Here is a 144,179-nt window from a genome sequence, read left to right on the forward strand (position 1 = left end):
AAGATAGAGTTGATAAAAACATCAAGACCTTCTAAGGTTTCTTGCACACATACTTTATGGGTTTGATCATCATGTATTTTTCAGGTACAGTTACTCTTTCCCTCAATGTCTCTGATGTTATCTTCATTCTGTTGTGGACTCTTATCTCTGAGGGATGAAATATCAGTTGATCTCCTTGCAAGAATTACATGCTCTGTCTTTCTATTAAGTGAACCCAATTATGACTTCTACCTTGTGAATGATCTTCTAACATGGAAACAGCATATGGGAAGCAAACCGAATAAAAGGATTTATTTTCAATTAGTGCTAATAAAAGAAAAACAATTGTTTTAGTCAGCTTGCCTTAACTGTAACTTTACCATCTAGCATGCTTTCTTTTGAAGAAGTCATTGTAGTTAGAAAAATGTAATTTACCTTTGAACAAAAGTATAAATTTATAGAGAAGATATTAACTAAGCAACAAAGTCTAGGTCAAGAAGAGTAAAACTGCAGAAAACCTGCTTGCTAGGTGTTTGGGTATAGGCATTCTGTTATGACGGAACGATTCTGACATCAGTGTGGATTTCACCAGCGTGAGAAAAAGAAAAATGAGCTACACAGCAAACTTACTACTTTAAAAATTATTTTCACTTCTGCAATTTATATGTTTAGATATTCAAAATTAATTTATCCTGTTTTATTTTGCCCGAAGCTCTTCTGACTGTTAAAAAAGTGTCATTTTCTTCAACCTCTGACAAGAACACTCCAGAACAGCAGTGAGCACTCTGGTTAAAGTGTATTAACCCTGGCATTTCAAATGGATAGTAGAGAAGACAGTAGAGGAAGATGCAGGTTTGATTTGTGGCAGGACACAGGAGTCATATGTGGAGTTCAGATATTTCTGGGACAAATGCAGAGGGAATAACACAGGTTCATTCTGTCATTTTGAGGTCAGGTCGCTCCTTTTTGCCCATATGCGGTCTCAGTCCTATTTCAGCTCTTCCCTCATGCTTCCTGTTTATTATGCTGTTCACGAGACGACAGGGCTTTAACATCTTTTTGTTTTAGTAAAATAAAGAAAATATTATTAAGGAAAGAGGTGTTAACTCCTTTTGTTCCTATGGTCTGCAAAAGTAATGTCTCTTTTTAAAGCAAGTAAAAGCACCAGGCTCAGCAAAAGGAGCAACACTTGGGACTCACCTGGTGTGTGACAGCCTGTGACAGACTGTCCTATAGCAGTGTATTACAATTGTAAAAAATCAGAGTTTTTCCATTAAAAGAGGAATGGTGCTTTTTTATCACTTTTATGGGTGTAAGAGACATTTGTCTCTTTTGCAGTCCCTCAGGATCGCTGGGAAATGCCCAGATGAGGATTCTTAAATAAGCAGTAATTATTCCTGCTATGATGGCCATACAATTGCAGGCTCAGTAGCTGTAAATGTCTTCTCTGAAACTCCTTTTCAGCAGGGTGCTCATTTAAACCCTTTACTCTTGTCACAGCATTTAAAAATGCCTATAGATTTCTCCCTTGGCACATCATCTCTGGGTAACATGCATGTGACAACTCCAGACTTAGGGTGATTTTTCTGTACTTTTCATGTACATGCTCCCAAGTACACAACCTGCCATAGTAGAGCTTAGCAGTACTGGGTCATCAAAAAGTAGTCTCTTTGAAAACAGAGAAAACCAGCCTCAAGCATGCTCACATGAACTTGGTTTAACTTGTATCATCAGTGTCAGTTGTTGGGGTTTTATTATTATTGTGGTTGTTGTTGCTGCTATTATCATCATCATCATCCTCCTCATCATCATCATTATTACAGTCACTGTTAGTATATTCTGACAATGATAAGACAGACGATTTTTCTGCGTGCCATCTAGAATATTGTTGCAGCCTATCCCCCAGGCTGTAATTATTTGAGTCTTGGAAAACAAACAGCCTGAGATTGCTCAGCACTTAGTCTTTCATGAAATAATACTACACAGTTGTGCTTGGGAGCTGATTATCCACTTGGTTCTTTTCTTCCTTTCTACATAACTTTAGGATAATTTCCTGCCAGAGGTCCTGGTTTTCTTTATAATAAGTCATAAGCTGCTTGTTTGACTGCATGCTAAAATTAAATTCCTCTTTGTACTTGGGGCAAGAGCTGGGTATGTTCTCTAGGTCAAATTACAGTTTGAAGAATTACATCCTACCTTCTGAAATGCCAGCCATACATTCAGCTGGATATTAGTACTTATCACTTTTCAGCTTAAAATGTAACAATATTGGGAGCTTTTAAGCAGCTGCTGCTCTCCACTCTCCCTCCCCTCCAGGTGGCTGCACTTCACTGATGGGTAAAGTGATTTCTGTTTGGAGAAAAAGAAGCTTTTATAGTTTGTAAATGGTTTTAGGGTCCTTTGAGAGGGAAAGCATGGTGCAGGAATGTAAGCTATTCTGATTCTTGTTAAGAGAGAGGTACAAAACCCCATGGGAATTAGACCAAAACTAAACTCCTGTAAAAATGTCCAGGTGTGCAATCTCTCAGAGTAGGAACACTGGGCCAACAAAATGATCAGTTGTGGATTTAACTGAAAGCTCTGAAGAAAAGGAAAGAAAAGGAAAAAACTGTTAACATTTGCATCAGGGAGGGGGAATGGCGAGGAAAATGGCTGATATATAAAAGGCCCCTCTCTCAAATGTGTTTACAAAAGCAGGAAACTTGTCTGAAGTGCTGATGATATGACAAGAAACAATCCCACTTCACTGTCAGAAGCCAGTTTTCGGCGAGATCAAGTGGACTGCACTATGCCTCTCACCCAGAAAGGATCCATTAAATTGTGATCCACAGGGATTTGTTGTGCTAAAGATGTTAATCGATGTCTGATTAACTATGCATGCAAATACAGACAGCCCCCACGGCTGCTGGCTTTAAAGCCCAAGCTTTAAACTCAGCCCAGCAGCACTGGCAAGCTTTAAATCCTGTCAGCAGCACTCTGAAGAGTCTCTCTGAGATACAGCCAAGATGCATGCAGCGCATTGGGAACATTAACAAGCGGGAACTAGACTGTCCTTTCAGTACAAAATGTTTTCTTCAACTGAAAAAAAAAAAAGTAGTGAAAAAAAGTGATGTGAAATTTGAATAAACTTGTTAGATTTTAATCTGTGAGCTTAAGTCATGTTTTCCATGCTTTTCCTTAGAGAGAAGTATTCCACAATTTAAATAAAAAAGTTCCATTTCCTTGTAAAAATACTGACATGGACAACATAACCCAGAATCCTCCGACACACAGCCTCAGGCTGCCCTGGGGCTGGTGGGACAGGCACTGCTGTGGCCAGGGCCTGGCAGCACCCCCGGGACAGCGGGACACTCACTGCACGGAGGCACACCAGACTCCCAGTCTGCTGCCACAGGATGAGACCAGCTCAGCCCAAAGCCCTGCCTTGCCACCCCGAGGCCCATGGAGTGGAGCACACTTTGCATGTCTTCAGCAGGGTAGCAATGCAGAGATGTTGAGCAGGTCAGATTTAACAGGGAAACTTACTGGTGGGATTTGGAAAGGATTTAAATTACTGCTGTACAGCTACCAGGGCATTTTCAAGATGGAATGCACATGGTTTTTTTCTGATACACTTGTCTCGGTCTGCTGGAAGTGCATTAGCATGCTGTCCCTTAAAGGGATCTGACTCAAGCTTATATGGGAATTAGCTCTGGTTACTGCTCCAAGCTGCAGGTTACTACCCCTGCAGCTGAGATGGGTCTGGATGATCTAACCTGCTTCTCAGCTGCCATCATTCACAGCCCAGCTGTTCATGTTCCCTGCAATAAGCTCATTAATGGGGCTCACAGGGACACGGTGGGATGTGAACTGCGGTGCCTCACACAGCTCACTCTGCTCCTCTGCAGAAGGAATGGCAGCCGGCAGGGGAGACACGTGGTGTCAGTCAAGATGCATCCTGCCACTGCAAAATCAGGCAAGAGAGGATCAGCCAGGGCACAGGAGGGATTGGCAGGGCAGAGCCTGTCTCAAAGGCAGTCACTGATCAGTGCCATAATGCTCCTGAGAGACTCAAACCAGAGATGTAAATGCAAAAAAGAGAACTGATGAGCTCGATCCCACTCTCATGACAGGCCTTCACATGTGTGACTGAACGTGCCTTCAAGGCAACTTTTAGGCAGCTACACAGAGTAAGAGAACCTGAAAGCAATCATTTGAGAGCAGTTCAGGGGGCAAGTGCAGCTAGCAAGAAATTAGGCAAATTTGCAAGGAGATGCACAATTGTGCGGTTAGAAGAGCAAATGCTGTTCCTCAGGATGTATGACATTTCAGAAGTATTATTTATTAACTGTATGAGGCCAGGTTAAGGGTGGGGAAAAAAGGAAGCTAATTATCTGATTTGACTTAGTTCTAGCAAAGTTCGTATCAGGCTGTAGACTTTTTGTTTTGTTACTGCTCCCTGTAGCTGCATGAGTCCCACACCAGTCAGGTACTGCTGGAGTATGCTCTTGTGTTGAAATAATATTGACCCATCCCCTAAAGGTCCCATGTGTCAGAGGATGCATGAAAGAAGGAAATGAAACTTAATAAACAACCCTAACATCTGCAGGGGATTTCCACACCATCCAGGTTCCCAGGAAAGATGTTGAAAAAGACTCTCACTAGCTGAGCAGTAGCAGCAGTACCCTGACTTTGTGCTGGGCAGATGCTCTCAGAATTTGCATTGAAGAGAACCCAATTAGGACAAAAAAAAAAAAAAAAAAAAAAAAGAAAAAGAAGTTGTCAAGTGGTAGTTTAGCAAAATTTGTTCGTGGCAACATTGGCAACAGTGTTGTTCTATGTCCTCTACAGAGACCAGGTCTGGTTTGGTATGAGGAGACAAAGCTAATCAGGATCAGATTAGCCAGGGACTAAGCCTAGGTGGCATTTCTCCAGATGAGAATTCTTTTTCCTACACATAGATCAGCACTGGGTTGACAGTTCATTGGTCCAAGCTGAATATGTTAAACAGTGAAAAGTAGAGAATAATGAGAAATTTTACACACACAGAAGCCCTGGCTCTGAGTTTTAGAAAAAAATTTCTGTTTGTTTTTTTTTAAAGAGGCATTTTATCACAAAATACATCTAGTTTTAAAGGATGTAAAGGTGTTGTGAAAGTCCTTGTGCTGCAGTGGTAGCACAGCCCTCCTCTCTGTACCCAGGCACTACAGCCCAACACTTTTAATGCTCAGAGCTGCTTGCAGCATCCTGGGATCCGTCTGGCACTTGGGGCATCACTAGGAGAGGAACACATATGCTGTGTGGGATGGGGAAAAAGCAGAATTGACAGCAGAGGGCTTGTCCATGGAATCTGTACTGTTGCTGGTGGCCAAACACTAGCCAGTCTATATCTTTGCCCCTCTCTGCCCAAAATGCTCGTATGTCAAACAGGGACAGTAAGTATTTCCCTACCATGTTGAAGTCTTGCAGGTGTAAGTGAACAAATTTTTCAGAAGGAGCCATGAGGGTACTTAGAAAAACACTGCCAGTGTTATGAAAAGTCCCATGCCTTTCCACCCAGTGCAGACTTGCAGGAAGAAGCTTGCAGCCCTCCCACCAGCCACTGCTCCATCTGATGCAAATGCTCCTGCTCACAGTCAGGTGGCATGGCCACCTTGTCCTCCCTCCCTGTGTGTGGTGGTCGTGTCCTCCTTGTTTACAGTGATGTATAAACAATGAATAATAGTATAGGTAGGTTGATTATAAATTAGGCAAACTATACTAAAATTGATTTTGCATTGCAGGGGAAAAGTAAGTTATGAGGTGTTACAGTTGCAAACATTTTGGTTTACATGCTACTTCCAAGAAGACAAATATTATGCTAAATGAAAAAGAGGTGTCAACCAATCAGCTGTCCTGATGCCTGTCCCTTCCTCCAGTAGTAATAGTCCCATCGTGCTGTTTTACAAGGCAATAAGCCAGTCACCAAGTGGAGAAACCACCAGACTAAAGTTCTCCTGGTTTATGCCAGGGAGGGAACCAAATTATGGCCTTGTAAAACAGTGTGATAATGCTATTATTGTGCAGGTGCTGCAAACTGCTTAAAATAGTGTTTTGAAGAAGTTTTTCAAAATATTCTCAGGAGCTGCTCAGGAGAGAGGGTCTGTGATGTCGAGTCATGTAAAGCAAGCAGGAGACCTCAAGGCAGATTATACCTGCTCAGGAAAGGTATTTGTGAGCCAGGACCCAGTGCAATGCTGCATTCCTCATTGTTGGCTGGACCAGGATCAGTCTGGGGCTTGCCAAAACTTCCTGTGGGATTTTCAGTCCTTCCTCATCCCTTGGCATAACAGAAAACAGACATTTTGTAAGAAAACTGTTATCTCAATTTTACAAAGAAGAACTAGGGTGCCAAGAGCAAGGGTGATTTAACTACCTGGTTTTGAGCACTGATGCAAAATGTCCCATCCTGTCTTTTCTAGGCTGCCCAGGCCTCCCTGCAACATTAATGCTGAAAGGAAACATCCTGAAGCATGCTAAGATGTAAACAATGATAAAAGCAGATATACCTCCCTAGCCCAGAGATAAAAAAGGTAGTTTAGCACGAAACTCAAGAGCAGCATCTAAAAATAACAAGGTGGGGGAGCAGAGCAGTGATAGCTCAAAGGACTTCTAATTAAAGCCTTCTTGAAGGAAAAATGAAGTCTCAACCAAAAAAATGTCTGCTTGCAGCAGAAAATGTTAAATTTCCATTAGAAATAATGGAAATGTCTGCCTGACAAACCAAAACATGTGGGTCAACAGGAAGTATTCCCATTTTGGTAAAGCAGTTGACAGCATGAGGGCTGAAATGCAGTTGTCTCACGGCTCATGGGGCAGGACTGCCCAGCCATGTTCAGTCTTCTATGACACACTACAGCCAGGGATTTTTAGGGCTTACACTGTGTCTTGAAAGAAAGAAGGTTGGAATGCAGAAGAGAAAACTCAGGTCACAGAGAGAGCACATGTTAAGGTGAGAAATCTTTGCTAGCAGTAGCAGGTCAGTGGAAAATCCAGACTGTGAGCATGGCAGCTCACCAAACCTCAAGCAGAGACCTGCAAATGACACTCAGGTACTCCCTGAAATGCAGCAAACACACAAAATTCTCCAAAGCCTGGAGGCTGGGGACAAGACAGATTGAATCTGTTTCATTTATAAGTTAGCACTAACTTACTTCCTTAATCTTTGAAAGATGTGGCTTGCAAAGGAAATAAAAAAATATTAAAAAATAAATCCCAATCCTTATGTGTGGAATGCACACTTGTATCCATGACTTGTGCCTTTGTAGGCAAGCAAAACCAGAGCAGGATGGCACTGAAGCAGAGAAGAAGGCAGATTTAACTTGTCTAATACTTGTAAATAAACCAGAGAGGAAATCTCATTGCCTTTAATTCTAGGCTCTGTTTGTTTGTTGCCTCCAGTAAATTAAATTCCCAGATAAAATTACCAATGGGCATATCTGAGACTTTTTAAAATGACGTCAGTACATAAGGAATCTGGCAGACCTTCAAATAAAACAAACAGTACACAAGGAAACCTATTCATTTTAGTGGCATCCATGGATGATGATAGGGAAAGCAAAGCTCTGATGCTTAGAAGCTCAGCAACATTGTCGAAAAAGAAGGCATAAACAAGGACTAGTCACATTGTCCAAAAAAGGGTAAGAATGAAATAAGAAGCAGGATTTTGTTCAAGGCTTCAGTGTAATTATGTATTTTACATCTCTTTCAACGCAACACTTTGTTTAAGCATGGGAATGTTCTAGCAGACTTACAACAATATTTCCATACTGTACATTTATTGTAGCTGCTCATTAAGTCAAATTGCTAGCACATGAAGTCATGTGGTAAAAAAGAGGGATTCAAGACATAACATTTGCAGGATGTAAACATGAGAAGTGAAGACTTTTTCATCAAACCCTGGTTCACAGTCAAAGCAAAATTCCAATGAGCATGCAGAGGCAAGCTAAAGGGAGGGGGATTGCTATCAATTTGTGATTTTACATTCGATTAGCAAATTAAAGCTCCTGCCAGGCTGGTTGTGGTATATTTATGTGGTGCTATTCATAGAAAAAAAAAAAAGCATAATAGACAGCAAAGCTCTAAAAGTTTTTAAAAATTAGCAAGCAAAAGAAGCATTACTGCAACCAACCCTAATAAGTAACAAAGTTCTGTTGGTCTCACGCTAACAATAATCCATGTAGAGACTCCATAAAAAAAAATTGTAAAACCCAATGTAATTAAGCAACAACAACAAAAAAATAGTTGGGGTGTGAAGGAAGCTTTGGTGGTATGTTTTCCTCTTGATTTATTCTTCAGTTGTGCTACACTTGCACTGCCCCTGCTAAATTTTGTATCTCAGTGTTTCCTTAGTGCTCATTGCACACAGCTGTATTTCACAAGTTAACTAGACATGAAACTGAAAGATGTGCTGCTCATTGTCCTCCTTGCCCTTAGCAGTTTTAATCTCCCTTTGCAGAGGAACTGGAGCCCAAGTGAGTGAGTGGACACAGGAGGGCAGCATGGCCAATTTATCCACTGTGAGCATGGCAGCTTCTCTGAGGGCTAGTTACTCCCCAGGCCAGCCAGAAGTCTGCCCTTCGCAAATGCTATTGCTAAGCTTGGAACCAGCAAAGCAAGTTTTAGCCAGGTAAAGTATCAGAGGATTTGAGGAGGGGCAGGAAGAAAGGCGAACTGTGGGAACCACATAATTATGTGTGTATGTACACATATGTGTATTTTACAGAGGAATTGAGACCTGTGTAAGAGATGGAGTTAAAACTGGCAATGTAGCCCTGCTGGGGAACAACAGCTGTAGCAACACCAAGAGAAACAATAGCAGCCACCCTCCTGCATAATCCCTGGGGTGGTCAGTAGTCAGACGTTTCTCCTATTATCTCACTACAGTGTGACCAAAATATGCAGCAGTAAGGAGGCCCTTTCTATTCCCTGGTGCTTCTTATTTGTTATTCAGTACAGCAGAAGGGGGAGGCAATAACAGCTGCAGGAGCAATTGCTATGTATTAAGGTGAAATAGAGTTTCTGAGAGGTGAGTACCTATCTCTAGGTACACTATATTGGCTCAACATGGACAAATGTAGGAGTAAAAGCCAGGGGCAAAGAGGGGTTAAGTATTGAAAGGAGGCCACATTACCAAGACAGCAGTTAAAAAGAAACTGGAGACTCCCCATCACTTCCACACTGCTGGTCTGCTTGGACAGCAGCTACTGAGATCCCTGAGCCACACCATCTGGAAATCTCAAATAAGTCACACAAAAAATAAACAAGAAATAAAGGACCACCTGCCTTCCTCTGATCCAAGCAGCATCACACAAATTGTCACCCGCCTACTTTGGGCAGCCCAGCAAGGAGTACACAGGCATGCTCTAGAACCACTTGTATTTTCAGGTCTTTAGTCAAGAAAGTGTACGTTGCTGTCCTGCCTCCCTCTATTTCAGTATGTGCCTCTTCCTCTTTGGTCCCTAGCCTGCAAAGTTCATTTACCATTTTTGCAAGAGTTTCACATCAGAAGATCATGTGTTATCTCAAAAATTCAATCCCATTTTTCTTGCAAAGTAAACAATGTGTACTCTTTCCCACTACATGGTCAGTGGATTTACCAAGAAAAGGGGTGCAGATAATATGCTGATGGGCATGACAGCCTAAGGAGACTTGGATTTAATCTTGTGCTTTTCTTTAGCCTGTCACTGTCAGTCTTAGAAACCCTGGCCAGATGCTCAGGTGTTGCTTTGTGTTCATCTCTTTGTGCAGCAAAGCAGACTTGCACACCTAAACCAGCCTGGTAAGTGTGCACTGCTGGGCACATTTCCTGCTGTTCTGAATGCGGGTTTGGGCTCAGTGACCTTCACAAACCACTCCCCAAGACTGTGCTGCAATTGGCCCACCTGTATAATGACTTATTTGTGAACCACCTCAGTGTCTACTGTATCACAGCTAGGTAATTGTAATATTGCAGTCAATTTGTTTTCAGGTGGAATGACTCCATTTTAGACAGCATTTCTTTAGAGCATTGATGCATTTGTCCTTTTAATCCCTGGAACATATAAGCACAATGAATAGAAAATTTAAAAAATCCTAAAGAGTAATTTTATTAGCTGCTGAAATATATTAGGGTTCCTGGACTTTGAACTAGGAAAAATTATAATAAACCTTTCCTGAGAGTGGAATTTCTTCCTGACAGATTTTTTTCTAATGTTAGATTAAATTATCTTTGTACTGCTTTAGCTTTAGTGGTACATAAATAGCTCTTTCCTAGTCTGCCTTTATGTGAGAGGACAGTAAATAAAGCTCTCTTTTTGATCTAAGTTACTTGTTGCATGGTGATGGTTAGCCAGATGATGGCTGTTGTTGGACAAGCTCAAAAAAGAATCCAAGTCTGTGATCTTTTCTCTCATTTAAGAAGCCTAATTCTTTATGGTTGCTGTTATACCTGGAAGGCCTGTAAGGAATCACAGAGAGAGGGAGGGAAGTGGGGTTCTTGATGGAATCCTTGATGACTTTGCCTATGCTTCTTGGTTCTGCCAGCACTCTGAGTAAAGCCTTTGTGGACAAAACTGTGGTCTGTGGTCACCTAACCCTGGTGCCTCTGTACAGGCACTTACGAGAGCAAAGTGACGGCAACACTGGGCAGGTCTTCACTCACGCACCTTTCTGTGCGCCACGTCAAGGCACTGAATACCTTTTACTTCTGTTGACTTTGAAGCAACTCTGAGACTTTTTAAACAGATTTGAAGGTATATGCAATCACTGTTCCCAACACTTATCAAAATTAGGATTAGCAGGAAGCTATACTGGTAAAATATTGGACCATGGTATTTGGAAAGCTAAAGAAAATTCTGGTGGTCTGTAGACCATGATTAAGTAGTCCTAGTTCTTATGGAAATGTTGATAATATCCACAGGATTTTATCACAGGTTTGTTGTGATTTGGATTTCAGAAATTCTAGAATTTTCAAGACCAGGAGCTAAGCACGGGTTTCATGAGCTGCCTTCCCATGACAGCTGGTGGGAAGAAAACCCCCACTTAGATGAGAGTGGAATATGTGTGGGTAGCTCCATCTGCAACAACCTGGACGCTCTGGTCACTATTTGTCCTGCCAGCTAGTCAAGCAAAAAAAATTTTGTGCAGAGGCAAGAGGCAGAAATTGGTCATCTACAGACTGAACAGTGCTGAGACAACTCAGTGGGGTCTTAGCCCACCTGTCGGTGGCAGGGAACAGCCTGCCTCGGCGTAAACTCAGGAAAGTCCTCAAGCATATGTAGGAACTTTAACACCTGCACAGTCTCAAGGAAGCTGAAGAAACCATTTAGGAGCTTAAAGTATGTATGAAAGTCTGCCATTAACCAGTGAGAGTGGAATTTCTAGGATAAAACCCTGTCACAGGACCTTTACACAGAATCGAATACTGGAGGTTCCCATTCATATCGATTCTATATTATTTTATTTTTCAGTCACATATTGTTTCTGACGCTTCAGTGTTACGTTTTAAATCTAGCTTACCCTCCTTTTCAGCCTTAAATGATACCATTTTTCAGTTGGAGATGTATTTTACATGCCTTTATTTTGTACTTAGTGTTTCAAGGCAAGTTAATACTAAATCCTTCAAACATTTACTCTCCCTCTGAATAAAAGATGGTGAAAGTGCAAGTTCTAAATGGTCCCAGATTTGAAACAAGAGCTCACTTCTCTAGCTGAACGCCACCCGTGAATCAGTTGCAGGATGAATAGGAATAGGAAAAACATACACAGAAATTACCCTAAGTGCCCTGTATTTCCTCATGTTCTGCAGCTTACTTGGCTGTGCTTTAGCCTTCTCATCTTCCTTGTTGAAGACTTTATTGAAAGCTGTTCTGAGGTTGAGGGAAATCAGTTTCCCATTGTTCTAATGATTCCAGCAGGTGCTGGAACACATATAAAGACTGGTAAGAACAGAAACTTTGTCCTTTTTTTAAAGATAATTACGCGAAGACTACATAATTTCTATCAAATCAGTTGGATTACTGATATATTTTCAGGTATTTTAAAGCTTCCTTTTTTATCTTTTTAGAGATGGTGAATGTATCCAGATCCTTGGGATATATGTAACCTCTTTCTTAAAGCCTTGAGAAGCTAAATCGCTGAATCAAGTGATACGACTTGTGTCTGGGCTACTTAAATAAGACTTTGAAAATTGAGGTGCAGCCACAAACCTTAAAGAAAGAAAAAGAATGTGACTATCATTATCATATACTTTCAAACTGTTGATTCATGGCAGTTTGTGAAACTTTCAAGGCTTGATCCATTATCATTTGATTTTTGGAACTGGCTAAACCCATAATTTGTTGCCTACACTGCTGTTGTCTAGTCCTCAGTAATACTAGTCTTATGGGATCCCTAACTACTCAATCTAAACAACATCACTTAGAGTCTTTTTTGCTGGTATTAAGCATTTGTTTCTCTTCACATCTTCTCAAAGTGCCTTTCAAACTTGGTACTGAATGCCACCTCCTAGCTCTGTCAAGTGAGCAGTAGAAGCTATAGGTGAAGAGGTGGTGTGTTAAGACACATGCAATGCAGTGTTAACCAATGCAGGGAACACTTACAAAAGAAGAAAAAGAAAAAACAAACCAAACCAAAACTCCAAACAAAACCCCCCAGTAATTTGCATTAGCCAGCCATTTTATGCTGAAGTGCTGTAAAGGAGAAATGTTATCATGAGGCTCCAAGTGCCACCATTTCTTAAGGTCATACATGGAATGCAAAGGCTAAGAGCAGCGGATGGTGGCAGGTTACAGATGTACTAATTCGGATTTATTAAACCACCACAGAGAATCCATACAGGATGTTCAGGGGACAACAGAATCTAGTATCTTATTTCATCATGGATATAGTGCTTGCACAGCAGAAATTGGCCAATTCAGAATATGTATTAATTTATCAGCCACGTATCATAGCCATTTAATATTCCCAGTAATATGAAATAGTTTAATAGATTATGTTCTCATCTCCCTTGTAAAAATTCACCTGAGTAGTAGATATAGAAAGAACATGTGTCTTTATGGTTCAGTCAGTAATAGGTTACATATGGAAAGACAAACTGTTTTTATTTTCTTGACTTTCATTAAAATAATGTGATGCTCAAAAATGACATTTAATAAACAAACATTCTAGTCTATGGCTGTGACAACGAGGTTTAAAGTCTACCTGTCTTTCTCAGAAGGGTCATCACATTTTTGCTCCATCTGCATGGCTGCTAGAGAGGGTGTCTGTTTACCCTGCCCTGCAGAATGTCACCTCCAGAAGAAGATGACCTGGCTACAGCTGTGCTTCCAGCGTCAGTGCAGAAATGAGCCAAGCTCCCAGCTCAGCTACCTTGCCAGGTGGCCCAGAACATGGTGGCCCAGGTGGCATGAACATATGCCCATGTTTAAAGGGATTTTTGCTTTTCATAATGATGTGATACATGACCTCAGTGTCCATCCTCAGCCCAGGATGGAGCTTAGGACAGTCCCACAGAGGCAAATACAGCAGGAAATGCTGTCAGTGAGTACATTAACATAGAGGATGGTTTTGAGTCTGTAACAAAGAGGCAGCACACCTGGTCTGTGAGACTTCACACACTGTTACAGCAGGTAACTTAAGATCCTCTGGAGCAAAAGCAAGGCGGTCTAACCTTTGCACACTCTCAAACCAGTTAGGAACATTTCAGAGCTGTGGGTATAAAATGCATATAGAACAGAGGAAGGGGGCAAGGGAACTGAGAACAAGAGATTAACTGATTAGAAAAATATCAGAAGCAGAGACTCACATGTGAATACAATCTTTTGAAAAAAGATTTTGTTAAGGAATTATTTTCTTTTTTATAAATGGAAAATGCTTCAAATTCAAACCATGCTGAAAAGCATAACCATATGGGACAAGAGAGCAACAGCTTCACTCAAATATTTTCTTAAGAAATGAACATTCATACTCACTCCGTGCTATATCAAAATAACATTTCTGTGTATCAGCTTAATTCACAAGTGCTTTTGAAAGGGAGTCATTGTTTGTCCTTTCCTAAGCCATTTTTAGCTGAAGCCATCATTGCTCACTCTTCTTGGTAACACACAGTACGCTGGATCCTCATAAGCAGAGTATAATATCCCTTTTCTGGCAATGAAGGGGGCATTGGCCCCTCAATATTGCCTGAAGAAGGAGAAAGTGAGGACTATGTTCTGGCCATGTAATTTCAATATTTATCCATCCTTGAATTAAACATTCAAGTTTAACGTGTTAAAAAAAAGTTCAAGATCTTGCTCATAAATACTTTATTTATGGCTTTGAAAATATAAGTTGGAATGTCAGACTGAAATATGTCCTGCACTTACAATCATAAATTATACAGCACCATAAATTTACTGGACATTTTACAAATACAGATATTTTCCCTGTCCCTAAGAATTTCGGTCTAAATCAGGCATGACAAACAGAAGGCATGGCAGAGGACAACAGTTCAAGACAGGAATGGTGAGAAAAGAGTAAACATTGTCTGAAGTGATGAGTATAAAGGGACTAGAAGGAAAACATGAAGTAAAGATCTCCTTTCAGGTGCAGAGAGTTTTAATTCCCAAAGAAGGGGAAAATACATCTCTGGAGGTCTTCATTTACATGCTTACTGATAAGTTCACTTGCTGAGTTTTGAAGGTTTGATTGAAACTTGTTTACGTTTTGATTGGTAATAGATTATTATTTTAAGTAGACTTACAGAAGGACACTGAATTTACAAGTGACAGCTTTTGGCATAGTAACAAAGTTAAAAAGCTCAGCCAGGGGTGGCAGAGGATTTTGTTTGGCTTTGTGTTCTCAACTGGAAGAGCCTGTGCCAAGCACAGAGTCACGGCCATGGTGCAGAGCTGATTTCACAGGAAGTATGGAGAGAGTCAGTGGCATGTGCACAAATCTGGCTACACAGGCACCTGGCTTGTGGCAGCCTCCCAGATCTGATTCATTGCAATTTCTGGCTAGCAGAAGATCAGGGCTGATAGCACCGGGCAGCGTGGGTGTGCTGTAGGCTGGGACCCTGTACACCTCAATGGATCTGCAGAGGGCTGCCACTTGCATGGCCCCTTTTTCTACCAAGGAGTATGCTGGGGTTTTAGGACCTCTCCTGGGTTTTTTTGGGTTTTTTTTTTCTGTTAAAAGAATTTTCCCCCATACATGTTGCTAGGGGAACAAATGGCCAGATACTTAAGAAAAACAAAAGACCTGGCTGCTCTTTTTGTTTCACCTGGGTGTGAGGGCAGTCAGTCTCAGCATTCGGGAGAGAGGGAGTTTGCTTTCTTCGCCTGCTGTTCTTTCTGCTGGAGAAGCCCCGGGATCCCAAGCCTGCCTTCCCTGCCCCACTCCGAGCTGGGCCGCGGCCGCCCTGCCCCGCCGCCGCTTCGAGCTTTTGCTACGTTGTAGCCGTGCTCGCCCTGCTGCCCAGACCTCTGGGGGGGTTCCCCGTTTGGATACACCTCGTCTGCCACCCGGGATTTGTGCTCGTCCCTGCCGTTCCAGCCTGCTGTTCCCGAAGGTCCGGCTGGACACTGGGATCGGCTGCCCAGGGGTTTGTGAAGCCTTTGTTCCATCCTTCCCGGGATCCCAGGGCACCAGTGCCGCGTGCTCCCCGAGCTCGCTCCGGAGCGCCCCCTGCAGCCGCGGGGGAACCATCGCACCTGCCCTGCTCACCGGGAGCCGCCAGCGCCCCTGCCGGCTGCGAGCGGAACTGCACCCGAGGGGAAAGGGCCCGACAGCCGAGAAGGCTGGGACCGGGTTTGTGATTGTTTGCTGTTACTGCCATAGTTGTTGTTGTTTGTTTGACTTGTTATACACATCTAGATATATAATAGTAAAGAACTGTTATTCCTATTTCCCATATCTTTGCCTAAAAGGCCCTTGATTTCAAAATTATAATAACTTGGAGGGAAGGGGGTTGCATCTGCCATTCCAAGGGGGGCTCCTGCCTTCCTTAGCAGACACCTGTCTTTCAAACCGACAGAGTAGAGTGGGCTTCAGTGAGGTGGAAGATGGAGTTTGCAGTGGGATTAAGCATTCTGGACCTCAGAAAGGTGAACAATGAATACTTGGAGCTCAAGGCTGAACAAACTCTATGTGAAGTGCTTTGAAGTAATTTCTTCCCGAAATATCAGCTAAAAGCACAAGGAACTATACAAATTTTCTTAGTCTTTTCATCCTGTGCAATAACGCATCGATTTTCTCTTCTTAATAAATGCTTGGGACTGGTGAAAATCCAGAGCTATTACTCTGTAACACAGCAGCAGTGTTATAACTAAGGTACCTCATGGGAGACATTGACCAACTACAGCACCAACGGCAGTTGCACCAAGGCAGGAGGCTACTGTGGACACCTGAAACCCTCATAAAGTGCTTGTGGGAGCTCTGTAGCCATCCAAGACCACAGCTGATGGTAAGGCATGGTTGACCCCAGCATCTAAAATTACTCTAGACATCCACATTTGAGCAGCTGAATGTCTCATATGGTGTCAAACAAAAGCAAAAGAGGGTTTAAACAAAACCCACTATAACATAAGGAACTGGAGCAATACTTTACTTCAGCCAGTGTTTCCTGATTACAATGAAGCAATGACAAATCTAGATGAATTCTCAAGCTACAAAATGCCTTGTGTATCTACTAGCAGCTAAAGTTGCTGAACCTTTTGTAAAGGTCTCTTCTGCCATTATAACTACCTCAACTTTAGCCTCATTTTGTTGGTCGTTGTCAATATGTAGAGTAGTTGAGTGATGACAGAGATATAAAGCTGCCAGAAATGTACAGACCAGTCTGAGCCTTGGTGGTCCGATATGTCTCAGAGGTGCCGGACAGACATGGAGCAGGACACATGATAAGACATTGTGCAAGGAGCTCTGGCAACTGATATATTTTGTCAATATGAGAAATCGTTCACCTTTGCTGTTGGAACTGCATTTCACAGGCTGTCAACTAGGTCAAAGTGGCTTCTTCTTCCCAGAAGGACGGCTGCTCACTGCTGTCAGTATGTACGGTGGATCAGGTGTGCTGGTAGTATGGGGGACACTTACCCCTCCTAATGGCAAGGCATAGCCATTGCTCCTGCTGACCTGATTAAATGTCCACACACGCATGAAATACGCATGTAAAGGGTTCCATTCACGTTGGTGGATATATACAAAGGCAAACGGTTTCCTTCTGTGAAGAGAGACACATTGGACAATTTTTTTAGATGCACAGATTTCAGTGATACCTTGTGACATCCAGTGGGAGATCATGGCCACTTTTAGCATATACCCCTTTAAAAAATGACATCAAGTTTGCAATTACCAGCACAAACATGAGCCCTGACTGCAGATTCAGGCTACCTTCCCTTTTCTTCATCAACACCTGGTTGATGAAATCACCATTGTCCTGATTTACTATCTTAATTTGGTACAGAGACTATGCTAAAAGCTATTTCAATGGTTTATCCCCATCTCTGTCCTTTCTGTTTAGTTCTAACCAAAGGATAGGACAGATGCATTGATCTCTCACTACTGCCTGCTGGGAATGCAAAATATCCAATTTGCTAGAAGTCAGGAGGCCAAAGCATTATGGCCCCACAAATATGAATTTGCATGGAACTCTGGTTATCGTTTTCTAATTGCTGGATCCAGGTGCTGGTTCCCAAAAAGATGCACCGTGGTGCCCCTGAGCAAATCAAGGAAGAACTACGCATTACAGGAAATTCTCATCATGAATTGTACAAGAAAATTTGAAAATCTGTCATGGACAACTAAATTGCTATTCCAGAGATTTTTCAAAATGTAACAGTTACAATAGCTTTGTTTCACCTGTGACAATGTTGGTGCTACCTACAAAAAGTCTAATACTGGTTGTACTGAGGAACACGCAGATTAGAACAGGCCTCTGCTCCCTGATGTGATGAAGTGCTGAAGCAGATGTCTGATCAGCCAGTAATGCCACAGAAACTGCCTAGAACTCATCACTTTGGTTTTGCAAACTGAAATGAAGGAGGAAATTCATACAAAATCTGCTAATATGCTAAATCCTGATTCTTGAATATCTGAACTGAGCACAACAGTGCTGGATGAGGCTATCAGAGCAGCTCTTGACCTCCTACAGATGGTAGCAAAGGAACTGCTTCCATAAGGTCACAACTGAAACTTAAGTGCTGATGTCCCCACTTAGATGAGTTAAAAATATCCAGTTTGTCAGGATGAGAAAGCTTTATGGGAATGGGTTGGCTTCCACAAATTCATTAGGAAGTGTTTGGAATACACAACTTCTATTTCTCCAGTTCAGTTAACCTTTAGTTGCTCAGACTGTGACAAAGTTTATGTAACACTGTAATCTATATAGAGACAATGCTAAATAGTTACATACTATGAACATTATGTAGAATATAGGCTAATTTAATTTTCAAAGTTCCATAGAACTACAACACTGTTGCAGTGGGGATACTGCAACATACATATATCAAACCAGGAGTCCCGTGGAAAGGAAATATATATGGACAGACAGATTCTTGCTAGATGTTTCAGAGATGTTTATTTCTCCAGCCGCATGGCCGGGGCTCTGCCGAGGAACTGTTCCAGTCACGGGACCAAGGGTCCTTCTGCCCGCGCAGGGAACACAAACCAACCAATGGGAACGAGGCTGAGCAGGGGCAGGGAAACCCCGTGTCTGTGCCCTCAGGGCCCCTCTCCCAGGGCTACACGGCGGGGGAGGAGACCCCAACACAACGCTAAAGCTGAAACAATTTTTTTTAATACTACCACAGTAATCAAACCCTGTCATACTTTTGTTTAATGGGAGCATGTTAGCATTTTATTCCGTTTTGGAATAAGCTTGTCGGAGATTGAATCACGGACCCAGACCAGCAGGGAATCTGAATCGTTTATTCAAAGGAGTGAGTTGGTTTTATACACTTTTCCAAGGCACAGTATTTCCTTATAGGGTGTGACCTATCCCGTGTTGCCACATCAGCAACACACTTTCTCAGTGTCCTCCTATGGATGATCACTCGCTGTTCACCCATCCGTCAGCTCCCGGCAGGCTCCTCTCCGTAGGGCTCTGCCCTGTGACACCTCCTCCCCCAGGGTCCGGAGGAGACAAACCTCTGTGTGCCACGATGTGCTCCTTTGTGCTGCCATCTGCCTCTGCAGGCAGGTTTTACAGCTCACAACCCAATTCTACCTTATAATTCCCCACAATTCCCCATTTTCTGTTTTATACAAATAAGAATAAGTGATTAAATAGAACCTTGAGAAACAACTTAAAGTTGTCTAAAACTTCTACCATCACTCAGACTCTGCAGTGGCTGGGAGGTCCTGTTTCACAGTGAGGACTTAGAAAGTCTTTCTTAAGCAAGACTTTCACGTTTACTTTGAAAGAAGGTCCAGCTTTTCTAAGATCAAATTAGCAAGTCTAAATGACTTGATTATACTTTTAGAGCAGAAACACCTGGGTCTGATGGTATAATTCCCTAGTCAGCCAGGGCTAGGGCTCGGCCAGACCCTCAAGCCTTGACTGAGAGGGTTTCCCTAAAATACTCATAAAATTGCTTAAAAACTTTATTAATATCACTCTGCATGCAATTGAAAAATTAAGAACATACAAACTTCTTTGCAGTCTTTCGCGGGGGGCACAACCCATCCCTGCATTCCCCCTTTTCTGTTCTGACACTATGTAACACGAACATCTTTCAACTTACTAAATTCAGGAAAATGTGTAACATAACATGCTGCTTTCTTACTATGAACAGTAAAATATTTCCTTATAGGGTGTGACCTATCCCGTGTTGCCACATCCCGCATCTTAATGCTTTAAGAGGCCTCCTAGACACAGAGACTGGACAGGAGTAAAAGAATAAGGTAGGTATTTATTTGAAAGGCCTTCAAAGGTACCCCCTGTGGAGCCAGAGGCTTTTGCCAAGATGGACCCCAAGATGGACGACAGGTCACGAGTTCTTCACACCTTTATAGGTTTGGTTCATTTGTGTATCAGGGTTAATTCTCCAATTAAAGCTTCAGTTCAATGATGTAATTTGCCCTCCGCTGGCCCCCTTAGAAGCTCTTTGGATTATACTTTTTGGGCCTAGGACGGTCTGGGTGACCTTGAAATGCAGGCCCAGAGAGGCTTTGTTATGTCTACCCAGCCTCAGAGAGCAGAAAGCAACAGGCCACATGAAACTCCAGAGCCACACTCCAAGCAGCACAGGACCCGAAAAACACAAAGGCCAAGATCCAAGGCATCACTAATAAAACAACAAGCACTCACTGAGGAAAAATAAGCAAGGTAGTTATTTTCAACTGCTTAAATACTTCATTGTTTCACGGAATATATATAAATCTAGTTCTTGGAGAATCACAATTATAATAACATGAACTTTCTAAAAGGTTTCAAAAGGTAACAAGTCTAATTCCTGTTTAAAAAAATAGCTTACAAATTATAGTTATTACAGGAGCGTTTCTAACAAAAAGCAATTAGAACAATGCGGGGTATAAATCTAGGTTTTGGAAAATTACAATTATTGTGGCAACATTTTGAATAACAGAGTTCTATGGACCAGCTGCAGGAACGACATGCCTAGCTTGCAGCCATTCCCGCACAAGCTGGTGCAAATGCTGAATGCTGCAGCCTCCACACCTCTGTGAAAGGGGCTATTGGTCCACTTAGCCCTTTTTTCTAGCACAGTATCAGCTCTTGAGAGTCCACAGGGAACAGGAGCCTTGGCTGTAACAGCGCGGTCCTGCTGGCTTGCCTCTTATGCAGAGAGCCACCCGTGGCCCTTACCATGAACTGGGCGGAGCCGCAGCCCCGGCAGCTCCCAGCGCCGCTGATCCCGCCCGCCCGCGGTGTGGGGGCAGCCGCCGGGCACGGCCGCGGCGAGGCTCTGCCATGTGCTCGCCGGCGTGGCTGCTTGCCGGCACCGCCACCCCGCATGCTCTCCCCTCGCCACATCTGCTGCCACCGCTGCACTCTTGCAGAAGGCAAATGGAGAGGGAAAATGCTCTTCCCCGGCTCCAGCCACTCGCCGCAACCTGGCTCCAGCTGATGCCGCATAGTGCGGGGCGCCGCAAGGTTTTTTACGGTACCATCCGGCTTCCCTCCAGGGTCAAATGGTGGGGGGGACGAGGGCCCATTTTCTGATTCTTCTCCCATAGCCCTGACAGAATTACGGTCGCTCGCTGGCCGCACAGAAGGGCTCGGCACAGCTGCTGCGGTGGCACAAGCGGCTTTCTTTGTCTGGTCTCTGGGTGCCACATGTGCCCCAAGCGCCTTGCACACAGCCCTCCACGGACACAAAAACTCCTTCAGCGCTCCTTCTAAAGCGTCCCATGCCCAAGGATCAAAAATATTGGTACTATCTAAAGTTTAGTCACAGTCTTTTGCCCAGAAGAAGAGTCTGTTCAAATCTGTAGACTCAACTTTCCTGCCACGTTTCTTTAAAATCTGTTTTAACGTCTCTGGGACGTTCTGTTCCTGGGATACTCCATCCCCTACATCCCCCATGGCTCACCTACAACTTGTAGGGATTATCGCTGGCCAGCGTTCCTGCTTCTTGCAGCAGCACTTCAAGTCCCATGAGGCTCACCGATGGACACACAGATAGGCATATAATAAATTTCACACATGGGGCACCATTTGTCAGTGACTGACGCACGGACCCAGACCGGCAGGGAATCTGAATCATTTCTTCAAAGGAGTGAGCTGGTTTTCTACACTTTTCCAAATCACAGTTTTTCTTATAGGGCGTGACCTATCCCGTGTTGCCACATCAGCAACACACTTCGTAGGGGTCTGCCGTGCGACAACTCCTCCCCCCAGGGTTCGGTGGAGACAAGCCTCTCTGTGCTGCCATGTGCTCCTTTGTGCTGCCATCTGCCTCTGCAGGCAGGTTTTACAGCTCACAACCCAATTCTACCTTATAATTTCCCATAAAGCTTTGTCTGAAACCATTGGAATTTCCTTTAGAAGAGAAATCCCAGTTACCAACCATTTTTGTTCCCATTGTTCCCGCATCCCAGATCCCGGTACTCAGAGGCTAAACTTCTTGTCCAGTGTACGTCCTTGTTCTACCTCCCCATGCTCGTAAGTCCTGCTGTATAGGGTCTCACGGGCTCTCTTTTTGAGAAACAGCCTCTGCAGACAGCATGGGCCCACAGCCCACTCTTTGGAGAGCAATTGCATTGTGTCAGGTTCCTGTGCCTAAGGCTCTTTGTCAAACAATCTTTTGCAGCACAAACATTAACAATCTAGCATTATTTATCCCAAGCAGAGTCCCTGTGGACTACATTACCCAGAATCCTTGACAGGGGAGTAGATGAATAGTTAATTAGTGAAGAATAAATCATGCTCAGTCCCTGTGTTCGTCAAAGTCAGGATCTTTTTCTTGCATAAAAATTACTGGGCAGGTGCACACAATGGGTGATAGTGACACTAGACTTAAATGTAAACCAGAAATAGTTGCACTTAAATTCATCTCCATAACAAGTAAAAAATTCAGTCCCAATCTTTCTGTTCACACCCATGTCCCCAGCCGCAATGTGACAAAACTTACTTTTACTCTGTTCTTTTACAAATTAAAAAAAAAAAAAAAATTGCAATCATTGTAAAATTCAAGTAAAATTAAACCAAATTCTGTAAACAAAACACCCAAGGAGATTAATCAAAGTTAGCCCCACTAGGATAATGGGGGGCAGTGGTTAAAGACAGATAACTTGACAGATGCTGTAGCAAGACATCCATATTGATTCCATTACAAGCACAGGTGGAGAGATGCCAGCTTCCTCACTGCAGCTGGAGGTGATGGCAAATCTCTGGTTCTTCCCTAGGCAGCCACAGCACTGAACAGCAGATTGGCATTTGCACCCTCTGCTGCCAGCTCTTTCAGATCAGAGTGCTGCTGCTTTCACTGCTGACAGCAGGCATCCCGTTTCAGAGAGAGGATCGCTATACTTTAAAAAAGCTTCCCTTAAGTTTACAATGGTGGAGACATCACAAAACATTTGGCTTTTGATGTGAAGCAGTGTAAATGCTGTAATCATATTTACAGGACATGATTGATAACATGCTGCACATGAACTCCTCCCTTTAAACTTTCCCATAAAACACATTCATCTGCCATTTCCCAATCTCAAGTACTAAAGAACTGAAGTGAAAAAAGAAAAATTAAATAGGTTCAAGTAGGCCCTAAATGACTGTTTAGGAGCAGAAGATGAAAGTTCAGCTCCAAATTTCAGTCAGCTGAATTATTACATTCTTATTTGAAAAGTCTGAGCAAAATTGAGGTTTTGGAGGGTTTTTTCTTTGTTTGTTTCACTGAACAAACTAGACTCACACCCCATATACAATTAACGTGAGATCCCAATGAATATGAAATCCAAGAGCAAGTGTTCAGTTAATTACCAGTTCAATTAATATTTTTTTTTTTAGCAGTGTGATCTCACTGATACAGAAGGCTACTCCTGAGCTCCACTGCTATACAAGGATCTATGGGAGATGCTGTGGAGAAGGCTATGGATTTCTTGAGCTGCTTTGCTTTCTGACAATACTCTCCTATTAGCTACAAATCACAGAAAATCCCCCTAATTCACTGCTAGGTTATAGCCAGCTCTGCAGGCAGGGAACCAAAGAGCGCTCTGTTACCATTCTGTCTCTGGAGCTGGGAGGTGATAATCATGGGCTAATCACAAATGGTGGCAGGGAGTAGCCGTGTTAGACACTAAACATTTCCACTGCAGCTGTAGGCACCGCAGTCCTGGTCTGGAGAGGGAATATTTTACAACTAAGTCAATCAGTGGTGCTCACTTACTTGCTTGAAACTCCCCTTCAACACCGTACAGGCAAAGTCTGACTCGTGTAGAAGACATGAATTTGACCAGGAAACACATTAAATTCTTGTAACTGGAATGTGATGGAACAATTAAACCAACAGTAAAAATGCAAATTTGTCATAGTGAATGAAGAATATGGTAAATAAACCCAGATGGAATGGAATATCTTAAAACATTTGCATTGCATTAGAATTTCACAGGATTCTGAGATTAAGGCAACCAAGTAGCATATATTAGAAAACTCCAGATGCAAAAGAAACAAATTCAATTTTTGTGTCATAGAGAAATGTATTATTTTGCTAGAGCATGTTTGAATCTACAGCCAAGAAAGTCTAAAATATGCTGCAAACCTTGGGCAAATGGTAGATAAAGCTGAAGCAAAATCATCCTCCCAAAATCTGGCATGTGGTAAAGTTGTGCTACACTCATTTAAGATTATTTTGTGTAGCAGAAGGACATCACATCCTGCAGATGTTCAGATAAAAAATGTTTTCAAAGCACCTTCGAGATGAGGCATATAAATACAGGGTTTCATTATTAGATATTAGGAAGAGTAATAAAAATAAATACAGTTCATACTAAAGAACATCTGAACATAGAGGTCGGTCTTTTCAAAGCAGTGATTTATTTTTTTCACATCATTTCATTAGCAGAGTTTATTAATTAATTTGAAAATTTCTGTTTCATTCAATCTACCAGTGTCAAACATATTTGCCAAAGAAAGACACAACTACTCAGACAGTGTAAAGAAGCTTATAGAAAACTAGTAGATGGAGAAGTTCATTCAACGACTAGCAGCACTGATTGGATCCAAAGCCCCAATAAAAATGGATAGCTAATATACACCCTTACCTTAAACCATCTCAAATACCACACAAAGGAAGGGGGACAAAGGAGCAAAAGAGCATTATGTAGAAAAACAAAATTAAAGCCATACACTCAACATCTCAGTTTTGAACACTTGTGTAAAAACATCTGGAAGCTACAAATCCTGAAGAACCCAGCAGTCTAATGTTTCACCCAAGGACACCATATTTGGTTTCTATGAACTAGATAAAGAACAGGCACAAAACGAAGCATAAAATGTCAAATACAGCACATTCATGAGCTAGAGATTTGTTGGCTTCCTTACAAATTAATCTATTTTCTATGTAATTAATGAGAAATGTCCTACTGACTTGGGCTGTGAAAGCAGCATACTGCAAAATTCTTTTGTTTTACAGGTAGACATTTGGAAGAGGGTCTTACACCCTGAGGCTTACATCCGTAAGTGTGATCTTTCAGCCACGTCCCTACAGTTACTGTAAATGTATACTGTATCTAGACAGCCTCTTATTTTTTGCAGTGATGATTATATGTAACGACAATTTTGATAGATATATCTTCAAGAAGGGAAATTCCAGTAAGGTCATAGTGGTGCCTTTGAAGTAAGAAATATACTGAAAGATAGCCATTAAAAATTTATGAGGCTTCCTTTACTGTTAGAAGACAAGGCCCTGTACTATTTGATAGACTTAAAATGGGACACAAAGCAAATTTAAGTATACCACCTACACGAAAAGATGAGAATGCAACTCATACTGTGTTGGGAAAAGAATGTACTGTCTTGTGCTTTGTACAAGGCAATTTTTGTGAATACTAATATTATCAGAGAAATCCCTTCACTGAAACACCAGACAGGACAACCTCAGAAAGAAGGACAGTGCAGGGAGTAAGGAGGTGCAAACAAAGCAGATGCCAAATAATTGTCAGCTGGATCATAGAATCATAGAATAAGCTGAGCTGGAAGGGACCCACAAGGATCACTGAGTCCAACTCCTGGCCCTGTACAGCACCATCCCCAAGAGTCACACCATGTGCCTGAGAGCATTGTCCAAATGCTTCTTGAACTCTGTTAGGCTGGTGCTGTGACTACTTCTCTGGGGAGCCTTTCCCAGTGCCCAACCACCCTCTGGGTGAAAAGCCTTTTTCCATAACTGACCACTTACTGAAGTGAGAACCAGAGCAGGTAAGGACCAAACAATCCTACAGGATGCAAAGACCTAGATTTTCTTTCTGATTCTGGAGGGAGGGTGGGTATGTTGTAGACAAACAAATACTTATTTCTCTGGTTTAGACATAAAACATGGCATGATGTAGAAAAACCACAAGCAGTTTTCTAGTAAAAGAGAAGTCCAGAAATATAAGGAATATTTTAGGAAACTTCAATTAGGACCATAAGGATGATGAAAAGAAAAGCTATTATGGATGCATTATTTTGTGTGTGTGGTGCACACATGTAGGACTAAAAATCTACAATGAAGTCACAGACTCAGTTCTTTAAAATGAAGAATACTAGAACGTGGGGTCACTTGTGTATGTGCCTCAGGATACGGTGAGGGCTTACACATTGGGCTGCTAGTCATCGCTGCATCCCATCCTCAGCATTCCATCTCTGCATAATTCAGAGACAACTTTGAAGACAGAAATGCTGAGTTGCTTGTGCATCTCTCTGTTTTCCTTCTCATTATAATACTTGAGTGCTTCACAGACTACATTTATAACAAACCTATGAAGTGAGGGACTACTATAAGAGATGGAAATTGAAGCACAGCAGATTAACGTCCAAGAGGCCCACCTCTTCAGGGTGTATAAAGTGAGGTTCTGTGGCGATCTGTTTGTCGCCTGCTTCTCCTACCCCACATTGTTCCGCCCTTGTTCCTTGCCCCTAGCCCTGGCCACTCCCTCGGGCTCTCCCTGTTGGTTCCTGTACCCCAACTCTGCCCATGTACTGCCCCTGGGCCCTGAGAAAAACCCCCTGCGCCCGGATCAGGAGGTCTCTCTGCCTCTGAGGGTCGCCAGGACAAGATGTAACTATTAAAAGTCCTCTTAAACCCTCATGGGAGACCCTTCTCGCCTCCTTTGCCATCACTGGTTGTAACTCTGATAGCTGCCAGAGCAAAACTGTGGAGCCATCCGAAATGGACTATAGGAGGGTGACAATGGTTGCACTGCCCTAAGCAGCTCCACTGAGCAATCAGGGAAAGCTGCAGTTTGCTAAACTAAACCTAGCATTACAACAAGGTTCCTAGATATTTTTTTTCCAACTTTTTGAATTAGCAGGCATTTTACATTTCCCAGATGTCCCTTCCATTAACTTTCATGGCTCTTGTGAGTGCTCTGCAGTTCTGCAGTAAGCAATAAGCTGCTAAATTCTTGACAGTATGATGCACAATAAAGGCATTAAGAGAGAGAGAATTCAGTTGTCAGTAACAGCATTTTATCACCTAACCTCTCCCTGAGTCAGTAAACATCTTCCAGTTTCCTCAATAATGCAGGCTGAAAAAACGCCCTGCAGATAACAAAGTACTCCATTAATGACTCCAGCCCCTTGTACTATTGCATTCAGTGTGCTGAACTGGCCCACTGAGACGGTTGCCAGAAAAAGTCTCCAACGCAAACTGAAAGTAGCAGTTTTCTCCTAATATTCCAATGAGCTTCTTCCCTGTCTTGGAAAATTTCTAAAATCTCACTGAGGAAAAGGTATCCAGTCATGAAAGGAGTACTCCATGTTAGAGTTCCCATTGAAAATGATATTTGGCAATTTCAAACCCAAGCAAGGCAGTGGGATGGAGTCTGGAAAATACAAAGCCATCATGGATCCCTGTACTCCTGTTTTCCAAAAACAAAACAACCAACCAACCAAAAGTTTACTGGTTTACGGGAAGTCAGTTTTTTTTGGTTTTAGCACTCTAGACCAATGAGTAAGAACGGGCAATGGGATGGTTCTACATATATCTTGTCTTCTTGATTCAGCAAAATAATGTGGAAATGTTGGTTGGCTTTCAAATACTAAGATTTGCTAATTATAGTGAAGGCTATTTATGCACACATTGCTGTGGCTGACCTTTAAACAGCCTTCACTGTGCTGTTTAACATACCTGTACGGTAGTATGCTTAATGACCTAATGTAAAGCAAATGAGATTCAATGGTTTTGGAAGAAGCTAATGGTCCCTTCTGGTTTTAAACTCTTATGAATCTATAGCAAGATACTAAAAAGTTACAGGGGTATTTTCCCTTCTGGTTACATCTTCCAGAGATTCCTGATTCAGCAGCTTCCCAAGAACTTGATGTTACTTGAAGCTTAGAAGACTCACAATTCATGGTAACAATCACAATCAATTAGCTACTCTAACTTGTTTTCAACTAAAGAATGCTATGAGCAGTCATTCCTGTATATGAGCCAATCCTTTTGCTGTAACTGTTTAGTCAGTGTGGGATTGTATTAGATCTCACCCTATCGTACCAGACTATGACACAAAGTAACTTTCACCAGCTCCTTGTCACCATTGCTACTTCCTTCTTCCACTGGCAAACAACCAACACTTGTAACTTGACAGATAGCTTGGAATGAGTATCATAATAGCTGCTACCATAAATGACCACATTTTTCAGTCATTCTCATAAGACCTTCACATGTACTCCTTGAGCAAGATTTAGAAATTGGTTATTTGCAATACAAGAAAATAATTTCCTACCCAGCAGCCCTTAATAGCTGCTAAATTCCTCTGTTCAGCAGTGTGACATTTTGCTGATGTGGAAGACTGAAAGGCAAGGAGTGGAAGGACCTTCTTGCACATGGTATGAATTTAATCCATGTGCATAAATCTACAATGGGCTTCTCGGGCTTCCCAGAAGTTTTGATCCAACAGTGACACAACTGAAACTGAAGCTCCACTTTTATTTAGGCAGGAATTATTTTTTTCCCCCCTTCTTTCTATGTCCTCAGGCACTTTGGCCATATTCACTAACACTGCATGCTTACTACAGCCTCCAGATTCAAGAGTATAATGAGTGATTCAGACCAAACATTGAGTGAGGGAAGGTGGTGAGATTCAGCACATAATATAGGTTCCGTGGTAAGCTGCCTGGATATTCTGTACTTCTGCAGATCAGATGAATATCCTTTTTCTGCTCTCTGCCAAAGAACTCAACACTCCTGTACTTCACAAGACAGAGTTTTAGTGTCAGCTTTTTACAACTACATGAGAACTTCACTGTAATAACACCCAAGAGAAAGAGATGAATTTCCTCTGTTTAAGTTGCTCATAGCATCTAGTTTTTTTGCATATTCATCCCTCTAGGTCATCTGTGACAGTCTAGCTGTGAAGCTGGAGGAAACATGGAGGTTACATCAAGCTCTGTTTTAACTCTCATTTAACATGTTGATTATTGTGTCACGTAGCAGCTGTGGAATTGCAACATTTTCAGCCAGATCTGTGTTGTTATCTGCAATCTGATGAATCCAGAACACCCTGGCATTTTATTCCTGAAAGGCTCACACTGACCTTTGTATTTCTTGAATATGTTTAAATTTCCAGCAGTTTCTTCAAGGTTTGCTCAAACCAATAAGCATTTGGCTTAAGGCTGTTTCCCACAACAAAAGGACAGAGTTTCTGAATATGGTCTTTGTGCTTTCTCTTTGACCCCAGTTATTTGCTGCACAGATGACATGTCACTGCTGCAGTTCCCTGCCTGTAGCTACCATCACCACTAATCCAGTAATTTCTAGTATCCATTTTAGGGCCACGTCAGCCAATCACTGCTTTTTGATTGCCTCCTTTCATATACCACACACTAACCAAGGCTGCAAAACCATGTTGAAACTCTGCAGCTCTACACAGCTCTTAACATTCTTAATTGGATCAAAAAGCCAGAATTTCCTTTGTTTCATTGTTCTCCATTTGGAAACACATTTTTTACTAATAGCACATGTGAACTACATACGTGCACCATGAACTTTGACAGTTGTTCTTACTAAATACAAATCCACATGAAGATCAGATTTATACAGACTAACTTGTCTGGCTTCTCAAGTGGCACACAGCAAGCAGCAGTATTTATTCAGATAATTTTAAAACTTTCCACCAAATGTTTACCTGTCACTCCAGTACATTGCACTCTTTTGATGTAATAGTTCCCTGTATATGTTGAAGAGTAAATTTTGTATATTTTGTAATTTCTATCTTGTAATTTGTACTTACCAAAATCTGTAAATTTTGATAAGTAACTCAGCTTGTTGAACTTTGATGACATAGCTGCAGAACAACAACACAGGGAAGGAACAAGAGGAAATCTTTCTACAGAAGATGTACACTGGTGTAGAATCTTTTGGTTTTCCACAAAAGACTGGAAGGCAAAACTAGTTTTGTTGTAGATTACAGCCACAGATCTTTGTTATTATGGGATTTTGCTTCCTTCACTATTTTATCAGAATAAGGCTAGAGCAAATCCCGTGACAGATGTGCATCCTACCACAGTAAGGCCACAAAGGCTTTACTGCACATTTTGTTGCCAGCAATATTTGCCATACATATTTTAATGGTGCAAAGGACTTTGTGAGAGAAATTGTTCAACACATATGTCAACCTGAACATTAAAATAGCATTTGACATAAGGATGATCTCTAGACAAGGTTCCTCCCTACACTGAAAGTTTCTGATAGTCAAAGAGAAAAGGGGAAGTTAACAGAAACATATCCTACAATTATCATATCACTAGGCACAGATTAATTAAAAACTACTTGGGATTGGGGTCCAGCAAGCCAACCTCACTCCAAGTGGGCAACTGCCAAGAAGCTGGTAATGGGAATATCCTGAGGAGAAAAACATTTGAGCTGGGTGAGAGTGGCCATAGCGAATGGAGGCAAAGGGCCAGGACAGAGCTTAGGACCTGAAGGATGTGTGCTGTTGGATAAAGGGTCTAAATGACTTTGAAACAATAACTCGGACCTTCACATGGATGTACCAAGATGCCTGTTATACTCTGAAGTTACAGAGGTACACTTTCAGCACCAAGAATATATGTACTTAATGTTAACAAGATTTCCTGAAAGCATTTACTGCTTACAGACCATTATCTGCTCTCTGCAGTAAATTTACACCTTTTCTGTTCAATGTTTTTTTCAGATGTAATACACGTCTCTTGAAAAACATGAAGATAGAGTCTGGGAATGAGTTGGAGAACACAGCAAATCAGTGAGTAAAGAAGAAAGCAGAAAAAGCCAAGGAAGATCTGCTGGCTATCGGGAATTTCAAAGTCATGATTTTATTTTGTTTTTACAATGCAGTTATTATTTTCAGTAAACAGGACAGGATTCATGAGAATTCATAGCATTTAAGAGCTTTTAAATTATGGATGCTATACACAAAATGCTGCCTTGTCTTTTCTGCATTTCTCTCTCTCACTTGCCCCTTTGGCACATTTTCCTCAGAGCTTCTCACTTCAGTGGTTGAGAGGTGTTTATTACCAGGATCTTCTTATTTATTAAGCAGAAGAAACATACCTTACATGTATTGCCCAGAGAGAAGGAAAATCATGGAGGTCAAAAGAGAAAGTGTTTCCAAAGAGCTACAAAGCCTCATTACTTAAAGGCCTTGCCAAATAGAAAAGAACTACCTGGCAAGAAGATTGAAGAGCAGGCGAGATTGCTTAAAATCCCTTGGTTACTGCTTCAGCCTGTATAAATTATCCCTCTAGAGGCCAGCAGAGTATCAAAAAACAATTACCATGAACTAGACCATAATACTACTGTAGAACCAAATCTTGCCCAGACTATTAACATTTAAAACTTCTTCCAGCTGTCCAAAGGCTACTTTTTGCAATGAGACTGAACTGTCCTGCAATTACAGTGGAAATGTAAAGAAGCATTTCATAGCATTACCATAGATCTAGATTACTTAATGTGGTGTCAGGGATGTTATAAAGTGCTCATGAAAACAGATCTATTGCCTTCATTCATATAGGGAAGATCTCATTTAAGCAGCGTGTTTGAGATTAGAGCATACTTAGGAGAAGCAGTGTTTATTGTGGTCAGAGACAGGAATGGGACTCTAACATGCTCTAGCACTGATTTGCTGTTTCTGAACTTTGTGTCTTAGTTTTACCATCTGTAAACCAGACACTGTAACATTTAAAATGCAAAGCTGACCTGGGAGAAACGCCTCCTGCCTCACAGAAGTAAGTGATGGAAACATTAATTACTTCAACCAATTACATGGAAAAGCCTCAATGGAAAGTGCAATGGGAATGCACAGGAGTGAGAGATCTGCCAAATGAAACAGGTATATGCATGCCTTAGTACTTTTTTCTAATGAGTGCACTGATCTAATGCTTCTACTTCGAGTGGGTCTTACTCTAAGGCTTGTTCCTGCAGCCCTCACACAGTCACATTACCACAGAAGTTTGCTTGAGGAAAGCCTCGAGATTTGACTTCATGTGTTTTCTCTTGGTGCCAGGAAATACTATCCTTTTAATTAGCAGGTCCATTTCTTTGATAACTGTTTAAGTGGCTTCACTGCAATTTCATCTCTTTAGTTGTCATCCAGCATCTGGGATTTAAAGAAAAAAGAAGCAAGCACAAAATTTTTCCATCATTTCTGCCGAGGGATATTTCTTAGACACTGTACTTTTGTGGGTGGGCGGATGGATGGATAGACAGACGGAAAGGGGAGTTTCCTTTATGGGATTCCAATAATTGGTATGTGGTTTACATTCCATTCATCTGAAGAACTCTTATTTTAATTAGAAACAGGCTCAGGCTACTAAACTACCTCCAGTGTTCAGAACCTATCCATGCTTTCAGCTGGTGACTTTTCTCACATGCATCTTTTCTTTGACATCCACAGGTCCCAAAGAGTAATGTAGTCATTTACCACCAAGAACTCCGCATCAGGTCCTATAACAGGAGTTGGTTCAGACCCCTCTTCCAGACAGAGAGAGGTTTTCCGATTGCTAGCTTCACAAGCAGAAGCTCTTTAAAGTGTGGTATTTGAAACTGGCATTGATTTCTCTAAGAGGGTTTTGGGTTTGCTGGGTTCACTTCGTAGGCTCATCCAACTCTGGGAAAGCCTTGCCTGGACAGTTCTGTGGAAGTCTGGCAGCATAGCTTGGTCTTAGTAGCCAGACACTAATGCAGACAACTGCTGAGAAAAGTCCGATATTCAGCAGCTGGACTCTCTGCTGTGCTTTAAGCACAAAAGAATGAAAGGCTGACACCTTGTCCAGAACTAGTCAGACTAAATAAACAACAATACAGCAAATTTCAGCTTTGGGGCTGGTGAAAATGAAAATATTCAGCAGCAATTGCTGTCATCTAAGGGCAGGGAAAACATAAAATGACTTGCAGTGAATTAGTATTCTGTTATTCAAATATCTCTGGATCTTTTGTGATAGGTCTTAGTAAACAAATGTCTTCAAAAGCTACCTTTCCCCATCAGCTAAACTTGTTTCACTGCCCAGATTTGTTTGCCCTTAACTTTTTGTTACGTATGCCCTAACAAATTTATTTTTTCAGGGTCTATCTTGTCTAACCTGTCCAGACAGTAGCTGCACATGCCTTAGGGATTTCCATGCCATTCATCCTTGAATGTGCTTTGTGTCACAACTCCCTCCAGTGCCTACTGTTCAGCAGATCTGTCAAGCAGCACAGCAGGAAATCTCCCACAGGCAGATCACACACTGCACAATCTAAGAAAGGAAGAAGAGTTTCACAGCTCAGGTCTATGTCGGCCTGGGTCCATCACAGAGCTTTTTGCACATTAAGTTTGCCTGCTTCTTGCCTCACTTTTCCTGTGGGCAGAGAAACAAGGGACAGATGCAGATCTGCCATCAAACAGAAGGGTAAGCCTGCCCCCCTTTCCCACACTGCAGATGTGATGGAGACAACCTGTGGCAGTGGCCTGCAAACACAGACAAGAGCTGCAGAGTCACCAGTTCTTTCCGGATCCATGCATCCTGAAAAGACAACAAGCAATATGCCTTGGCAATTCATCTGTCTTTAGCCTGCACTAGGCAAGTAAGAGTTGCTAATGTCATGAAGGAAACAAAACTGTTAAATATCTCTTGCTTCTTCCTCGTGATTCAACAGCCTCTTGGCAACATTCATTTCTCTACTTTGTTCAAAACAGTGAGAACCTTGGGACCTAGTTTAACATTAGCACCAGGAGGTGAGAAGTATTTGAAGTTGCATTCTGGGTTGCAAAGATTTCAGCAAAACCCCCTATCTGTGACCTGATGATTTCATCTCTCATGCCACAAGGAAGCAGGAACCTCACTCCTTGGGCAAAGGCCTTTACCCCTGCACTCTGCTAGATCTCCAAGAGGCGCGGACCCAGGCCATGCTACCCACGGCAAGGACACCATTGTTGCATACCTGTGACAGAATGCTTCCATCAAATTATGTTACCACACTTTCCCCTGCCTAGGCTTTCACAGATCCTGATCTCTCAGGATTCAAGATTTCTGTCCGAGATTCACTTTGAAAGAGATTCTTTTATCTTTAGTTCAGAGCTATAATGATCTATGTGTAAACACATAGATCAGGCAATTGTGGAGCTGGCTACATTGCTGGTTTGGAGTCAATGTATCAAGATCAGAGATATTCTGATCACTGAATACTGGACTGAAAACAGGACTTGGAGTACTCAACCCCATTCTGGCCAAATAATTTCAAATTGAATGAATAGTAACATTTTGTTTGTTTGTTGTATTTTCTCTCTGCCATGAAACAAACCATCATTTACTTTGGATACTGAGATTTATCACAGAACTAGAATTTGCTACAATAATGCTTTGCTGCTGGACATTCATAGTATTCCAGGGTAGAGGCATTTACTTATTTTGGACACCAAAACAGCTTGATACAAGGATACTTTGGATTCATCTTTTTGGGGGTTCCTATAAAAAGTTTATACCACTTTTGATTAAAGGAAAGTGAAATGCTGAATAAACTGTGACCAGCAGACCACAGGGAACTCCTAGCAGCACACCCAGTTCATTTAATCATTCCCTAATGTTCTTCCTGGACTGATCAGACAGCACCTTCACACACCAGGAACTATAATGCAGCCTTTAATGTTAATTAACGTATGACTGCTTAAACTTGTGTGGTTTTTTCCCCCCCTTCTCTTCCCTTGGCTGGCCACAACTGTTTAAGTGTTGCTGAAGGTTATTCTGCTTAAGTATTAAAAAATGCTTAACTAAATAGGTTAGCTTATTTGCTTTTGCTGATAGTAGCAGTCCACCCACAGAGCCCTTTCAAATATCTTCAGTGTTTTGGAAACTGGATAAGGGACTTATTCAGTGACGTGCAAGTTTGTCTGAGCCAGGAATGAAGCGTGCATTTCATGAAATGAGAAATAACCTCAGACCACACACAGAGTGTAATTTCTGAACTCCGGCTTGGGCTCTCTTCCCCTCGTCCCTGTGCACACATACACACACCCCTGCTAAAAACCCAGATGATGACTGACATCCCTAAATCCTTTAAGCATTCTTTTACAGCTAAAAGCAGAAGGAGGTTTTCAGAGCTTAGGTGGCACATTATTAGTAACACACTGATGAAAAAAATGGATTACTACAGTATGTGCATAACATGCCAAAGAGAAAGAGCAAAAAGCCTGTGCCATCTAAATACTTTCAAGAGGAGAAACTGCTGATGCAAACATATTAAAGCTATTTTTACTGCATAGGGAGATGAGGAGAAATCCTTCCCACAATCTTCCTAGAGACTAATGTTGGTTCTGTCACTACTTGTTTGGTTAAGCTAAAATCATTGAGTGTTTCAAATATTATTTTCCATTATAATCCAGAGAAGTAAAACAGGAAGATAAGTTTATTGCATATTAAAAAAATCACACCCTTTCCTCTCCTAGGCAGAGGAACTATACTGTTTGGCTGCTGAGAACAAACTACACACTGAAGAGGCAAACGGCAAACTTTTCCCCAGCTGTTACTCCATGGCTTCAATATCCCCTCCTAAGCTTAATTCTTCACAGCCTTCCACCAAATGAGTATGCCTAAATAAAAACACAGCAGCTGGACCCTTGGTCAGCTCTCCTTAAACTTTTCCTTTATGCTGGACTAAAAGAAGTAGCTTTAATGCCTTCAGCAGGTAAGGAGTTCTCCTGCATTACAATTGTAGTACCACTGTTGAACTGCCCCTGCAAAGCTTAAAATGGACATGCAGAGGTGCTTATAGACTGACTCCTGTGCCTCTTCTATTGCCTTGTACCTGATCAGTAATACCATCACACAACTGAGCCATTGATACCATCTGCTTATGCATACAAATGTACATCTATACTCAGATCATACTTCCACCAATACTTAAGTTTGCGTAACACTTTCCCTCATGTTTTTTCTATAGCCATTTCACTGAGAATCTGTTTTGCCTGCATATTTGGGAAAAGATACTGTGGGTGGCACGAGAGGTTACCTTACTGTAAGCAACCATGTCCAGTACTAGCCTTCTGAAAACCTGCCAAATTTTGGCCAAGTTCTAAACACTGTGTTTTACCCATGCTCCATATAAATCTCCTACAGAGAAGCACCATTATTTTCTGAATACTGAAACAGACAACTACCTTGACCTCATACACCTTATCCATCACCATACTATGTGCACATCCTTCCCCCAGATTAACTGACTGATTCCACAATTACAATGAATTTATAGAGCATTTTGCATCTTTTCATGCAATTTATGGTACTGGTCCCCAGAAGCTGCTGTGGCACCAGAACTGAGAGCTGAGAAATCCTGCCCATTGTTCCATCAATACTCATTGATGGTGCCCATGCTGTACACTTGAGGAAGCTCATTAGCGTGGAAACAAGCCGAAGACCTTGGGCTAACAAGAAAGAAACAGAAAAGCAGAGCAGACTTCAAGAGACAGATGCAACATAGCCAAGGCATAATGATCCATTGTGTTAAATACACAAACACTGTCTCCAGACTGCAGAATAGAACCAAGATTTCACAGATGCCTGCACTCTTTTGTTTTCAACCAGTTTCTGTGACATCTACTAACAACTACATCCTTTCTTCCCCTAACTGGCTAGTCCACAAAAGAGACTGTAATCTACTGCTATTAGCAACTCCAATTGGTCAAGTAACTGAAATTGTGATTCTAAATTTTCATAATGATCCATGTGGGAATCAGCAACTTCTGAGTAGAGGAATACCTTTCTCTTTTGTTTGAAAGTTTTCAAGAAGTACCTTGTTAAAGCTGCGCTGGAAATAATAAAGTTATAAAAACACTCAGAAGCTAGAAAACGACAGCATTACAACTACTCATGCATTCTGTCATTTTCGTCTACTGTATGCTTAGCAATACTAACTTTTCCCAGAGACATCACCCTCCTTCTCTGCAGATCGCCACACTTCTAAAGAGATCCTTTTATTTCTTTCCCTTTAAAATTTATAGTTTTTCCCCTCTGACTGTCTCAGCACAAAGCCAAAGATGAAGAAATCCCAGGTTGCACCACAGATCAGCTGCAGCCTCTGCAGCTGTGAAGCACAGCTGCAGTGTGGGCTACCACCTCAATGTATCCAAACCAAGCTACTGGGCAGCTATAATCTTTTCCAGTTAGTTCCCAGTTCCCTGCCTGAACAAAAACAAAAGATAAAGCCAGACACAGATCACAGACTTCCAATGTGTTATGCTGCAATCCTGCAAGGTTAAAAATGAAAGTTTTCTGCTACCAGGAAGAACTGGCTCACTGCAGCTTCCGAGTGGTTTTGAACACCCATTTCTCATCCCTGAAGGAATAAAATAACAAAAGATAAACTTTTGCTTAGAAAGTGACATGCTTAAAGTGTAGCAACTCAATTACAGAGGGTTTTATTGCTCACTCTGGGTCTTAAACACAACATCTTCTAAGATGACTCTTGGGATTTTGATGGTGAGGAAACTAAAATAAAAGTGTCTTGTTCTATTTTACAAACTCCCTTAAAATTTCTTAGATTATTTTCTTACCAGGATTTATTTTCAGAGACATTATCCTCAAGACTACCAGGTCACAGATGTGTCTTCTCATGGTAGAAGCTAAGACTTCATGTATGAGATGAAAAACCACGCTCAACTTACCACCACAGCCTAAATACCTAACCATGAAGAGTAAACTCTGCAAAAAGGCCTAAACCTTTACCCTTCTTGGGGTAAGGGTGGCAGAACAGTTTTAACACTGCACATCAGGGTGTCTAGATGCAAAGAGGTTCCATGTCTTTGGCTTTTTCAGTCACTACTTAGGTTATTCGTTTTACTGGCATTAATGAACATTAATACATAGAGTGCTTGAACCAAAGGGTAAACAAAACCATTAAAAAAAACTCCCACCATTTTAAATGGCTTTTCTCATTACTAAAGAGGATTATTTAATTATTAAATATTAAACTACTATTTTAACTTTTTCATTACATAAGCAATAGTAAGTCAAACTTTCCCTTTTAAGTGGCTTCCTACTGCTTCTTTTAGTGAAATGGAATTTATGAAGAGAATTCTTTAATATATATCCAGAAATATTTCAAGAGAAAAACCACAGTTGGTTCAAGCACATTTTCCTATTTAGTTTCTTCTCCAACTAAATGGAAGACTGCGCAGTCTAAGAACAAAATAAGAGACTGCACATTCTCTTCTGTGCAGCTTACAAAGAACAAGAGAGATGAATGGCACTGAATTCAGGTATTTCTGATGTTACAAGTTTTCATTGGGTTCTCATCTGCCTGAAGTTTACGAGTTTGACATAAAAGACTATCCGATGGCAAACTACCCAGTTACAACAATCTGTCAGAACCATGAAATTCTAAACCATTAAATTATTCTATGTTCCCAAGGTTCAAACAGCAGTATGTCAAGTATGAAGGTAAAATACCTAATTCTTCTTTTGCCTTAGGCATAAAGTACTTATTTCATACAATCATAATTTCTCTTACTGTATGCTAGAAGTTGATTATATTGTATAATTTAAAATATAATTCTAATTTATATATACATAGATATGTATAGTATATATATATAAAGATAGTACGTATGTGTGTGTGTATATACATATATATATGTAAAATATGTATTATCTACCTCTAATGACTAGGGTACATAGTAAAGTAATAATGTCCATTACAAGGAACATAGGTTCTGTTTTTTCTAAATAGTGCAGAGTGACACATCAGAAGCAGAATAGAACCTCAGCATTTGACTAATGAAAATATATTCCTCAATGCTCCCTCCAAGTGTAAGACTCTTAAATTAGAATTAGGGTATTGTAACTACAGCAATATATATAACTGCAACTACAGAACAGTGGGGGCAGAGAGGCAAAACGAGCATAAATTCCTCTAGTTATTACAGTGTACATGTATAGAGGGACCAAGCCAAGCTAATCTCTGAGCCTAGTGTGGAGGTGAAGAGACAAAAGCACAAAAGAGACATTTTAAGAAAGCACCTTTCTCAGAGGTACTTAAATTACATTTCCAATTAGACCACAGTATGAATGTTTTCCTTGCCATATAATTATAAACCAGAACAAGCAGAAACTGTGACAGAAGTTCCATCATAGTCTGAATCATGGAGTGGCAAGTGCTGCTGACAGTTTTGAGCACTTACCTCAAACAACATAAATAGACATCTGGTATTTGTTTTTAAAGTAACTAGCATGGAATGATTTTCAGGATGTTATGGGAGATCATGTTTACATGAGCATTCACTTGATGGAAACAACTCAGTATCAAACAAAAGAGGAATAAAATCCCTCTGGTATAAACAATTCTGTTGAAGAAAAAACCAGATTCATTCTGAGGTTAGCTGATACTTGTTTAGCATCCCAGCTATCCCCACTGATTAGTCACTGTCTTTACTGGGTACACTTCTAGGGACTGAGAATGTTGCTATTAAATATATAAACAACATTCAGTCATTGTAACATGCTACAACAGACTGATGCAAATTGTAACATAATTCTGCTGCCTCTGTGCATTTTTGGAAAACAATGCTTTAGTGCAGTGGGCCTGTTTATGCTCCAGCTTGTGCAAGTTATATGTGCAATCTCAATTCAGTCGTACTGTGTGTTGACACAGACACTAGGTCAGGTTCTGAACACTCAATTCCATCCTCCCAGCTCAGGCAAACTCAGAGAACAACTGAGGCAATCTGTCCTCAAATATCATGCATATCCATCATGCTTGCATTCAATTGTATCTTTTATTTTAGAGCACAGTCTTCACTTGGTCTTTGAAAAGGAAATTCAGCTTTCTGGATGCCAACTAAACAAAGGTTAGGATGCCAAGCAAACAACTCTGAAGCCCTCCAATCCTCCGTTTAGATGTACTTTCTTCCTCTTTCAGGATCAGCTGTCAGAATCACACACAAGGTATAGACTCACAAGGACACTGCTACAATCTACACATCATCTACAGGACAAGAGGAATGCCTCTTAAATGCTCTGAATCACTGCCTACCTCTCTCATCTGCTATCTAGACATCCAGTTTCAACAGCAGAAATTGCATCTCCTTAGTCATCCCTAACCAATTACCTACTTTTCAGGTACCCTCATCAGGAAGGTAGATTCTAGCACGACATCTACTTAAGTGGTCATTACTCTTTTTCTATAGAATGTACCAAGTGCAAACACAAGGAGAGAGAGTATTTGTAACAGTATTACCTCATTTGTTGCATAAGCTGGAAGGTATGCAGTAAGATATGCAGCACACTGCAGGTTTGGGAAAATATGTAGCAGCAAAGGCAGTTAAATGCTTCCTTGGAAGAATAAAATCCTCTCCTCCTGCAGTTAAGATTTCTAAGGAAGTAACTTAAGTCATCTTTTTCTTATGTAGTACTGTGTTACTACCTTTGAATATGCAATACTTTGAATATATGTGATACTTTATCAATCACCCTCTCCTCTTAATGCTGGTTTTACTCAGCGTGCTGAAGCCATGGCACTGGCAACAGTCTGCCTTCTGGTGCTCGAAGTCATGACCTGCTAAAGCTAAGCAAATGCATCCTTTTGAACTGCCTTAATGTGTTGACAAATGTTTGAGTCCACAGCCAGACTTTCTTAAACATATTCATTACCTGAAATTATCCAGTGTCCCTCCCCCAGATCAAATATGAAATCTGTATACCACACACCTGCTGCCAAATGCAGTTCTAAGTATAGCCCCAGTGTGCAAAACAATTTACAATCCAAACTACACTGCAAATCAGACTCAGAACACAGTGTCTTTAACTAGGTCTTGTAAGGTGGTTGTTGGGATAGCTGTATTTGTTAGCATAGACAGAGCCAGATTTCTTACTATTTCACCTAATTTTTTTCCAGTCAAAGAATTTCCATTGAGGGCAACAGGAAATACTGGTACCACCTGCAAGGTCAGGGACCCACAGCCAGACCCATAGGAACTCCACTGAGTAAAAGAACAAGGGAACTGCACAGTAAAACCTACCAAGCCATTTCCACATGAAAGCGATGACACTCCATTTCCTGGATGATTTATATTCAGATCAGGTGACAACTACCATGAAGCTATTTCCTTATGCCAGGAGGCTGTTAAGAGTTTTCCTGTAGTCCATGCCTCCCTGCAACTGTGCAGGAACCTGTACATGAAAGTATGAACTCCACACTACCATTCTTGTTTTTAAAGCCAAACAAAATGACAACCACAGATTTCTAAGAATTGATGTCTTCAGTTTTAATATTTGAACACTATGTCTTTGAATGTAGGTAAAATGCTTCTTTTTTAATTTGATCAGATTCTTTTTTTAAAATTATACAGACATCTTCTTCATGACAATATTTTACAGACAGATCCCTAGGGCTCTAAGTCACAGTATTTATGACTTAGGTGATATATCCTCGTAAAATACATTCTATTTGCAGGAAGCTACAGAGTGACATAAATCTTACTTCAAGACATCTTCCCATAGTTCAGTTCAATTGCATGTAACAAATAGATTTCCACAAATACACTGTCAGTATTTGGCATACATGTGAATAAAACATGCACATCTATGTAAGTTTTCATTTATGCATACCTTCACCTTATAAGAGAAACATAATTTTCTGGTTACTTCAGGAAAATGATGACAGCTTCATACTTGGGAATCAATAGAAATCTTACATACCTCAATCAATTTTGCCCTCTCTAGTATCTACTGATTCACATCATGACTGACAAACATGGTGCTAAGGTGAAGCCTCCCTTCAGTACACCGGTATCAGCTGAAATCAACAAGGTTATCTAGCCCCTTCTGGCCCACAGATGAAGGTTATCAGTCCCTCCTTCTGGCCTAAAAAAAGGATAGTTTTATCTGTACAACTTTTAACAGGTATTTTTCTCTCCTGTTCTTGATTATGCCTGATACTGGCACTACACAACCTCCTAACTCCCTACAGAGTTTCTTTCCCTATATCTAACTTCAATTATCTTTGGTGAAATTTAAGCCACTTAACTTCTTTTTTTACTGGAGACACAAAGGGGTTATTCCCTTCCTCTATACAGCAAAATTTTATGTATTTGATGACCATATGTTTTGTTCCACCAAATGTTCTCTTCCTTACCTAAGGAGCAATTTGCCTCTCTAAGCAGAAGAATGCTAACCTGTAAAGAAAAGCAATACTGATGCCATGAACAGAAGGCCTTAATTATGTCATGCTTATTAACATCAATAAGGGTGCAAGTATTCCCTGACTTAAGCTGACTTCCTTTAGCTGTACATAATTCAAATGTACCAATGACTAACAGTTTACAGCTTCTTTTTTTATTTTCTTAGTTCATACTTCTTCTTGAAAAGCTGTTCCAACTGACCATTATACCATTTGGTACAATAAAGTGGTAACAGCATAGATTCAAGGTCAGAAAAAGCTAGGGAACACATTAATCTTACGTATGTTAGCTACCTTTAAAGCCCAAGGCTTTTATTACTTAACATTTATATAAAATACTCAGCTCCTCGTTTCAGGTAGTTAAGTCAGATTTCACAATCAGGATTTTAGATGGTTTCCACTTATAATATGTGCACAATGGTCACCACAGAGACAGAGTGTAGTCTACAACAGCTTCCCATGACCTAAAGTAGAAGCTGCTCCAGATCAAATTTAAGCTTATTTTCCATTGGGCTGTCTTCCAGACCACAAAAACTACCACCATTCACAGACTGCTGCTGTGCAGGTTCAGTGTCCAAGGTTTTAAAATTTCATAACATTTACCCTTCACATAAAACAATTTATACAGTATACTCAATGTAAACCCCTATACTAATATTTACAAAAATCAAAAATTAGGGTTAAGGTTTCCAGAGCAACATGAACCCCTGGCCTCTTCTGGTTATGCATTACAAAGTACTCTTCACATGATCCCATAGCATTGAAAAATGTGACAGACTACTTGGCAAATAAGATACGACACTGAATATCTTACAATCATCCTTCCAATCTGTGATGCACAGTTTTCATTTGGAAGTTTTATTACATCCAGCATTCCACAAGACGATAACCTGTCAACATGCTGAAATTCCTCACTACATATACGCTGTACTGCGTTTTCCCAACATACATATTGTACTGCATATTCCCTCACAAAGAAATGACAGAAGTCTATAAAAATAAAAAAAGGGAGATGAAAGTGTCATGAGATGAAATTTGACATCTAACATTATTTAATGAGAAAGACCAAATAAAAAAACCTGCTGGTTCTTCATGTCAACCAAGCTGAGAAACTCAACTGTTATAGGATACTATGAAGATTTAAAAGGTCCACAGCTTCAGAGACTGAGCAAAATCATGGAGGATGGGAATCCATCAAAAGCGATTAGACACAAAGACATCATCCCTATCTCAGAACGTACTCCAGTCTCTAGGACCTCAGAAAATACATGCAGTATCAGTCAAATCCTGTTATCTTTAAATTGCGTTGAGATGACTGACGATGTCCAAATTTAAGTAAAGGGAAAAGATTACTTAGTACTGCTATTGAGCCTAGCAATATAAACAGAATCATAGAAAGCAAAGTGCACTTAGAAAATTCTAAAAAACTTTAATATAAAATCATTATATATTATAGGTTACAATATATAATACATATGCACGACTATGCACATATGTACTATACACTGCATATGTAATTGCATACATATTCACACTTGTAAAATTCTGTATCACTATAAATACGAATCCATCATTTTACCTTTAATTTCATGGAATTACCATGTTTTGTGGCATAGTGCTGTCAAAGTTCAAATAAAATAGTTATAGTGCAACTTACATAGAAAACTTTTGTTTTAATACATTGTAAGATTTAGCAGTGGATGGTTCATCTCAATCATCTGCACTGTATTTTTTCCACAGAAAATTTTCATTTTTTTTCCAAAGAGAACTTTCACATACTTCTCTCTCTTCTGCCACTGTGGAATGAGGGGATCTTTCACAAAGTTTCTCTATGACTGCTATATCTGTGAGCTTTCTGAGGCTCTCCTCATTCTGTTCATTCAGCATATCCCAGAAATCTTTTGGTCTCCCCTTTGATTTTTCTGCTAGTCCTGAAGAGAATCTCCTTGGTGATCCTGTAGACCCATTTCCATAATTTCTGAAGATGTCATCAAGAATAGAGGTATCTCCAAGTAAGTCCACAAAAGAATTCTTCTTGCAAATCTGAGTTTTTCTCTCTCCATTTTCTGACTGAGACAGGGATCTTTTTTTTGGCAGCTGTGTTCTTTCTGAGTCTTGCTGTCCTTCACAACTTTTTATAGGCAGCACCTCAATTATTTCTGATTTACTGCTTAATGAGCCAGATGCCATAAAATCCTTGAATGCCTGACTGTTTCTTCTTTCAATATGTTGAGCAGCAACAGTGGGTGATTGTTTATATTTTGCATCAACAAACATATCTTTCAAGTAGGAGTCATTGTGAAGCTGTTCTGCTTCTCCTTTATGGCTCTCTTGGGTCTGTGTTTCTGTAGTTCCACTCAGAAGTAGTCCTTTAGCTGATGAAGGTCTAGATTTAGATCTTCCAAAATTAACAGTGGATTTTCTTTTTCTGGAGTGTGTTGTGCCCAGTTCTCGTTCCTCACAGGCACATGAAGCTTGTGCTGGTATTTCAACTGAGAAGAAAGGCTCCATCTCTGGATGCCTGGAAATATAGAATTCCTTCAACATCTTCTGCCTGGTTTCTGATGTAGCTTTTACAATATGTTCTGCAAGGTTTTTTACTGATCTCATATTAAAGTGGGATACCATTTCCTCAAATTGTCTCCTGTAATTATCAAGAAGGAAAAATGTGTTATGTCGACACCCTTAACTAGAAACAAAAGCAGCTTTCAAGAAATTAATACAATTCACCTCCTTCACATAACCCAGAAAGCAATCATCAAAACTAACTTCTCTATTAGGAGTACTGTTTCTTTTTATTAGCAAAGAGAAGAAAGAATAATGACTTCAGAAGAACTGAATCCCAAGCTACATTTTCATTTCCTTAGCTTACAATTCAAAGACTTACTGAATTTCAGTGTAGGTAAGATACCCTAGCAAAGGACCAGGTTTCAGAACATATTTAGCTACCAAAAAGATGTAGATGGACAGATGGTAGAATGACTTGGTTTCTTTCTTTTTTGCTGGGGGGGGGTGGGGGAACAGGGAAGAAATAGTTGTTCCAAGTCCTTTTAAAGAAAGTCCTCTTTTTGCTAAACAAAAATTGGATAAACGCATGCACAGGAGACAAACATTGTCCACATCATCCTACGCAGTGAGTTATGGAATATTTGTTTCTGCTAAAAAGCCAAGTTCTCATTAAAAGACATCACTCTAGTTGAGTTAGCCCTAGTCTGGGGTCAGGGAACCTTACTGGAAGGCCAGAGAGGTAGGTTTTACACTCCAATGTCAGAGAAAGGATATGAAACATGTCACTTTTCCTGTATGAGGGCTCCAGAAGAGCCCTCAATCAGGCAAGATTTACCCCTGTTTGCCTCAAATACTATTTGACTGGCTAGCTCCAATTATTTGAATGTGGTGACTGCAGACAGCTTCCCACTCTGCCCTACAATTACAACAAACTGAGGCTCGTAATCATCCTCATTCACTCCATGGCACATCCACATGTACAACAAAGTCTAGCGGCATGTCAGGTGCTAACAGACAACCTGCTTAACGCTCAAGAGTGAATTGTTTAAGCTTTTTGCTAGATATGGCTTTAGGATCTTGGAATAATAGCCTTAGTCACTTCACTGCCTTTGAAAGTTTTACCTCAGTGAATAATTGATAACTGATTATGATTCTGAATATTTTTAGAATGAAGGGTTCTCCTGCCTCATAAACATTTATAATTTTCAGTGTCTGTAACAGTAAACAAACCCAGCACTCCAACAATAACAGTTTGGGTAACTGAGGCCAGCTAGCTGATATGACAGCTTCTGAATGCTTACAGGCATTACCTAGATACCAACTTTCACATAGTAATTTACTTGTCTCAAGGCAAATTGAAAATATATTGAAAATACCTATTCTGTAGGTTTGCTTAGCTAGCTACAGCTTTCCACTTCCTATTTCCACAAACCACTGGGCTATTTTTATTGAACTTCTATCCACATAATAATGGAATTTAATATCCATATTAATCATAGCAATCATTTGTGAAAAAAGGAAAACAAGGAAACAGAAAAATTATTAACCCTCCAAAAATAAGGGGGGGAAAAAAGTCTTGAAAGAGATTATCAAAAAATACTGAGCCCCAAGCTAAAAAAGAAACATGAAGCCCAGTTTTTTTAACAGCCTTTCATGAAAGTGATGAGATCTGGGCAAAACTAGCAGGCAGTCAGAAGCTAACATGATAAGATGTCTTGTTTCTATACAGTTTACATACTGTTTTGTAGTAGCCCGTGATGCACATACCACAAACACTCATGGTGATGACATCTACACAGTTATGTAATATATGACCATTGAATCAACATGTTCAAGTAATTTGTGGGTTCAATTAATTTTATTAATCAACTACAGTACTCATAGAGTAAGTCGAAGTTTCCTACTAGTTCCACTCTTGCCATAGAAAATAACAGTATTCCCTGAGTAGAGTTGAAACAAAGACAAATGCAACTACTCAAAGGGAAGTTTGTTTTTCAACCTTTGAATTTTACTTCCAACAACTTTACTTCTAACTCACCAAAAGAGTCTCACCTGCGTATTCCTTTGGGTGTCTTTCCAATCAAGAAGGTGGTTGAACCTAGTCTGTGTACTTTTTTGTTTCTCTGGATCACAGGATGCGTAACATAGAGATGATGTTGCTTACTGTTCGTCAACATTTCTTGCCTTTCCTTAACAGTGTTCTTCTCAGAAGTATTGTCTTCTGGGATTTCATCATTTTTCTAGTAAAATGAGACATTGAAATGGTTAGAACAGCTGTCTCTCTGATACAACAACGCACCCAAGTGCACCCAATTCTGTCACTCATAGCTAGCATAACTGGATTGAATGCTAGGGTTGGGATTCAGAGCTGAAATGTCGTCTTCCTATTCAGTTGCAAATTTCCACAGACATTGAAGGGAAGTCTTGGTTCTTTGACATCTTGCACAAAAATATGATCCTATTTACACCTCAGTTATTTTTCTGAAATTCTCACAAATTCTCATCAAAATTTCCCCTTTGCCAAAAGGGCAGTCAAAGGAAATAAGAAAATTTAAAAATGTGCTTGAAAAGCATGGAAAAACAGAAGAAAAACCCACATTAAAAAAAGCTACAAAGTATTTTGTCGGGGTTTTTTTGTTGTTGGTTTGGTGATGCTTTTCCTTTTTTTTTTTTTTTTTGGTTGGGTTATTTTGTTCTGTTTGGTTGGTTTGTTTTTTCAAATGAGATCATGGAAAAGAATAGCTGCTTAGTGATGTCCTGTCTCCCTACTAATACTACTTTAGAGATGAAATCACAAATTGTATTCACACCTTGCCATCTGCTGTTCAAAATTTGGTTTCAGATCTACACTGTTTCTTCCCAATGTTTTTCTATTTGATCCGTGGTCCATTTCCTTTATTTCCATGGGCTGGTCACAATGTTCTCGAGCTTTAGGATCTCACATGTGTTCTCACCCCCTTGGTAAGTAACCTCAAGCTCAGCAACCTCAAGCATACAAAGAGAGGTGTCAATATTACAGAACCTACAGGCATAAATTTGCACTTTAAGACAAATGTACAGCTCCAAAGATTAAAATTTCACTTCATCATTATAAGTTACTCTACACAAAACTGAAATCCCACCTCAAGATAAAAATCCTATTCTCCCAATAACGGTATAATACTAGTAACAAAATTAAGATTAAAATAGTAGATATTACTTAAAGCATAAATATTCTACAATACTCTTGCTGGTTCTGTATACATTCGTTAACTTTTTTTTTTTTTTTTTTAAAGTATGCATGGGTAATACAGTTCTCTACTTGGAAAATGTAGAAGAAAGCAGTCATAGTTTCAAAAAATATTTATTTTTATAGATTTTTTGCATGAAAAACATTCATAGTATTCCAATCTCACTATAGTAAGACTTAGTGTATTTGTCACTCTGTTAGGAAATCAGGGCTGTATAATGTAATTCAAGAAAGTATGACTTGAATAGAATACAAGACTAACCATGTCAATGCCTGTTTTAAAGTTATGTAAAACCCCCATAAACGTGCATCCATCTACCTCTTATTAAACAAGACCAAAGCATAAGAGGCAGTAATACTTTCGTTTACACATCTGTTCAAACACAGAAGATTTTTAATGTCTTTCGGAAAAAAGCCAAATGTTGTAAACACACTGAAAGTCATAAAATTGCTTGTCTTTGCAAAGAACCACATTTAATGATAGAAGTATTGCTAATTGCATATAAATGCACAAAAGGCGTATTTAGTTCTGGAAGCATAAAATTTTAGGTACAATGACCCACATTGCCCCACCCAAAAGAACAACTTCAAAATACCACTGTATACATACAAAGAGCATCTCTTCTACTTAAATAAGTTGCTCAAAGGTGGGTTTTTTTTAACTCAAGGTAGAAAAGGTTACTGTAAAAAATTACTGCAAGAACTGCAGGAGCTAATTCCAGTGAAAGTCTGCAGCCATTGTGAGTTACTCCTGAAAAACTTCCCAGCTCCCTGGAGCAAAGGCAATTGGTTAAATGATACCCAGTTAGGCTGAAACACAACTGACTCTGCTGAACTGGCAAACATTTTAGAAAGCCTAACACCCCGCCCACAAATCCAGGCCCTTTTTTTTAGAAAAATAAAACATTTTTAAAGTAAACCTAAAACACTTAGTTTTTTAGATGTCTCAATGTTTTTTAAAGGTCAAATCTGATGTTTATTACTCTGAGTGATATAATGGATGAGAGAGTCTATGTAGAAGTAAGATTTGCAAAATGAGATGAAAATATTCTATCTTTCTATTAGCACTACCATCAAAAAAGTGAGAACTTCAGTCAATATTCCAGTACTGTCAACGTTTTACACTATTTTGCTTTCTTTTGAATTTGACTTCCTGTATTACCCTCCTTAATTCATTCCTCTCATGGCCACTACCTTTTCAATTATCTTTCAATATTTGCTCTCTAAAGTACTGGTCTCATAATGAAAATTTATTTTCAACAGCTTTCTGTATTTTTCTGTTCCTCAAGCACTTTCCCTAACAAACTGCTGCTTCCACACCTCTCACTTCTACATGAAATGCAATAGTATAGTATAGTGCTGGTCATGTTTGTACCAATTATCACACTTATGCATAAAATAATCTCACAAAACAAGTCTGAAATTAAGACAACTTGATTCAGCAAGGAGCTTCTTGACTCTTGCTCCTCTATGGACACTAGCACATTTAATCTGTTTATATTACTGAATGTCACACTCTTTATGAATCAGTAAATCCTACGACCAAAACAATGGAATAAAGGAAAAAAAAATCCTTCACTGTATGCTATAACATACAGTGTCTGCTGTATGTTAAAAGAATATTGACAGAAAGAATGACAGCAAGCAGGAAAGGTTTTACTAAATATTTAAATACATTAAACACAGTATGCCTTTGCAGTGCATGTTATAAAATTTCTGCTGATCAAAGTGGAAAAGTTTCACTTAAACTTGACCACATACTTATAGGTCATCTGATAAATGAAGTTTGTCTATATTGAAATATCTGTAACACCATTATACATTTCTGTTTTCACAAACTTTGGGGTGAGGGCTAGAAGGTACAGCAAAATAATTACATTGACATCAAAGATAAAAATTTTCAATATAATTACTAAATGAAATATTTTTACTACTTTATTAAACTTTGTGCACTTCCATTTTGTCACAAAAACCTTCACAGCAAGTTCAAAAGAAATGCACACTTTATTTACTTTCAAAGGCATACATACAAGACAAAGACCATGCAAGTGGTTTAGTAGAAGGCAGTGTTTTTTAATATAAAAAATTAAATGAGAAAAAGTTATACTCCAGAAATAACCCAGTAAATGCAAAGAAACAGTTAATGAAAGTACAATAAAATTAAATTATGAAGTGCTATTGTGAACTAGGGAAAAACCCACAAAACTGTAGCCAGTCCTTCCTGTCTTATCCTTGTTTTCTTCTGCTCCCCCTTGATCTGCTACACTTACTCTTAAAAAACTTTTTATATATTGCAATGGGAAAGAAGAGGGATAATTAAGTAGTTGTGCAGAAAATGGTTTCTAAAATGTTCAGAAAACCCAGGGATTCTTACTACAACTGAAAAACACTTCAAAGAAAGCATTTATTGACACCTTTCATGTTCCATTTAGTCTACAATAGTTTCAATCCCTTCTTGTTATGCACATCTCTTACCCTTGAATGTATATATCGAGTTTTGGATACCAAAAATGAGTTTTGATTTCTTTGATTTATGTATTATCTAAGAGGATGCAGCAATCAAGAGTCTAGAAAAATGGTAGTATCTGCACATTTAGTGTCACACAACCCATTTAAGGGTAACACTTCAAGAAGAATGAGGATAGGCATCAAGCAAAAATTAAAGTGTTACAATGCAGCAGTAACTTGTACTTCAAGATTCCACCTTGAATCTACAACTCTTGGATCTGTTAGCTCTCTACGACAATCTGCCTCCCGCTGCCTAGTTACAGCAGTTATTTAAAAACAGTATACATCTCCCAAACCTCATTTTTGTCTCTCTTTGACAGTACAAAACTTCAGTATCTGTCGTTCCCGTAACAGGCATAAAGAGGCAGCTCTATACTCTGGAGCAATGAATGCTAGTCCATGTAAAAGCATCATCAGACATGACTGAGATGACTGGACACCTTAAGCTAGTAACTTCCTTTTCTTTAGTCCCTTCAAGCAAGGCAAAGGATGACCATGTTTCACCTTTTAAAATACAGCAAGATGAAAAGATATGGGAGAGTAAGTGGGCAGAAGCTGGGAGTAAGACACGTAGAGAAAAAAGAGAAATAGAGATTCAGGGATACTTGTTTTTCAAGCTGTCTTATGTCTGTGGCAATCTGTTAAGAAAGCAGACCTGGAGGATAACGAACATCCTTCAGACCTGGAGGATAATGAACATCCTTCAGAAGCCTGAAGCTGAAAATGTTTGTGTAATCTTCATCCATAGCTGCACGGTGTTCAAGCACCTTCCCCTCTTTTACTGCCTCATTACCCAAAGTATCCCTACAGTAATGATATATCATGCCAGATACTGACTTTCAGTCATCAATAATCCCTCTGACTAGCCTCCAGTGTCACAAGATTTTTCTCCTTAGGTGTGCACGAAACCACTGCTGTCAGATATCCAGGACACTTATCATTGCAGTTTCATTGTTTGTTTACATTTCTAAAATAAACAAGAATAGCCTTCTAAAATGTCTAGTTGCCTTGCAGTCAGCCAAATAATACAAAAGCAACACAGTAAATTCAGTATGATTGACCTCTTAAAACACATCTTACAAGCACATACCAAACCATTATGCCATATCCTAATTTATATTTTCCCACTTTCCTCAAAACTTGAGAAAACACATGACTTTCCCACTACATTGTGAGTTGGTTTTCGATGATTATTATTAATTCAATTATTTGATACTGCATTCCAGTGCCTTTATCTACACAAACTACAATTCTAAATTATTTCAGCTAATTTTTTCCCCTTTGCAGTTTTCCTTGTGTTTTGTTTGGTTTGGGTGTTTCTGTTGTTTTGGGATTTTTTTCCCCCCTGGCAGTTTTTTTGATTATATATATTAATTATTATGACCCTTCCATATGCTTTTCTTTAACATATGCTATTCCTGCACACTATTTTTATTTTACCTATGTTTCTCTGGTGTCACGATATACACAAAGTACCAAGAAATGTTTGATACCTGACTGTTCATTCTTGGTCTTGTTTCCTTCTCTCTTCTACACAGAATCATAGAGTAGTCTGAGTTAGAAGGGATCTTTTAAAGGTAATCTCGGACATGTACATGTCATACAAGAATTTCTCCTTAAATTATTCTACATGTCAGGGAAGATAAATTGTAATAGTGTCCACATAAAATTTCATGTGATTTCTTTAAAAATGAGGTCCACATGGTGAAGACCATGAATACAGTTAGCAAAAAATGTCTCTACTTTCACAGGATTCTTAAATAAACCAGAATTACTTTTCTACTTACCAAGAACATGCTACTGAACAAACTGTGTACTTCAGAGCCTTATGGTGAACTACAAATTCCAGTTTGAAATGAGCCTGAATGCTACAATATCTCAGAATTATTTCTGATGTGGACATTTGTTTTCCCTTCGAATTTAGCTTTCTTAATGGAAAAGCAGTCTCTGAATTAATATGTCTGCTGTTGTAACAAAGTAAGGCTGTAGAATGAGAATTACAAGTAATGTGTAGCTAACAGTCAGTACCTTAATTGTCTTAGAAAATGAAGCTAACCTACCTTAAAATTTTAGAATACTTTAGTATAACTGTATTTACATCAAGCTTTCTGAGTTAAACAAAGGATGCTGGCTACAACTACAAGTGTATCTAATATTTGAATGTATCCCAGTAGACTAACAGCAGAAAAATTTTTCAAGTTATAAAAACTGTTAAGATTTATTACGGATCCAAATTACTCCTCCAAAATATTTTGCCAACACCAAGAGACCAGTAAAAGCAAAGCTGATAAAATTAAATAAATTTTAGAGTAACATGTAATCATTTTCCCATTTGTTGCACGTAGCTTTACTGCATAAATAAACAGACCAAGAACATTCCATAAACTCTAATATTTTGCTTGGTAGTGGAGAATTGACTACTATATCAAGTGAGAACAGATTGCATCCTCTCTATTTCACATTTACTTCTGAGTCTGTTTCTTCTACAACCAGGTAACAGAGCAAGAATTTTTCATTGGGAGCAATCTTACTTAAATTTTGAACCTTTTGCTAAAATAATTCCTGTAGGAGATATCAATGTCTTTCACCAAAAAGCTGATCTTGAATCAATATGGTTATTACTACTGTTGAGAATGAGAGGAGATACTCAGCCTGTCTCTGAATTCAAAGCTTAAGGTAATTGCTTATTCCAGCAGAAGCTCGTGGACTTGTACCCATCTTCTTTCACCTTCTCATCCTTCCATCAAAGAGTAGCAAAACCAAAGGCCATGCACATGCATCATAATGAAAACTCCATTACAAGCTTCAAAGAATGTCCCATATTAACTCACTACATTGAAAAAACACAACCGAAAGCAGAATAGTGGAATGGTTAATTCCATTGCAAACTGAACCAGTAAACTCAATAAAACAGCATTACAGGCCAATCATTCAGGAACAATTACTTTAAAGCTGAATTTTTCCCCATCCTAGAAGAGCAAGGATAAAGGCATGCTATCTCCGAAAAGCCTTCTCTTTGTAAACAACTATCTAAACTTGTTGAATCCGAAGGCTGTGCAAACACACTGCAATCAGAGTTCCTACAACTGATAGAAGTCTTTGTTTAAATAATCTACAAAATGGCAATGTAATACAAATAAGATAAAGCAGAGTTCTTAATGACACAACTTTTGTATTTACAGTATTCTCAACAGTACTTAAATCTGCATTGGAGATACAAAGGGCATGTTTTTTGCTAGGCTGACAGCATGCTTAGTTTTCTCATTTACACCACATTGCAATAACATAAAGAAGGGTTTACCATTAATCCAGGTTTTACTACAAAGCATCTCGTTATTTCTCTGTCAAACACTGGCAATAGTGCCAAAAGTCTGTCATCTAATTCAGAGGATTAAGTCTTCCTTTATAGTGCAATTCTTGTACGAATTTATAAAAATACAGATAAAGTTTCTTAGAGCTGGTCACAGTCTATATATTGGCCTGAATTCATGCCGCAGAGGTTGAATATGACAGCTGGCAGGAAGCTAAGGGGAGAATACATCCTCCCCCTTTTCAGTCACCACATTTCTGTTGCCATAGTGATTAATCCTCAATTGAATGGCTGTCTTTGTACATTTCTTTTCAGTAAAACTTTAAGTAAACTTAAGTTGAAAACATGCAGTTGACTGAAAAAAAGACTCCACATATTCAAGAGGTTATAGTACAAGTTCTTGTGACTAAAACTTTTCCACATACTAAAAAGTGCAAATTAGCTCTAATGTGGGACATCATCAGTTTTTCAAATTACTTAGTATGTCCTGTTCCCATCTTCCATCTTTTTTTTGTGAAACCTCCAAGCCTTCTCCGAAGACTTCCCCACGCTCACGCAGCTCCCCCCCGCCACCACCCTGGATTCCTATTGAAGAAATACTACACAAATTCAGTTGTATAAGAACTAGAGAAAGCCCATCCCAGACTTCCATACTGTGCAAAACATTTAACGTAAGCTGTTTTTACCAATTAACATGGAAATTAATTAGGAAATTCATTAAGGAGTGCAGTCATTTAATTCAGAATAGACTAGAAACATTAGAAGGAGATATTCAAGTCTTGCCTCTGGGAGGTTTCTCTTTCTTATGGTAGCTAAGAAAAGGTTTCACAAAAAATAGTGCAAATTATCAAAAAACCTAAGCCAGTAAAAAGCTTCTGCACTGAAAATCAGTCACGTTGCTTTGGAACCCAGAGCCCACCAGAAAAAAAAGACCATGAAAATCAAAACCACTAAAAATACTCAGTAGATGACTAAGGCCTTACGGAGTTTGTTAACACTTCCATTTTCCCCCCAAAACTAATGTCAGAATAATTTTGAGCAAAATATCACATGAATTACTCCAGACTTTCTTTTTTTTTTTTTTTTTCTCTGAAAGGCTGAAGTAACTGTAGGTCTGCGCTGAAAATTAACAGTCTGGCTTTGCAAGTCCACCATGTACACTCTACAAGTTCATTTCACATATTTGCTTTAAAAAGCTTTTGTTTTCCATATGTTTCTTTCTGTGGTTACACAAGATAGTTCTTTTTTGTTTTCATCTATGTTCTTAACATATAGTGATGTGATAATAGAGACAGAAATCTTCCATTTGTTTAATGAAAACAATGAATGTTTAGTAAGTCTATCTGCACAAGACTTGAATTTCAATTCAAGTGCAGAACACAGACTGCTCAATGTCATCAAATCAGGCTAAAACCCAATAAAATAATCTAGAAAAAAACAAGTTATTTATTCCAGCAGATCAACTTTCAATATAATCTTCTTCCTTCACACTTGTATGTAATAGACTGTAAAACCCTCCCTATGAATAATCTTCAGTGAAGCAGCATATCAAGTGTGTTTTGTTGTCATGTAGCAGCTCTCAGTAATTTTTACTGGAGTGGCTGTGTGCCACACTGAATGACATGCATTTTCTACCTCAAGGTGTTACAATACTATAGCCTGGTGTGATTCTCCCTGCATGCTTTAATACTCATGACTTCTTAGGAAAGATTATGAGTAGGATGAGATCTCAGACTGCACAGAGACACACTTGACTACCTTCTGTGACACTTAGGTTCTGGGACATGCAAGCAAAGCTTGTAACTATAAAGGAAGATAAGATGTACTACTAACCTATTATACAGCGTAATCCATATCTCCAAAATTTCTTCAGAAACAGCTGTCTGCCATACTGCTGCATGGAAGAGAAATCCCCAGCTTTGTTTTGATTATCAAGACTCTAAACACCTCCAAGTATTGACACATCAATTCCTTCCACATAAGCAGTACTATCAGAAACATCAACTCTTTGAGGGAAGATTATCATAGTATTCTGTGTTGCATCGAAAGAAATGTGGCCACAGGTCAAGGCAGGTGGTTCTGTCCCTCTGCTCTTAGTGCAGAGGAAGGCCACAAAAATGACTGGAGGGATGGAACACCTCTCCTATCAGGAAAAGCTGAGAGACTTGGAGTTATTTAGCCTGGAGAAGAGAAGACTCTGGAGAGAACTTATCATGACCCTTCAATACTTAACAGGGGTCTGTAAGAAAGATGGAGAAATGCTTTTTAGCAGAGCCTGTTTTTGATCTAGATTAGACGTAAGGAAGAAGGCTTTTTTACAGCGAAGATTGTAAAACACTGCAGCTGGTTGTCCAGAGAGGTGGTGGATGCCCCATCCCCGGAAAAATTCAAGGTCAGGTTGGATATGGCTCCAAGCAACCTGATCTAGTTGAAGATGTCTCTGCCCATTGCAGGGAGTTTGAACTAGATGAACTTTAAGAGTCATATTCTATAGTTCTTAAGTATTTCTTCTCAAAATCTACAGCAATACAATATTGACAGTTGTGGGCAATGATCAGAATACAGATAATCTTCAGACAAAGGATAACTACATTCAATTCAGGAACTATTGGTATTACAATATTTTTATTATAATTATAAGCTTTCTGCATTCAAGACCATACCACCCATGCCATGTCTGTCAATAAACCCCAGTTAATCTTAGTCTTTTAAGTACTTCCCTCACCATATTTGCAAAATAAACTATAAATGAGTCTCCACTGCTGTAGATGACTACTTATGAAAGCCCATTCTATAACTTGACAACATCCTTCTGCACTGAGAATGCTATTTCAACTCACCTAACAGCTAGACCATCTTCTTCTATTTTTATGCAATCCCATGCACTTTTGTGATAAAAAGAACATGTTCCACAATTTATTTTCCTTTTTTCAGAATCACGTGACAAAATACCTTTCCACATATGTTTGCTACTACTATTGTCATACACAAACTTTCTTTAATTCAGATGTTGGACAGGATTTATTTTGAATAATGATATTCAATCAAACTACAGTTTATTCTCTTACTTGTACAATTAATGCATCGTTTATACTGTTACATTTATTACTTCTGGATTTTATATCACCTTTCATAGCTGCTAAGTTGTGAGAGAGCTCTCATGATGTCCTTTTTTTGTTTCTTGATGGCATCCTTTATATTCTGATTGCTGTTACCAAACACTTTTCCAGAGTCATACAGTACTTACAGAAATACAGACTAAACAAGCACTCAGTACTATAAATGTGAACATTCTAGCTAAACTACTCAGTTGGCAAAATTCCTTTAAAAACCATATATAGACAATACGACTGCATTCCCCATCACCTCTGGGGAAAGAAGTGTAAAGGGCTTTGCAGTCTTGAATCCAGGACTGTTATGGATCCTGCAGAACAAAGCAAGCAAGAAAAAAGAAATAGTAGCGAGATCTATTTCTCGTAAGAACAATCAAAATTCTGTTTCCTTAAGCCTTTTTAAAGGTACAGAGCAATAGCAGATTAAAATAATATGTTCTAATATGTTCAGAGAAAAGGCAGCTAGGATATATCAACACTAGGCACAGGCAAAATTAAGGATAGACTGAATACTTACTACTGGATAAAAAAATAAGCTTGATTGAAGCCTACAGTTTAAGAGGTTAAGAGAGACTTGACTGAGGATTACAGTAGTGCCAACTGGGCAGATCTAACACTGGCCTTCTAAACTCAAGGAAATAAAAGTATCACCAAGATGAAATCCACGGTAAGAAAAGGTGTTCAAGTCCTACACTATTTTTATAACCAATTCAAATGCAAGCTTGTTAGTTACGTTCTTAAGATGTTCTACATACCTTCAGTTATCTTTTGAGGAACAAGACTTGCTGTCTCACATCCCTTCTAACTTGGCTCTCAAGGATCTTCTTCCTATGGAACCTCCCTCACTTTCAAAGCAGAGACCTCACAGGTTTTGCAGTCTGCTCCAGCTTTCAGCAGTTACTACGACTTAAGCAACTACAGTAGTCTCCACGATTCAACAATAAATGAAGCACTAATAAAACCAATTTATACTTTTATCTACTACAGGTAGACAACCAGGAAGAAGACATTGTTTTATAGTGCTTTCCAGCAATTAATTTTTCTATTACTCATACTCACAGAATTTCCATAAATTGGCTACTGAAACTAAAGACCTTAACCCAGGTTCTAAAAGTTTAAGAGAAGTAGTGAACCCAAAACGTGATTAGATGGCTAGTCAATAGCAATAAATCAACACGTCAATGTTCTTACAAGGGGTTTTCTTTATTAATTACTTTAGCTTATTACAACATTGCTTTAATATCCCTGTCATTCCAAATTTCTATGTAAGCATGAAACAAAAATGCCAGTCTTCCACCAACACTTGTAGTTATTTGTATTTCCCAATTTACAACTCATCCAATTCAACAGAATACTTCAAGTTTTTCAAAATTCTTGACCTCCTTTCACAGATATAAGTCACTGCTTGAAAAATGTATTTAAAATTGATTACGTCAGAAATGTATTATTACAGACTGCTTACTAAATGAAACTGTAAAGCAAGAAGACAAGAGTTGGCATAGGTAAAATGAACAAGACAAAGGACATAATACTTTTTTTGTCCTTAGCAGACCTATCTATGAAATGAAAATAACCTTTCTTGATCTCTTCTACGTAGAAATAAAACAATTTGATTACGTGTGCTTAAGAAGGGACATAAATATTAATGAGCATAAATATTATTCAGGTGTCTTCATAATATTACTACATAAAACTTCAACCTAAATATACTGTAAAAAAAGCTTCTAATCAAGAGTCTAATATCACTGATATTCAGACCCAATAGAAAGAGCTACACAACAGTTTCTGAGAAACTGTTAGACCAATGACACTTGAAAACTACATCAACAAGAAATTTCAGCTGACAAAACTTTGTTTTTCTTTCAGTAACTATCAGATTCCAATTAACATTCCAACATTCAAAACTGTAATTTTATTTACTTAAAATAACAATGGAAATTTAAACGACTCAGTTGTATTTTTAATATTACACATGATGCTACTTTACTGAAAAAGGTTTTTATTAGGTAGCATTATCTTATGATAAAACAAGTAGATGCTCAGACAGTCAATGTCCTAACTTAAACTGACGGCAAATAAGTGAAAAATGACCAGCAAAGCCTGATGGCCAGAAGCACAACAATGACCATGTTTTTTCACAAAATGTCTTCTAAGGAAATACAAAGTAATGAAGAAAGAAAAACAGTAGCAGTAAAATCCTAAGTAGAGAACCTTTCTTCTTTCAGCTTAGAAAGTTGTCTATGAAGCTCTCTTTTTAAGCAGAGCACAAAAAGTTCAAAATGCCACATTTAAGAATAGGCAGTCACCTAGATTTTATTTCTACATTAGTGCCTTTACGTAAATGAATAACAGGATGTGAAGAAAAGAGGCAACCTTCTCCATAATTTTTGGTGTTTTTCTTCCTACTTAGATCTCCAAGAGATGTTGCTTCTGAGTGAAAAATGCACACCTTAAAAAACCTGACTGACAAGTTAATCAAGAGAAGTTAATTTGCAATACTTGCAGTCACACAACTCTACACCATAAGCTCTAAGTTACATGAACACCACAAACTAGTTCTGAACGGAGGTGGATCAACAGATGTTTACTCAAAGTACTCTCTTCAAAGTTTTCTTTCATTTTTATTTGGTTTTAATAATGTTGTTAGCCATTGCCAATTAGTAAGTACCTTCCTACAGTACTCTTGAGTATTTTTGACCAACTTTTCTGCCAATGAGGGACATTCTAACGCAAATCTGTTAGAATTGAAAAGGCCTTACTTTTACTAGTTTGCCTGGTTTCATCTTCCCAGTATAAAAATTCTTGGCAACTCTGCTAATGGCTTAATTAAATGCAGTACAACAACAGCACTGGAAGAAACCCTTCTAGCCACTACGGATGTTCAACACCCCAGAACAACACAGTCGTATGTCTACAATTTCTGTAATGATTGCTAACATGTCTGTAAAGACTAAGCTGCACATTCACCAATCACTTATTCTGTGCTTGTGGTCTGTCTTAAAAAACAGCCCGGGAAACTGCAAACGTTTATTACAAGGCAAACAACAAAGTACCCAGATAATCAGAGCAGATTAAAAACACTGTGTAACAAGAACAAAAATCCGGAAGCTGTACCTGAATTTATTCCAGATTTGTGTGTATTCCAAATGCAATTAAACAAGATACAGGACCAACAAAAAGCATAAAACATATCTGTTGCTGCAAATAAGCACCCCCGGTAAACTCCAGTTCTATGTTTAAGATATTAAACACAGACAATTTGATTCAACTGTAGCAACTGTGTATGTTCACCTCCCCAAGAGAGCCTGCAAACTGATTTATGTTGAAATTTCGATGCTACAGGGGTTCCAGAATGTACTGTGGCAACTGGATTTTTGTTAACTGGATCCAGGACAAGCTGAAGATTTTTCAAGGCACAAATCAGAAAAACAGCACAGAATTTGATTTCAAAAACCCAATCTTTAAACTTACCATTTCTCTCACAGAAAAAGCCCACAGAGGGATTCCACACAGAGCTATGCTGTTTAATTCCCAACTCTTTCAAAGCTGGCTAATGTAAAAGCCACCCCCAAAAAATAAAATAATTTATTAGACCTCCAACTGAGCATTCTCTTCCTCCCATCCTCAGTATCTTTGATCATTCATGGTGGCCATTAACAGAAAAACAAGTTTATAGCTTTTTAAGATGAAAAATGAGGATAAAAAAACTTTAAATGACATTTCCAAAAATTTTTCTTTACCTTGGCACTACAGACAGCTACATTAGCAGGGAGCTGGGAAAACTGCTTCAACTCAAATACATCTCGCACTGCCCACCGGCTCAAGTGATTTTCAGCCTTGCTGGGTCCAACCACGTTCTGATTTGAATGAATATATGCCACTTCTTGAACACCATCTGATACATTACGAAAAAAATGCAATCAAAGATGTTGGTTATTCCAAAACTCTGAAGGTACACATTTGCACTGAAGGATATTGTAATTAAAAACCCCAAAAATTTACAATAAAGTTATAAAATTTGTTATAATTTCACTCAGCACCAAGTTTCTATGAAATATACAACAATCGTTAGACTTATTTGGATTATTCAGACAGTTTAATACTACTTCAATTTCAGTGTAGTTATTTTCAGATGGACAAAGATGTTTCAAAGCATCTGTGGCTTAATGGCAGCAACATCAATGGTTAAAATTAAGTCTTTAGGAATCAAGTCTTCTATATCATGCTTAAAACTCCCACACCACTTTCTTTTTCTGTACATTTTGTTTAACAGCTCTGTCAAGACTCTTAAGATTTTACAGTTCAAATACTTAGTTTGTGACTTCTTAATAAATATTCAATCTCAGCATATTTCTAGAGATGTTAAGAGTTTAACCAAAAATTACAAAGCAGACTGTCACCCCGGAAGACAGAAAAGTAAGACTAATATGTAAAGAGAGAGATACAGAAAGATATTACTAAACAATAACTGAGCATTTATTACATCTTGTAACAAAAAAATATGTAGAGGAAGAAGAAATTAAAACATGCTGACAATGGTAAATTAAACATATGTTACTACTTTAGTTGAAATAAAACCAAACAAGTTCAGTTAATAGTTACCTAAATATTTGTCCATTGATTCCATTTTTTGCTCTTGATGCTCAAATACAGTTTTACTTGCACAAGTTCTATGCATAGCATAATTGCTAGGCTTCATTTGTGCAACGGAGGTATCTTGAATAGGACACAGCATTTTAGACCCAAACTGAACTCTGCCTCTCCGTTGTTTACGCTTACAACTTTGCTTTCTGCCATAAATTTTCTGAACTGGAAAGTTATCTTCAGAGGATGAGAATTCATCTATATTCTGAGAACCACCTTCCTTTCCTTTTCTATTGGGCTTCTTTGCATGTAGCAGAGACTTGGAGACATTATCTAGTTCATTGTTAAGGGCACATCCCTCCTTCCACTTTGGAAAGTTCAAAGTTCCTAGGTTCCTTGATTCAGAATTATGGGAAAGTTCAATATCATCAGACTCATCACTTATGTCGCTTGCTCCTTTCAACTCTGTGTCATTCTTGATGTCTTCAAAAGACATGGCATTGCTGAAATTTGACTCAGTACTGGGGAATCCAAATTGTCTACTGTTTCCCTTAAATACAAATCCAGCTTTTTCTTTTGCTAACTCTTCACAATTTTCAGATGTTGACCTGTGTATTTCAACTTCTTTAGTAAGCACTGGTTGCTGGCATACTTGAACTTGGGTCGGAAAGATGACATCATCATCCTCTTCAGAACTACTTTCAGTTTCCATGACTATATCACGTTGCTTTGAAATGCCTTGATCCTCATTTTTTCTGTCCCCTTCCTCCTCAGAGCCTGATAATCCAAGCCAGTCTGTACTATGCATATCTTGTTTATCAGTTCCATTTGATGACAGAACAGCTTTCCCATGCTCCAAAACAGGCACAATGGTTTGACATTTCTGAAAATCATCATGCTTGCTATTTACACTTTTTCTTACAGTGTGATCATCAGAACTTGAATTATGAGAATTATAATTATCATCCCCTTCTTTGGTAGTTTCAATTTCTCTCTGCAACAACTTAGAGAATCCGCACTGCATTAACGAAAGCTGTCCTTTTGTTACCATGAAATTATTTCCATTGCTTGGCTTCCTTCTGTCACATTTTTTTACAGAACTCTCCAGAATATCATCATCACTGAAGTCATCCCAAAAATCCGTCTCTTCTCTTTTTAACTGTGCCTGAATGCTTTGGGGATCTCCATCTTCTTTACAGTCTGGTTGCTCATACTAAAAAAAAAAAAAAAAATCAAAGCAAAGTTATTTAACATTAATGGTATACACCACCCACCTAATCCCAAAGCAGTGTAAAAGAAGTGGATTTCCACTATGTTACTCAAGCAAAAAATACGTAAAATAGTACTACAAAATGCAAAATAATTCATAATGAGGAATTACCAAAGTCTCTGCCAGCAGAAAATTTTTAGCAGAACAACTAAGCAGAAAATAACCAATAGTATTATGTACTTGAGACGATACGTGCTGCACACTGCTAAGACAACTTATGCCTTCCCAATCCACACCCGTATTTTTCAAGCTTATACTAATCTCATTGCTACTTTTCATCTTTCAAGAGTAGTTTGGAAGGTGACTTCATGATTTAAACCTTAATATAATGTGTCATTACACAAAATAAATCTCAGTGCAGTGGTAAACTTCCTTGTATATGGGGGCTAACATTAAAGTCATGAGTACATAACATTCCACTCTGAAATTCATCTAGGCCTACTGTAATCAAACAAAATTATGCCCAGGCAATCTTAAAACATTTTTAAGATACTAAAGTCCAGAACAGAGCTCCAAGACTGCACACTGCTGAGATAAGAATTATGACAACATCTAAACGGAAAGTCAGAACAGTAAATACTAAAGTTTTGTACTCAAAGAAACATTTTAAAATGAATATATTAATCCTGATACAATTCTGCTCATCAAAAAGCATTTAACATAAGCTTAAAAGGTTTGTCAGCAAGTCATATGTGAGATCATGACCATCTAGTGATGCATTATCAATACGAGATTAAGACCAATGTAAGGGCACACATTAAATACTGACATTTACTCACAAAAATCTCCAACAGGCATAAAAGATAGTGGCTAATTTGTAATGTCATTCAGTGTGATCTAATCTAATGACAACTTTACTCTTACAGCCCACTTTACAGACCTAACTGCTTACTTCCCAAAGTACCTGATCATGGTGCTCAGTCAAAAACATTCCTACAAATGAAATGCTTCCATTAAAACTGACCTTTGCACGAAAAAATAAAAAAAATAAGATCTTATTCCAGAAGGAAACCGTTCGATAACTACATACATTAAAAATAAAAAAGACAGTATTGAACAGACCACTGGTTTGGTGGGAATCACTGTCTGATTGGCTGACGACAACAGCTAAATAGGTCGTCTTCTAGAGTTCCACAAAACCAGAAACATTTAATCATCTAAACCAACTGTAGTCCTTTCCACAATTCCCTAAACAAAATCTTCAAAACAATAGGGTGAAAGTGTTATGAGCCTAATGACATATTTTCCCACATTTGCCACTGTAATATTGGGAGCCAGAGGCCTGTCATGCTCTGGTCTACAAGTCCACAAAGACTTCTCACCTTTTCTGAGCTGCATGAACGATTCTCTCCCTTCAGCCATGTAGTTGCTGTTATGACTCCTGCTTCTACCCGCCCTTCCCTCTAAAACAATCAAATATGTTAACATAAAGAGATACAGGTTTTATTACATACAAAGGCAAGCACAGGAAAGAAGTTTCCTTCTTTCTACACAAGTGTAAGCACCAGAAGTACTATCAGCAAGGTCCAGACTAAGTTCCTAGCAGAAGAAAAATAACAAAATAAAGGGAAGGATGGAAAGAAAAAGAAACAGGGAAAAAAGCTGCAGTAAATTTGAAGATGCAAGCTAGCTGCAGCAAACATGCTCCATACACAAACGTATAATACTGAATATACTTAAAGTTAGTTTACACTATACACTATAGAATTAGGCCAACAGTCTTTTTAGAGTAATTAAGAAATTAATTTTTAAATACGCAATCTCAGTTATTTACTTGCACCCTGTAATACTTCAAAATACAGCATTATAAAATACATTTTTTTAAAACAGTTATTAACATCACAAAAAGTACTCTAAAGAGGTTACTGTGACCATAAAAAATATTTTTATGCTCAGAATTCTGATTTAAAAGGTCAGTCTGAGTTACTGATGAATAAAAGATATCTGTGCACAAAGCTGCGCGAAAGTACCAAAAAGTAAGTGATGTAGTTTTTATTAAAAAAATATATGTATTAGGAAATTTATGAAAATCATAATCCAAGCTTTTTCCATTCTTGGATTTAAAGAAATTTATCTTTCAGATAAATTCAGAATGAGAATGAGTACCAGAATGAGACATTAGCATGCCTATTTCATTCAAGTCATGGCACAGACAAGTATTGATTAAGTTTTACCATTCTGTTTTATAGTGTTTCCATTCAAAACAATGACCAAAAAGTCTCATGAGGAAAGGAAAAATGTAAAACTAATATCCAAAAGTTATAGGGTAGTACTTCACACCTCCAAGATGTCTTTGGTAAGACAGGACCCATGAGTCCTAAGTTTGAAAAGGTTATGAATCCCAAAAAGCTCTCCTTGATGTTCCTTTGATCCTTGCACTGCCTCAAAATATCGCCTGGCATTTTCAGTTCCAATCACTGCACAGTGAAGTTGCTAAAACAGAACAACACAAGAGGTTTCAGAAGTGTTTGCTACAACAAAACGTCACAATTTCCTGGCACCCACATTATATACACAGCTTTAGCTGGAACAAGCAGAAATTCCTTAGAGAGGATATTTTGTTTTAATTTCCCTGGCAGATGTTGGTATAACAGATTGTGGTATAATATGAACCTGCTTGGCTTTACTGAATTAAAAAAAATAGAATATTCGAAGACTTTTACTGCATTGTTGCCTATTATCAGACACCTACCATACATATTGCTGGCACTCCTTTATATCTTGACAGCTCAGTTTCCACTATACTAAATTATTAGCATTTTTTTCACCTTCCTTTGCACTGTATGCTAACTTGTTAAGGGAAAGCAATTCAAGTATAGCCAAAAAAACCCCAGCACTCAGACTTACAAATTACTCTGTTTATTGCAGCTTATTCAACTTGAAAAATACAAGTCAATTAAAAAAAAAAAAAGAAAAAAAAAGAAAAAAATTGATACATCCTTTCAAGACTTATACATGCTTTTTGGAATCCAAAGAGACAATATCCAGGTCTTCTTTTTCTACAAGATCACCAACTCCAAAGATCTCTGCGAAGCAGGCTCCCCTCCATTAAGGTTTTAGTGAATATAGCTGGTTGTAATCAGCTATTGCTCATTTTGTTAGCCTTTCTGAGGCTTCTCCTATTGATATTTGCTTTTGAAAGGAGTTCTCAAAAGTACTTTGCACAAGAGAAACTTTGGAACAGGGTCCTCTCCAAGCTTTTCCATGAATGTGCATGTAAAGAATAAATAAAGTTTAGGGAGTTTTTTTGTAATCAGCACTCTTTTAAACCTTACTAATGTCCATACAGCAGTACAATTTGTGCTCGTGATGTGTTAAAAAACCAAACTATTAGCTTTTATGTTTTTAGACCACTGTCCCTCAAATACTGTTTTAGGACTTACCATGCGTTGTATTTAACTTGTCATTCTAGTATATTATTTCAACTACTACAACATCTTAATTCTGAGTGTCTCATACAGAATCTCTGCAAATTTCCCAGTTACCTGTTCCGCCTATCTCCCATATTCCTTTTAATTTTTCCTTACGTTTCCTCTTCTTTATTTAGATAATTTTGTCAAAATTAAACAGAACTCTAATGGCTTTTTGGCTTCTACAAAACACTGACCTTAAGTGAGCTAAAAGTCATTGTTACACTTCCGAAAGTAGCATTTTAAAGCAAACCACACACATTACTTAACAGAGCTCAAGATTTCATCTTCCTGAGGATAAATTCATTTTATGACTATCTGCTCTGTGCAATCAGATGATCTTAGAACCTTATTTTTATTTGTCACTTATTCAGATCTTAGCCTATCAACGCAAGTCGAAGAATTGAGAGTGCAAGTGGTCCAGGCTAAGTGGTCCAGCGAGCAGCATCACTTATCTTCGTAAAAGAACCAACGACACTTCCCTCTCCTTTTAGAAGCAAGTTTCCAGAATTAGGAAAGTTGCAATGCCTCTTGCTTTTCTTCTATAGCACCAGCAAGAGTTCTGCTTTACTTTTTCCAGACTTTCATGAGAAAAAGCTGCCTGAATCAGACTGCTGCAGATACTAACTACAACTATCACAGTTGTACTTTACAAGTCTTCAAATAAAAAAATTCTCTGTATAACCCGAATAAGGTACATTGCATAACTAAACTGTCAATAGTTACAGAAAAACTTGAATACAAATATAATTCTGTTCCATTCTTTGAGAATCGCTAAATGATGCACCTTTGCTTAGTAAGTTAACATCATATACCATGAACTCAAGGTAAACTACAATTTTACTACAGACTAGATTAGCTTTCTGTCCCTGAAACTACTAGGAAGAGCTCCCCATTTAAACAGTTTGTGAACTTTACCTGTTTATAAACTTGTCGCAAGTACATCATCTCTTCCACAGTTCCCAAGGATATCAATCTAAAAACTTTAACAGCTCTGTATTGGCCAATTCTATAAGCTCTGCAAGGACATAGTACATGAAAAACATTTTAAGAAATGAGAGCTCTTAGGGGTAGTAATAAATAACAAACGAACTAAATCTATAAAAGCATTCTCATAAAACAGGACTATTCTAAATCATGCACATGTCGATTGGGTTGTTTTCCTTACTTTTCCAAATTTTCCTCAGTAAATAATTTCCTATTCCTTTACCTTCAGTATTTCATATTTCTCCTCAGGCCTATCCAGTTTAAAAAGCTCTCTCCTCATTTTATATCACAAGAACTGTCTCCCATCTCTCCAGAAAACACATCTTCCACTCTGTTTATCTCAAGTTTGTTTGTTTGGTTTTTTTTCCCTCTCTGTCTCCACCTACTTTTTCTTAAAGTATTCTCCTATTTGCATTATACAGGAATTATCTCATAGATTACTTGGAGCAGCCTGTTCTTTCTTAACTTTATAAATCACTTTACAAGACACAACACCATAAAAACAGCTAATGAACTGGCAAGTGTTCTGTTCAAACAGTAAATTCTGAGTCTTCTAATAGACTTTATTCCACAAAATTCACGGGAGGCTAAAATTCATAGTAATGTGATCTTACAAAGATTCTTTAAAGATAGTCCCCAATACATGTTTCTGATGCTAATGTTTCTCTAGAACAGGTGCACATAAAGACATCCTAGAAATCAGAAAGACCCTTAAAACAGAATTACGTAACTCCATGAGATAACAGAAACAAGTTTATTTCTGCTCATGAAAATACGTAAATCCACTGAATTTTGAAGATTTTCAATATTCTTTACTTCAGTTACTCAAAGGTCTTCCTTGGATTCCTAGGGAAATATCCTACAGTCAAAAAGCCTTGAAAGAAAAATCTATATTACTGGAAATACTCCAACACCATAATATCAGAGATGGATGTGAGTGCTTCTAAAAGCACCGCAGTGGTGAAGCAGAAGAGAAAATAAAGAGCCCTTGTCTTTTAGGGTTTTGGAATTCAAAACATCATCTGAACTAGGGTCAACCACAATGTACTCTGTCATGAAAAACACAAGAAAAATGTCATCTACATACACATATTCCAGACATCAAAAAAAGTTACAGTGACCATGGGGAGTTTCTAGTTGAGGGTTTTTTTTGGCTCTCTGCCACAAAAAAGAAATACAGGAAAATAAACTGTAAAATTTAGGGTTATAAATAATCACATCAAAGCTAAAAACTAATTTAGCTGGACCTTTCCTATTGCCTTGTGGATGAATCAGACCATGTAAAAAATTTCTTTCTTCAGGAAAAGTTTCAGCTGAACAATCAGATTACAGAATGAAAGGAAGAGCACAACATGGATCAAATTCTGTATTTTGAGAGTGTACCTATCAATCGCTTGAAGATCATTTGCTGGATTCCATGTAGGATCAAACAGTATAACAACATTGGCACCAACAAAATTAAGACCCAATCCACCAGCCCTAGAAGCATAAAAATGAAAAAACATAACTATATGACAGTCAGAAAAACACTGAAACTAGATCGTTCTGTATTAGGTCCCTATTGGCATACTCTTCCCCAACATAAAAAAAGGAACACTATTAAAGATACTGAAAACAATGCAGTACAGCTTTGCATTAGTGTTGTACTAATAACCACCAAGTACTCAAATAACCACTGCTACAAAATGCAGTTTTCTCATGTAAATATCACATTTTATACACTGTATGAATAGTTGAGTCCTAACCAACTATTATCAACTTACTCAGTAAAAATCCCTGTTGCTACTTCATTCCCATTAAGTCCTACACAGGCCAACTCCTCTAAATACTATAATTAAACTCATAACCAGTTTTTATGCCAGTTACATTCTGGAAGCAGGAAAATTACAGGTGAAATTTTACTTCCTCTAATCACAGTACATAGTTTTTGACAATAATGCTGTGCAGCTTCCACTAAAATGGTCACAACCTCAGCTAAGTCATACCTGTAAGCATTAACAACTGACACAAGTGTATTTGTATAGTTACAGGGTAACCGATTTACTGAACACTAGACAGACATATTGAAACAAACCACAAGTTAAATTTTCTTACATTGTAGATACAAGACATATGTTAATTTCCTGAATGCTGTTGAACTCTCTTACAATTCTGATTCTATCTTCTGATTTTGTATTTCCATCAAGTCTTCGGTAATCTAGCCCAGATGCCATGCAGTACTGTTCCAGCACATCCAGCAACTGAGTGGAAAAACGAAGAAAAAAAGGAAAGAAAAAGTTAAGTACTTAATACTACCTTTTTAATTAAACATGATTAACAGGGGCCATGTTTATCAAATATATTTTCATTATACCACCCGCTGCAAATGAGACTACATCTTTGCCATTTTCTTATCAACATTCATGATTCTCTTTAGCCATGATTCTACAGCACTCAAGGTGATTAATGTTGGTCTGCTGTGGTCTCAGTCTACCATTCAACCCTGGCTGCCTGTTTCACCTCTAACTGTCACTCAATCCAACTCAATAAGCAGGCAGTCCATTTAAGCAGCTTCCTCCCATCTTAGCAAGTTGCAATTATTTGAAATACAGTAAATGAGCACCACAGCCAGCACTGAGTGCACAGTCAGAGCTCAGGGGCATGGAGTGAAAGAGACCGCAGTAACCAGCAGTCAATCTGGTATTGGACACCATAAAACAGCCTAAGACACACTGAGTACTTTACTACTGCATCTGAACATTAAACTTGCACTCTTTCTTAAAGCCAAAAAAAGAGAGGTATTTAAGACTCTGAACAACCATTCAAATTACTACTTTTTAAAATGCTTTTTAGTACTATCATTACAAATATTTAAATAAAAAGCCCCGATACTATAGAGTGCACTATTTCAGGAAACACATTATTCCCTAACAAGACAATCAAGGAGCAAGCCCCTAAAAAGTAAAATGTACATATATCTCTTGCTCCAATTAGACAGTTTTCAGTTCAAGTCAACTGGTGTAGCAAGAATTGAAGTTTCATTGCTGATGATGATGATCAAAAGTCAGCAGAATGAGGAAACTTAACAACTTTCAGTGCTAACACAAAGCTTTTATGATATTGCAGTCATACAGTGCTGTGACAGTGCTCTAACTCAAGGCATACCAGCTGAACTCAGGTATCTGCATCTCAAGTAACAGAACAATTTCAAAAAGCTCTAGGGAAGGCAGAAGAGTGTTACACTTGTTTTGCCATCACCATTTTTACCATGAGGTAACATAAGGTTTCAATATGCATGTGGAGTACAGCACACTGTCCTCATAATTACTTCTCACAGTAGAAGCAACGAGGAAATGTGGTTGACAAGGCATCACTTCAGTGATTCACGATTCAGAACTTACTGCTGCAGTTAATTGATAAAAATCACATGGAGCTCACCTTTGTGGAAAAGGAGAAAAGAAGAACTTTATCCTTATTTTTTCGGAAGTGATTTAAAAGCTGTTGAAGGACCTGTAAATGAACCACAGCAGAAAAATGAAGACATTTTTATCTACAGGTCATCTCATACACACTCATGTTTTCAACCTCCAAACAGGCTACACCATACTTAACTACTTGCAAAGCGAAACAGAACTGTAACAAAAATCATTACTAACATAATAGATGTGCCAAAGGTAATGGAGATGCTGGACCTTTGCATTTTTCTGTGATCCACATGGAAATCCTACTGTGAAAATGTCATCAGACCACTAAGAGGTAAATTCAGAAGCTACTTGTGTCAGTGTACACACCACAACAAAAAGTTACTCATGTCACCAGCTCAGATTCCAAGTTTCTGCATTTAAAAAATGTACATATTTGTCCTGAAAACTCCGAGGTCTGTTTAAACTTTCTGTCCTCCATCTGAGTTCAGAGCTTCTTGGAACTTGTCTTCTTAAAATAATCAGTGAGATGTATGCCCCTCCCTGCTCCCACTCTCATCTGTTGCTCTGTTTACAGTAGGATCCAGCTTCCCAGACTCTGCACAGACTTTGAAATGCCAATAATCCGCCCACACACAATGTTCTTCTGGTAGAGAAGCAAATAATCCAGAGCCTTGTGTATAATAGTGATACTGTTGTTTTCAAAAGAAGCATGTCCACATCTGGCAATGGCAGCTCCAGAGCACTGTGCAGAAGCCATACACAATGGGAAAAGAGGAATTTTCTGTACCATGACTGTAGCTTTTTCCCACTGAGCAGTAAATATTTCTGAAATTGTATTTATTCACTGATAAATACATAAACTGTTCATCAAGAGTGATTTCACTAGAAGCCTAACAAATCTTTGACAATCAAATAATGATGAATGTTTATATTAATGTTACAATTCTGGACAATATCTAGAACATAAAATGGTAATTACATGTCACTTATGAGCTCCGTAGTAAATGTTAGCCAGCCTGTTACAAGTGAAAACAAGGTACAAATGACAGATTTTTTTGCTTCATTTCATTGTACATGAACATACAAACTAGGATTTATTTTACTGGGGGCAAAAAATCCACAACAGGCAATTTAACAAGAGCTATACTACTTATATTTGCATTTTATTTAGCCACATTAAGAAAAGAAACAGAAGTGACATTCTTTTAAACCAGATGGAATTGGCTTCTGTGTTATTGTTGTTATTATTAAAGTACTGGTCAAATAATGAATTTCCTAAAGAAGAATACAAAAATAAATCCATGCAATTTCATCCCCATTGGGAATTTAGGTATTCTGGAGTAAGAAACAACTCTAACAGGGAAAAGCAATGAATGCTTTCGCCCCAAAGAGAAGTAAATCCTAAACTTGCACACCAGAATACTATCCTGTATGTTTTTAGTCCAAACCAGAAATACTTGATCATACTCAAGCAAAAGTAATACCTTCTTTGTAAGAGTCCACATGGATTTAAACATACACCACCCAATTGCTACACATCATGAGTCATCTGTGATTATATTTTACTTCTTGCTTTTGAGAGTTTTTTTTTTAGAGATGTTCAAGTTAGCTTACAGTACTTTTTAAGCCTTCAAAGCCCGGCCTGCCTGGGTCAGAGTTATGTTTAATGGTAGAGGTTACCGTTCCTTGCAAAGTGCTCCAACAGATTTCCAGTTTTCTACTGAATGATGATATGCCAAGCAAAAATAATTAAATCAATACAACAGTTATTTCTAAGAGATTTGTATTAAGAACAGTATTTCAAAACCCCACAAATGGATGTCTGTAAAAATATTATGCATGCAGTTACAAAAAAAAGGAAAAAAAATTATTTCAATGGCCTAGACATTTAATCACCTTTTACACTTAAAAAGCTTATAGAGTCTCCCTGAGACACAATTTTAACAAAACTGTAGAAATAATCCAACAAGGTAGTCTGAATGAGAATTACTGCAGGCTTGTGAAGCTATCCTCACTCATCTTCTTTTCCAAGCAATCTTCAATAGTTTTGTGTGGACAACCTGAAATCATTGTGTTTCAAAAGCAACGAACCACTTGTCCTTATGCTTTGCAGGTCCCCACTATCTTACATCATGACAGAAAAATGGTGGTTTCAAAACAAAGCAGGACACTCCTTTCATTCAGTTCTCATATATTCAACTACTTCTATTTAAAAATCTAAGCATGAAATTCACCTTGTAATAAAATGTGTAAGCAAAACTTGAATTCTGCAGTACAAGTGAAAAGGAGGGGATTATTTCACAAAAAAGCTGAAGCTCACTCAGACCACACCACTGTGTATTACCCACCTCCCACTGTAATACAGACATATTAGTGTTCTCATTATACCATGTTACGTATACCATCAATGATTATGTATGTTGAATATTTGATTGTACAGACTGTTTTCTCTAGGCTCTTGCTGTAATCCAAAATTCAGAACAGAAAACCTGGGGTGGCATGTTAAATGCTACAGCTTGCAAAACACAGAGATGACTGTAGCCACAGCAACAGGTAGGACACAAACACCACATGCAGGCTACTCTTTAACCCTTGCATACAAGCAAATATAGTTTTACTGGCGGAAGTAATTCACATCCCAAAACAGAATATTTCCCTGTGTGTTTTATCTCTGGTTGGAGAACAGATACTTTAAACAGACAGAACCTTTCCAACTCTTCGAAACAGCTACAGCTGCTTAGCTAATAAACTTCATTAAAAAAACAAAACAACACAGCCCTTTCCCCTCCCCTGAATAAATTTTTTGAAAATTCCACAACTATTCCTTTGCAACTATGCTTATCTACAAAAGAATAATCACCTGTACCAAAATGTCTGTGTAGTCTGTACTGAATTTTAATTTAAAAGACAAAGTAATACTTATGTAGTTTACACTACCAGATGAAAGTTCCAAAATAATGTCACTTAGTTTCCAGAATTTATTTATGAAACAGAAAATGTAAAGTATTACAGTGCAACAAGGCTATTAAAAACATTTTACTATCATTTGTCTGTTATTTCCAAATAAACATGTTAAAAACTGATAAAGCCGTTTTCAAGCTCTAGTACCAGTTGGCTCTTCTGTGATTACTTTCTTACCGTAAGACAACTTTCTAAATTAAATACTTCCTGAAGGATTTTGCTTTCACAGTATAAAATGCAAAATCATCACAAACAGCCTCCATTTTAAAATTTGTAACAGGAAACAAAAAAAGCAAGTCACCACACCAAAAATGTATAAACCAATTTTTGGTTTCATTAAGTCAAAATTAATGGACCCAAACCCCAGATTATTTTCAATGACAGTTACATAACCCACTATCCTCCTTCCAGGCACAAAGATCACTGAATCATACAATGGTTTGGGTTAAAGACCATTTAGTTTCAAACCATGCCACCATGGGGAGGGATGCCACCTACTAGATTCAAAGCCCCATCCTAACTGCCCTTGAGCACTTCCAGGGATGCAGCATCCAGAGCTTCTCTGGGGAACCTGCTCCTGTGCCTCACCACCCTCACAGGAAAGAATTTCTTCCTATTATCTGACCTAAACCTACTCTTTTTCAATTTGAAGCCATTATCCCTTGTCCTACCACTGTAAAAAGTCTCCCTCCAGATTTCTTTACACTTCCTTCACTCAGTAAATGGTAGCAGTAAGGTTACCCAAGAGCTTTCTCTTCTCCAGACTGAGAAACCTCAACTCTCTCAGCCTTTCCTCATGGGAGAGGTGTTCCATCCCTCTAATAATCTTCATGGCCCCTCTCTGGACTTGTTCCAACATGTCCATATACTTTTCGTGCTGAGAAAGCTGGACACAGTACACTGCACAAGTGGAGCACAGGAGGAAAATCACCTCCCTTGCCCAGCTGGCGACACCTCCTTTGATGCACTGCACACAGAACACGTTTGGCTTTCTGGGCTGTGAGTGCACATTGTTGGTCATGTCCAGCCTCTCATCCACCAGCACCTCCAAGTCCTTCTCAGCAGGGCTGGTCTCCATCTGTCCATCCCCCAGCATGTGCTGATAGCAGGGCTTGCCCCAGACCAGGTGCAGCACCTTGCACTTGGATTTGCTGAACCTTGGCGATTTCTGTGGGCCCAGTTCCTGAGTTTGTCCAGGTGCCTCTGGATGCCATCCCATCCTTCAGGTGTGTCAACCGCACTGCTCAGCCTGGTGTCACCCGCAAATTTGCTGAGGGTGCACTTGATCCCTTTTATCTATGTCATTAATGAAGATAGTAAAAAAATCTGATCCCAGTATGAATCCTTGAGGGACCCCACTTGTCACTGATGTCCATTGTGACTCTAAGCCGTCGACCACTACCTTCTGGATGTGATGATCCACCCAATTCCTTATCCATGTAACAGGCCACCCATCAAATCCATTACTTTTTGGTTTAGAGAAAAGGACATTATGGAGGACCTTGTCAAAGGTGTTACAGAAGTCCAGACGAACAACACCTATAGCCCTCACCTTGTTCACTGATGAAGTCACTCCAGTTTAGAAGGCCACTAGGTTAGTCAGGCAGGACTTGCCCTTGGTGAAATTGTGATAGTTGTTTCAAATCACATCCCTGTCCTCTATCTATCTTACCACAGCTTCCAGAGGGATCTGTTCCATGATCTTCCTAGGCACAGAGGTGAGGCTGACAGGTTGTCGCGGTACTCCTTTCTCGTTCTTTTTTAAGGACAGGTACAATGTTTCCCTTTTCCAGCCGCCTGGGACTTCACCTGACTAATGACTTCTCAAATATTATGGAGACTAGCTTGGCAACTACATTAGCCAGCTCCCTCAGGATTCTGGGATTAATCTCATTGGGTCCCATGGACTTACGTACAATGAGGTTCCTCAGGTGTCATAAACCTGATCTTCACTTACAGAGGGAGGATCTTTGTTCCCCCAGTCCACATCCTGCTGTCCACACACTCAAGAGGTGTGAGAAGCGAGGTCACCATTGAAGACTGAGGCAAAATGCTGTTGAGTTCCTCAGCCTTCTCCTCATTCATTGTTGCCAGTTTTCCAGCATTGCTCATCAGGGGAGTACACACTTCTTTCAACTTTACTTTTCTGGCTGACATACCTGTAAAAGCCCTTCTTGTTTTATTTTGCATCCTTTGCCATGTTCAACTCCAGCTTCATCTTAGCCTTCCTCATCCTGTCCCTACACACCTAGCACTATCACCACACAGTTCAGAATATTCTATTTATACTAAGACATATTTCATGACTGGCACAAAATTCAAGCTCCCCTTAAAAGAAAAAGCAGAGCAATTTCTCTCAAAGTAAGCAATTCTTTCAATAAATTTTATCCTAATTTATGGACTGAAATAGACGCTATAGAATAAAGCAGAATAAATTCTAGAATAAAGCACCATGTACAAAACCATCTGTCATAACTGCAGCACTTGAAAACACACCAGTTCTGTAATTTATGAAGTAAAAAAACCCACCGAACAAGCAGAAACCATCGTAATACTACAAGATCATGATTTCCCACCTTGGAGGAAAGGAAGGGCCATGCTGCTCCATACCTTTGCCTCCTACTACTTCAGAAGAGTGTTTGACCTGACTTTACTTGAAAGGTCACAGAAAAAATGTTCTGTGAAAGAACTACAGTAATTTTTTCTCTTTTCTTTCTTACTTTTGGGCACCTCATTTACCAAACACATTGAAGAAATATTTTTCCATATAATGAGCACTTCAAGAATGCAAGATTGGAATTTATAATACATCTTCCCACTATACATACAGAGCTTCTTTAAAAAAAAATGGAAACTTTACCCACCAAGGCTCTTCTCAAGAACATGTGCTTATTAAGGATCTGAGTTTGGCGAGCTTGTGGGGTTTTTGCTCCCCCTCTCCCTTTCTTTTTTTTTTGGTGGGGGTGCGTGGTCAGGTTTTGGGGTGGCAGAGGGGTTTGGAGGGAGAGGTTGTGCTTGTGGTTTTTTTGCAATTACCTATGATCTATATTAAGAAATACCTTGAGATACACACCTTAACACCCAGGGCTGCTGCACACAAGCATGAGAAGAGCCTTACTGCCACTAGCCAACGTTACACCCAACTCACACAGCCACAGTCAGATGTACCCGTGAGAACACGCTGCAGTCTATGCTATCCCAGAAACAACTTAAGACTTACAGCTATGGTTTGGAATAGACTCCCTCCCAACAGGCAGCTCTGAAAGATACAGGCTTTGAAGGCACATAATGTTGCAATCTCTGTATTAACTCAAGCATTTTTGCTTGCCTGTGTTGTTCACTTCTGTGTCAAAAAACACATAATTAAAATGTTCTAAGGCAGTACTGGAGTGAAGTGTGCAATAGCCCCAAGAGGCAAAATCCTTAAAAAAGAAAAATTAATTTTAATCACAGAAGCATTTAGGCTGCAAAAGAACTCCAAGATCGAGTCCAACCTCTGACCAAACACAACCCTGTCAAATAGACCACAGCACTAAGTGCCATGTCCACAGAACACTTTCAGGATGGCAAATTTCCACCACCTCCCTGGGCAGCCAAATCCAATGCCTGACAACCATTTCCATGAAGAAATTCTTCCTGATGTTCAGCCTGAATCTCCACCAACATAGTTTGTGGTGATTTCCTCTCATCCTGTCACTTGTTATCCAGGAGAAGAGACTGATTCTTGTATGTCATGGTTTAGGAATGGTACTCTGCAATTCAGAGCCCCCACCAAGACTCTCCCAAACCAGATGCCACTCTCTTGCTCCCTCCTTCTCTCCTCCTACCACGGCAGGATGCAGTTGAGAACTGAGGCAAAAAAAGTGAAAATCACGGGTTGAGATACGAAGATTTTACTGGAAACAGCAACAAGGTAACAAAACCTTATTACAGTTTTAATGACAAAAGTACAAGAGAGAGAGTGATTCACATGCAAAAATGCTCATTGCAGGCTCTGAAAAAATGAACAATGCTCCTCCAGCCATGTTTTTGTCAACTGGAAGACACTCTGTTCTTGTTGGAAAACAGAGAGTCTCCTACCCTTGTCCCAGCAATGACAGAGAAATAGTATAGAACAACCACCCCCTGGCCATGCCTGCATCACTCCAGGAGACGCCCCCTCACAGCTACTGCACAAAATTAACTCTGTCCTGGCCAAAATCAGGACAGCATCTTACCACAACCTCATTTCAGGTAGTTGTACAGAGTAATAAGGAGTCTCAGGGAAGACCTTTTCTCCAAGCTAAACAATCCCAGGTCTCTCAGCTGCTCCTCATAAACCTGACGCTCCAGACCCTTCACCAGCTCCGTCACCCTTCTCTGGACACACTCCAGCAGGACCTCAATGTCCTTCCTGCCGTGAAGGGCCCAGAACTGGATACAGCACTCCAGGTGTGGCCTCACCAGCGCCAAGTACAGGGGAAGAATCACTTCCCTGATCCTGCAGGACACAAAATTTCTGATACAAGCCAGGATGCCGCTGGCCTTCTTGGCTACTGGGCACACTACTGGCTCATGTTCAGCCACTGTTGACCAGCACCTCCATGTCCTTTCTCACCAGGCAGCTTTCCAGCCACTCTGCCCCAGCCTGTAGTACTGCAGGGGGCTCTGGTGGCCAAATGTGGATCTGGCATCTGGTCTTGTTGAACCTCACTCATACCATTGGTCTCGGCCCACTGATCCCTCTGCAAAGCCTTCTTACCCTCCAACACATCAACAATCCCACCAAGCTTAACTTTACAAACCTACTCAGAGTGCACTCAATCCCCTCATCCAGATCATCAGTAAAGATATTAAACAGGACTGGCCCCAACACTGAGTCCTGGGAGATACCACTAGTGACTGGATGTCAACTGGATGTGGCACCATCCATCAGCACTCTCTGGGCTTGACTAACCAGCCAGTTTTTTAATCCAGTGAAGGGTGCGCATGTCCAAGCCATGGGCTGCCAGCTTTTCCAGGAATGCCATGGGAAAGAAAAAAACAAAAAAACAACCAAAAACCCCCCAAAAATGTAAAATAGTAGTGTGAATAATACCAGGGTAAATTAATCAGTAATAGAACCCCTTCATAAGCAATTCTTCAACTCCTGAATATGATGGATTTGGTTTTTAGAGCTATGTATTGAAAATTTGCTGGTAGCTAATTTGACACCTAAATTCACCTTCTCAAAAATTAAATGTATACAACAAAGTTAACATGCAGGTATTTCACACGTATGTATTCACAGTAAAGAAAGATCTTGCTTACATAGTAACAAACCAGTAAAGTGATAACAGCCGTGACTGCTACAGCAACATAATCCTCCCACTGCCACCAGTCCCAAGAAGAAAATGTTAATACCCAGGTTTATGGAGAGCCAAAATTCTGCATAGCTTCTAACAGCCCCTCCCGCACCATTACTCTCAGCTCAGGAACACTACTAAAACTAGTATAGCTTTCTTTTTAATTAGCTATATTAGACATATTTTTCATCTGCATTAAACAACACCATCATCATCTACGCTATACGTCATCATTAAAATCTTTTGTTCCTTTCTGAAACCAGAAAGTTTCTGAGGTAAGGAGTTTTATTCACACTGGACACATTTATTTTGGTCATCTTTAGCATGACTACTATTATTTTCACCTAATGTCCAAAGGATTCAAGAAGTCAGTAGGCACTCAGTACATTTTCACCAGTTCCATCCTATTCATGATTGTGTAGGTCCCACTTACATTCATCCTAAGACATTCTTTACAGGCTGGGGAGTCCCAGCCTACTTGGCTGCTTCTGACGCACAGTTACTAAACACCTCTGTGGCCCTTCTCTGAACCATCCTCTAAATCATCTCAAAGTCTTAACATACGCTTTTTGACAGCAGGGACTACACACAAAATTGAAGGCGTGTGCTGACTTTCTGGCGGGAGAAGCCATGCAGACAGTCAGTGTGATTGGTAATGCAAGCTTTGTTTATTGGCAATACAGAGGCGCTTATATAGTATTGAGTACAAGCTTATCAGTTCTTTAATTAGTTTAAACTTATAAAAGCACATTCTTACTTCTACATAATTGGGTTAGATAAAAGACTACATTTGGCAAACTTCTATTATTTATGTTTTGACTTGAGAGATCAAAAATCTTCCTCCCTTCTCATGCTCAGTATATCTTATCAGCACAGGACTGTACCTCCTAAAAACTCCCTTTTGGTTCTTAGGCCTGTTTCTCACGCAGGCATTTTCTCATGGAGGCTTTTTCTCATGCAGGCTTTTGCTTGCAGGCCTTTGCCTGCACAGCTCTTCTATTGACCTTGTTTTATCAATAATCCATGTCCCTGATCCTCTAACCATTCTCCAACAGGTGTGCACAAACCACTAAGCCCACAATAATTTTGTTTTGCTTCCTTTTCTTTGCCAAATATTTCTGACTGTCACTGGATACCATGGTTTCATGAAACAATAATTATGTTGACTGTAAGGGTCATTTCCATGCCCACCATTAAACATGTGAAGCTAAAATCTCAAAAAATCCAAGCATCACAGATACACTTACCCCGTCTTTGCCCAAATGCATACTGATCCATGACAGGAGATACCTGCTGTTGTATGACCAGTCATAAACAGAATGATTAAAACCCCCACAACTATCAGGTGTACATTTTCTTACATCCATATAATATAGGCCAAATCTATTACTGTTAATAATATTTATTTTTCTTCTAAGGAATGGGTTTACCTTCATTTTTCCACTGTATTTTGGATCTGAAATTGTTTCAAAGGCTGCATCTTTGCTTAACTGCACAAAATCTGGAAAACTGGAAAACACCTGGCTGCAAACTCGTTTGATATGTGCTTCCTGGAAGAAAAGCAGAAAGATTTAACAGGTATTAAAAATCAGAACTATATTAAGCCATACAAGGAGTTAAACAGGATGAAACGTGATCTGCCAAAGTATCTCAAGCAGAGTTATGTGGTTTTTAAATTAGTTCACTACAAAACTGCTGGATAAAACATATCCCATGTGTTTTGCTTTGTTTCATTTAAAAACAAAAGAGATTCCTAATCTGAAATCATGGATTGTATTCAAAATTTCTTCTTTTGACCAGAACTGTCAGTTTCAAAAAATTCTGCTGCCTTGAGGTTTGCATTAGCCAACAGTTGTGTACCAACAATTCTCTTGACTCTCTGGAATAACAAGCCAGTATGGGAATTACATATTGCCCCACAAAAATAATAACTGTTCAGGAAATGCACCTAAGCTGTTCAAAAGCCACATAAAGCTCCACTGCTAAATTTAGCTCTGAACTTAAACGTAACCTCACACTTCAAGTCCACTTTTCCAGAGAGAAAGAAAAGATCACATCTCTCACTTAAGAATAACACATGTCATTACCATCAATACTAAAGGTTAGAAACACTATAAAGTAGCACTTTATTTAGTAGATGTTGGCAAAACTAATAATTATGCATGACACAAAAGATAGTAAGTCACTGAATACTTGTATTCTCTTATTTCAGAGGTTATTTAAATACCAAATGTTATAAAACTACATATGCAATACACAAAAAAGCCCACTGAAAACATCTGGGTATATGCTGTGTATAAGGCCCTGGAAACCAAAATTAACATTTCCAAAAAAGCAAAACTGCTTGAATGGAACAAACTTTCAAAATTACCTAGGACATTCTGATTTCTCTTCCTTGATAGCTTCTAAGAGAAAGTGCCAACATCCCTAAATCCCTTTCCTCATTCCTGGATCTTAAGGCTCACACAAGCTTTTCTAAAAACTGCCCTTTGTGGGTCTTGTTACTAGCCACAGTAACAAGATAAATTGATATTGATCTTTCATTGACCAATTTCTTCTAAAACATGTTTCTCATTATTTAAACAAACTCAGCTCTTAATGAAAGTACTAGAGAAAAAAAATTCTAATTAGCTATTATTTATTTATTTACTTGCACAAAGACATTCTTCTTATAGGTACTCTTCATAAATGTAACAAAAATGGCACCATTAGAAATCATTAAAAACTACTCTCCCTCCTATCTCTCCAATGTTTTATAAACCTTATTTTCAGGTATGCATCAACTAAATGAACATGTTCTTTTGTATAATGTCTTTATAAGGTATGCATTCTGTGTAACTGAATGCAAAAGGAATTTCACAAAATGTCTTAGTTGCAGTTAGTTAAGACTTAAAAAGGAGGCCAGCAGCAATTTTCATTCAAGACTCTTCATCCCATTCATTTTCCACAAGTCCATTTTTTAGATACTTCTGAAACTAACCTGCAGCTTGCTAGTGTTGTCTGTCTGCAGCAGTGCAGCATGATTTGCAACCTTCTGTAGGATCATTAGGTAACTGAAGCGCAATGACTTAATTGTTTCACCATGTGCATTTACCTACAAAAAAAATCAGTTTATGCAAACAAATACCCCTGAAAATAAGTAATAATCTCAAATAAATGCTATTCTTATCAGGTTTAATGCATTAACAATCCTTAGTACCATAACTGATCCCCAAGAGATGTGTAGTGTATTTGTGATAAAAATGAAGCAAGTTTTGTTTTTCCTGCAGCTTTATGACCCTATTAATAGACACATTTTCTCAATAAGAAAAAACCCCTACATCTACGTTCATTGTTTGCTAAACATTTCAGATAGTCACTTCTACAGATATCACATGGAGATAACCAAGAGCTCTTCAGTAAACAAAAAGGTAACTTCACAACTGATTAAATCAAGTCAGAGCAGTTTGAACGACTTCTTTCTTTCAACTGCTAACTTTACTATTCTCTCCAGAAAATCCCTAGAAAGCTTTATAAACACCTCAAATAACATAATTCAAGCTTCAGGCATTCTACAATGCAACAGCAGCTATCTCAACAGCTATTTTCCTGATTATGGTTGGCTGGTGTGATCAGTATTTGTTTTTCTTTGCCTTCTCAAGTTACTAAATGTCACAGTTAACCCTGGAATAAGACAGTCCATAAAAGCACTCAACTATCTTCAGGCCTGCCTACTGCCCTTTGTGAATCAAGTTCAACAGCATTTCTTTTTTTATACAAAACATCACTAGAAACAAAAGCCTGCAAAGAGGGCTAGTATCCATGGAATATTAAACAAGACTGATAAGGGGATTGTTCATAAAAAAAGATGCAGGAGACTGAAAAACCTATATCATTTGGAAAAAAACTCAAAACACTACACAAGAATCAGAGTAGGCCAGAAAGATAAAAGGGAGAAACAAACATGTGACATATGCTTCCAAATGTTTAAAAGATGTGCTTAATCTGAGCCTACTGAGTGATACAGGCAAAACAAATACAAAGCTAGACTAATCAAGCATTAAAGAAGTCCAGAGAGGATTGAAGAAATCTGCAAAGCTGTTACTCGTGGATAAAGTTCAGCTTGTGCTCTGTGGCTGCTATTGCAGTTCTCCCCTCAGTGAAACAAGGCAAAGTGAATGTTTAATGGCACAGAAAGGCACAACTGCAGTTAGAACACAACAAACTGCCCAGGTAACCTGCCGAGTTCAGGGTGCCTCCCATTTGCAGCTTCTGCACAAACTGCCCGAGTCACCTGGGAGCAGCATGCCTGACACATACTGAATATCTCAATGCAGTACCCTTGCCAATTCCAACTAAATCACAGGTGCATTTATTAATACAAAAGATCCAGAATTTAGTGCATAGATAACAACCAACTGCTCAGTGCCTGCAAAGCAACTTTGCAGTAATCCCAAAGTGCCTAACTCCATCATGCTGGTAACGCAGCTCCCCATGTTTCCAGTCGGAATTTCCCAAACAGATGGCCTACACGTAGGCAAACATTTCAATCAGCTCTTCATCAGCAGTGAGTCTCTCAGGAAATTCAGAAGACTATGATCTAAAATACAAACAGTGCCAAGTTCTTACTTTGTAACAACAGTTCTTCCTTTTCCGGCCACTGTTGCAGCTACAGGGCTCTCCTGCTCTTAACACCAAGGTTACATCATCTGTCTCTAGCACAGCCTGGTACACTGCTTTCTGGAATTCAGTTAAGGAACAAAACACCATCTGTCAAAAAGAAAACCCAAGTAACACTATCATGTGCAGCACACAATGAAAGGCAAAAAAGCACTGCATCAAAAAACACAAATCACAGATCCCTGAAAATAAAGCAGAAATAAATACTATACCTGCTCAAATAGTTATAGGAAATTATTCCACCACCAAAAGAAAAAAAAAATGTGGATCTTGACACCAAAAGAACATGAACTGTAGCCAAAATGTATGCATACTTGTTTTATTCCATCTCAAAATTCTACAAAGAATATCAACATCATGCTACAAGAACCTCCTGTTATTTTGCTCAAGACCTTTCATAATGGCTTTTGTGAAGGAATAGGAAGAGAAAGGAAAATTGAGAGAAATAAATGCATAATTTTAATTACAGATTTCTCTCTGTTTTGCAAGGTGCTTAATCTGCCCTTTCTTTCCCCTTTTCAGGCACTAGCTGTCATAGGGCACTACCACAAGCAGGACAAACAGAATAAACAATGAGAAGGCAAGGATCTACACAGTGCTATGGCCAAAACTCTGATCCCTCTTTTTAGAGACCATGGGTGGCATCTCCATGACATCTTTAGTCTTAAGCAGCAGGAGACAGAAATCTGAAGATCATTCCCTAACCTATGCTATCCACATAGTAGTAGCAGCACCATGCTGAGCTATAATAATACAGCAGTAACTTGAACATATACTCACATTAACAAGATAATAAAAAGAATAAAACCTGCTAGATTCAGAAAAGCGACTGACTGATGTTTGTGTCAATCTTTCCTTCAGAAGACAGCCTAGATGACATTATTATAAACTAAGGATGAAGAATAAATACCAGATTTTGAAAACAAAACCAGCTGCAAACTTACGTATTTGTCTGCTTAGAAGAAAAGATTTAGCAGAACTCTAAGATATATTAAAAAAGTATTATCACTTCATATAGTATTTACAATTGCATCAGATGAACACCATCTGAGTTTTTTCTTTTATTTATGGATTGAAAATGAGGGATTTAAAAGCATACTGTTCCAAACACAAAGTGTCAAGCTGCAAATTCAGAAGTTTTACATAGAATTTCAAGAAATTTACATACATTGCTTTGGGCTTGCCCAGCCCAGATAAGGACAAAAACACACATAAAACAGATGTGTAAATCACTAGTCAGAAGACTAGCTGAGCATTTTCATGCTTGATTAACTCCATTTCCATGTGCAATCATAGTAATTATGTGAACAAAGCACACTACTGCAAGTGCACTTTTTCTATGGCTACGGATTCTTCTTAAGTTAATAAGACGAAGAGAAAACCATAAACTGCAGACATGATGAAAGAGAAAAAATACAACAAGAAAACAAAAAAGAAGAGATATGTTCATTAATATTGTATTTGAAATGTGAAGGCACTCTTACTCTGTCTTCCTTTTTTGGCAACTGATCACTGATAAGCGCTTTGGTACGTCTCAGAAACCAGCCAGACATTTTTCTTGCTAGCTTCACCATGGCCTTACGACCTGTTGCTAGCTCCCTTTTAGTTGCAGTGTGCCTCTGGCCATGCTCCACCGGATCAGAGAATTTCTTCTTGAAATGTTCTCTGCTACCTAAAAGTCCTGGTACAGCCCTATTAAAAAACAAAAGGGGATGGGGGATTGATTCACTGATTTAAAGTATACCATAAGTTGTTTTTATTTTCTGGCTAACAGCAAGAAATCTTAAAGTAGCAGTCACTAGAGAAACTACTACAAGTTTTAAGTACAAAGAGAAACATATATACTATTTTCAGAGCTGCCATTTTTCATCTGTTTTCTGTGATTCTCAAATGCTAAGAGATAGCCCCTAGGATTAGGGCTGCAATCTCAAGAAAGAAGTTTAGCAGAACAACAGAAATCACAAATATACAGAACCTCTGAACTACAAGGCTGTTAGTGCTCAGGAGCCTAAACTGGAAGCTAATCAGTCATGTTTTCAATTTTTACTACTTTTATTAAATCAGAATATGCAGATATTACAATTAACTAAATGAAATCTTGAGAAACCCAATAGTAAAAAGAATTTAGTAATTGTTGGCAGCACTACACATTGGAATAATTTACTAACAACATCAGCATAGTTTTAATGGATGAGATGCAACACTAAGCTTAAAATATTCTTCCTGCTATTTCTGTTCTGTATATCCTTATATTTAAAATATGTATGCTCTGTTCCTCCTCTGCAAAGCATTCCCAGAAGGTTTAGATTTGTATCTATGGTCAGTTGCACTTCTCCTTGACCATTAAATGTTTTTCTGGACACGACTGTTACTTTTCAAATATGTGCACTTGTGCATTTTGAAAAAAAGCAAAACATTATTACTCTCATCCTCCAAGTAGGACAGAATGACCTGCACATACCGGAAAGAGCAAAGGCACTATGTTGGTCAAGGTTGTGTAATGATTCCCTATCTGCTGGGCAAAGGACAGATGAAAAAAAAAATGAGTGTCCTTAGGAAAAAGAAAAGAAACAAAAAAAAAGGCAATGTGGGCAGTGGGGGAAGAATAATTTTAACTACTTCCCAAATTCCCCAAAGAAACCAGATGGGATGAACTCCAAATGAATTAAGTAACTGCAAAATACCAGGAGCTTACCTTCCCAGATGTGTTAGAACAAACACAGTTATATTCTCAGAAATAAGCAGGTGTTTTGAGGTTGAGGGGGTTTTTTTTTGTTGTTGTTTTTTTATAACACAGATGGGTCCATATCATCCAGCCCTGCCCCACCCCCGCTGCACAGTTAACATGAAGAGGTGTTTAAGCATAAAAAAAATATTTTATTTACCAGTCCATAACACACCAAAGTTCCTTCATATTGTTTTGAAGAATGGTTCCAGTAAGACCTATGCGAACACTGCATTTTAATGACTTCATGGTTTGAGTTATTTGCGCCTTTGGATTCTTGATTCTGTGTGCTTCGTCCACTATCACAGCAGACCACTCTATACTGCACATCAAAAAAAAAATTTCATTAATTTGCATTATTTGTCCCATCATCCCACATACATATAAAAAGTGAAGTCAGCCACACAAGTAGCTGTGATTGCTTTATAACACACTATCACTTTTTGATTTCCCTGGTTTTTTGTATTATATTACTCCATTTCTTTATATTGTTTGCTTAGTAAATTCAATTAGTATAGTTCACCATAATGGCTAAACTACATCACCAAATAAATGAGCTACTGTTAACTGTATCAAATGCTTTCTGTGAAGAAAGCAGCTTTCAATCTGTGGACTAATGAATCCAGCACATCTCACTAAAATTAACCCCACTCATAATTAAGATTTACAAAAAATAAGTAAGTCTCTGAAGGTAAACTACTGAAATATGCTTAACATAGGTATGCTTCATTTTCCCAACAAAAATTATCCAGTGCAAATACCAGTGAACTGAAAACATTTCAAACTGCATACTTTCTACAAGAAAGTATCACCCAAGAATATCCATACAAAACCAGTATAGCAGAGGAATTTTAATATTTTGTGATTGTGACTAGAAGGAACACCACTATAAGCAGTGACCAAGAGATATTTTGCAGCCAATTCAACAACAAAACTTACAGGTAGAATGACCTGTATACTGTGATGATAATAATAAAAATAGTCTTCAAGTCCCCAGAAAGAGATCTACTAACTTTATGAGTTCACTTTATATATATGAATATTTCAGAACACAACCATATCCAGTCTGATAATGCTGCAAAAAGCTGGAACAGACACGTTTTGAGATGTTTAGTAGAAAGTATGTTTCCTGAGCAAAATGCATTTGGTTCACTAATGAAGGCTGATCTTGCAGCATTTTTGACACCCACTAAATAAATTCATTCATATTCAAGTTCCTACATTCCCAAAATATGCTAAAAACTGGCGTTTCTGAAAAAAGTCTAACAGACGTTCATATGCTAGCTCCTTCCACTTAAATCTCTCATACTGATTTACATGCATAACTGAGCATATGCATTCTTATCCCTGATAGCTCATTATTTATTATTACTAACTATTTTTGAGGCCAATCCATCACTGTAGTTAAGCAAGACACAAAGGTTCTTCCGGTGTTGAGCTCATAGGCCCATCCAGTCACATGCTCTGTAGAAACAGTTTGGTAAATCTGCATGCTGAGGAATGTATTTGCAGGCAGTCACACATCAGATTTGCTCCACACATGCATTTATTTCCTGACCACAGTCTACTCCATGATCAAGCATGAAGAGTTCCTCAGAAAGAACACAAATAGTTAGGGAGCTGATAACAGAACTGCTTTATGCTTCTATCTGTACTTCTCAGACCTCAGCACAGAGATGAAGATCTTAACTGTTTTGGTGATGGATTTCCAAACAACTAGGATACTCTCTGGGGCCTGGACCTTTCCTAACACCTGAAATGCCAGGATCGGCAGATCCACTTTTATCAGCCACTGAGGGCAGGCTGCTATTACCAGCCATTGACACAACTTGTACCCTACTTCCAAGATGACATAAGGGAAAAGAACCTTTAGGATAGGATGAGAAATGCATGGGTTTAAATCTCAAAGTTTTTAGGGCTCAATAATTTCATCAAGTTGGTGAAAAGTGCAAACAACAAGGAAAATACCTTTTTGAACGTTGGCTAAAAATTCCAGGTGATTGTTCACCTTACACTGTACTGAAAGACAGAAATACCTTCTTTGTATCTTTTAGCTGTCATCAGTTTTCCAGCAGGCAATTCCTGCATCTTTCAGAGAACATTTCATAGGTGTGCTACCAGCAAAGACTGGTTTTATGGGAACTATTCAAACCCTTACTGCTACCACATGTCCCATGACAAAGACAGTTGTATTGGGTCTGGCTGAGATGGAGTTAATTTTCCCGTAGCAGCCCTCACAGGTCTGTGCTTTGTGTCCGTAGCTGGAAAGGTGTTGACAACACACCAGTGCTTTGGCTACTGCTGAGCAGCGCTGGCAGAGCACCAGTGCTCTCTCTCAACATTCACCCACATCAGCAGACTGGGAACGGGCAAGATCCTGGGAGGGGGCACAACTCGGCCAGCTGACCTAAACTGACCAAAGGGATAACTCTTTCCATATGACATCAGCTCAGGTATAAAAGCTATGGAAAGGAAGAGGAATGGGGCATTTTTTTATTTACAGTGTTTGCCTTCCAGAGCAACTGCTATGTGTGCTGAACCCCTGCTTCCTGGGAAGTGGCTCAACACTGCTAGCTGACAGGAAGCAGAAAATAAACCATTTTTTTTCCCTCTTCGCTTGTGCACACCTAAACTTTTGCTTTTGCTTTTGTAAACTGCCTTATCTCAGCTAAAGAGTTTTTTTTTTCCTTAATTTCTCTTTCCTGTTCAGCTGGAAAGGGGAGTGATAGAGTGGCTTGGTAGCCACCTGGTGTCCAGCCAAGGTCAACCCATCAGAAATATACATGTTAAATTCAGTAGCACAGGATAAATTCAATAGTACAGGGAATCTTCTCTGCAGCACAGTGGATCAATGGATTTAACAGTAAATACATTACAGAGAAAAAGTTCTTGAAAAGAACAATGCACAATTAGTTAAAATTCGGTGCATACAAAAACGCATTAAAGCCATTACCTGTTAAATTCATCCAAATACAGGCGAAGTATTTCATATGTTGTAAGAGCAACTTCGTATTTCCCTTGCTTGATGCGACTCATGTCATCGTCTTTTTTACTGCCATGTAAGACAGCCACCTTAAAGTATCCCCATGTGTCTAACTCATCCTTCCAGTTGTACAGCACTGAAAGAGGGGCCACTATGAGGAAAGTCTGCAAACAAATACATATTGTAATATTACTTGAGAAATGTAATACAGCAATTTCTCAATAACAGAAGTCAAGATCTTGACTGTTCTACTGCTCTGAGCAGTTTGACTGTTTAATTCTGCCATTTCAAAGCATGTATGGAAAATATCTAAAATCAATATAAATTCAAAAGTAATCAGTTTACTCTGAGTATGTATATAATACAGCATAAAAATACTGTAATACTAAAATTAAATAAACAGCACTACTTACTCAAATTATACTCTAACAACTGCAGTAAGATGTGAAACACTACCACTTTGCTTTGTTATAGCATCTGTATATCACAAAATGTTTTACAAATTGAGAAAACAAAAGGATGAAGAGGGGAAGCAGCTTCCTCAAATCCACAAGTCTAGTCATCATGTGACTTGAAAACAGAGCCCTGAAAAGGGTTAAAAAAATTAGGACAGCACACATGATTCACTTAATATCACAGAACAATAAAATCAGTGAGGTTGGAAGTGACCTTGGGACATTTTCAGTCCTACTTTATAGTCAAAGCAGTGGCAACACTGACTTCAAACCCAGGCTTTCCGAATTGAGGTCTTCAAAACCCCGTAAGGATGGATGGGGTCTACAAGCTCTCTGTGACCTGCTCCAACATTATGTCCTCAAAGTGGACATTCTTCCCTTATTCTTAGTCAGAAGCATTCCTGTTTCTTTGCACATGAAGTGCTATCCCTTCACCCCTTCCTCTCAGCCTGTATTTCCTGAGGAACACGTATCCATTATTCACAGAGCTACAGTCATACAACCTATCATGCCGGTCAAATTTTCTAATTACTCCAGTAAAATAAAAATAACAATGGAAAATAGAAATCACATGGTTTCTGTAATGGATTAAAATGATCTTCAGATTTATCTTATTCACACAGAACTTTTACATGTATCTTTTATGTGCTGTCACTGTATTTGATTACCTAGATTATCAGTCAGACTTACTTCCGACATTATGACCGCCAATGAAGAAAATACAGGAGGTCACAAGGCTATTAGCAATACATATTCTAAATATATGGATTTGTCCTAATTAAATACCCTGTTATTATAGATATATATGCTTTTTTTACTTTAAAAATATCATCACACAACACTAATTTTCTACTCACTGACATGGGCTTTTCAATGTACTCTAGCCACAAATCTAACCCAGACACCTCAAAATTTTTCCATTAGTGCAGATGAACAGTAGTAACAAATTAGACAATAGCAACTAGAGCGAGAAGGCTCTATGACAGTCTGGAAAACTGAAGACTTCCCAAGCACTTAGGAAAGGCAAGAAATCCTACTTCAGCAGCTGAATTTTAAAAATTAATGTACATAAACTCCTAGAACTAACAAACAAACAAACAAACAAATCCAAGTACTGCCTTTTATCAAAATCCTTAAGCCAGTATCACTAAAAGTTGTACCTTCTTGGGGTTACAATCTGAGCCCTTTTTCATTGTCCTTAGTAAAAATTCCGGCATATTATTTTCAATATCCTCACGCGTTCCCTTTTTGTGCAACACTGCAGCCAAAAATGAAATGACCTTGAGAAAGAAAACAATTCTCAGTGACTATGCAGAACAAGCAATTGAATTAATTCCACAAGAAACAAACATTTAGGACAAAATCCTGGACAGGACTTAGTAAGGTGGTTTGGTTTGGTGGGGGGAGATTTTTTGGGGGGGGGGGGCGAGGAGGGGGGTAATTGTTTTAAATAAATCTGATTTTAAACTGGGACCCCTCCCTCCGTTGGATTCCCAAGAATTCCTTGAATTAATGTTAAGGACAGTTAATTGCTCTATCTCACTCTTATATTCTCTAAGTGGAAAAGTCATAAAAATATACAAGAGACAGTATGAACGAGCCAGGAAAAAACAGAGATGACGCCTGCATTGCAACTCTCCTTTTCAGGGTACTTGAATCTCAGATGAGAAAACAGAAGGAACAGACATCCTCTAACTATCCTCTCAATATTATTTCTGCAAAAGGAAGAAGAGGCTTATCCTAGAGGTTTGTTTTTTACTAATATGCCTTTTTCTGTATGTTTCATTCCTTCAAATTCCTGTTGTTAACATCAAAACCATTTTCTTTCTATTGTGCTATATTCTCCCATCTGCCTCAAACCAGTCAAGTTGATTATGAGAAGATATTTATTACAATACACCACAGCAAGGACAAACATCCCAGCACAGGCTATTCCAAACTGCTCCTATCATAATCCAAAACAGGAAGAAGGCAGAGAAAGATCCAGCCAGAACACGCAAATCTAAAATCCACTTGGGATAAATGGTATCCATGGGACTAAGCAGCACCAAGGACCAGATGCATCATCAGAGAGGTGCCCTTCTTTTGAAAACTCAACAGGCCCCTTTTATTCAGAGCAGCCAGCTCCAGCCGCTTTCTTTTTGCAGCTGCTACACAGCTGCTCATAGCAGGACAGAGGTAAAGCTACCAACTGTTGATTTCCAAAAAAAATCTTCTCCCTCTAATGATGGGGAGAAAGAGCTAGTCAGGACAGGAGAGTGCAGGAAAAACACCTGCCTGGGAAGAGAAGTTAGATGGACAGAAGAGAGAAGAAATCCATCATATGGATGGCCACCGAGTGAAAGAGAGGTATGTAGAATAAAAGTAACCCAAACAATTTTATACATAATATCTCATAAACTGAGGTTGAGATGAACTGCCAGTTTGCACATGTTGTTTAACTAATGACCTTTACTTTTTTTTTTAATCCTTTGAGAATTAGAATCAAATTCAACTAAACAATAAATCTCCCTGTCTCTTCCACATTCTCCATTCTTGGAAGAATTTGCATCACAAATTTCTAAGAGTAGCAAAGGCAGTGAAACAGTAAGTCATTACCAGAAACCTTTGGCTCTTCCAGATAAAGCAAGAAGCAACCTAAATTCCTTGATAGGAAACTATTTTACTGTGATCACACTAAGAAACAACATTATTCTATTTACCTTCACTTAAACTTCAGCTTGATATGAAAGAGCCATATGGTCAGGCCATTTAATGCAAAAACCAGTTCAGAAGTACAAAGAACACTAAAATTCAAAGGATTTCTAGAAATGTCTATCTCATGAATCATCCTCTAATTCAGAAACAGTAAGGTTCAGCCAACTGACAAGCATAAGACAACTTTCTTCTAAGACTGTATCAGTTACTCAATGAAATTTAAATTTATTTTTTCATATGTACTAACCTTTTCTAAACAAGTGAATTCTTCCATTTTACTTCACATCCACTGAACTGCCTTTCCCATACTGAACTCAAACATTATCACTGTGTTTTATAAAAAATACACAAGATCACAGAATCATAAAATGGTAAGGGTTAGGAACAAACCTTAAAGATCCCCTAGTTCCAATCCCTGCAATGGGCAAGGATGCCATTCACTAGACCAGGTTGTTCAGGCCCCTATCCAACCTGGCCTTCAACACAAACGTTACTGGAAGGCTGCAATGAGGTCCCCCCAGAGCTTTCTCTTCTCCAGGCTGAACAGTCCCAACTCTCTCTGCCTGTCTCCATAGGAGAGGTGCTCCATCCCTTGGGAACACCTTGTGGCCTCCTCCGGACCCACTCCAACAGGTCCACATCCTTCCTGTGCTGGGGACCCCAGAGCTGGATGTAGTGTTCGGGAGGGGTGGGAAGGGGGGGGTCTCAGAAGGGCAGAGCAGAGGGGCAGAAACACCTCCCTTGACCTGCTGGACATGTTGCTTTGGATGCACCCCTAGGCTGCAAGTGCACCCTGCTGGCTCATGTCCAGCTCTTCACCCACAAGAATCCTCAAGTCCCTCTTCGCAGGGCTGCTCTCTACAACTTCTCCCAATTTATACTCATGTCTGCGTACCCAGGCCCCAGCCCAGGTGCAACAGAGTTGTTGCACTTGGACTTGTTGAACTTCATTAAGTCCTCATGGGCCCAGTTCTCAAGCTTGTCCAGGTCCTTTTGGATGGCATCCCGTCCTTCTGTTGTGTCAACAGCACTGCTCAGATTTGTGTCATCTGCAAACTTGCTGAGGGTGCACTCAGTGCCACCGTCTGTGCCATTGAGGAAGACTGCAGAGCAGTGGTCCCAAAACAGAGCCTGAGGGACATCACTCATCACCAGCCTCCACCTCAACACAGAGCCATTGACCACAACTCTCTGGCTGCAGCTAGCCAGCCAGCCAATTCCTTATCCATTGAACTGTCCATCCATCAAATCCACCCACGTCCAGTTTGGAGGTAAGATGTCATGTGGCACTATATCAAAGGCCCTACAGAAGTAGATGACATCTGTCAATCTTCCCATATTGACCATTACCATCACTCCATCATATAAGGCCACCAGAGCACTCAGGCATGAGTTTGCTGGCTGCCTCAGATCAGTCTCCTCAACCGTTCTTTTCTGACCTATGTACTTACAGAATCCCTTCACATATTATGTTATGCACATAGGATATTCTTTGAAATCTCTGCCTTTCTTCTGAAAACTTGACACAGACTAAAAGAAATAGCCATCAGATGTGAATTCCACATATCCACTGTCACTGTGTGATAAATGTGCCTAGACAACCAGCTGAGATTCAAGACACACAAGATGCAAGCAAGACAACTAAATTTAGCTCCTCTCTGCTGAGTTTACTATTATCTTATATATATATTTCTTTCTACATAAAATCAGATTATTTGCAGTTCTGAGTAGAAACAGTCTTCCATAACTACGGAGTTAGTTCTTCAACTACCATGGACAAGAAACATGACCATGCTTAAAATGAATGTAGTTTAGTTTTAACAAGCATCTGTTAACAGAGCATCATCAGATACATATATATATAAACCCATGATACACCTCTAAATGCTCTACAAAGAGTTTTGACAGTTTAGTTTACCCACTGCTCTTGTTAAGCTTGCTACAAGAGAACACTTTTTTGCACTGAAAGGCATCTGTCAACATTCTCCTACATGGAAGGGCAATAGATACCTGCCATATACCTGGCAGTGAAGAAATGAGCTTGCATTGGACACATGGAGAAAGGGAAAAGAGAGTAGAACAAAGACTATCCCCCACAGAACTCAAGCTGCTAACTTTAAACCAGACAGACTACAGAGAATTTCCACACATAAAAACACCGTAATTATAATAAAACAAGAAAGAAAAAAACAAGAAAGAAAAAAACAAGAAAGAAAAAAACAAGAAAGAAAAAAACAAGAAAGAAAAAAACAAGAAAGAAAAAAACAAGAAAGAAAAAAACAAGGGAAAAAATAAATAATTTAGGTCACACAGATTCGAAGCATAATGAAAAAAATCCAGCTACACTTTGTCCTCTCATCAATCAAGCTGTATTTCCAAAAGAGTGATAGAAGTAGCATGGAATACCAAAACACTTTTCCCAGAGATAGGAGTAAAAATGCCTGCTCTTTTGCATTCCCAGAACAGTGAAACTATCTGTTCTCAGGAAAAAAGTTAAAAGGTAATCTAAAAGCAAGAGTCAGATAAGGGCCTCAAGTTCTTTTAGTGTACTCCAGTGCAAATTGCTTTCACGATGGGCAGGTAGCAATCCTCAAAGTAAATTCAACACACTAACATTTTAACTATTGTGCTTACACTAAAAGGACCCACATCCCAATTTTATGGCCTGTAAGGAGTGAGTCTTAAATCAGCAATGGGCTCTCGGCTCTGAGTGCTGTCCTGGACATCATGTCCTGCCTCATCCATCTCTGCAACAGCAGAGGGACGTTTAAGCTTCATAAATACAATGCTTTTTAAAAAAGATTTACGGATCCCAGAAAACATGCTCCCACCGTAACAAACAAAAAGAATACCTGTATTGTCTTTCCAAGGCCCATATCGTCTCCAAGAATACACCCCCTTTTATCAGCATAGTGTTTATACAGAAACTGGGCTCCTTCCCTTTGATAATCACGCAGGTATCTGTTAATTGTATATGGAATAAAATCGCCATTGTCAGATAATTTAAAAGCAACTGCAGGAGATGGAAGATTTTGATCAGAAAAATATGGCTTTTCCAGATCATCCTCATCAAATATTAAGCTTTTCCAGGGTCCTCTACTATCTTTTACTTTACAAAGTTTTGTTACTAGTATTTTCCTTTCTTCAGACTCCAAGAATGATACAACAGCAAATAATTTTCCATTTTTGTCCTTTTCAAGAGAAGTTATTGTTCCTTCATGAAGTTTTCCATTTTCAAGACAAGGGGCAAGGCATTTCTCCCCAATACGCCAATAATCTATAAAAAAAAACCAAACACACATAATGATAAACTGGCCTGATGTACAGAGTATTTAATTTCTTCACTATCAAAACTATGGATGTAAATTTAGTTGACAAAAGGCATACAACTTAATATAAAACACTTTATTGAGGGTAGCACTAGAATCGGGACAACACTTACTGTTCACAACCAAACCCTGAGCTAGACATAAAATCACAGTTTGTTCTAACACCACTATTTTAGAAATACCAGAAGGTGTATAGGAGAAAAAAAGCAAAACACAGATTCCGATGCATTAAGTTTACACAGTGGCTTCACACAGGCAATCACAGCAGTACGTATCAAAGTGGAAAGAACCACATCATACTGACAATGAAAAACAGAACAAAATAAGTCTACCAGAAGAAACAAGATCTTCATTTTTCACAGTAAAAAGACCTCACAAATAATGGCTGCACACAGTTTTCCAAATCTGAACTGAGAGAAAACGGGGTGTTCTTTTGAGTTTGTAGAAACAATTTCTAACCTTCCCCTGCTCAGTCATTCCAAAACAAAGGAACACAGGATTCATTTCAGAACCTTTATTGTTTCTTATCTATTTCCTGGAATAAGTTTTGATACTTAGAAGAAAGTCATTATCAACTGCAGTGAGAGGCACCTATGTTTTTTACAGGAAGGAGTGAGCCAGAGAGAATCTTGCACCAGAGCAAGTATTCATCATTCTATGACCAGTGGTGGTACATGTTCCAGACACTTTTCAGAGGTAAGGAAAAAACTTGTGAAGGCAAGAAACTCCACCTTCACCCATTTTTATGTCTCCATGTAAAAACTGGAAGACCGGTTCTCCTCACCACGTGCTAAGCACCTGGAAGTGTACGCTTACAGGACTACTTTCCACAATGTATTAGTTAAATCAGAGATAACTATAATTCATTTTTTAAAATAGATTTAATTATATACACTTAGAGAAAACAGAAACATCCACGTAGCCAAGCCCACTATTCTGCAGCCAGCATTGGCGCTAAGCTGACAATGCAGGTAACAGTAAAAACAGTACAAGCCTACAGAACACACATATTCTAAAATTCTTTGGCCTTAAAGTATTCTTTTAGCAACAGAAATCTCAAGGGCCACATGTGGTTTGTCTGTTTAGCAAACCCCAGCAGACTGCTCTCTTTCAAGTAGCTCCATCCTTTCAACACAGGCAGATTCCTGGAATTTGGTGACTTCTGACTAAAAATACTGTGGGTCTGCTCTGCAAATCTGTTACACTTTTGCCTGATACAAACTTCGATCTGAAGACCTAAACTGATGGCACACTGGTTCTTACACTAACAAGGTCATTAACCACAGCCTTTCCATTCGACTCACCATTCTGCAGGTCTCTTTAATAATGCTATCATCATCCTTACTTGGAGCTCAGCCCCACACCTCGTGACCTGCTACATAAGCTGCTCTAAACCCTTCAGCCATTCACTCAGATCTCCTCAAAGACTTGAGGCTTAAATGTAACTTTTTGAGGAAAAGGGTGAAGTACAGGCTGAGCATTCAACAAATCACACATAACTAATCCTTAAAGTTCACAGCATTTGTACACGTCTGTCTCATCTCGATGCAAAAAGAGGAGTACATTAACTTCTCCCAGTAGCATCTAATTCTTTCTGCAATTTCATGAGAAGAGGAACCAAAATTGAAAAACCGAAATCAGCTATGTACAGCACACTGCTAAATATGCAAATCAAAGTTTAAAATAGAATTACTTCTGTAATTCCTTTTTTTACAGTAGTGAAGGGACATAAAACATGTAGTTTAGAGACTCTCAAGTTAAAACTATGATTTAAGACTACAGTTTTTGTTTTTAACTAAGCATTTACTTGAAGCTAAGGAGTTGCATATGGCTCATCCCAACTAGAGTTCAGATGGAAAGTGGAATAAATTACACTGGACAATAGTACTAGTGTTACAAGCTACAAACTTAGTGAGAAACAGGGCACAGAATGAGAAAAATGCAAAGACATAAAATGGTATTAAGGACACCATTGCTACAAAAGGCCAGAGAATAATGCTGTATAAGCCAAAGTATGAACTGCTACTTTAACTAGCCTGATTCACCAAGTTCTTTGCTTTTGAATTAGAACCATAATTTATGTGGAGCACTGTCTTTAAAAATAAAGAAAATTATCTGGTACGGCTTCCTAGCATGGGTACAGTGCACTGGCCACCAATGATCAAAGCTGGCATTTAAGATGCTTGCCTGTACTTACCCCTTTTACTGCAAGTGGAAAAAATGTGCCATTGTCAACATTAAATGTACTAAATCATGGTGGTAATGGCCTCCTGTCACACACTAACTCCCTTCAACCACTACCCCTCTATGAAATTATCTCGAATACTTTCTACCTAGTGAGGGTTGACCACTTAATGTAGAGTGCAAGGTTTTGTTTTCCTTTGGGTTTTTTATTTTACTCTCTAATAAAGGACTGTAAAAACAAAATTCGAGGATATTGTAAAGCAAGACACACTGAAGAGGCTTACCTGGGACACCATCATCACACATTTTAACTTTTGGCCGTGCAAAGCCCGACGGGGCCCGCGGGCGGAGGCGGCGGGGGCAGACGGGCACCGGCGCGCTGGGGACCCGCCGCCGCCCCTCCGCCGGGCGGGTCACGGCGGCACGGGAGCCGAGGGAGCCCCGGGGGCGCCTCAGAGAAGGGGCCCGTGGCTTTCCCCGCTCTCCGCACCGCGGCCAGCCCCAGGCGAGCCGCGGCCAGGGGGAACCGAGCCCGGAGCCGGGGCCACACGTCGGCCTCACCCCGCCCCGCCCGGCACAGGCAGCGGCCGCGGGGGTATCGCGAGAAGGGCGTTGCTATGGTGCTCCGTGCTCGCAGACTCCGGCGGGCTGGTGGGAAATATCGCGAGGTTTCCTGGCGGAGCGGCAGGCGCTGTGGGTGTATGGATGTGGTGCCTGGGGTGGTCCTGCCCGGTGGAACAGTTTCCTCCTGATGTAGCCCTTGTCTATGGAAAAACTTGTAAAGCGGGGAGGGGGGCGGGTTAATGTGTCCGGGAATGTTGTGTCCACTTCTGGGCTCCTCAGAAGAGAGACATGAACTCTTGGAGTCGGACCAGCACAGGGCTGTTAGGATGATTAGGGGCCTTGGGGGCATTTCTCTCGTGAGGACAGGCTGAGGGAGCTGGGCCTGTTCAACGTCGAGAAGAGATGGCTGAGAGGGGACCTTATCAATGGCTATACATTGCACAGAAAGTTCCACCTGGACATGAGGAAGAGCTTCTTCATTGTGGTGCAGGTGACCATGCACTGGAACAGAGGTTGTTGGGTCTCCTTCACTGGAGATACTCAAGAACTGACTGGACACAATCCTGTGGAATGCGCATCAAGGATGACCCTGGACAGGGAAATCGGAACCAGATGACCCCCTGTGGCCCCATCTAACCTTACTGGTTCTGTGATTCTGAGCAGCAGGGGGAAAGAGATCATAAGTTATTCTCTATGAAAAAACTGGAGAGGTGAGGAAGCGGGGCAAAGAGCTGGTGCAATGGAAGGCACAGCTGGCACAGTACAGAGCAGCCAGCTGCACGGAGGTGGTGGGTGCTGAGAACCAAAGATCTGACATTTGGGAGAAGTCAAGAGAGACCTATTCGTTTACAGCCATTCCACCTCTAGCTGTGAAAACCTCTCTGCTTTCAGGAGAGTTGAACTGGACACAGTTATATTTGCAGATTACAAAGGCAGTAGCAATTACCCTGTTCTTGCTGAAAAAAATTAGGGCCCACCAAGAAATCTGTCCAAACTGACTCCTATCTCAGTAGCAATGCAATGGAGTGTTACGTGAAGGGCGTGGCTTCCCAGATCCTTGCTATTACTTTTGACAAAATGCCTTCACGTGCAATACTAAGTGATTTCACTTCTGAAAGTTAAATGCATACCTGTAAAGAGCATGCAAGATCTGTTTTTAAATCAGCCTTGATTTTTAACACAGAAGACAGCAAGTTTGGGATGATTTCTCCACTGTTTTTAATTATCTTTTAACTTACATAATTATGGTGAATTTTACAAGGGATTGAGCATCAGCAGTAAAAAAACCTGGATTCCTTTGGCATATGCCACAAAATTCTGTGCAATGAAGATGCATAGTCAGACTAGCTAATCCAAGTTCTGTATCCTACAGTTTTTTCAGAAGCAAGGCAAGGCAGTAGATATAGATATGGGTCTCCATGCTGTTTCTGCTTGCAGCAAATCTGCAAAAGGCTGCCTGTCTGCTCTAAGAGTAATGTAGATTTGTGCAGCCTAGAGCAGCATTAAGTTGCTTCTTTAAGTTGCCTGCCATTAGCCAGAATTTTGTTCTAAAAGAGGTTAATGAAAGATGGTGGTTGCACAGCCCATTAAGCTAGACTAATAGGAAAATAGCAAGCATGGAAGCACTAATACAGTTTGCTGCAACTATAAACTACGTGAATATTGAGCACCACATATATTGCAGGAGGTTGTTCAGCAGTAGAATGTAATATAGTACCAATGTTGCATTATTTTTAAAACATGCATGTAGTCATGCATTCATTCCAAATGAACATGACAAGAATTATGCCAACCACAAAAAACCCCAAAACTGAAAGGAGTGTCATGCCGGTTTTTAAAATTCTCACTGAAGAAACACATGTAAACTGTGCATGACCTCAGGTACCTAATAACACCTTGATCCTGAGACTGCTTTAATGCAATACCCTCTTTGGACTGGGTGCATAATGAAAATGTTTCCCAAGGCCAGAGAATATTTAGCTCTGTCACATATATTTAAAAGTTTTTGGAATATGAAAGTCCTTTCAGAAATCTTTCTAGCACAAGTTAGAAGTTATTTGCTGGGATGTCAAAAATGTCTCACATCGTGTTTCTTCAGGAAAAGATTTGTAAAAGATTTCATTTTGAATAGCTGTTGGCATTACTGAAAAGTTGAATATATCCAAACTCCATATTAAAATTTGAACTCTGCTCATATCTGACTTAGTTTAGATTTCATAAGAGCTCAGATAACAACCAAAACGATACCATAATGGGGATAAGCACTTTTTAAATATGTGCTATATCCCTGAAAGCATTTCACATGTAACATTGTGGCCTTCTTGTTCACTCTTCTTTGACAGAAAGAGGAGAAAAATTAACTGATGTGCATCTAAAAAGAGCAGCTTGGTTACATTTACAGCATCGTCCACATCAGTGTGTCTGAAAACAAAGCAAGACTGATTCTCAGACACACTCAGCATTTGAAAGCCTAACCAAAACCCACAGAAAGTAAAGGCACCTAGAATTTTTTTGAATGTTGATTGTTTAATTCTATATTGGGAGAAAGAAGTGGCGGTTCAATTAATTGCCATTAATTAAGCATGACAGCATTAAAAGTGCCACAAAGAGGAACTTCACAACGTGGTATTCACCAAATTAACATTTTGGAAGGCCTTTTTTTTCTTCAGCAGTTCATTTGCCACAGTGTTTTAAACATTACCCATCAACAGTATTCAAGAAGCTCTCAGAGTTCTTCATGGAAATGAGCCTGACAGGGTGCTCTGGATCACATCCATACAGAACAAAGAAAAGGCATTAGAGCTCTGGTGTGCAGCTGCAGGGCCACAGCCTCCTTGGGATCACAGAGATCTGGAAGCATAGCTCACACAGCTGAATGCCACAGTGGGCAGATGTGGGCAGGATTTAGAAAGGACAGGTCAGGATAGTAGGGAGCAGATTTGGCCTTCTATGTCAGACAGCAGCAGGGATACATGGAGCTCTGCCTGGTCTGTAGAGACCATGAGATGTTGGAGTCCAGGATCTTGAGAGAAGGGAGCAAGGCAAATCAAGTAGCAGAATCATGACCCTGAACTTCAGGAGTTCACTGGTTCAGGGATTAGGGGAAAGCAGTATATGTTGTTTATCTTGATTTCAGCAATGCCTTCACAGTTTTCTCCTGTAGCATCCTCAGTATACAGACTGATGAAAAATGGACTGGGTAAGTGAGCAGTAAGGTGACTGAAAACTTGCTGATCTTCTGGACTTAAAGGAGTGTTATCAGCAGCACAAAGTCCAGCTGCAGATGCATTACTGGTGGATTATTTTGAAGTCTGATACTGGGGCCAGTACTGGCCATTAATGACTTGGATGGTGGGGCAGAGTGCATCCTCAGCAAGATTACAGATGATACTCAGTCAGGAGAAGTGGTTAAACCAAATACTCATGCTGACATGCAAGGGAGGCAGTGACAGGCTGGAAAAAAGGGGAGGTAGTAATCTCACGAAGTTCAACAAAGTCCCACACCAGCAGTCAGATAACCCTGTGCAGCACTATAGAGTGTAGGTTGACTAGCTGGAAAGCAGCTTTGCAGAAAAGGGCTTAAGGGTCCTGGTGGAGAGCAAATTGTCCATGAACCAGCGGTCCATCCAGCGGCATGAAAGGCCAACAGTATCTTGGGCTGTGTCAGGAGGAGCATTGCTCAGCAGCCCAAGGGAGGTGAGCCTTCTGCTCTGTTCAGCCCAGGCAAGACCACATCTGAAGTGCTAATCATGGCTCTCCACAACAAGAAAGGCGTGGATAGAGTGGAGAAAATCTAAGGCTATGAAGTTTAAGAGATTGTAGTTGGAATTGGGTAGCCTTGAGAAAAGCCTCAGGAGATCTTGTCTGTGCACAAACACTTGATGAGAGGGTATAAAGAGGATGGGTTCATACTTTGCTCAGTGGTCCCCAAGGCAAGAGGCAACGGGTTCCAACTGAAACAGGAAATTCCATTTAAAGATAAGGAAAAGCTTTTCAGCTGTGGGAGTGGCCAAACACTACCACAGTTCGCTGAGAGAGGTTGTAGAATCCACATCCTTGAAGAGAGTCAAAACTCATCTGGACACAGGCCTGAGCAACCTGCTTAAGGTGACCCTACTTGGAGTAGGGATAGTTGGACTATATGTTCTCTAGGGCCTTGCAACCTCAGTCATTCTGTTTGAAGAATTCTGTAGGTCAAACTGAGTTCTGGCTAACTGCTTGTGCTATTATTTTAAAATTAAGAGCTGTAGATACCACGCAGATTGCTTAGCTAGAATCCAGTTTGTCCTGTTGCCCAGTGCTATAAGATACAGCACCAATTCTAACCTGCCTGTGTGCATATTTCTCGTCTCATCTTCTGGTTATTCTTAAGGACTTTAAGATATTCAAGTCATTCTTCTCTTTTGTACCCTCAATTGTAAAATAAAAGCCTGAAAATGATAACTAAGGATGTTTGGAAATGCTGCACACCTAAACATGTACACAACCCATAAAAAATAGATAACACCTTGAGAGTTTAACTCAGTGAGTCAGATATTCCTTGTGTTGTTAACTCATTCTCTCTCAAAAATATTCTGGCTAGTCCTGAATCTTACTAACTCTTAGAAGCCAGGGTACTATAATTCTTATAACCTGCTGCAAAGTTGTCCTTCAGAGTTTGTCTGCCAGATGATGTGTTACTCAGCTTAAATAAACCTGAGAGACTGATTCCACAAGTGTTATGGAGTATTGATTCATTTCCTTTGAGTGTCTGGCTAAAGGGTGACTTGAGGAAAATGTAAAGTTTTGTTCTTAAATAAATATTGTATGTAAATGGATCATGTAAGCAACACTCAGATTTCATGATTGCCTGGAGTGGGAACTGGATAATGAGACTTTTCAACTCCACGGGATTTGTAGCAGGTATTTGTATAGAGCAGTTTTGAATGCTTCAGAAAAATCTGTGAACATTTGAAAGGCTTGTGAACCAGTCTCAGTTATGCTCCAGGTCTGGTTAAACCAAATCAGCATAATTGTTCTTCAGAGGATCTTTTATTATGTGTTACACATTTCACTTTACAAATAAAAATTATTTTAGAAAGGGAACAGATCTTTCCATTAGGACTAGTAGTCATAGAAATGCTTTATGCTTTATTGCAATTGAGTTTGGTTCCCGTAATCTCTTTTTTCCTTGAGGAAAAAATAAAAAGTATTTGCTTCCTTGGGTTTAATTTCACTATTTTTTGAGGTCTGATTGACAGCAAAGCATGAAGGGAAAGACTTAAAAGCAATGCACACAGAAAGAAAGCAAAAAAAGACTAAAACTGGACAGATTTTTTTTTTTCCTTTTTTTGGGGGGTGCAAGGTGACATGGCGAGCTGTCCTCAAGAGATAAGAAAATCATCATTTAAAGGCTCCTAAGCAGAAGTGATGAAAATGTGATCTGGTGTGGGAGACTTGGACATGCATCTTTCATAACTAAAATCGTAAAACCTGTAATACGCAGCCCTTGTAAACAGCTATCTGACTCAATCATCAGGTCAAACCTAGCCAAAATATCTCTAACCAAATGAAAATATAGGAAATGTGAATGCCAGCTGTAAATTGCTAGGCTGCTATGAGGATCCAAAAAGAATGAAAAACTGTATAGTGATTCTCTGAGAGATAAAACTTGTTTTCCTTTCCGACCTGTTTTAGGCAATTTACATCATTAATTGTGTGAGCCATAACCTAAAGCGTTATACTTTTGAGGAAACAAGCTGAGACATACATACAATAGACACAAAAAAAGCATACTAGGAAGCAGCTCTGGAGCTCGTTAAGTGTAGGACTCCTGTTTACCACACAAAAAATTGTATTCCAATACTGTGAGTAGAATCCAGTGCTTTTTACAAGTTATTTCCTGTGTTTCTTCTTTGTGCTGTCTATGCATCTAGCAAAGTAGGGTAGCTTGATGAAGTGGCAGTTTTTAGGGGAATATTATAGCTGTGTACAAATATGCTGGAGATGTAAACTGGAGACAGGCTAAACTGGGGTCTTGTCAAACAATTCACCAGTCAGCTCCCCTAAAGCATGTAAGAATGCTGGGTTTTCGTGTGGAAGGCAGGGATATTTTTGCTCTATCCCTGGGGGTATTTTTCCCTGACTCTGAAGTCAGTTAACCTCTTTTACTAGGGGAATCAGACTGCTGGTGGTGCCAGAAACCACAAACGTCTGGGACCAGTATGTCAGAGATTATTTCTGCTGAATCAGCTCTCAATATAACAAATGTATTAAGTCAGTAACTTAAGCACATTTCATAACACAATGGTAACTACACTGCAAAGTATATCTTTGATTTAGACAAGTTTTCAGCCCCTGTCCAGTGATCATTTTTAGGTTAAAAGAGTATGAAACCTTTTGTGACACTGGCATTAGATTATAATACCAGTAAAATCCTGGTAGATTTTTTCAAGTATTTGCTTATAAATAAAATAGAAGATAAAATAGAAGAAATACCATTATATGATTTCTAAAGCATCACAGGACTTACCAAGCTAGTTATCTTAAAAGTTACTTTAATTGAAACGAATCATTAGAAATACATTCTATATTTAAAATTAAGTTGCCATGCGTACCTATTAATGTATAGATGTAACTTAAAATTTTTGCAAGGTATCTGATCACTGTAATAAGTAACAATCTTTCTTGGGTTTATTCAAAGCAGTCTGCTGGCTTGTACATATACGTGTGGATGCATATGGTGTGTTCCTGGCCCAAAACCAGACTGAAACCCTTTTCTAGTTTGTAATTAAGGCTGTTCAAATGCAAGTATCAGTAATTAAAACATAATTAAACCACAAAATAGCAAACTTTACCTCTATGCCATAATAGCTAAGTCATAATGTCCAAATCAAACAGATGTAGCCAGAACGAAAGACTGAAATATACAGCATTCTATTGCTTGGGCTTTTTTCACAGGCCTACCAGGGACTTCCCACAACATTCAAGATTATTGCCAGTCCAGAGCTTACCAGCCCTTCTTCAAATTCAGCTGTCTGTTGTGGTTGAACCTGGGGGCTGATTCTCTCCATGTGAGTCTTTGGGTAAAAGGAGCAAATAAGTGACTACTTAGGCAAAATGTAAAAGGAGGTCCATTGACTTTCACCAAAAAACGATGTGCTAAAACTTCAGACCTGCAGTCATAGCTTTAATTAACTGGAAAAAAAATAGCTGAACAAAATATCCCCAAGAACCATTCTCGTATTACTTGTCTTTTTTTTACTTTTTCTTAAAGAAGATATTAACCTAGCTTTGTATATGTAGGTGTGAGGGAATAATTCTGGTTTAAGACAATTTGTTGTTATTATGACTTCCTTGATATTTATCATCTAACTACTACAACTATGGGAGCATAAAAATAAATGGAGTAGCAGTTGTCACCATAGATGCTGAGGCAAAGAAGTCATCTTCTAAGCCAGATAGTTGAGGTTCCGTTTCATCTACATGGTATGAAAAATATTTGCATTCATTTTCATTCGTGTAATGTTTTCTTAGAATACTTCAGGCAAAATGTAGAAAGATTAAAATATCTCAATTTGTACGTGACTGTATTCATTTACACTTGTGTGCATATTAAGTTTATGTAACTAGTACAAAATATAACAATCAATTAAGTTTTTGACAGAATCTGGGGTGTTCATTTACAGCACAATATTTGTATAAATATACTGAAGGAAAAAAGTGCTTAAACTTTTGTTTACTGCAAATTTTTGGATCACTACCATCCTTCCACAACAAAGACAGAGCATCAGATTCTTTCAGCTGAGTTTGAGATGCTCAAATTATTTTCTACACAGAATGAGATTGATCAGTACTTAGTTGTAGGACAAATGACACCCTAGGTTATTATGTCATCTTGGAAAGCAAACAGAATCCAGAAAGAATTTCACCTTGTTTCTAAAAAGCCATGTAATCTTGATTCCTTAAAAAAAAATAAAAAAGGCAAGCTACTATTAACTCTTGTGGGGTAATAGGTTGTTTTGACAATGATGTCATTATGCAGATTTATGGATGTATCTTTCAGCTTCACTCAAGATCTAATTTGCCTCAATAACTCCCAAGGCTTGAGAATTCAAAGGCTGCTGGAATCCTTCATGAATTGCCACTGATCCTCAAGGACATAAGAGCAATTACAAAGTAATTTCAAAACACATTTAGTTAGACTGCATATCTCACCTTGGAAAGAATAATCTACAACATTTACACATTTACATATACACAGAACCTTTAAATATGCAACAGATGTTTCATTTTTTGAAAAGCTCTTGAATTCATTGACAAGCCTTTGGCTAAACTGATGAATTAATTTGTTCGGGGCGGATTTCATAAATCCTCTAATAATTCATACCCTTACACATCTTGACTTGATTTCTGAGGTCTACAGCATGTGTTTTAAATGTTTTAACCTTTACTACTTTAATCAGGTAACATTTATTTCAGGGCTGGATGATGATCGGTCATTGAAAGATACAGTTGACTGGGAAATAAAATTCAATTTGTCAGTTAAACAAATCTCCACATCTGAAGTGAGAAATAATCAGTCTGTATTACTGGATCTCTGAAATGCTTAGTGGTTTTGATGTCACTCTCACGTTCAAGAATATATAGTGCTGGGTTGCTAAGTATAGCCGGATGCAGTGCTGATGTGCAGAAACCACAGTTGCCATGCTTATATATAACCAATTTCTCGGGGTGGTTTAAATGTAAGCCTTTAGCTCTAAACTGAGATTTATTTCTATCATTTTAAGCTATTTTTCTTTAATACTTAGGGGCTAGATACCAATTTAAACAACAATGAATTCTGTCTGGAAAACAAATTTTGCCTAAGCTGTTTGCTTTGGAGAGGTCTTCAACTTTGTTACTGCCCCTGATGTAATGTACTAAATTATATAAAATAGTTTAAGATAGTTTTTATTGATGTGTCTGATCAAGTGCAATAAAATGTTCGAGTAAAACTGCATAAAAAAGACTTTCGTCTTCCACAGCTGCTAGACAGCGGACATGACAGCCACATGACAGACTCACTAAAACATATTTTCTTAGTAGATTGGGTCATTAAAAGGTCCAGTCTAAAATCACTCAGTTATGATAAGAATATATTAAATTTAGAATGTTTTTCTTTCAGGTGAAAATCATAAACAGTGCAAATGGTCATTTTTTGCCATTCATCTTCCATGATGTTGACTCATAAATTGAGGGTTAGCTAGTTATTGAAGTCTGTCAGTGTTGACTGTTTATTTCTAGTCCCCATCTGTAGGACTGTGCAGAATTATGAGTGTTAGCAGCCTCATTCGAGACACTGGTATTTATTCTGTAATGTTGGTACTTTTTTACTCTTATGCATTTCTAAAGAACCTCTCTTATATCAAGTACATTCATGGACTTGTGAAAGAATTGCAGGATTAGACGGTACATAACAGACCTGCATCTGATTTCAGCCTTCCAAAACAACCTGAATTCGACTTAAAATGCATCTAAGTGGTTTACATTTATTTGAAACAGGTCTGCAAATAAGATTTCTTAATCTGGACTAGTTATGTATATCTGCCTTTTAAATCTCTAATGCAAAATGCTGTTCAGGAAGTGGAACTACATTACATAGGTGAAAAAAATATTTGAAAAATGAAAATTCTGCTTACCATCATGTGTTTATTCATTTTCCAATATATTCTGGAAACAGGAGAGTTAACAAAGTTTATTTTTTATCCTTGATGTGTTCACTAGCTTCCTTCTTGCCAGTTTCTCTGTGTGCCATATAAACCTCAGACATGAGCTGAGTAGCTACCTAGAGAAAGTAAAGCAAAATGTGTACTAACTGCCTTCTATGTGCCTTTTCTTTGACAATGACACTTTTATGGACCTCTCTGCCTGGAAGACAGGTTTTATTAAATTTTAGAAATGTAATTATAACAAGAGAATTGTTAGGAAATGGATAATCACTTTTTAAGATATTTTTAAAGCTTGACTGGACAAAATGCCAAGCTTCTAACTTGAAATTAGACTGACAGCTTGAAATTAGGTTTCAAGCTTGAAGTTAGGTTTTGAGCTTAAAATTCTTCAAGCTTCTGTGCTGAAATTCTAATGTGAAATTAGTCCTGTTTTTAGCAAGGGGTTGAATGTATAATCACCCAAAACTTCTCTGGACTAGACTTGTCAAAGGTTCTCCTCCTTTTAGTTGAAATTGGCTCAAAGATTTGAGAATTACAAGAGGAGACTAGAAGATAATACAATCACGCACGCTTTGTCAAATTACTTGGAAGATTGCAATATGACACAATATCTGAAAAAAGATCCAAAGTACAGAGTGCACATAGCTGGATAACAGTTCATCCTGTTAACCACCACACACCTCTCACTGAATCTTCCAGAATTCATTGGTATCAGAAGTCTTTAAAGGATACGTTCAGTAGAACACTCTCAAAATCTCCTGGTGTACAATTTGTTAAATACATCACATTTGACAATCTGATCACACTTCACAGATTGTGAGAAATTATTATATCTGGGAAAATAATTTCTCTCATCTTGTTCACTAGATGAGCTTTCCTGCTGGATAAATCTAGATTGCAGCATTCTCAGGGATCAGGATTGATATTAATGTGCTATTTAGATTGCCGTCAGAAAGCAAACAGATCTTATGCCTTTGAGTTGCTCATTAGAAACAAACCAAGCCACTGGGGAAAATGCTAGAAGAATTGTCAAATTGTTGTCAGATACTGTAGCTTGCAAATGCAAAACAAACTACTGTATACTATAGGAACAGCTGTGTGATAACATACTAGTGGAAAACAGGTGACAGGATAAGCTTTTATCTGAAGAACAAATATACCATAAACAGTGTGAAGTGGTTGCTAATTAATTTTCTTCAAATATTTTACGTAATAGTAACAATACCTTCTGTCACGGCATCTCTGCTACCTAATCAGTAACACATTGCAGCATATATTGAGGACAGCAGAGTATTTCACAGCTAAGCAATCAAACAGGAGGAGGTTGAGTGAAAGACTTGCCACAGAGGAAAAAGAATTCTTACAGTAGTCAGGAAAAAAATGCCCTTTGATTTTTAGTTTCTTGTTTCTAAACTATAGATACTCACTGCTAAACTCAAATTCTGAGATGAACTTTTACTGGTAATATGTTGTTTTCTACAAAAAAATTAGTTTCTTACGGAAGTCAGAGGACCCTAAACTCAGCTCCACATTTAGCTGCAAAAATACAAAATATACAAATTTGCAGCCAAACAGCATTGTTTATGCCAAGAAAACAGTCTTATATAAACACAGAAGTCATTCTTGTACATCAGCTAAAGTGGGTGTGGCCATTTTCTCAGGGTAGCCAGAAGATACTATATTGCTTCATGCTTGACTTCACACTCTTTGTTTTGGAATTAATGTATCTCAAGGATAAAAAAATGGAATACTGTTTACTTAGTTTGCATATAATTTTAGATCAAGTATCCAATCTGAAATTCCCCTGGCACAATTTGAGGGCATTTCCTGTTGTCCTGTCACTTGGTACCTGGGAGGAGAGACTGATTCCTATCTAACTGCATCCTCCTTTTAGGTCGTTGTAGAGAGCAATAAGGTCATGCCGAGCCTCCTTTTCTCGAGGGTAAACAATTCCAGCTCCTCCAGCTGTTCATCACAACTTGTGCTCCAGACCCTTCCCCAGCTCCAGTAATTTTCTGGACACACTCCAGAACCTCAGTGGCCTTCCTGTCATGAGGGGCCCAGAACTGGACAGCACAGGATTCAAGGTGCAGCCTTGCCAGTGCTGAGCACAGGGGGACAATCACTGCCCTGGTCCTGCTGGCCACACTATTGCTGATACAGGCCAGGATGCCATTGGCCTTCTTGGCCTCCTGGGCACACTGCTGGAACATGTTCAGCACCCCCAGGTCCTTTTCATGGGGCAACTTTCCAGCCACTCTGCCCAAGCCTATAGTCCTGCATGGGGTTGTTGTGACCCAAGGACACAGCACTTGGCCTTGTTGAACCTTGACCCATCAATCCGGCCTGTCCAAACCCCTCTGTAGAGTTTTCTGACCCTCCAGCAGATCAACACTCCCACCCAACTTGGTGTCATCTGCAAACTGACTGAGGGGGCACTTGATCCCCTCATCCAGATCGTTGATAAAGATATTAAACACAACTGACCCCAACACTGAGCCTTAGTGAACACCATGGGTGACTGACCACCAGCTGGATGTAACTCTATCCACCACCACTCTCTGGGCCTGGCCATCCAGCCAGTTTTTAACACAGCAACCAGTGCCCCCAGTCCAAGCTGCAAGAAGCCAGCTTCTCCAGGAGAATGCAGTGGGAGACGCTGTTAAACGCTTTACTGAAGTCCAATGCCCAGGCAGACAATACCCAAAGCCTTTCTCATCTGCTAAGTGGGCCACCTTGTCTTAGAAGGAGATCACATTGGTCAAGCAGGACCTGCCTTTCATAGACCCATGCTGGCTAAGCCTGATACCCTGGCTGTCCTGCATGGGCCATGTGACAGAAAACTTGCTCCGTGACCTTCCCCACCACCAAGATCAAGCTGACAGGCCTGTAGTTGCCTGAATGCTTCTCCCAATGCTTCTTGTAGATGGGCTAGCTTCAAAGAAAGTTAAAATGCTTGAAGTGCAGGATCTAAACTTTGAAAAGTGTTTTCCAATCACATTGCAAGCCTGTATCTTACAAAAAGATCTTTTTCTAACGTTTGAGTAATACAAACCAGTTCAGTAAACTTGGATGAAGACAGAGGTTATGATCTTCCTTTAGGGTTTGTTTGCATTTTTTTACCTCATCTTCCCTTTCACCTGTTTTTCTTCTGAAACAAGAAACACAAGAAATCACTTTCTGGTACAAGAAATCACAAAGGTGGTGGACATATACCTACGTATATTTACTGACTCACAAAATTATTTATGTCCAAACTTCCTACAGATGGAGCTATAATGCAGTTTGTAAGGGCCTGATTACTTTTACAGAAAAGAAAGGGATGACATCTTCACAAGTGGTCTTCTTATTTAGACACCTTATGTTGTATTTCCAATTTACTTGTCTTTTCCTGGAGTATTTTTCAGATAAGGTTAATTTAAAAGATACCATATCTGCTAGGTTGAGTTTTATACAAAAAACCCCAAACTTCTGTGATTACTGAGCTTCATTTTCTAACTATTTAATGCTAATAGATTTAGCTTATTCCTTCTTTAAATCCTTTCTTCAACATGGCAGTTAATACAGAAGGAAAAAATCATGAAGAGGATATTTGAAAAAAAGAAACAATGTTTTCTTGCTGTATCATTCTACTCTTGTTGCATGCTTTCTGCCATTTTGCCTTTGCTGTTATCTACTGTACTGTTTACTTTTGGGACCAAAGCCACTTCCTCCATATGTGGGGTTACATGGATAACATTCTTCAGCCTTTGTTTTAGAGGAAGGCTGAATTGCTGCAATTTGATTTTTCATGAGTTCCACCAGAGAGTTAAAGAGATGTCTTAAACTGTATCTTTCGGACTCTTCAGATACTTTTTCACTAAGTTTTCATGCTTTCTGATCTTCTATTGTGCCACTTACGTAGCAGATAGAGAGTAAGAAAGTGCCTGGTCTGGCACCATGGACAGAGGCCCCCTATGAAGTGGCTGGAGTAGTGGACAGTATATCCCTGACAAATCTTAGTCGTGTGTGTAACTCAAATATTTAAAATACTTAATTAGATTAAAAGAATTAGCTGCATTGGCAGATTTTGAGTGTGGATAATTCTTCACTCAAAACTGGACAGAACCAACAGTTCTTTTTCTCTGAAATATCTGTAGTTTGGGGGAGTTTGGAACTGTCTGGAGGCTGAAAGATTTGACAGTTGTATTCCATTCCACATAGTCTGAGAGTAATAGCAAAGGCCATGATGAATCGATGGTCTAATTGATAGCATAACACTGACAGGCTGCTCTTTGGTAGTGGTCTTTTGCCCTCCGAAATACATTTTATGCTCCCTGCAGTGTTTTCCTTTGCTTATATCTAAGAAATACATAAAGCTCTAGCCCTAGGAGAATACAATCCAGACACAATGACTGTTGCATATGGGGACTTCCATTTCTATTTTCATAATGAGAAATAGTTTGAAGACGGAAGACATTTTCTGTCCGCAAAGATTATTATACTTCAAACATAGCTTTTGGAATTTTGGCACTGCATTTGAATTAGCCATTCTGACTGACCCAAAAAACAAGAATGAGGGGGCTGTGTGGTGAGTGTGTCCTAAAATTATTCTTATCATCTACTTCATGTTCAAGAGGTTGTCACATATTTATAGCTGCAGGCTCCTTGCTGATACACTGGGACTTTTTGGTCATGTACAGTCCTACATCAGCCACACCTACAAGACTTAGCGAGTGGATTCTCAAGACTAGGTTGAAATGAGGTGTTCCTTAGGCCTGAAACAAAGCGCTGCATCCTGACACAGTGCCGCATGCCAAACCTTTTTGCCTATGAAGGTAGGATCCTTTCGCTTAGTGTTGGCTTTTATTAGCAAGTAGCCTATCTTGGTTTATTAATCATATGCAGAATACAAGCAGAAAATCCTTGTCAGAGGCCCTAGAAGTTCATTTTGGGGGACTGCTAATTTTGCTGAAAACATAAGGGCTGAGGACAGGTATAGGATTGGAGAGGAGATTCTTACTGGTTAAGAATATAGGCAAGGGGCCTCCAGAATACCAGGGAGAATAATTTCTGATGGATTATATAGTCCGTAGTGGTGGTAACATTAGGCTGCAGTCCCTGTATTGTGTTTTATGGTAAATGCTTGTCATATTGCTGAAGATGATCTATTTATGACCCATATCTATTTATCTGGCACCCTTCAAAGAATGGAAATGCTCCTTGTCTGGTGAGGTCAGGCTCCAAAGTGTCCACTGTGACTAAAAGTAACAAAAATTATTCTCAGTGGATCACATATGAACCAATTGGATATATTGGCTTATTAGTTTTGTGCTCATGGAGTTAAACTCAGAAATATTATGGAATATGAAAATCATTTTCTTTGTGAAACAAGCTCTTCAAGAAGTGACTCATGAAAGATCTGAATCCCAAGTGGACATTGATTGAGAGATTCAGCTTACAGTATAACTCTGTATAATGATGATTTGGAAAACTGCTAGTACTGAGAAGAAAAGGTTATTTCATATATTCTGTTCCATACATCATGAGTTAAGCCAGTTTTTCTTTTGACCATGCACTTCTGACCAGCACCAGTGAGATTTCTCTGACAGGTGTTACCAAGAGTATGAATCAAAGACAGTTTGATGGTAAAAAAAAAAATAATTGAGTTTCACTTCTTGAAAGGCAGATTGTGTCAATAATGCATCCTTTTCTATGTAAATGATACTAAAATTTAATCTTCCAGTGACATGCTCCTAATGTAAAACTGAGGGCGCTTTCAAAAACTGATCTCCCAGCTAAACTGAAAAGAAGATTTATGATGCAACTGAGATGCTGTCTTTAGGGTTCTGTGTATTTTGATTAAGAAATATTCTTTTTTTCCTGTTACAGAAATTACTGAATATTTGAAGGAAAGTCTCTCTCTGTCTTTTCTTCCTCTTGTTGCCTGAGGCATTGCCATTTATCATTTCAGAGCTGTACCTTTCAAGCTTATGGCAAGGCCACGCAGTTTATATCTGAATACCGGCAGGAAATGCATTAGTGACTGTAAGCTCCTACAACAGTAGATGCAGGCTGTGCGAAGAGAGGATACTTGGGTAACAAAAGAGTTGAAATGCGAGGAGCAGGTTGCACATGGCTTTTGTGTGTTTTGTACAGTTTTTCTTGCTTTGTTTGGGGACAAGGGCTACAGCCTTTATCAGGACCCAGACAATGCTATGTGAGTAGTCTCCTATGGGCACTACTTGTAAAGTTTACACTGTCTACAAACTCGATGGAAAGGTGAGTGCTCTGTAAAAGCACACTGCCAGGAAAGCAAAGTCAGAATAAGGAGAAGGATGTGCAGTACCAGATTCAGCTCCAAAGATTAATTATTTCCCTGCTTGCTGACCCTTCCAAAACTGAGCACATCCTTGCTTCCAGCAATCTACTGAAGAATTTGTTCACTCTTTAGCTAGACAGAACTAATATGATTTCTCTAGTCATTTATCCAATTTACCACAGTCTAACTATGACTTTAGTCAATTCTAACCACTGTAGTTTTTTGTGTCTGAGCTTGCATTTTGTTCCCTAAACTATTTTGTTCTAACACTTCATCTCTATGCATACAGGTCCTAGACTAGAGGGCTTGAAACTGCTCTGTGGTATTAAAATACAAAATTAAAAGCAGCCTGAGAAGGTCTGATAATTGATAACATTTGTTATCAGCATTGTTCCACTTCCTTATGGCTTCCTTAGTAACTAAGGAGGATCCTGATCTGAAGTTTATTGAAAGTCCTAAGGCCGTGTCCTACTGATCTCAGTTAGGCATGTTACAGTGTCAGGCCCTAGACCTGAAATGTATACACAGTACTGCCTTGGCTATAGAAGTTTATAAAGGTGTGCATTCAAGAATTACAAATCAGGATTTGTTTTCAGATTTAAAGTTCAGTCATACAGTTTATTTCTGAATCAAATAACCCATCCTTCATATTCAGTGCCACATAGCCTCCAGAAGAATCCAACTCAGCAGCCAAAAGAAATCACTCTACACTTACTTGATATTCATCACCAACATCTGGGAGGGCAACCTAGGTGTCAAGTGAGAGGAAATGGCAACACCCCATTTAGCTAGACTTCACCATCTGATCTTATATCTCTTTTCTGCTTCTTGTCAAGCAAGTTCTCGGTTTTGGTTTGATATATGTGCTCCTTTTCCTTAGTAAACAACTCCCACTTGTAAGGTGGAGTGCTGAAGCTCAAGCCTAGGTTCAAGAAGAAAGCCTTCCTATCCTCAGTGAGTTAACATGGAGAGCATCCAAGTACAGGAAGATAAGAAGAAAAGGCTTGAAAGCAATCTGTCAATGGATCCATACCACATTACTCTTGTAAAAGATACTAGATGATAAACAAAACATGAAAATGGGCAGAAAGGAAAAGTGGGAGCTAAAAAAGCTTTGTCTGGAACAGAAGGTACATGCAATGAAAGATGGAAAGTTTGCTCAGACATGAATGTTCCCTCAATCTTACTCTGCTATTAGTCTGATAAAGAAATAAAAGGAAGGTATTTTTATATTAACCATATTTTAAACCAGCAACCTGCAAATGCAGGGGGAAAAAAGGTTGATACTCACATAACTCAAGTCTGGTTTCCTTTTCAGTTTCTTTAGATAAAACTCCTGCCCTTGGCAGGGCTATAATTTTTATTTCAGCATGTTCTTCTGGTGTTTTCTGTATCTGTCTGCTTCTTCAGGAGAATCTTGCACATTTGAAATATTTACTGTTTTCAGACTGTCACCAAAAACTTTGGTGATTTTTGTAATAATAACTGAACATGCTGAAATAGTCTCCTAGAAAAAAATGTGGGTTTTTTTACTCTGAAAAAATGACACAAATCTTTAATAATGATGGAATAAAATCACTAGATTATTTTGAAGTAAACATTTTGTGAAAACATCTATTGTCTGTAGAAAAATTACATTGATTTTATATAAAGTACGTTAGACATACATATAAACTTACGTACATGGTAGTATATATTTATGAATGAAGCTCTTAAATAGAAGATAACATTGTCAAAAGGACCACTGTGGACTCCAATGACTACAGCTTAAACTCCATTTGCATTTAACTCCAGTTCCAGTAGTTTAAAAATGTCATTTCTTATCCATACTTACCCATTAATTCTGGGGAAGAGTTTGATTCATTAGTTACATTATACTCATTTGTGGTATAATCCTCTTACATATGTGCTGCCAAGATGGCATTGTTAGCCACAGAAAGTTTAGGAGGCTGAAGACAAGATCTGCTTCCAGGAGGGATGTATAAATGAGAAAAAGAAAGGATAAACCTGGTTTATTTTGACATACCAGTTTTCAGGACCTCTCCTTGAAACACAGAAGATAGAAACTTCTCCTGAGAAATCTATTAAATACAATGTATGAACACCAGATCACAGAAAGCAGACTTCATATGTCTGTCTTAACTTGACTGTGCTTAGAACTTTGTTGCTATAACTGTGTAGGTCAGGAAGTCCATATTGCATCCAGCTAATTAATTTGAATAAAATATTCAGAAAGTATCAGATAATTAGATCCTCTTGACTGGATTTTGGTCAGAAAGCCATAGTACCCATGACAACTCTTGCAAAAGTAAAAGAAAAGATGATAGGTCCTTTAATTATTGTAGCTGGTCTTAGTGTACTGTTTCAGTCTCATTTGAAAAGTGGTGTTTGCAATGGCACAATATTTGCAGTATAGACACTGGATGTTGTCAACATGAATTGTAATAGGGAATGGTCCAAGTATTGGTGAGTAGCTGCTTTAATCTGTACAAAACCATTATTTAGCTAAGAATACCCCAAGCACATAATGCATTTTAAAAGCCTGATTGGGTATTTTTTTAATACGGATTCACGGAATGCTTTGAAAGAAGTTGTTCTGTAATCAAGTCTGAGCGACTTTGTGATATACTGATTCACAATTAAATACGAAGAAGCCAACCAATAACTAGAGGGCCATTATTTAAACCTCTGTCCATGTTCTGAATTATTTGAAAGATGTGTGTGCTGTGTGGAAGTGGGGTAACTTGGCAAAAATGTCAAATAGTAATGTTCCTGACTTCTCAGAACTTGCTCTTGCAGTTTCAGTACTTCCCACTACTGTACCTTTCATTACAGGATTGTCCACCAATAGTAACAAGCATATGAGGCATTCAGCTGCATTTAAGAATCAATAGTGACATAATCATGTGATCTGCAATGGAGCTGGCACAGCCAATATATAATAAGTCTTTCATCAAGGAGCAAAATAAACAAGGAAAAGATCTATACAATTGAGTGGGTTTTTATTTTCTTTTTTTTTCCCCAACATGCATATTAAGTTGGATATGGAATACTGACCACCTGAATCACTGTTTTATACAATAAACGTTGATAGTAAAAGTTGAGCTTTTAGGGCAAATCAGCACAGCAGCGTCAACAAATGCCAACAAATGGATCTTACTGTGCAGTGGAACTGATGTATGAAATTTTATTCTGCCAGAGTCTGGCATATATACATAGATACAGCTTCCCAGACCACTTTTTTGTGTTAGTTCTAATTTATGTTAGTATTGGAACAGCAATCACAGTATCAGGAAAATCTTACCAGATTGTTGCCTTGGTACCTATCCTGTGAACCCATCCTCTTACCTGTTAGAGCATTTCTGTCTGTATGCCAGCTAACACCAGGATAACAGCTGCTTGGTCTAATTACTGGCACAGGTTTATCTTTGTCCTTTCCTTGGTAAAATGAAATATTTGGAATGCCTATTTCTCTAGCCTTTCTTGCACATTCCTCCAATATATCTATATATATGATAGAAGCAATCTAGACACTTAAAGGCACTTTTAGCTTTTAGAAATTATTTGCCTCAAAATGTGTGGAGTAGACCATGTATGATTACACGGTCTTCATTTTCATCTCTGGTAGAAACACCTTTTTCTTGTAGAAGAAAAGGTACTTCATCTTTATTTTTCTTGATTTGGGCATTCCAAGTTTCAGACAACTCTAGTGGCATTTGTCACAATTACATAAGAGACATATGGTATATACCCCAAAAAGTCTTAATTGACATTGGAGCAGCTTAAACCAATACTGAGCTTTGGAAATTCGAAGGGAGAAGCCTAGCACTGGGGTTTGGTTTTGCTTGGTTTTGATTTTTTTCACTTTGAGAGTGGGAGGGAAAAAGTGGGTTTTTTAATCTGTTACTGTGGTAGTTAAAGCATTGGCTGCATACCAGAAACTAAGGAAGATTGCTTCCAGTAGAAAGGTTGATAGGAAATGATTACTTGTTTAGCTGCCAAAAAAACAATTTAGGCTTGCCTGAACCTGGGCAAGATAGGGGCATTTGTAGAGTCTATCAGCAGTGAAGAGTCTAATGCAAGTCTGCGTCTAAAAGTGATGGAAGAGTTTGGGAGTTTATGCCTATTTTGGACTCAGAGTATTCAAGAAGGGACAGACCTATGATCCTGTAAGAGATACAGATGCCTGATGTATAAGCTGACAGGTCAAGAAGAAAAATTTTTCACGGTGACCTGCCAAGAGTGAGAGTACAGAAAAAACATTTGCAATCTTCAGTGTCATTTTAGAGTGCTGTGCATACCTATCCCAGCTGTGGGTGAGTGACACTTAATGAGAAGGATCATCAAGATGATGATTTAATTTTTCTTTTCACTATATAGATGTAATAAACACAGAAGACATCTAAACCCTTGGGTAAAGAAATACGCCATTAAAAATTTGTCCTGTATATGCTATGTATGCATCCATATGCTCAAATACATATTCCCACATTCATTATACTTTAAAAACTATAGATTTTATGCTTACCTGATTATCCAACAAAATACACCTCTGTGACTATTAGCACTAAAATCTTTCCCATCTATTAAGAACAATAGTAAATACAAAGATAGTTTTTCAGAACTTCACAGAATTAAAATTCTCCACTATTAACTGAATATACAGTGGAAATATTTACCCTTTATATTGATCAAGAATGATGACTTGTCCTGAGCTTTCAGTTTAATTTTTTAAGTTTTTAATAATCAGTAAGTGTAGTGTTTCAGTAATATTCCTAGTGGATTATGCTACAATAGATTGTCAACACAGTCCTCATCTGCATGGCAGATCTCCTGCCACTATGTGAATTCTGTTTTTCACCTCCATTGGTGGATAATGTTACAGGGTTGAATTTGCTATCATTACACTTGTTCTGCCTTTCTCCAAGGCAGTTGTGCCTGTTCCCTGGGGCGGGGAAGTGGACAACTGTCTCTAAGTGCTCAACACTTCAAGAAGGTTATATCGGATAAAAAGCCCTTTGCTCTCCACAGTAGAAGAACTAAGGTTTTGAGAGCAAAGGCCATCTGAAGGTAAGCTGCAATTTCAAAAATGTTAAGGTGAGGCACTGGAACAGGTTGTCTAAAATGTTGTGGATATCCCATACCTGAAAGTGTTTAAGGCCAGGTTGAATGGAGCTCTGAGTAACCTGGTCTAGTGGAAGGTGTCCCAGTCTGTGACAGGGGGTCAGGACTAGATGATCTTCTCTTTAAGGTTCCTTCCAACTCAAACCATTGTATGATTCTATGCTCTGACAGGGCCAAGGACTGCAATTTGATTCACTTTGCATACAAAAGGGAAGTCAATCTTAGTCATGTAGTTAAAGTTGGAAGTAAAGCCAAAAGCATATCTAAAAAATGTAAATGCATGGGTAATGACATCTAAAAATAAGATGCATGTTGGGTGGTAATTCGGACTGCCAGCATGTCTTATGATTATTTTTAGTGTTTATACAAAAAATTAGTTGGCCATCTTGAACAAGTTTTAATAATGTCAGAAACATAAACCATGCCTAAGGAAAAATGAAGAAGATATGTGCTATAAAAATATTAAAAATAGATAAGAAGCAAAGCTTATTATGTACTTTATATAAAATCTAGGGTGTTTTTTAAACAGCGGTGAAGATGCAAGTAATATTTTTAAACTAAAGTTACTTATCCTTTTCCTGTGACTAGTATTTACTTACAGAGTGGACATGAAAGACAGAAGAAAGGAATATTATAATGACGGTGCATACATGAAGTAAGTGCATTTTAACAGTTGAATCTTTAATTGTAAGAAGTATGATCTAGATTTTTAGCAAGGAGAGGATAAAATGTTTTATATTTTGTTTTTGCTGCTAAGTAGTGATAATACCGTAGTGAAATGAATACTTGTGTAAGTCCACTGGAGAAAACTTGAACTATCTAGTACTGCCAGGAATTTTGTAAATAAGTTTTCTCAATCCTGGCTACAAATTCCTAGGGAGGTAACAGGAATAACATGAATGGAGACTTAATTATTGTCTGAGATTCAAGTCATTCCATTAGATATTGATCTAAATATCTGTTAACACTAAATGAGGTACTCAGGCCCTCCTTTTCATATCAACAAAGGGTTCTTAGTTCCAAATTATATGCCTAAAATAAAATTACCTGAGAATGTCTCTCAGAAAAGGATGTCTTTGCTTTATTCAGTTCCTCTGCCTCCAAAGGGAGGCAATTATACTGATCTGCATTAGCACTGTGAAACTAAATTATTACAAGTTTAATTTTTTTGTACTCCTAAAGTGGGCTGAAGTCTTTTGACAGGTGGTATTGTTATTCCGTTAAAATCATGCTTAGTCATCTTCAGTTTATACAACCAAAATTTTTAACCTGGAAATCAATACTCAACTTGCTTTCATCAACATGAAATGTTTTTACACTGTTCCAAGATGAGAGAGAGGTTATCACTGATGACAGTTCAAATTGCAAGGATTTAAATTAAATCTGACAACGCTTTCTGTTATGGTGAGAGGTTTTTGTATCACAGACAATGTAGAGGTCACTGTAGGCTTTCTTTATTAGCAAAATAGCTCCTTTTGTGTTAAACATAGTCCAAAAAAAAGAAAGTCAAGACTAACCTTAATTTCATACAAAAGAAACTTAGACATGTTTGAAAATCTCTTAACATTGAACATCTAATTTCTGTGATTCTATTTTAAGGAGATTTTCCACATTTAAAGTTAAATGGGGCTAAACCTATTCTATTAAATATTCAATACATCATTAAAATATTGAAATGTTACTTGAGAAATAAAAAACTTTGGTTAACTGAGGCCTGAATAAATATTACAGATTATCTGTGGCAGATTTTTTTTTTTAATTGCTTCATTTTTACATGTTAAAAGATGGAAGGAGAAAGAAGGAATCTGTGATAAATACCATGAAAACATAAAAGAAGGTGATTCAGGAAATGCATTTGAGACTATTCCAATCCCAGCTTTAATTTCAGTCTTGAAAGACTCCTTCTTTCTTGTCCTCTTCCATGCAGAAATGTATGATTAAAAGGATTAATGCATGTGATTTTATATTTTTGACATGAAGTCATGTTTCTAGTGCTGAGGAATTTTATCCTCCCCCCTTTCTGATGTGTGGAAAAACTGCAAACTGCTGGTTCAATACAAGTAATAAGTATAGAATCTTAGGTACTCCAGGCTGCTGAAGGAGCAGCTGAAGGAGTAGGTAGGACTGTCCAGAAAAGGGGTGTGACTACGATGTCGAACAGAGGTGTTGGCTTGGAGTCTACTGCCAGCAGAGCTGTCATGAAACACAGTCACAACCCTTCCACAGTGATGCATTGCCCCCTCTGGCACAGGAGGATTGGCTGATATTTGGAAGTGCAAATTACATCTCCCTGTGGTAGCTTGTCTAAATCTGAACCTTTAATTGTAATTAAGTGATGAATACATTCCCTTCATTTTTGTTTTGTTTTGCTGAATTCAGCTCTGATAAAAGTGGCAGGTTAATTGCACTGGGGAATTAAGTCGTTGAAGATCATAGAATCATAGAATGGTTTGGGTTGGAAGGGATCCTAATGATCATCTGGTTCCAATCCCCCCATGTGAGCAGGGACTCCTTTCACTGAACCAGGTTTCTCAGAGCGCCATCAAACCTGGCCTTGAACAGTTCCAGGGAACCAAAAAGCATTCCTTTAACCTTTGTTCCCCAAATTTTATCTAAAAAAATGTTTCAGCTAGCTCTAAAAAGCACAGTTTAGTAACAGCAGGAGAGTCTTTCCCTTCTACTTGCATTCAGCTATCTGTACCACACCTTGAAGGGCTGACTGTGTAATACAGCTGGACAGAAGCCACATGGTTTTGTCTGTTCTCCATAGGACAAGCATTTCAGAACAGTCGGTCAGATGTTCACATGAAAATCTCTCTTGAAGATTCACAAGATTTTCCTGTTCTTAAAAAGAGAGATAAGAATGTCAGATTGTTTACAAAAGTGAATTGAAATGGCTAGTGAGTATTGTTGAGGATGCAGGTAGCCGGGCTTGCAAGCCACAGGAGATGCAGATTTAAGTGCAGATTGACCTCTGGGTAGAAGCCCAGACGAGAGCCAAGATGAACTGTCAACCTTTGGGGTAACAGAGGGCATGAAGATGAGTGACACCAGCCAGGTGAATGAAAGAAACAGCAGGAGCCTGGAATTGCCTACTTTTTGCATAACAAAGGAGAGGTAGGCCGGTGACGCCAGCCAGCAAGGTGGATGGAGAGGGGGACATGAGCTGGGAGAAGAATAAGACTTTCCCATGCTTGGACTGTGAGGGTATAAAAGATCAGGGTTCCGTTTCTGTGGGTTGTCCTCAGAGGCACCAGCTTGAGCTGTTTCTGTGTTACCACGCTGTGAGTAAATGGCTTTGTGGAATGAGACATCTGAGACTCTGCCATGGGAAATATGGGCTCAAACAGGTAAGGAAACCTGGTGTGACTGTGTAAGAGCGGGGTGTGCAGGGAGCCATGTGGGGCTCCTGTTGGGTCACCGGAGCTGCCTGCTCTGAATGGGCTCCAATCTCAGTGGTGACAGCCTGTGGTGGTGGTCCTGTGACTGCCAGAGATGCTCCTGGGTGGTCAGGAAATTTCCTTAATATATACCCATGTTGGCAGGGCTTTACTTGAACGAATAGTTGTGAGTGGTATGGCAGAAAAATCCTTCCTACAGCCTCTGTTAGTTTAAGTTGCATTTCCCTGAAAGTTTGCTAAAAGTCTAGAAAAGACCTGGTGGCCTCCTCCAGGACCCTCTCTGGAGCAAGAATATGGCATGCAGGCAGGATGCTGCTTCCATTTTCTCATTGAGGATCATTAAAGGAAACTGCCATATTTTAATTGGTAGACTTAACTTCTTATTGTATCTTTTGAGGGCTTCTCTGCTGCAGAAACTAAGTAGAGAAGAAGAGTAAGGACATTCAAGTGGATAAATCATTCTTTAGAAATTGTTGCAGAGCATCCTCTGGTCTGGTAGTATTACTCTACAGAGGTTGTCTTTAATAAGGAGAATACTTTAATGTGCTCAGATGAACAAGAGAACATCTAGCAAAGTGTATCAGGGCTGATAAATAAAGTGATAATTGTTTATATCTGTCCCTTTTATTCCATGTGTGTAATGTGAAGAGGCAGCTTTCTGCAATGCAGTGGGGTTCTTTGTCACAAAAAGTAATGGTTGCCGCCAAGTTAGTTCTTTGTATAATATAAAATTCTAGTTCACCACCCAAAGTTTAGAGAAGTGACAAAGGATCAAATCTTTTACAACCAGACATTTCTGCTGATGTGTATTTTCCATCTTATCTACTCCACTTTTTTTTAAGCAAGTTGTTTTTATTGGACTATGAGTAGCAAATTCCTACAATTTTATAGCCATGTGACATTGTTGTCATTGCTTTTAGCACAGGAAATGGTACATCTGTTAGTATAGAGACCAAAAATACTCTCCCATGAGTCACTGAAAATCATCTGCCAAAACTAATTAAACTGATGCCAAATATGACAAGTCAGTTTAAGACCTGTAACAATTTATAGTACACTGACTTTGCGGGAAAAGGTAGAATATGGGGATGAATGTAGTGGGAGGTTAGGGTAAGGATCTGAAGTACAATATCACAGAAGAGTTAAAGGTCTCTTATCTGATTTTTTTTTCAATAATTCACCTATCTCTGTTGAACTAGTCCAAAACCCATTTTCAGATCCTTTGTTTTGTAGCTTTAATCATTTACCATTAAATTGCAGTTAACAGGAAAACTGTTCAGACTATTTGAACTCACATTTTAAATTTCTCAGTGACATTTTAAGTCTTATTCTAAGATGAGAACTGGTTTAAAACAAAATTCAATATATCCTTGTATGGAAAGTTTGCTAGAATTTCATGGGACTATCATGAGAATCTCCCAGAGAGATGTTTTGGTCTTGATTTTCTTAAGGGAATTCAGAATGAAATACAAGGTCTTTTAAGTGTTAAGCTAAAGAATACATGAAGAAGAGCAATGTAAGTTTTGATAATAAATACTGTGGAAATGGTTTTTATGCATTAGGCCTTCAAACCTTCAGTGTTACATGTCTAGCTAAGGCCTGTGGTCTGATTTTGACTTCAGAAATGCATATATACAATGCATCAAAAAACCTGAAATATCAATAATTATCAACCTGATTTCCACATGAAGTCACATATAATACTTAGAAGAATTACTTCTTTTGAGCTAGATAAGTAGTTTGCTTATTGTATCATAGAGTTTCTGAAATTATTTTTTTTATTTCTATAGGAAATATAGTTTTTAAAGTGCAGCTGTAAGAATGTGGTAGAATTATTTCATCTAGATGAGCCATTAAATTTATGTTTTCATTCTTAAATATATGATTGTGTGGTTGGAGGGTTTGAACTATAATGCATTATGCGGGCAATAAGAGACATAAGGAGTAGAGATGGGTTTATCTAGAGAAAAGACCAAGGCCCCATCTCCCTTGACATTTTTAGTTGACAAAAGACCCTCCAACAAAACTAGCTTGCTTCATCTGCTACCCTGACTTGTATCAATAGAGTGTGGAGAATTGAGGCCCTACTTTATCTTGCAGCGCATTTGTGTCCAATGTTTGTCTCACCTGCTAAAGTTCCTGTTGCCAGTGCTATGAATGCTTTCCTTTCTCACTCTCCTGTGACAAATATATTAATTTTAGTAGTATTTTTATCTAGATTCAGCCCATTTGTCTAGCACAAATGATCAGAAATCCCTTTACTGATAAGTACCTTGCTCCATTCCTGTGACACTTCAGTGATTTATAACTCTTGATCTTTGTTTCAGAATACCTATGTGTCCTCAGCCTTCCTGATCACACTGATCTGTCTGCTAAGTTAACCTGAGTGGGTCCAAACAGTTGCTATGAACCAGTTTCTTCCTTCTTTCCAGATGACAACCAGTGTAGCAAATCTTACTGCTTTCAAATCTGTGCGCTTGTACTATTCACTCAAATGAGGATTTTGTGATATCCAAAAAAGTTATTTTCGGAAAAAATTATTTCCAAGCTCTCAGCACCATTGCTGTGAGCTGTTGACCCATCTTCAACACTAATCACAATAAATTTCTGGCAGAAGTAGTTGGCATTTGCATGTGTGTCTCTAGCGACCTGTTTATTACTGAGTTTTCTGTAACTTCTCACCCTGTTGCAGATCTGTCCTGCACAGATTTCCTGTTTATAAAGTGAACATCTTCTGATAATTTAGCATATTTAGTGTTCCTAAATTAATATCTAATCCAGTTATGTGGCAGAAGTATGTCATACCACTTTCATTAACTAAATTGAAACATCTGTGGCCCAAAATTCCCTGGCATGGACTTAATGATCAAAATCTCCATAATCCTTCTGGTGGTTCATGATGATTTTTCTCTGATAGGACTCCCTGGTCCTAACATCTCGTGTTTGGATTACTACAGTTGTCTTAACCAGGAGTAAATTATGACATCCGTTTAAGAGATACAATGAGCTCAAAACACAGAACTTTTTCCATGACAGGCAAACTACTTAGAAGCCCACAGGAATAATGCTGTAGACATGGCATGTCTATGTTCACATTCACATTAAGTTTACCGTATGAAGGTTAGAAATTCTAACATTAGTTCCTAGCATTAGTTTCTGAAGTTGTCCCTGTTCCTTTTTCTAATATCATAACTTGATGATGCATTATCCCTTTTCCCCAAAGGTATTCTAAGCTCGCTGACTTTTAGGACCATGGTATACAGATCATTCATTCCCTGAATTTCTCCTGAAAGGTGTAATAAGTAAGTTTGGCTTTTATAGCAATGGGAATCTCTCTCATAAGGAGAGTATTTTTAAAGGTAAAATGCCTACTGCATTTTACGTTTAAATAAAAAAAAACTACAGGGAAAGAGATTGGGGAGGATAACTACAGGTGCAGAAGCTCCAATACCAACTGTTGCAAAACAGTATTTTTTGTTCAAGGGTAAAGAACTACTGTAGTAAGAGACAAAATTATTTAAATAAGGAAATGCAACATTTTAAGCATAAATAAAAGCATTTATACTCATAAGTGGGGATGGAGAATAAATATTATTCTAGCCTGACATTGACAACTCTTGATTTTTGTTTTTCTTATAAATAGAAGAGAACCACAAGATTTCCTTAGAATTCTGTGTAAAAGGTAGGTAGCAGGGTAACTGTAGAAGACTGTCTTATCAGCCACACCATTTACAGCCTGTACAAAGTCAAAAGTCATGGCAGTCAGACAAAGTCCTCAATGACTGGAAATTTTTTTCAAAAAAAGTTAGAAGCATCTTATTTATTTTTAAAAAAGAAATATAGGAGGACCCTGGGAACTATCGGCCAGTCATCCTTGCCTCTATACCCAGTGGAACAGAAGATGAAGAAGATCCTCCTGGAAGTTTTGTCAAGGCATAGGGATGACAGGTGAAGAGATGAAGGAGGCAAGCAACTCGAGTTCACATAGGGAAAATCATGCCTGACTGATCCAGTGGCCTTCTAGGTCTGCATTGGTGCATAAGGGAAAAACCATGGATTTTATTTTGACTTTTGCAAAAACTACATAACCCTGTCACTAAATTGGAGAGATCTGAGTTTGATGGAGGGACTATTTGATGGCTAAGGAATTGGCTGGCCACATCTGAAGATGTGATTCAATGTCCAAACAGAGATCAGTAACAAGTGGTATCCCTCAGAGGTCATTCTTTGGCTCAATATCTTTATTTATGACATAGGCAGTGGGATTAAGTGCGCTCTCAGCAAGTTTACAAATGACAGCAAGCTGTGTGGTCCAGTTCTGTACATGAGTGAAGGGATGCCATCCAGAGGGGCCTTGACAGGCTGGAAAGTTGTGCCAAAGTAAGCCTTATGAAGTTCAACAAGGCAAAGTGCAATGTCCTGCATCTGGGCCAAGGCAACCCCTGCTATTGATAAAGACTGAGGGATGAATGGATTGAGAGCAGCCCCATGGAGAAGGATTTAGCATACTGGCAAGATGAAAAATTGCGTATGACCCAGCCATGTGCCCTCACAGCCCACAAAGCCAAACGTGTCCTGGGCTGCATCCAAAGCAGCGTGGGCAGCAGGGGAGGGAGGGGATTCTGCCCCTCTGCTCTGCTCTGGTGAGACCCCACCTGCAGTGCTGCAGTCAGTACTCAGGTTTCCAGCCCTAGAGTCTCCATCTGAAGGAAGACATGGACAGGTTGGAGTGGGTCCAGTGGAAGATTGTCAGAGTGATGGAGCATGTCTGCTATGCAGACAGGCTGAGAGACATGGGGGTTGTTCAGTCTGGCGAAAAGAAGGATCCAGGCAGACCTTACTGTGGCTTTTCAATACATAAAGGGGGTTTCTAAGACAGACTGAGGAATTTGAGGTGATAGAACAAGGGGCAATGCTTTTACACTCAAAGAAGGTAGATTTAGGTTGGTCATAAAAAAGAAATTCTTTACTGTGAGTAGAGAATTTTTTTGAGGGGGAGACAGGTTGCTCAGAGAACCTGTGGATGCCCCATCACTGGCAATTCAACATCAGTTTGGATAGGACTCTGAGCAGCCTGGTCTAGTGGGAGATGTCCCTGCCCATGGTAGGGGTGTTGGAACTAGATGGTCTTTGAAGATCCCTTCCAACTCAAACCATTCTGTGGCTCTATGTTTCTAAATAGAAGTATAGCATAACATAGCAAGCAATTTAATGTGTGAAGGCCTCAGTTAAGAAATTAATGCTTTGGTACTGATTTTACACAATATTAGGCAGAAATCCATTGGTAATAAAAAAACTGGAGTAGTGTTTGATATTTAATGATTTTTAGGAGCCAGATTTTTATTAAGGAGGAAAAAAGTACCTTACAGAATGACGGACAGCTTAGATGATTTTGTAAATATATGAAAGGCCTTTTAAATAGTTTTGTCAAAATCATGACCCTTTCAACACAAGAATTATAAAATAAGGACTCAAATATAAATCAGGACTAGAGTCAGAGGAAAAGTAAACAGTTTCTTTGAAGAGCAAGGCACTTCTATTTGTAATTCTTTGTTAGCCATAAATTGAGATTTATTCATTATACCTAGGTAGAGCTTTATAGGGCTTACATACATTAATACTTCAAATGTATACTCCTTGTTATGAAACATAAACACGCATGGGTATGACTTAGCCTGTTATACCTGCAAAACCAGAGAAATTTCACTGACTTCACTCAAGTTTTTTGGTACTTTATCTTTCGTATGTAAATATAGGCTTTGGCTCAATGTTTTCAAAGAAGAAATAATTCTATCTGTGTTAGAAGCCATGGGGACTTCTGTACCATCCTTTTCTCTTTCTTTCAAATCAAAGCCTCCTAAATAAATGCTATAAAAATGTTTAAAATTAAAAGAAAAATTTAAATTATTTAAAAAATAAGAAGCTGTTTTCTCACTATCAGCTTTCAGAAAATCCCCGAAGAACATGCTGAAGTGAATTAAATCTGCAGTGAATGCTGTTCTTTGTCATAACAAGAAAACAAAAAAATCACAGAACACTTACCAACTTTCAAAATAAGGTTATAATTTAGCAGAACAAAACCAAAGCTTTTGGTATTGTATTTCTTTATTTGCTTTGGCACTGGCATAATTTTTTGATTGTGCATCAAATACTCAGTTTTGCCCAATCTATATTTCTTGCTTGTTTAGTTGTGTTTGTAAAACAAGAAATATCTTGAAAACAGACTTTGCATGAAGTTTACTAATAAATATAACTGTCTGTAGAAACCAGCTATCAGACAGACATTAACCTGATCTATTTGTAGTTCCCTGTCATACTTAAAATAAATACAAAAACATGGAAGTTCAGGGCTTTTTTGTTCCAGTTACTCTGTTTCCTCTATTCCAGCAGTGTTTAAAGATTCTGAAGTCCTCTATTATGAAAAAAACAACACTCCAACACTCACAAGAAATAGAAAAAGTGTAGGGCTTCTACAACTGTGGTTGTAGAAGTGGTGTTACTGTGTTACTGTGTCCTGAAGAGAGAGGTCTAATTCTACATCTTGTTCATGAAGATTTTTTTAATTCACCAAATGAAAAGCCTGGAGTTCCTGAGACCCTTGTAAATAGACCTTTTGACTGATGTTTTCTTTGAACTTTTTTTCAGTTATGCTTAAATGTTAAAACTCTTGTCTTACTGCTTTCTTTGGCAGTAATAATGAAGGGGCGTAGATTAATAAATGGAAAAGAGAGGCTTACTGGAGTTTTCTTTGCAGTACTGCGGGATCAGAGAAATCAGCCGTACATCTAACATGCTTGTTAAAGTGGTGCATCATGATGAATTGTCCTTACAAATCTCTGAAATCCTTACATTTTACCTTGTCTTTGTTACTATGATTATGGAGAGAGAATCTTTTATACTTCAGGAGACATTCAGACTCCCCATTCCCCCCCAGGAAAAGTGTTTTCAAAGTACAATTGCGTAGGCTGTGTCACCAGCTAGAGAGAAGCAAAAGCCACACACACGTTCTTTTAAAAGCTGTTTTCTCCTCATAGAATCTTTTTGTTTTTAACAATAGTCAAAGTAAAATCTCAATTGAAAACAGAAGTCAGAAGCCTCCCTGCTTTGACCAGAGAGAGGACGGAAGGGAGAAAAAGACATCCATTCTCCAAAGCTCCCTACCTCTATTTTCTAACACAAGCTCAGCTACAGAAGAGCCAGATTGCAGCCTGTTCCATGCAACATTTTGTTCTTTGATGTGATGCCAGTCGATAAGCCATTACATAACTAGAAGAAGGTCCAGTGGGTTAGAAACCATCAATTCAGAAAAAGCAGAGAGGAGGAACACCTAGACCTGATTGATTTGTGAGGAGTGAGCAGGGCTGAAGGTTAGCGAGTTGTTTACTCAAGGAATATTTCACATTCTGCCTCGTTTGGTGACACATATTTGAGGTAGTCTCTTGTGAGAGGCTTGAAACCCTACCATTGTGCCTGGGTCTGAGCTGTAGTACAAATCCAGGTCTGTGAGAAGAAAAATCTAATTCTGTGGAGACTGCAGTCATCAGACAACAGGAACTTCCCACAAGACACAGAAAGGGGTTCGGATCATCAAAGCTATGGGAAGATGCAGACATGTTCTGGAAGTCTGTAAGAGAGTAAGCGAAAGCATGCAAAGCACTCAGAACAGAGGGAGCTCAAGGGTTATAGTGAAAGTTGCTGGTGTTTCTGTAACTAAATATTTTGCACAGTAACCTGGCTGTCCATATATTGCTATAAAGTACCTTGTTAATGTGCTGGTATGTTAGTGTTAGAATTTGCCAAGAAAATCTGTCTGTATGTTTCATTACTTAGAAGCCCAATAGAGTGTATTTTCCAAGTGCATTATTTCAGCAATGGAATTGCAAAGACCTACCTGATACTAGGAATGTGACACCTGAAATTATTTTTTGCTTCTACTGCAAGTTTAGACCAACATCATATAAAACATTCAGAAAGCACTTCCAGGAGAAAAAAAACCTGATATGACTACAGTGTGTAGAATACTTACTGCAACATTAATCTCTTGTTTCTGTGCATCTACCTGTAAACTTGCCAAGCAAGATATATACAGAGTGAAGAACACAAGAGAGCAAAAGCAGAACTGAGATGTGCCAGGGAGCTGGGATTATTCAAGGAGGAGAGATTTGCCAAAGATTTTGAGTTCAGATTTTGTAATGCAACAGACTTGTCTAAGCCCCATTGTGATGACAAATTACTGAAATAAAGCTGAAGATTTTTAAAATAGCTTTCCATTTTGCTTTGCCTGTAAATTGCAGTGAGATAGATGTAAATATATCCAGCTGAAAATAAAACTGTTTATTCTAGTTCATTGCATTAATTAGATGATTTGTAGGAAGTCTTCTATAATCTTCAGTTCAGAAAAAAACCCCACTTTTCTGTATTCTGTGGTGTTTGTTAAAGCAAATCTAATGTTGAAATCCCAAAAACATTCTGTACCCTCATGTTTAATTATACTGTCTGAAAAGAGAACATTAGCACACCTGAGATGTAGCATGCAGCAGTTCAAATCCTAAATTACAATCCAGAAACGAGAAGAAATTCAGTGTTTTGAGAAAGTCTCAAAATCAAAATATAAAGTCTATATAGAAACTGTAAGTGAAAACACACTGTGTTATGAACCTGCAGACCTGAAAGTTGACCTGGTATTCTGGAAAAGGACTGAATTATGGAGAGCAACTTGAAAAATCACCTTCTTATGGAATCACAAACCAACCAGCATGTCTTTTGGTGGTGTTTTGTTTTGCACCCCAGATTTTACATACTTGCAAGCACTCCAAGGAAGCAAATATTTGATAACCAAAACAGTATAATTTTGAAGGACAATCAAGACAATATTCACTTGTATAATACTGAGTGTGCAGAAATGTGACAAAGCTCAAAGAAGAGATCACCAATTAAGATTAAAGAGGGCAATGACAGGTATTTGACATCAAAGCCAGTATCAAATGTATCAGGAAGTCTGCTTCCCATGAAACAGTGATGCCAAGACAACTGATGACAAAAATAATTTTTCTACTCAAATGATGATGTTGGAAAGTGGTGGCCTGAATTGGGGCACTCCTCTTTGTTCTGCACTGGGATGGAAACATCGAAAATGTATTTAAAACAGAACTATGGCTCATTATATTATGACCTCATACAGAGACCTTTTGTTTAGCATCAGAGACAAAGTGAGCATGCCAGCCAGAGTGTGTAACTGCCTGCATCTGTCTGTGTATGAAAGACTATTGAGTGTCCTCTGGCTACAGCTGAGATACAGTCACATCTGAAATTGTGTGGAACACCATCAATGTGAGTGAATATGGCACACAGGACTCTGCTAGGCTCAGGCGTGCTATACTCAGTTTATTACTGAGGTCACACTAATATAAAAATGCTCATTAAACATTTATTTCAAAACGCTCCTTCCATCTTGTCCTCTCTCCTGTGTTCCCTTCTGTTATACCAGTTTTCTGGCATTGACTCATGGGCAGCACAGGAGAGAGGAACTGCAATGATAGGGTACCTGGGTTGTATTAATAAACACAGGAACATCTCATTTAAAAATCAGTACTTTTCAAGTATTACTGCAGAACAGATAGTAGACGTTCTGTTCTTCCAAAAAGCGAGCTTTTGGGAGAGAGGAAATTCTTCTTAACAGATGCTAAATGCATGACTTTATATTTTTGCACTGTTGAGTTCATGCTGTGGCTCCCATCCTGAAACTTGCCTAATTCCTGTGTCATGTGTGGTTCTCCTCTGGATGATTGGCATCTTCCCCCACTCTCTAAGGCAACAGTAAATGCTTTTACCTGTACACCTATTTATGATCTTTTAATCAACTGAAATAAAACATGAATTTTATCCTCAGTATGGATTTCCTGAAATAAATCCTTTCCACTGAATGGCTTTATTTTAGTTACGAACTTTACCTCTAAGCATAACTCACTGTTTCCCTATTTAGTTTGTGTTTTCCACATCTTCCAATTCTTATGTTAATCACATACCATTTAATTTCTGATATACCAGCATAATAAATGTCTTCCTCCATGTATCCATGAATCTGGATGAATTAAATCTACCAGATTTTGTACATTGGAAATAATGCTTTTCTCATTAAGAGATAAATACTGAGTTAATGTGTGATGGACTAAGTATAAACTAATGCTAGTCAAACTGGACAGTTCTAAATGCAAACAACTGGGTCTGCTTGCTAGTTTTCAAAGCCCCTCTATTACATATAGACTGATGCAAAAGTGGCCTCTCAAATGATGGGGTTGCTCAAGAGGAATACTTCTGGTGAAAATAAAGTATGCATATAGATTCTCGCCAGTATCAGAACCAAAATCGTGTGGGTGAAACTTCAATATGTTCACCTTGACCCTGACAAAAAAAAAAAAAAAAAAAAAAAGACACAAAAAAACTGCTAAATGAACAGAGATTATTCTGCTTAAATGGCAAGTGAGGACATGAGAGGCATAGAGAACACTTCTAAGTGTTAAAAGTGAGACAGATCTAAGTTTGGCTTAGGCTTTCTAGGCTTTTAAAATACATATTTTTGTTCTGTAGTATGATGAACAGGATGCTCGGTATGGCCCCTCTCCCACTGGCTCCCCTTAAAGCTGAACCATAATGCTCACTTCAATTAGATTTCCTACTGGTTTGATGAATGTTGCTCACCTGTGCTAGTTTTTACTTCCCTTCTAGGTTCCGCTTCAGTTAATTTTCACAACTGAATTTGCAGTCTCTGAAATTGCAATCTCTAAAAAAAAATGTGCTTTACTACTGAAAATCAGGCATATCTGGCATAGATATCTTACCAACTTTTTCCTAGAGAAACATGTTCCATGTTAATAATTAGTAGTTTCAAGAATTAATCAAGTTTTAGAACATTTTCATAGATCTCTTTGCAACTGAAGTACAACATGTTTATGGACCTAGTGCTAAATGTTGATTTTTTTCTTAGGGATACTGTTGTCCTGACTGCTAAGGGATACTAGTCCAGGTCATTAGAACCTTGGCATTGACCTCCACTATGCAGAAATGACACAAATCACCCAAAGTGTACGATGTACCTCCGGAAAGGGTCTTCAAAAAAGCTGGAAGGTGAAGCTGTTTTCTGTTCACTGGCTGAATGCTTCACTACCTACAAGTTTAACCAGCAGTTACAACAAGCCTTCTGAGTACCCTGCTGTATTAGGGAACTGTTTCCCATGACTGAGTTTTCTTGTCTTTTAGCAACATCTGACATCCATCTAAATAAAATAAGCCAATTTCCTATGTCATTTAAGTAGAAGTTGCAGCAAGAAGTATAACCTTTTGCTGAATTTCCTCCTGATTTCCTAGAAATTAACTGCTGTAAGAGTTGGATCTTAATAAATGAGACGATTACTTCACCTGCTTTGATGCTGGTGCTGTTCCAAGCATACTCCAGGAGAACTTACTTCTCTTGGGCTTTAACAAACATGTTTTATGGGCAAAAGATTTATGAAGAAAGGAGAGCATATTAATGTACCATGAGTGTCTGTCTCTTCTCAGAGAAAGCAAAGAAGAGTACAAAGAAACACAAGCTTATCTTTCTGAAGATACTGCACTTGGTAGTGGCAGTGCCTTTTTACTCTGGGAAATCAAAATATTAAGATTTTGGTAAGCAAACAGAGGCATTAAGTTCTCTTTCCAGATCTGTCTCTTTCTGCATCTCCCTCTCTACAGACTCCCAGCTGGAGGACCAGAGAGAACAGAATTCTAAGCTTGTTTTTTCTCCGGGTTTTGCAACTTCCCTTAATAATTCAGCTACAAGTATTAGTTGACTTCTAAATTACCACACTACCAAATAATTACTTGTCTTAGACTTTCTGCTAAAAATGGCTTGATATTTTTGAAGTTACAGTATGTCTTTGAAATATTTTGCTAAATGCTAATTTTGTAGTATTAAAATCTGTTACCATTATTGTTTTTAAATAATGTGTAACATCGGTTAACCCAGGCAAAAATTTATAGAACATTAACAGTATGGAAGAAAACTCAAAATACTTATTAAGAATTATTTTTAAGTTTTGGTGAGTACTTTAATTATCTAGAAAACATACAGATCTTCTGTCATTTTCTGATATCTAATGTGGCTGCTTTGAAGAACACACATCAGATGAGCTGTGTTTGTGCTCATGCCTGTGGGAAAGTGCATATGGAGAAGAAAAAAGGACTTCTTACAACATTTCTGAGCTCTTCAGTTGAAAACAGAGAAGAAATGAGAGAAGTCTGGAGTATTAGTAGCAATAGCAATTAGGTGAACTGTCAGAGTCCAAGCGTGATGGTTCTCTGATTCACAAATCAGATCTGCTAGTAACACCTGGAGTAAAGATGCATTGGAATAGTGATCATTCTCTGGAAAGTTTAGAGGAGAACACAAAATCCATGTATAATGTGCTGATTCAAGACAAATTAGCATGACATGAGCTCTGGTTATTCAGTGTTCTTTAAAGTTTGTTGCTGCTATCTGCTTGATTAAATAATACATACATCTTTTTCTACAAAGTAGGTGCAGCAGTACTTTTATCAATGACCAATTCCAGATTCACCAAAACCAGGACCTCCTATTATATGTCTCTTCTAGCTGGAAGAGTTAATTTTTTCATGTAAATAAATACATTCTGGGGTCATTTGAAGCCAGTCAGCAGCTAAACTAAGTTAAGCTAAACTAAGTTAAACTAAGCTCAGCTAAACTAACCTAAGGTTTGGTTAGTTTGGGTCAGCTGTCCAGATCCCACCCCATTCCCACTTCTTGACCACCCTTGGCCTAATGCTGGGAGGACAGAGAGGGAAAAAGAGAAAGCCTCGGCGCTGTTCCAGCGCTGCTCACAACAACCGAAACAGAGGTGACTTACCAAGGGTTTTATCCACAAATCCCAATGTGGCACCTAAGAAGGAAGTTAACTTCACCCTGTCCAGAAGCAGTGCATGTTCCTAACCATAGAAGTTTACCTGTTCTGAGTAAGTGCAGTAGAAATAATACCAGGTAGGGAAGGTGATAGCACAGGAGGAAACTTGTACTTAATTTTGCTATGTGTTTTCCTCAACCCTGACCCACTTTCCCTTAGTTCCCTTGGGGAAATCATTCCTTTCACCAACTGCCTAACTATAGGTGTTGCAGAACTTCTCACACAACCCCTTTTCAAAAATTCAGTTGAAGTTCCTTGGCCACATTTTAAAAACAAAATATCCTAGGCTGCCTGCAGTATGAAACAGTGTATAATTCAATGTGAATTCCTGAGCTTCTTCGGAGTTGCCCATAGTCCCATCACACGTATTTGGAAGCCAATGACTTTCTCACCACTTCTTGAAGCAAAAGCCAGTGCAGTTATAACATTCAGGCAGCATTCTGCTGCCTGTCAGAAAAAAACCGTGCATGACAATTATGCTCCTGGCTTTTTGTAAATTGTTGTTTTCAATGGAGAAATCATGCTGATTTCGTCTTCCTTGCTTGTGCCATCTAACTACCATTAGAAAAGCAATCAATTACGACTACTAGCACAAGAAACTTCTGTCTGTATTGAAGATAAACTAGATCAAGAATGGATTCATAGTTCATATAATTACTCTCTACTTTTGCTGCTTCTGTGGGCTTTCTACATCTACTAGGGAAAAAAAAAAGCAAAGTAATTTGAGAATTTATTTCAATTAGTTTTAATAAGAACAAGCCCAAGAACAGTCAGAGGCCTACCACTCATTCCTAGCTAGGGAATTCAGAGCTACTGATGTGAGTGCTGGGTACCAGGCTCCTTGTGCTATACTGTTGGCTCAGAAAGTGGCACTTTCCTCTTAGCTGAAGTCATATGAATATAGACATACTAAAGGAGCATGATGAGATGACAGCAGTGGAAAAGATTAAATATAAGAATGTAGATAGCTATACCTCAGTGGCGGTTCTTGCCAACAAGATGTGGCCCCTATGCACACTTGATTCATGAAGTGATTTCCACAAGAAGGGGAACTGGACAAGTTGTTTCACTGGTTGGATCAATATCACCGCAGGGTGGATCATCAACAATGAAATACAGGTGTTCATAGGGTGAAGTAAAGCTGCTGTTTAACAGTACATGAAATGCTGCACAACCTTGTGGTGAGGGTGGGAGGAATGCAGTAACAACTTGAAAGCAGAGGAAACAACAGACTAAAATTGTTCACTGAAAGCAGTAAAATGGGTCTAGTGCCCCACCTTTTGCACAAAGCAGTATGAATCCTTAACTAAAGCATTATATTATTTAGTTTTCATCTTTTGAACAAAGAGCTGAGCAGTATAGCCTTGAGGCAGTAGCTCAGTACTTACTAGGTGGTTGCAGATTGAGGGGCAGTGCATTCCCTGCCATTTCAGTTTGTCTGTTGATAATACAAATGGAGGGTGTGCTGTAGGGAGAAATCTGCTGCCCACACTACACTGGCAGTTGTAGCATATTGCTTGGATTAAATAGCAAAGATTAGCTTTTAGAAACCTCTAGTACAAACACAAGGGAGTTTTATCTGCTCAATCATCACTTTTATCCATGATAAAGACTACAGGATACTCTGAGAGATTATTCTATACTTTCATTTCCTTTGCACAAGATTACATTTTTCTACTCAAATGCACAAATGGGGTTCTGAGAGATGTATTTGCCTTGTCTTTTAAAAATGCTGAGTTGGTTTTTTGTGTACTTTCAGATATAAAAGGATTTAGAACTGAAGTTAAGTGCAATAAAATTTCAGATGACAACACTACTATGTCAGCTAGATTTTCACTATTACATTGTTTACCTCATTGACTGGGGAGTAAATACCTGCGTGCATTTCCATCACAATTTCCCAAACAGTAAGCAATATTTAACTTGCCAAAGGCAAGATAAAAAAGCATTCAGTCCCAGCCTGCTTCTTCATATGCCTGTGAGAAGCATTCATCTCACAGGCATGCTTCCCTGATTCTCTGTGATAAAATTTTCTTGATCTTTTTAAGTGGAAAACAATTGTCTGAAATTAAGGTGCTAAGTGTCACGAGTCTGAAGGTACACAGACACAGACCAATTTAAATGTAGATGAATCAGTAGAAAAAATAAAGAGAAAAGAGGAAGATTGGGATCCATTGAGGTATAGAGGTATAGAGTAAAAGGACTTAGGTTTCCACCAAAAGCACTGATGCAAATTCATCATCAGTTTTTGTGGTCTACTATATATCTGTATTGTATCTGTAGGTGAAAGTACTGGTATCAGTTTCCTGGATGGTTGTTGCTGCCTCTTCTGAGCCTCCCCTCCCCCTCCCCAAGACACTTGTCTCTGCCATGTGCTCTGAACTCTTTTGTTCCAAGCGCGGGCAAAACCAAATGTAACTCAAACTCTTTAGCAGTGTCTGATTGGCCGGTCACCCCGGGTCACCCCCAGTCCTCCCCTTTCCCCTTCTCCGAATAAAAGAAAGGACCAAGAGGGGGCCCACCCTCTTTGGCTTGCACCCTTTCTGTGAACATCTTGTCTCTGTTTCTATTTGAAAGCTTCTAATTGCAGGAATTGGCAACCAAAAGCTATTATTTCTCCCTCTTTGCTTCTGCTGTTGGTATCAGCTTTGCAGCTACCATTTTGCCACTTTTAGAGCTACTGAAATGCTGGATTGCCCGTGCTACCTCTCTAGGGTGCCCGAGGCTTTCTAAGGCATTGAACTATGAGACTAGCCGGTAAAAAGCTGTGAGTATCTCCACAGATGGTTGTGCATCCTCACTCTTTCAAACCCTTTTTTCCCCACTCACAAAAGTTAAGTGCTGTGTGCAGAGCTTCACGTAGTCGTAAAATATGACGAGCACCCAGCTGTGGAAGAAGGAAGAACTTGCGGTTCCTGGCCATGTGCTTAATCATTTCAAAGCAGCTTTGAGGTGGGGAACACAAATACATTAAAAGAATCTGAGCAATCTGCCTTCCTAAAATGGAAGCAATATAGGCTAATGGAAAGCCATTAGACCAGCAAGATTCTCAAATTATTGTGAAAGTTATTTATCTTCCCTCTATGACAGTTTCTCTAACAGAAAAATGGGGATAAAACACTCACCATTTTTTAAATAATTAAAAGAAAGACGGTGTTTGAATAGTAAGTATTGTGCTCTGCAGCAAACAGGACTTAGTTTTTTAGGCTACTCACAATAAAGTGAGTTACAATTATCTCAGATTTCAAGACAGAAAGATCTAATTTTCAGTACACTAGCAGTGAAGTTGGTATCGATACTTTGACAATGAACTTCGTATGCCAACAATATTTTTATTTAAATTAAAAAACTAGGGTATTTACCCAAGGCTTTACAGTGAGGTGTAAAACTGCTTGCACTGATAGTTAAATTAACTCAGTAGATTCCTAGAAGCAAGCGTGCATGAGAAAGAAAGTAACTAAACAAATCACTTCCAGAGTTTTGTAGAAATCATGTCAAAAGGGCAACTATTAATTTGGTATGGTTTTATTCTGTGCCTCTCTTAGTTATTTAGAAGAAACAGTTTAATAGGATAGAAAAATACAGTGTTTTCATGGCCCTTGAAGCACAGCTCCTATGTCACTATCCAAGAAGCTCAACCATGAAGCCTCTGAGGAGTGGGAGACTTAAATCAATTAACAGTGCTAGAAAAGCATAGCAAAAGTGAGGGAGATGAAGTAGACAGGGTAGCTGTGGGTGATTCAGGATATAGGGGGGGGAAATGTAGGTGATTAGGGACAGGCATTCGGAAGATATCACGTTGTACGAGACAGGTAGAACCCCTCCCCTCTACAGGTAATATGTGAGCAGAAGGAAGTGACGTGGCAAACCCAGGTTATTTAACCCTATGTAATCCATGAATAAACGCCATTTGCCATCCACCAAATTGGTGTCTGTGAGCTGATGGCCCGAACGACCTGAGGTGGTCGTCGTGCCGTTCCTGAACCGGGTCGCTATGCCTCTGAGAGGCGACAAGTGGTGCCGAAACCTGGGATCCGGAATTGGAATCGGGATTGGGAATTCGCCTGGACGGGTGAATGGCGGCCGGTGCGGCAGGACCAGCCTGGCGGGGGGGACGCTCCCGGACCAGCGAGGAGGATGGAAGCTCTCGCGAAGGTCGTATCTCAGATTCATAACCAATGGGGTATTGATTGCAAGCCAAAAGATTTTACTCTCGCTGTAGCGAGGCTTTTGGAAATTGGGGTCATAGACCAACCGGTGGATATACTCCACCCAGAAGTATGGGACAAATGTTCCAAGGTTCTAGCTGATGAAACAATGTCCTCGGGTTCAGAGAAATACCTTAAATTATGGGGAAAAGTCGTGCAGGCTTTGCGTAAGGCCCTGCAAGAGCAGGAGACCTGGAAAGCCGCACAGAACTGTTTGCTGGCCACACCTCGGTTGGGAGTTGGGGCAACTATGCAAACTACAGATGAAAGCAGCCCTGCCAAGCGCACAGACTCGCAGGAGCAAGCACCGTCTCCACGGCCCCCCAGCCCAACCCTACCTACAGAGGGAAAGGAGCGGGCGCAGTCATTCCGGGGCGGGCTGGTGGAGGAGGCCAGGGGGGCTGCCGTTAAAGCGGAGTCCGAAACGGCGTGGGCCAGACCCCCACCCTATGCCCCGCAGAGTGGCGCCGACCCCAGAGGGGATGGGGGGGGCACACACGCGGCCGGCAGAAGTGGGGGAGGTGCGCCAGGAGGCACACACGCGGCTGGCAGAAGCGGGGGAGGTGCGCCAGGAGACACACACGCGGCCAGCGGGAGCAGGGGAGATGCACCAGGTAACACAGACGCGGCCAGCGGGATCAAAGAAGGGCCGCCAGATAACGCAGACGCGCGTGAACGGAAAATGGGGGGGAATCCCGGAGGGGGAACCAAGGCCAATCAGAGCGCTCGCCCGGAAACATGCCCATGTATAGCAAGAGCCTCCCTCAGCAGGAGGCGGGGCGAGCCCAGGGGGAAGGAACGGCCCAATGCTAAGAGAAAGGGGCAGGGTAGGAGCCCGGTGAAAAAGCTCCGGAGCCCGGAAGTATCCAGTCAGTCGACTTCCGGCTCCGAGTCGGACTATAGCTGGAGCGAGTGGCCTGACGAATGGTCCGTAACCGACTCCGACTCCGACAAAGATTATTTAAGAATAGATAAAAGCTATAACCACCGCGCTCCTACTCGGGCCAAGGGGAAATTCGAAAAAGAACGTACTCCGCTTACAGACTGGAGAAAGATAAAAACAGCCTGTGCTGAATGGGCCCCTTCAGCCACGCTAGCTTTCCCGGTCCGAGTAGGAGGGCAAGCCGGAAACCAGAGGACTTACTCACCGATAAATCCTAAAGATATACAAGCAATTGTTAAAGCAATTGCAGACAGAGGGATTAATTCGGCTATGGTTTCCACCCTCATCGACAGCCTTTTTGGAGGGGACGACATGCTCCCGTTTGACCTATCAAATACCTAAATCAGCTCCTTACGATCCGTTTCTCAGCGTACTAAACGCTACCTTTTTGTCATTGAATCAATCAAACCCGAACTTTACAGAATCGTGCTGGCTGTGTTATGACGCGCAACCCCCTTTTTATGAGGGCATTGCACTTAATGTTCCTTTTGGCTACTCAGCAGCACAAAATCCACACCAGTGCAGGTGGGACAACCCCCGAAGAGGAGTTACTCTGAGTCAGATCACAGGCCAAGGCAAGTGCTTTGGCAATGCAGTCTTAGCAAAACGAATAGGCAATGTCTGTACTGAATTTGTCAAACTTGACAAAACGATCAATAAGCGGGTGGTCCCATCCGCGTCAGGAATGTTTGTTTGCCAGCAATCCGGAATAAGCCCCTGTGTGCTTCTTGATAAATTCGATAACTCTGCTGATTTTTGTGTCCAAGTTTTAATTGTTCCTAGAGTCCTGTATCACCAAGAAGAAATGTACCACCTTTTTGAAGAACCTAGCCGGCTCCACAAGAGAGAAGTAATAACAGGCATAACCATCGCAATGCTGCTCGGCCTTGGAGCCACCGGCGGGGCCACAGGTGTTTCAGCCCTCGTGACCCAACACCAGGGACTTTCTCAGCTGCAGATGACTATTGATGAGGACTTACAAAGAATTGAAAAATCCATCTCCTTTCTAGGGAAATCTGTCTCCTCTCTCTCAGAAGTCGTCCTGCAGAACAGACGAGGACTGGACCTCTTGCTCATGCAACAAGGAGGCCTGTGTGCCGCCTTGAAAGAGGAATGCTGCTTTTATGCAGACCACACCGGAGTTGTACGGGACTCAGTGACCGAACTAAGAGAAAGAGAAGCCCAACAAGGATGGTTCGAGTCGTGGTTTAACCAGTCTCCATGGCTGACCACCCTTGTTTCCACTCTAATAGGCCCCCTCACTATGTTACTCCTAATGTTGATTTTCGGGCCTTGCATACTAAACAAATTGGTGTCATTTGTTAAAAGCCGGTTAGGAAAGGTTAACATTCTATTTGTTGACCGCCAACAATTTCTCTAGAGCGCATTTATTTTGTAAATGTTATATCACTTTTTATAAGTTGTTACATAGGTTTTTACTAGTTTTTGAAATTTTATACCATTTATACTTTGCATGTTTTTTAATCAATCATGGGGGGGGTGGAAATGTGGGTAATTCAGGATAGAGGGGGGGAAATGTAGGTGATTAGGGACAGGCGTTCAGAAGATATCACGTTGTACGAGACAGGTAGAACCCCTCCCCTCTACAGGTAATACGTGAGCAGAAGGAAGTGACGTGGCAAACCCAGGTTATTTAACCCTATGTAATCCATGAATAAGCGCCATTTGCCATCTACCAAATTGGTATCTGTGAGCTGATGGCCCAAACGACCTGAGGTGGTCGTCGTGCTGTTCCTGAACCAGGTCGCTACGCCTCCGAGAGGCAACAGTAGCAACTAGAGACCAGGAAGGAGGAACATGTGTGGAAAACCAGATTTCTGCGAGTCTTGGTGCAGGAGGGAGGGAGTTTGAAGCAGTTGCTCTACAAGACAAAGAGCAGTAATGAATGTGCTTCCAGTGCCTTGTTCCTCCCTCCTCAGCTCTGCCTTATATGCATGATAACATAAGGGGACTTCCAGCTGCTGCTCAGAACATGTAGGAAAACTGCAAAGGAGGTTCATGGGGGAGGGGGGCAGAGTGGGTGTACATAAAAGAAAAAATGGGCAAATAACTATTTTAATTCTGCTTCGTTGCAGCAGGGAAATGTTTTCTACACAGGCAAAGGGTGGTTGTTGGGGTTTTAGTTTAGTCTGTTTTTTTTCCTGTTAAAGGAATTTTCTCCCATATGCATGTTGCTAGGGGACAAATAGCTGTACTTAAGAAAGACAAAAGGGGAGTGGGGCGGACCTGGCTACTCCTTTGTCTACACCTGGGTGTGGGGTCAGTTCGCTCTGAGCGTCCGGAGAGAGAAGCTGCAGAGAAAGGAGCTGCTGCTTCTTTCTTTTTTTGGCCGTTCTTTCTTCCTGCTGGAAACAACGCCGGGACCCCAAAAGCCGCTTTTCCCTGCCCTGCTGGAGACCGAGCTGTGGCTGCCCTGCTCCGCTGCTGCTTCGAGCTTTCGCTACGCTGTAGCCCTGCTCGCCCTGCCTGCCTGGGCCTCCGTGGGTTTTTCCCATCTGGATACATCTCGTCTGCCACCCGGGATTTGCGTTCGTCCCTGCCGTTTCCAGCCTGCTGTTCCTGAGAGCCCGGGATCGGCTGCCCAGGGGTTTGTGAAGCCTTTGTCCCATCCCTTCCCGGGATCCCAGGGCACCGGTGCCGCGTGTGTCCCGAGCTCGCTCCGGAGCGCCCCCTGCAGCCGCGGGGGAACCATCGCACCTGCCCTGCTCACCGGGAGCCACCAGCGCCCCTGCCGGCTGCGAGCAAAACTGCACCCGAGGGGAAAGGGCCTGACAGCCGAGAAGGCTGGGGCTGGGTTTGTGATTGCTGTTACTGCCATAGTTATTGTTGTTTTGTTTGACTGGTTATATACATATATATATATATAGTAAAGAACTGTTATTCCTATTTCCCACATCTTCGCCTAAAGGCTCTTGATTTCAAAATATAATAACCTGGAGGGAAAAGGGGTTATATCTGCCACTTCAAGGGGGGCCTCTGCCTTCCTTAGCAGACACCTGTCTTTCAAAACCGAGACAGATCTTGGCGCCCAATGTGGGACCTGAGGGCATTAAGAGATAGAGGTGAAAAAGGAATAACAGTTCC

At 39.3% G+C, this 144,179-nt stretch overlaps 2 protein-coding genes across 4 annotated transcripts; both read right to left on the reverse strand.

The window, feature by feature from the left end:
* Positions 1-41,309: 41,309 nt before the first annotated feature.
* LOC116437645 (DNA excision repair protein ERCC-6-like 2) lies at positions 41,310-47,655 on the reverse strand. Its single transcript, XM_032095607.1, is given in 3 exon segments — positions 41,310-44,892; positions 46,809-46,996; positions 47,567-47,655. Coding segments are annotated over 2 exon segments (1,116 nt in total). The 5' UTR covers positions 46,934-46,996; positions 47,567-47,655; the 3' UTR covers positions 41,310-43,901.
* ERCC6L2 (ERCC excision repair 6 like 2) lies at positions 47,567-98,487 on the reverse strand. 3 transcript variants are annotated; one of them, XM_032095604.1, is made up of 18 exons: positions 98,173-98,469; positions 95,228-95,652; positions 90,839-90,958; positions 89,194-89,387; positions 86,401-86,562; positions 85,000-85,207; positions 83,465-83,605; positions 81,837-81,950; positions 80,287-80,406; positions 70,585-70,656; positions 69,262-69,407; positions 68,551-68,646; positions 67,099-67,198; positions 65,051-65,203; positions 64,093-64,173; positions 61,519-62,713; positions 60,657-60,811; positions 47,567-47,741 (listed from the first exon to the last, which is right to left on the reverse strand). In XM_032095604.1, the coding sequence occupies exons 1-18, from the start codon at positions 98,192-98,194 to the stop codon at positions 47,652-47,654; spliced, it is 3,594 nt and encodes a 1,197-aa protein (XP_031951495.1). In that variant the 5' UTR covers positions 98,195-98,469; the 3' UTR covers positions 47,567-47,651. The 3 variants fall into 3 exon arrangements, with proteins under 3 accessions (XP_031951495.1, XP_031951496.1, XP_031951497.1); XM_032095605.1 differs by lacking the exons at positions 47,567-47,741; positions 60,657-60,811; positions 61,519-62,713; positions 64,093-64,173 and having other exon boundaries at positions 65,045-65,203; positions 98,173-98,487; XM_032095606.1 differs by lacking the exons at positions 47,567-47,741; positions 60,657-60,811; positions 61,519-62,713; positions 64,093-64,173; positions 65,051-65,203 and adding an exon at positions 65,619-65,967 and having other exon boundaries at positions 98,173-98,487.
* Between the last annotated feature and the right edge of the window lie 45,692 nt (positions 98,488-144,179).

This window comes from Corvus moneduloides, chromosome Z, assembly GCF_009650955.1.
Source record: "Corvus moneduloides isolate bCorMon1 chromosome Z, bCorMon1.pri, whole genome shotgun sequence".
Lineage (NCBI taxonomy): Eukaryota > Metazoa > Chordata > Aves > Passeriformes > Corvidae > Corvus > Corvus moneduloides.

What these genes read in the sequence shown, in the direction of transcription:
- ERCC6L2 (XM_032095604.1), bottom strand. Translation starts at nt 98,194, where the DNA reads ATGTGTGATGATGGTGTCCCAG. An exon ending in GTTCATGCAGCTCAGAAAAG is followed by an intron (nt 62,714 to 64,092) that starts GTGAGAAGTCTT and finishes TTTTTTTTTTAG; the next exon opens with TATGAGCAACCAGACTGTAA. An exon ending in ATCAATGGACAAATATTTAG is followed by an intron (nt 60,812 to 61,518) that starts GTAACTATTAAC and finishes GTAATGTATCAG; the next exon opens with ATGGTGTTCAAGAAGTGGCA.